This window comes from Lasioglossum baleicum, unplaced genomic scaffold (assembly GCF_051020765.1).
Source record: "Lasioglossum baleicum unplaced genomic scaffold, iyLasBale1 scaffold0031, whole genome shotgun sequence".
In the NCBI taxonomy this organism is placed as follows: Eukaryota; Metazoa; Arthropoda; class Insecta; order Hymenoptera; family Halictidae; genus Lasioglossum; species Lasioglossum baleicum.
The window spans coordinates 924,942-1,069,120 of NW_027469091.1; positions in this window are offsets into that span (position 1 = coordinate 924,942).

The following is a 144,179-nucleotide window of genomic DNA, read 5'->3' on the forward strand; positions in this document are numbered from 1 at the left end:
CAAAAGGAACGAACGTCCGATCTCACTGGTAGTTGACTTCCGAGATGCAGCACGACGCGACACTATTCGTGATTACGACAGTACTAGCCCACGAGAGTAGAAATGTAAGGGCTTACATAGCCCTGCAATGACGGGTGGTACTTGTCAGTACCCTTCAAGTGAACATTCGTATTTTGTCAACGACCAGTTGGTCGTGCGTACGTTTGGGCCGTAAACTAACCTAAACAATTATGTAGATTTATCTAGGACGGTTTCTGCCAGAGATGATATTGAACACCTGTTCGTCATCCGTAACAACTGTGATAGCAAATAAGTAATCAAAAATTAGACAGGTAAAAAGCTTGAATATAGGGTAGGAATTTGACTTTGCTCTATCTTGAAAATAAAATTTAAAATGGATTTTAGTAAAATCTAGTTAGACAATAGGATTTAAAATGCAACTACAAGTAGACTACCGAAAATTAGCTAGGTGAGAAGTTGTAAAAGAAAACAGTAAGTCAACGGATCTATTTTGAAGAGAAATTTTAAAATCGATTTTAGAAAAATCTGATTAGACAAAGTAATTTACACTGTGATCACAAGTAAGTAACCAAAAATTAGAAACGCAAAAGTTAAAAACAAATTGGGATTTCGACTGTAATTTATTTTGAAAATAAAATTGAGAATCAATTTTCAGTAAAATCTAGATACACAATAGTGCCTAAAATGCTAATACAAGTAGGCTACCAAAAATTAGCTAGGTGAGAAGTTGTAAAATACAACAGTAAGTCAACGGATCTATTTTGAAGAGAAAGTTTAAAATCAATTTTAGTAAAATCTGATTAGACAAAGTTATTTACATTGCGACTGCAAGTAGGTAACCAAAAATTGGACAGGTAAAAGCTTAAATATAGAGTAGGAATTCGGCTTTGATCTATTTTGGAAATAAAATTCAAAATTAATTATAATAAAATGTAGTTAGGCAACACTATTTAAAAGCAAATACAAGTAGGCTACCAAATAAAAAAAAAATTATTAGAATATTGTAAAATAAAGCAGAATTGCGACTGAATAAAATTCAAAATCAATTTTAGTAAAACCTAATTAGGCAAAGATATCTACGCTGTGATCACAAGAAAGTAACCAAAAAGTAGACAGGTAAAAGTCTAAAATAAAGTAGGTATTCGACTGGGATCTCTCTACTTTGAAAATAAAATCTAAAATAAATGCACTAAAATCCAGTTAGACAATATTATTTACAATGCTGTCACAAGCAAGTAACCAAAAAGTAGACAGGTAAAAGCTTAAATATAGAGTAGGAATCCGACTTTGGTCTATTTTGAAAATAAAATTTAAAATCAATGGTAGTAAAATCTAGTTAGGCAATATTATCTAAAAAAGCAAATACAAGTAGGCTACCAAAAATTAGATGTAAAGTAAAGCAGAAATGCGACTGATCTAGATCAATAGCTATTTTCGAAGAAAAAGATTAAAACCAATTTTAGTAAAATCCAATTAGGCAAAGTTGGTTACATTGTGATCACAAATAAGTAACCAAAAATTAGAAAGGCAAAAGTTTAAAAACAAATTAGGACCTCGAGTTTGATCTATTTTGAACATAAAATTTAAAATCAATTTTAGTAAAATCTAGATAGACAATAGTGTTTAAAATGCAAATACAAGTAGCCGACCAAAAATTAGCTAAGTGAAAAGTTGAAAAATAAAACAGAAATTCGACTGATCTATTTTGAAGAGAAAGTTCAAAATCAATTCTAGTAAAATCCGATTAGACAAAGTTATTTGCACTGTGTCACGAGCCAGGGCCGCGAGAAGCACGAGTGGCCGGCGAAGGGTTATTACCCTAGGAATATGATATAAATTTGTTAGTTAAGGAACGCGGACGAACCCAATGCGAAATTGAGGAGCCGCTAGGATTATTGACAGCGAGGACGAACCTGGCGCGAAGTCAGGGAGCCTCTAGGAATGGAGTCAAACGCAGACGAACCCGATGCAAAACCGGGGAGCTGCTAGGAGGTTGTATAATAGCACAGACGAACCTGATGCGAAATCAGGGAGCTGTTAGGATGAGGACGAACCCAATGCAAAACTGGGGAGCCGCTAGGTTGAATAAATCTCTGTTCGGACAATTGGAATGTCGCGAAAGAGCCTGATGGTTAATCAGGGAATTGCTAGGATAATTAGTAAGCCTCGTAACTAGTATAATTTAATTGATACAATCCGAGCGGTAAGATTGTATCATGTGGGGACGTTCAATCACTTGGTTAGGATATTGGACGATAATTATGGGTTTAATGAATTTGAGTTAATTATCAAAGAAGACAAATATATTCTTACTATAGAGTTTCGTTCTACAAGTGTACTTGTGTCGCGAATGAACTGAATTTAGAATAGGAAAGAAATTGAAAGGTGATATTACCTAAGCTAAGACGCACGGTGTTGACGCACTGGCAATGCGGGGGACTCGGAGCAACCTTGTCACTGCCTAACAGATTTTAGACCGAACTCGCGGAATCTGTACGGTTAAACTTTGATTCAAAAGGAACGAACGTCCGATCTCACTGGTAGTTGACTTCCGAGATGCAGCACGACGCGACACTATTCGTGATTACGACAGTACTAGCCCACGAGAGTAGAAATGTAAGGGCTTACATAGCCCTGCAATGACGGGTGGTACTTGTCAGTACCCTTCAAGTGAACATTCGTATTTTGTCAACGACCAGTTGGTCGTGCGTACGTTTGGGCCGTAAACTAACCTAAACAATTATGTAGATTTATCTAGGACGGTTTCTGCCAGAGATGATATTGAACACCTGTTCGTCATCCGTAACAACTGTGATAGCAAATAAGTAATCAAAAATTAGACAGGTAAAAAGCTTGAATATAGGGTAGGAATTTGACTTTGCTCTATCTTGAAAATAAAATTTAAAATGGATTTTAGTAAAATCTAGTTAGACAATAGGATTTAAAATGCAACTACAAGTAGACTACCGAAAATTAGCTAGGTGAGAAGTTGTAAAAGAAAACAGTAAGTCAACGGATCTATTTTGAAGAGAAATTTTAAAATCGATTTTAGAAAAATCTGATTAGACAAAGTAATTTACACTGTGATCACAAGTAAGTAACCAAAAATTAGAAACGCAAAAGTTAAAAACAAATTGGGATTTCGACTGTAATTTATTTTGAAAATAAAATTGAGAATCAATTTTCAGTAAAATCTAGATACACAATAGTGCCTAAAATGCTAATACAAGTAGGCTACCAAAAATTAGCTAGGTGAGAAGTTGTAAAATACAACAGTAAGTCAACGGATCTATTTTGAAGAGAAAGTTTAAAATCAATTTTAGTAAAATCTGATTAGACAAAGTTATTTACATTGCGACTGCAAGTAGGTAACCAAAAATTGGACAGGTAAAAGCTTAAATATAGAGTAGGAATTCGGCTTTGATCTATTTTGGAAATAAAATTCAAAATTAATTATAATAAAATGTAGTTAGGCAACACTATTTAAAAGCAAATACAAGTAGGCTACCAAATAAAAAAAAAATTATTAGAATATTGTAAAATAAAGCAGAATTGCGACTGAATAAAATTCAAAATCAATTTTAGTAAAACCTAATTAGGCAAAGATATCTACGCTGTGATCACAAGAAAGTAACCAAAAAGTAGACAGGTAAAAGTCTAAAATAAAGTAGGAATTCGACTGGGATCTCTCTACTTTGAAAATAAAATCTAAAATAAATTCACTAAAATCCAGTTAGACAATATTATTTACAATGCTGTCACAAGCAAGTAACCAAAAAGTAGACAGGTAAAAGCTTAAATATAGAGTAGGAATCCGACTTTGATCTATTTTGAAAATAAAATTTAAAATCAATGGTAGTAAAATCTAGTTAGCCAAAATTATCTAAAAAAGCAAATACAAGTTGGCTACCAAAAATTAGATGTAAAGTAAAGCAGAAATGCGACTGATCTAGATCAATAGCTATTTTCGAAGAAAAAAATTGAAACCAATTTTAGTAAAATCCAATTAGGCAAAGTTGGTTTCATTGTGATCACAAATAAGTAACCAAAAATTAGAAAGGCAAAAGTTTAAAAACAAATTAGGACCTCGAGTTTGATCTATTTTGAACATAAAATTTAAAATCAATTTTAGTAAAATCTAGATAGACAATAGTGTTTAAAATGCAAATACAAGTAGCCGACCAAACATTAGCTAAGTGAAAAGTTGAAAAATAAAACAGAAATTCGACTGATCTATTTTGAAGAGAAAGTTCAAAATCAATTCTAGTAAAATCCGAGTAGACAAAGTTATTTGCACTGTGTTACGAGCCAGGGCCGCGAGCAGCACGAGTGGCCGGCGAAGGGTTATTACCCTAGGAATATGATATAAATTTGTTAGTTAAGGAACGCGGACGAACCCAATGCGAAATTGAGGAGCCGCTAGGATTATTGACAGCGAGGACGAACCTGGCGCGAAGTCAGGGAGCCTCTAGGAATGGAGTCAAACGCAGACGAACCCGATGCAAAACCGGGGAGCTGCTAGGAGGTTGTATAATAGCACAGACGAACCTGATAAGAAATCAGGGAGCTGTTAGGATGAGGACGAACCCAATGCAAAACTGGGGAGCCGCTAGGTTGGATAAATCTCTGTTCGGACAATTGGAATGTCGCGAAAGAGCCTGATGGTTAATCAGGGAATTGCTAGGATAATTAGTAAGCCTCGTAACTAGTATAATTTAATTGATACAATCCGAGCGGTAAGATTGTATCATGTGGGGACGTTCAATCACTTGGTTAGGATATTGGACGATAATTATGGGTTTAATGAATTTGAGTTAATTATCAAAGAAGACAAATATATTCTTACTATAGAGTTTCGTTCTACAAGTGTACTTGTGTCGCGAATGAACTGAATTTAGAATAGGAAAGAAATTGAAAGGTGATATTACCTAAGCTAAGACGCACGGTGTTGACGCACCGGCAATGCGGGGGACTCGGAGAAACCTTGTCACTGCCTAACAGATTTTAGACCGAACTCGCGGAATCTGTACGGTTAAACTTTGATTCAAAAGGAACGAACGTCCGATCTCACTGGTAGTTGACTTCCGAGATGCAGCACGACGCGACACTATTCGTGATTACGACAGTACTAGCCCACGAGAGTAGAAATGTAAGGGCTTATATAGCCCTGCAATGACGGATGGTACTTGTCAGTACCCTTCAAGTGAACATTCGTATTTTGTCAACGACCAGTTGGTCGTGCGTACGTTTGGGCCCTAAACTAACCTAAACAATTATGTAGATTTATCTAGGACGGTTTCTGCCAGAGATGATATTGAACACCTGTTCGTCATCCGTAACAACTGTGATAGCAAATAAGTAATCAAAAATTAGACAGGTAAAAAGCTTGAATATAGGGTAGAAATTCGACTTTGCTCTATCTTGAAAATAAAATTTAAAATGAATTTTAGTAAAATCTAGTTAGACAATAGGATTTAAAATGCAACTACAAGTAGGCTACCGAAAATTAGCTAGGTGAGAAGTTGTAAAAGAAAACAGTAAGTCAACGGATCTATTTTGAAGAGAAATTTTAAAATCGATTTTAGAAAAATCTGATTAGACAAAGTAATTTACACTGTGATCACAAGTAAGTAACCAAAAATTAGAAACGCAAAAGTTAAAAACAAATTGGGATTTCGACTGTAATTTAGTTTGAAAATAAAATTGAGAATCAATTTTCAGTAAAATCTAGATACACAATAGTGCCTAAAATGCTAATACAAGTAGGCTACCAAAAATTAGCTAGGTGAGAAGTTGTAAAATACAACAGTAAGTCGACTGATCTATTTTGATGAGAAAGTTTAAAATCAATTTTAGTAAAATCTGATTAGACAAAGTTATTTACACTGTGATCACAAGTAAGTAACCAAAAATTAGAAATGCAAAAGTTAAAAACAAATTGGGATTTCGACTGTAATTTATTTTGAAAATAAAATTGAGAATCAATTTTTAGTAAAATCTAGATACACAATAGTGCCTAAAATGCAAATACAAGTAGGCTACCAAAAATTAGCTAGGTGAGATGTTGTAAAATACAACAGTAAGTCGACTGATCTATTTTGAAGAGAAAGTTTAAAATCAATTTTAGTAAAATCTTATTAGACAAAGTTATTTACATTGCGACTGCAAGTAGGTAACCAAAAATTGGACAGGTAAAAGCTTAAATATAGAGTAGGAATTCGGCTTTGATCTATTTTGGAAAGAAAATTCAAAATTAATTATAATAAAATGTAGTTAGGCAATACTATTTAAAAGCAAATACAAGTAGGCTACCAAATAAAAAAAAAAATTATTAGAAAATTGTAAAATAAAGCAGAATTGCGACTGAATAAAATTCAAAATCAATTTTAGTAAAACCTAATTAGGCAAAGATATCTACGCTGTGATCACAAGAAAGTAACCAAAAAGTAGACAGGTAAAAGTCTAAAATAAAGTAGGTATTCGACTGGGATCTCTCTACTTTGAAAATAAAATCTAAAATAAATGCACTAAAATCCAGTTAGACAATATTATTTACAATGCTGTCACAAGCAAGTAACCAAAAAGTAGACAGGTAAAAGCTTAAATATAGAGTAGGAATCCGACTTTGGTCTATTTTGAAAATAAAATTTAAAATCAATGGTAGTAAAATCTAGTTAGGCAATATTATCTAAAAAAGCAAATACAAGTAGGCTACCAAAAATTAGATGTAAAGTAAAGCAGAAATGCGACTGATCTAGATCAATAGCTATTTTCGAAGAAAAAGATTAAAACCAATTTTAGTAAAATCCAATTAGGCAAAGTTGGTTACATTGTGATCACAAATAAGTAACCAAAAATTAGAAAGGCAAAAGTTTAAAAACAAATTAGGACCTCGAGTTTGATCTATTTTGAACATAAAATTTAAAATCAATTTTAGTAAAATCTAGATAGACAATAGTGTTTAAAATGCAAATACAAGTAGCCGACCAAAAATTAGCTAAGTGAAAAGTTGAAAAATAAAACAGAAATTCGACTGATCTATTTTGAAGAGAAAGTTCAAAATCAATTCTAGTAAAATCCGATTAGACAAAGTTATTTGCACTGTGTCACGAGCCAGGGCCGCGAGAAGCACGAGTGGCCGGCGAAGGGTTATTACCCTAGGAATATGATATAAATTTGTTAGTTAAGGAACGCGGACGAACCCAATGCGAAATTGAGGAGCCGCTAGGATTATTGACAGCGAGGACGAACCTGGCGCGAAGTCAGGGAGCCTCTAGGAATGGAGTCAAACGCAGACGAACCCGATGCAAAACCGGGGAGCTGCTAGGAGGTTGTATAATAGCACAGACGAACCTGATGCGAAATCAGGGAGCTGTTAGGATGAGGACGAACCCAATGCAAAACTGGGGAGCCGCTAGGTTGAATAAATCTCTGTTCGGACAATTGGAATGTCGCGAAAGAGCCTGATGGTTAATCAGGGAATTGCTAGGATAATTAGTAAGCCTCGTAACTAGTATAATTTAATTGATACAATCCGAGCGGTAAGATTGTATCATGTGGGGACGTTCAATCACTTGGTTAGGATATTGGACGATAATTATGGGTTTAATGAATTTGAGTTAATTATCAAAGAAGACAAATATATTCTTACTATAGAGTTTCGTTCTACAAGTGTACTTGTGTCGCGAATGAACTGAATTTAGAATAGGAAAGAAATTGAAAGGTGATATTACCTAAGCTAAGACGCACGGTGTTGACGCACCGGCAATGCGGGGGACTCGGAGCAACCTTGTCACTGCCTAACAGATTTTAGACCGAACTCGCGGAATCTGTACGGTTAAACTTTGATTCAAAAGGAACGAACGTCCGATCTCACTGGTAGTTGACTTCCGAGATGCAGCACGACGCGACACTATTCGTGATTACGACAGTACTAGCCCACGAGAGTAGAAATGTAAGGGCTTACATAGCCCTGCAATGACGGGTGGTACTTGTCAGTACCCTTCAAGTGAACATTCGTATTTTGTCAACGACCAGTTGGTCGTGCGTACGTTTGGGCCGTAAACTAACCTAAACAATTATGTAGATTTATCTAGGACGGTTTCTGCCAGAGATGATATTGAACACCTGTTCGTCATCCGTAACAACTGTGATAGCAAATAAGTAATCAAAAATTAGACAGGTAAAAAGCTTGAATATAGGGTAGGAATTTGACTTTGCTCTATCTTGAAAATAAAATTTAAAATGAATTTTAGTAAAATCTAGTTAGACAATAGGATTTAAAATGCAACTACAAGTAGGCTACCGAAAATTAGCTAGGTGAGAAGTTGTAAAAGAAAACAGTAAGTCAACGGATCTATTTTGAAGAGAAATTTTAAAATCGATTTTAGAAAAATCTGATTAGACAAAGTAATTTACACTGTGATCACAAGTAAGTAACCAAAAATTAGAAACGCAAAAGTTAAAAACAAATTGGGATTTCGACTGTAATTTATTTTGAAAATAAAATTGAGAATCAATTTTCAGTAAAATCTAGATACACAATAGTGCCTAAAATGCTAATACAAGTAGGCTACCAAAAATTAGCTAGGTGAGAAGTTGTAAAATACAACAGTAAGTCAACGGATCTATTTTGAAGAGAAAGTTTAAAATCAATTTTAGTAAAATCTGATTAGACAAAGTTATTTACATTGCGACTGCAAGTAGGTAACCAAAAATTGGACAGGTAAAAGCTTATATATAGAGTAGGAATTCGGCTTTGATCTATTTTGGAAATAAAATTCAAAATTAATTATAATAAAATGTAGTTAGGCAACACTATTTAAAAGCAAATACAAGTAGGCTACCAAATAAAAAAAAAATTATTAGAATATTGTAAAATAAAGCAGAATTGCGACTGAATAAAATTCAAAATCAATTTTAGTAAAACCTAATTAGGCAAAGATATCTACGCTGTGATCACAAGAAAGTAACCAAAAAGTAGACAGGTAAAAGTCTAAAATAAAGTAGGAATTCGACTGGGATCTCTCTACTTTGAAAATAAAATCTAAAATAAATTCACTAAAATCCAGTTAGACAATATTATTTACAATGCTGTCACAAGCAAGTAACCAAAAAGTAGACAGGTAAAAGCTTAAATATAGAGTAGGAATCCGACTTTGGTCTATTTTGAAAATAAAATTTAAAATCAATGGTAGTAAAATCTAGTTAGGCAATATTATCTAAAAAAGCAAATACAAGTAGGCTACCAAAAATTAGATGTAAAGTAAAGCAGAAATGCGACTGATCTAGATCAATAGCTATTTTCGAAGAAAAAGATTAAAACCAATTTTAGTAAAATCCAATTAGGCAAAGTTGGTTACATTGTGATCACAAATAAGTAACCAAAAATTAGAAAGGCAAAAGTTTAAAAACAAATTAGGACCTCGAGTTTGATCTATTTTGAACATAAAATTTAAAATCAATTTTAGTAAAATCTAGATAGACAATAGTGTTTAAAATGCAAATACAAGTAGCCGACCAAAAATTAGCTAAGTGAAAAGTTGAAAAATAAAACAGAAATTCGACTGATCTATTTTGAAGAGAAAGTTCAAAATCAATTCTAGTAAAATCCGATTAGACAAAGTTATTTGCACTGTGTCACGAGCCAGGGCCGCGAGAAGCACGAGTGGCCGGCGAAGGGTTATTACCCTAGGAATATGATATAAATTTGTTAGTTAAGGAACGCGGACGAACCCAATGCGAAATTGAGGAGCCGCTAGGATTATTGACAGCGAGGACGAACCTGGCGCGAAGTCAGGGAGCCTCTAGGAATGGAGTCAAACGCAGACGAACCCGATGCAAAACCGGGGAGCTGCTAGGAGGTTGTATAATAGCACAGACGAACCTGATGCGAAATCAGGGAGCTGTTAGGATGAGGACGAACCCAATGCAAAACTGGGGAGCCGCTAGGTTGAATAAATCTCTGTTCGGACAATTGGAATGTCGCGAAAGAGCCTGATGGTTAATCAGGGAATTGCTAGGATAATTAGTAAGCCTCGTAACTAGTATAATTTAATTGATACAATCCGAGCGGTAAGATTGTATCATGTGGGGACGTTCAATCACTTGGTTAGGATATTGGACGATAATTATGGGTTTAATGAATTTGAGTTAATTATCAAAGAAGACAAATATATTCTTACTATAGAGTTTCGTTCTACAAGTGTACTTGTGTCGCGAATGAACTGAATTTAGAATAGGAAAGAAATTGAAAGGTGATATTACCTAAGCTAAGACGCACGGTGTTGACGCACCGGCAATGCGGGGGACTCGGAGCAACCTTGTCACTGCCTAACAGATTTTAGACCGAACTCGCGGAATCTGTACGGTTAAACTTTGATTCAAAAGGAACGAACGTCCGATCTCACTGGTAGTTGACTTCCGAGATGCAGCACGACGCGACACTATTCGTGATTACGACAGTACTAGCCCACGAGAGTAGAAATGTAAGGGCTTACATAGCCCTGCAATGACGGGTGGTACTTGTCAGTACCCTTCAAGTGAACATTCGTATTTTGTCAACGACCAGTTGGTCGTGCGTACGTTTGGGCCGTAAACTAACCTAAACAATTATGTAGATTTATCTAGGACGGTTTCTGCCAGAGATGATATTGAACACCTGTTCGTCATCCGTAACAACTGTGATAGCAAATAAGTAATCAAAAATTAGACAGGTAAAAAGCTTGAATATAGGGTAGGAATTTGACTTTGCTCTATCTTGAAAATAAAATTTAAAATGAATTTTAGTAAAATCTAGTTAGACAATAGGATTTAAAATGCAACTACAAGTAGGCTACCGAAAATTAGCTAGGTGAGAAGTTGTAAAAGAAAACAGTAAGTCAACGGATCTATTTTGAAGAGAAATTTTAAAATCGATTTTAGAAAAATCTGATTAGACAAAGTAATTTACACTGTGATCACAAGTAAGTAACCAAAAATTAGAAACGCAAAAGTTAAAAACAAATTGGGATTTCGACTGTAATTTATTTTGAAAATAAAATTGAGAATCAATTTTCAGTAAAATCTAGATACACAATAGTGCCTAAAATGCTAATACAAGTAGGCTACCAAAAATTAGCTAGGTGAGAAGTTGTAAAATACAACAGTAAGTCAACGGATCTATTTTGAAGAGAAAGTTTAAAATCAATTTTAGTAAAATCTGATTAGACAAAGTTATTTACATTGCGACTGCAAGTAGGTAACCAAAAATTGGACAGGTAAAAGCTTATATATAGAGTAGGAATTCGGCTTTGATCTATTTTGGAAATAAAATTCAAAATTAATTATAATAAAATGTAGTTAGGCAACACTATTTAAAAGCAAATACAAGTAGGCTACCAAATAAAAAAAAAATTATTAGAATATTGTAAAATAAAGCAGAATTGCGACTGAATAAAATTCAAAATCAATTTTAGTAAAACCTAATTAGGCAAAGATATCTACGCTGTGATCACAAGAAAGTAACCAAAAAGTAGACAGGTAAAAGTCTAAAATAAAGTAGGAATTCGACTGGGATCTCTCTACTTTGAAAATAAAATCTAAAATAAATTCACTAAAATCCAGTTAGACAATATTATTTACAATGCTGTCACAAGCAAGTAACCAAAAAGTAGACAGGTAAAAGCTTAAATATAGAGTAGGAATCCGACTTTGATCTATTTTGAAAATAAAATTTAAAATCAATGGTAGTAAAATCTAGTTAGGCAAAATTATCTAAAAAAGCAAATACAAGTTGGCTACCAAAAATTAGATGTAAAGTAAAGCAGAAATGCGACTGATCTAGATCAATAGCTATTTTCGAAGAAAAAAATTGAAACCAATTTTAGTAAAATCCAATTAGGCAAAGTTGGTTTCATTGTGATCACAAATAAGTAACCAAAAATTAGAAAGGCAAAAGTTTAAAAACAAATTAGGACCTCGAGTTTGATCTATTTTGAACATAAAATTTAAAATCAATTTTAGTAAAATCTAGATAGACAATAGTGTTTAAAATGCAAATACAAGTAGCCGACCAAACATTAGCTAAGTGAAAAGTTGAAAAATAAAACAGAAATTCGACTGATCTATTTTGAAGAGAAAGTTCAAAATCAATTCTAGTAAAATCCGAGTAGACAAAGTTATTTGCACTGTGTTACGAGCCAGGGCCGCGAGCAGCACGAGTGGCCGGCGAAGGGTTATTACCCTAGGAATATGATATAAATTTGTTAGTTAAGGAACGCGGACGAACCCAATGCGAAATTGAGGAGCCGCTAGGATTATTGACAGCGAGGACGAACCTGGCGCGAAGTCAGGGAGCCTCTAGGAATGGAGTCAAACGCAGACGAACCCGATGCAAAACCGGGGAGCTGCTAGGAGGTTGTATAATAGCACAGACGAACCTGATGCGAAATCAGGGAGCTGTTAGGATGAGGACGAACCCAATGCAAAACTGGGGAGCCGCTAGGTTGGATAAATCTCTGTTCGGACAATTGGAATGTCGCGAAAGAGCCTGATGGTTAATCAGGGAATTGCTAGGATAATTAGTAAGCCTCGTAACTAGTATAATTTAATTGATACAATCCGAGCGGTAAGATTGTATCATGTGGGGACGTTCAATCACTTGGTTAGGATATTGGACGATAATTATGGGTTTAATGAATTTGAGTTAATTATCAAAGAAGACAAATATATTCTTACTATAGAGTTTCGTTCTACAAGTGTACTTGTGTCGCGAATGAACTGAATTTAGAATAGGAAAGAAATTGAAAGGTGATATTACCTAAGCTAAGACGCACGGTGTTGACGCACCGGCAATGCGGGGGACTCGGAGAACCCTTGTCACTGCCTAACAGATTTTAGACCGAACTCGCGGAATCTGTACGGTTAAACTTTGATTCAAAAGGAACGAACGTCCGATCTCACTGGTAGTTGACTTCCGAGATGCAGCACGACGCGACACTATTCGTGATTACGACAGTACTAGCCCACGAGAGTAGAAATGTAAGGGCTTATATAGCCCTGCAATGACGGATGGTACTTGTCAGTACCCTTCAAGTGAACATTCGTATTTTGTCAACGACCAGTTGGTCGTGCGTACGTTTGGGCCCTAAACTAACCTAAACAATTATGTAGATTTATCTAGGACGGTTTCTGCCAGAGATGATATTGAACACCTGTTCGTCATCCGTAACAACTGTGATAGCAAATAAGTAATCAAAAATTAGACAGGTAAAAAGCTTGAATATAGGGTAGAAATTCGACTTTGCTCTATCTTGAAAATAAAATTTAAAATGAATTTTAGTAAAATCTAGTTAGACAATAGGATTTAAAATGCAACTACAAGTAGGCTACCGAAAATTAGCTAGGTGAGAAGTTGTAAAAGAAAACAGTAAGTCAACGGATCTATTTTGAAGAGAAATTTTAAAATCGATTTTAGAAAAATCTGATTAGACAAAGTAATTTACACTGTGATCACAAGTAAGTAACCAAAAATTAGAAACGCAAAAGTTAAAAACAAATTGGGATTTCGACTGTAATTTAGTTTGAAAATAAAATTGAGAATCAATTTTCAGTAAAATCTAGATACACAATAGTGCCTAAAATGCTAATACAAGTAGGCTACCAAAAATTAGCTAGGTGAGAAGTTGTAAAATACAACAGTAAGTCGACTGATCTATTTTGATGAGAAAGTTTAAAATCAATTTTAGTAAAATCTGATTAGACAAAGTTATTTACACTGTGATCACAAGTAAGTAACCAAAAATTAGAAATGCAAAAGTTAAAAACAAATTGGGATTTCGACTGTAATTTATTTTGAAAATAAAATTGAGAATCAATTTTTAGTAAAATCTAGATACACAATAGTGCCTAAAATGCAAATACAAGTAGGCTACCAAAAATTAGCTAGGTGAGATGTTGTAAAATACAACAGTAAGTCGACTGATCTATTTTGAAGAGAAAGTTTAAAATCAATTTTAGTAAAATCTTATTAGACAAAGTTATTTACATTGCGACTGCAAGTAGGTAACCAAAAATTGGACAGGTAAAAGCTTAAATATAGAGTAGGAATTCGGCTTTGATCTATTTTGGAAAGAAAATTCAAAATTAATTATAATAAAATGTAGTTAGGCAATACTATTTAAAAGCAAATACAAGTAGGCTACCAAATAAAAAAAAAAATTATTAGAAAATTGTAAAATAAAGCAGAATTGCGACTGAATAAAATTCAAAATCAATTTTAGTAAAACCTAATTAGGCAAAGATATCTACGCTGTGATCACAAGAAAGTAACCAAAAAGTAGACAGGTAAAAGTCTAAAATAAAGTAGGTATTCGACTGGGATCTCTCTACTTTGAAAATAAAATCTAAAATAAATGCACTAAAATCCAGTTAGACAATATTATTTACAATGCTGTCACAAGCAAGTAACCAAAAAGTAGACAGGTAAAAGCTTAAATATAGAGTAGGAATCCGACTTTGGTCTATTTTGAAAATAAAATTTAAAATCAATGGTAGTAAAATCTAGTTAGGCAATATTATCTAAAAAAGCAAATACAAGTAGGCTACCAAAAATTAGATGTAAAGTAAAGCAGAAATGCGACTGATCTAGATCAATAGCTATTTTCGAAGAAAAAGATTAAAACCAATTTTAGTAAAATCCAATTAGGCAAAGTTGGTTACATTGTGATCACAAATAAGTAACCAAAAATTAGAAAGGCAAAAGTTTAAAAACGAATTACGACCTCGAGTTTGATCTATTTTGAACATAAAATTTAAAATCAATTTTAGTAAAATCTAGATAGACAATAGTGTTTAAAATGCAAATACAAGTAGCCGACCAAAAATTAGCTAAGTGAAAAGTTGAAAAATAAAACAGAAATTCGACTGATCTATTTTGAAGAGAAAGTTCAAAATCAATTCTAGTAAAATCCGATTAGACAAAGTTATTTGCACTGTGTCACGAGCCAGGGCCGCGAGAAGCACGAGTGGCCGGCGAAGGGTTATTACCCTAGGAATATGATATAAATTTGTTAGTTAAGGAACGCGGACGAACCCAATGCGAAATTGAGGAGCCGCTAGGATTATTGACAGCGAGGACGAACCTGGCGCGAAGTCAGGGAGCCTCTAGGAATGGAGTCAAACGCAGACGAACCCGATGCAAAACCGGGGAGCTGCTAGGAGGTTGTATAATAGCACAGACGAACCTGATGCGAAATCAGGGAGCTGTTAGGATGAGGACGAACCCAATGCAAAACTGGGGAGCCGCTAGGTTGAATAAATCTCTGTTCGGACAATTGGAATGTCGCGAAAGAGCCTGATGGTTAATCAGGGAATTGCTAGGATAATTAGTAAGCCTCGTAACTAGTATAATTTAATTGATACAATCCGAGCGGTAAGATTGTATCATGTGGGGACGTTCAATCACTTGGTTAGGATATTGGACGATAATTATGGGTTTAATGAATTTGAGTTAATTATCAAAGAAGACAAATATATTCTTACTATAGAGTTTCGTTCTACAAGTGTACTTGTGTCGCGAATGAACTGAATTTAGAATAGGAAAGAAATTGAAAGGTGATATTACCTAAGCTAAGACGCACGGTGTTGACGCACTGGCAATGCGGGGGACTCGGAGCAACCTTGTCACTGCCTAACAGATTTTAGACCGAACTCGCGGAATCTGTACGGTTAAACTTTGATTCAAAAGGAACGAACGTCCGATCTCACTGGTAGTTGACTTCCGAGATGCAGCACGACGCGACACTATTCGTGATTACGACAGTACTAGCCCACGAGAGTAGAAATGTAAGGGCTTACATAGCCCTGCAATGACGGGTGGTACTTGTCAGTACCCTTCAAGTGAACATTCGTATTTTGTCAACGACCAGTTGGTCGTGCGTACGTTTGGGCCGTAAACTAACCTAAACAATTATGTAGATTTATCTAGGACGGTTTCTGCCAGAGATGATATTGAACACCTGTTCGTCATCCGTAACAACTGTGATAGCAAATAAGTAATCAAAAATTAGACAGGTAAAAAGCTTGAATATAGGGTAGGAATTTGACTTTGCTCTATCTTGAAAATAAAATTTAAAATGAATTTTAGTAAAATCTAGTTAGACAATAGGATTTAAAATGCAACTACAAGTAGGCTACCGAAAATTAGCTAGGTGAGAAGTTGTAAAAGAAAACAGTAAGTCAACGGATCTATTTTGAAGAGAAATTTTAAAATCGATTTTAGAAAAATCTGATTAGACAAAGTAATTTACACTGTGATCACAAGTAAGTAACCAAAAATTAGAAACGCAAAAGTTAAAAACAAATTGGGATTTCGACTGTAATTTAGTTTGAAAATAAAATTGAGAATCAATTTTCAGTAAAATCTAGATACACAATAGTGCCTAAAATGCTAATACAAGTAGGCTACCAAAAATTAGCTAGGTGAGAAGTTGTAAAATACAACAGTAAGTCGACTGATCTATTTTGAAGAGAAAGTTTAAAATCAATTTTAGTAAAATCTGATTAGACAAAGTTATTTACACTGTGATCACAAGTAAGTAACCAAAAATTAGAAATGCAAAAGTTAAAAACAAATTGGGATTTCGACTGTAATTTATTTTGAAAATAAAATTGAGAATCAATTTTTAGTAAAATCTAGATACACAATAGTGCCTAAAATGCAAATACAAGTAGGCTACCAAAAATTAGCTAGGTGAGATGTTGTAAAATACAACAGTAAGTCGACTGATCTATTTTGAAGAGAAAGTTTAAAATCAATTTTAGTAAAATCTTATTAGACAAAGTTATTTACATTGCGACTGCAAGTAGGTAACCAAAAATTGGACAGGTAAAAGCTTAAATATAGAGTAGGAATTCGGCTTTGATCTATTTTGGAAAGAAAATTCAAAATTAATTATAATAAAATGTAGTTAGGCAATACTATTTAAAAGCAAATACAAGTAGGCTACCAAATAAAAAAAAAAATTATTAGAAAATTGTAAAATAAAGCAGAATTGCGACTGAATAAAATTCAAAATCAATTTTAGTAAAACCTAATTAGGCAAAGATATCTACGCTGTGATCACAAGAAAGTAACCAAAAAGTAGACAGGTAAAAGTCTAAAATAAAGTAGGTATTCGACTGGGATCTCTCTACTTTGAAAATAAAATCTAAAATAAATTCACTAAAATCCAGTTAGACAATATTATTTACAATGCTGTCACAAGCAAGTAACCAAAAAGTAGACAGGTAAAAGCTTAAATATAGAGTAGGAATCCGACTTTGATCTATTTTGAAAATAAAATTTAAAATCAATGGTAGTAAAATCTAGTTAGGCAAAATTATCTAAAAAAGCAAATACAAGTTGGCTACCAAAAATTAGATGTAAAGTAAAGCAGAAATGCGACTGATCTAGATCAATAGCTATTTTCGAAGAAAAAAATTGAAACCAATTTTAGTAAAATCCAATTAGGCAAAGTTGGTTTCATTGTGATCACAAATAAGTAACCAAAAATTAGAAAGGCAAAAGTTTAAAAACAAATTAGGACCTCGAGTTTGATCTATTTTGAACATAAAATTTAAAATCAATTTTAGTAAAATCTAGATAGACAATAGTGTTTAAAATGCAAATACAAGTAGCCGACCAAAAATTAGCTAAGTGAAAAGTTGAAAAATAAAACAGAAATTCGACTGATCTATTTTGAAGAGAAAGTTCAAAATCAATTCTAGTAAAATCCGATTAGACAAAGTTATTTGCACTGTGTCACGAGCCAGGGCCGCGAGAAGCACGAGTGGCCGGCGAAGGGTTATTACCCTAGGAATATGATATAAATTTGTTAGTTAAGGAACGCGGACGAACCCAATGCGAAATTGAGGAGCCGCTAGGATTATTGACAGCGAGGACGAACCTGGCGCGAAGTCAGGGAGCCTCTAGGAATGGAGTCAAACGCAGACGAACCCGATGCAAAACCGGGGAGCTGCTAGGAGGTTGTATAATAGCACAGACGAACCTGATGCGAAATCAGGGAGCTGTTAGGATGAGGACGAACCCAATGCAAAACTGGGGAGCCGCTAGGTTGGATAAATCTCTGTTCGGACAATTGGAATGTCGCGAAAGAGCCTGATGGTTAATCAGGGAATTGCTAGGATAATTAGTAAGCCTCGTAACTAGTATAATTTAAGTGATACAATCCGAGCGGTAAGATTGTATCATGTGGGGACGTTCAATCACTTGGTTAGGATATTGGACGATAATTATGGGTTTAATGAATTTGAGTTAATTATCAAAGAAGACAAATATATTCTTACTATAGAGTTTCGTTCTACAAGTGTACTTGTGTCGCGAATGAACTGAATTTAGAATAGGAAAGAAATTGAAAAGTGATATTACCTAAGCTAAGACGCACGGTGTTGACGCACCGGCAATGCGGGGGACTCGGAGCAACCTTGTCACTGCCTAACAGATTTTAGACCGAACTCGCGGAATCTGTACGGTTAAACTTTGATTCAAAAGGAACGAACGTCCGATCTCACTGGTAGTTGACTTCCGAGATGCAGCACGAAGCGACACTATTCGTGATTACGACAGTACTAGCCCACGAGAGTAGAAATGTAGGGGCTCATATAGCCCTGCAATGACGGGTGGTACTTGTCAGTACCCTTCAAGTGAACATTCGTATTTTGTCAACGACCAGTTGGTCGTGCGTACGTTTGGGCCCTAAACTAACCTAAACAATTATGTAGATTTATCTAGGACGGTTTCTGCCAGAGATGATATTGAACACCTGTTCGTCATCCGTAACAACTGTGATAGCAAATAAGTAATCAAAAATTAGACAGGTAAAAAGCTTGAATATAGGGTAGGAATTTGACTTTGCTCTATCTTGAAAATAAAATTTAAAATGAATTTTAGTAAAATCTAGTTAGACAATAGGATTTAAAATGCAACTACAAGTAGGCTACCGAAAATTAGCTAGGTGAGAAGTTGTAAAAGAAAACAGTAAGTCAACGGATCTATTTTGAAGAGAAATTTTAAAATCGATTTTAGAAAAATCTGATTAGACAAAGTAATTTACACTGTGATCACAAGTAAGTAACCAAAAATTAGAAACGCAAAAGTTAAAAACAAATTGGGATTTCGACTGTAATTTAGTTTGAAAATAAAATTGAGAATCAATTTTCAGTAAAATCTAGATACACAATAGTGCCTAAAATGCTAATACAAGTAGGCTACCAAAAATTAGCTAGGTGAGAAGTTGTAAAATACAACAGTAAGTCGACTGATCTATTTTGAAGAGAAAGTTTAAAATCAATTTTAGTAAAATCTGATTAGACAAAGTTATTTACACTGTGATCACAAGTAAGTAACCAAAAATTAGAAATGCAAAAGTTAAAAACAAATTGGGATTTCGACTGTAATTTATTTTGAAAATAAAATTGAGAATCAATTTTTAGTAAAATCTAGATACACAATAGTGCCTAAAATGCAAATACAAGTAGGCTACCAAAAATTAGCTAGGTGAGATGTTGTAAAATACAACAGTAAGTCGACTGATCTATTTTGAAGAGAAAGTTTAAAATCAATTTTAGTAAAATCTTATTAGACAAAGTTATTTACATTGCGACTGCAAGTAGGTAACCAAAAATTGGACAGGTAAAAGCTTAAATATAGAGTAGGAATTCGGCTTTGATCTATTTTGGAAAGAAAATTCAAAATTAATTATAATAAAATGTAGTTAGGCAATACTATTTAAAAGCAAATACAAGTAGGCTACCAAATAAAAAAAAAAATTATTAGAAAATTGTAAAATAAAGCAGAATTGCGACTGAATAAAATTCAAAATCAATTTTAGTAAAACCTAATTAGGCAAAGATATCTACGCTGTGATCACAAGAAAGTAACCAAAAAGTAGACAGGTAAAAGTCTAAAATAAAGTAGGTATTCGACTGGGATCTCTCTACTTTGAAAATAAAATCTAAAATAAATGCACTAAAATCCAGTTAGACAATATTATTTACAATGCTGTCACAAGCAAGTAACCAAAAAGTAGACAGGTAAAAGCTTAAATATAGAGTAGGAATCCGACTTTGGTCTATTTTGAAAATAAAATTTAAAATCAATGGTAGTAAAATCTAGTTAGGCAATATTATCTAAAAAAGCAAATACAAGTAGGCTACCAAAAATTAGATGTAAAGTAAAGCAGAAATGCGACTGATCTAGATCAATAGCTATTTTCGAAGAAAAAGATTAAAACCAATTTTAGTAAAATCCAATTAGGCAAAGTTGGTTTCATTGTGATCACAAATAAGTAACCAAAAATTAGAAAGGCAAAAGTTTAAAAACAAATTAGGACCTCGAGTTTGATCTATTTTGAACATAAAATTTAAAATCAATTTTAGTAAAATCTAGATAGACAATAGTGTTTAAAATGCAAATACAAGTAGCCGACCAAAAATTAGCTAAGTGAAAAGTTGAAAAATAAAACAGAAATTCGACTGATCTATTTTGAAGAGAAAGTTCAAAATCAATTCTAGTAAAATCCGATTAGACAAAGTTATTTGCACTGTGTCACGAGCCAGGGCCGCGAGAAGCACGAGTGGCCGGCGAAGGGTTATTACCCTAGGAATATGATATAAATTTGTTAGTTAAGGAACGCGGACGAACCCAATGCGAAATTGAGGAGCCGCTAGGATTATTGACAGCGAGGACGAACCTGGCGCGAAGTCAGGGAGCCTCTAGGAATGGAGTCAAACGCAGACGAACCCGATGCAAAACCGGGGAGCTGCTAGGAGGTTGTATAATAGCACAGACGAACCTGATGCGAAATCAGGGAGCTGTTAGGATGAGGACGAACCCAATGCAAAACTGGGGAGCCGCTAGGTTGGATAAATCTCTGTTCGGACAATTGGAATGTCGCGAAAGAGCCTGATGGTTAATCAGGGAATTGCTAGGATAATTAGTAAGCCTCGTAACTAGTATAATTTAATTGATACAATCCGAGCGGTAAGATTGTATCATGTGGGGACGTTCAATCACTTGGTTAGGATATTGGACGATAATTATGGGTTTAATGAATTTGAGTTAATTATCAAAGAAGACAAATATATTCTTACTATAGAGTTTCGTTCTACAAGTGTACTTGTGTCGCGAATGAACTGAATTTAGAATAGGAAAGAAATTGAAAGGTGATATTACCTAAGCTAAGACGCACGGTGTTGACGCACCGGCAATGCGGGGGACTCGGAGCAACCTTGTCACTGCCTAACAGATTTTAGACCGAACTCGCGGAATCTGTACGGTTAAACTTTGATTCAAAAGGAACGAACGTCCGATCTCACTGGTAGTTGACTTCCGAGATGCAGCACGAAGCGACACTATTCGTGATTACGACAGTACTAGCCCACGAGAGTAGAAATGTAGGGGCTTATATAGCCCTGCAATGACGGGTGGTACTTGTCAGTACCCTTCAAGTGAACATTCGTATTTTGTCAACGACCAGTTGGTCGTGCGTACGTTTGGGCCCTAAACTAACCTAAACAATTATGTAGATTTATCTAGGACGGTTTCTGCCAGAGATGATATTGAACACCTGTTCGTCATCCGTAACAACTGTGATAGCAAGTAAGTAATCAAAAATTAGACAGGTAAAAAGCTTGAATATAGGGTAGGAATTCGACTTTGCTCTATCTTGAAAATAAAATTTAAAATGAATTTTAGTAAAATCTAGTTAGACAATAGGATTTAAAATGCAACTACAAGTAGGCTACCGAAAATTAGCTAGGTGAGAAGTTGTAAAAGAAAACAAGAAGTCAACGGATCTATTTTGAAGAGAAATTTTAAAATCGATTTTAGAAAAATCTGATTAGACAAAGTAATTTACACTGTGATCACAAGTAAGTAACCAAAAATTAGAAACGCAAAAGTTAAAAACAAATTGGGATTTCGACTGTAATTTATTTTGAAAATAAAATTGAGAATCAATTTTTAGTAAAATCTAGATACACAATAGTGCCTAAAATGCTAATACAAGTAGGCTACCAAAAATTAGCTAGGTGAGAAGTTGTAAAATACAACAGTAAGTCAACGGATCTATTTTGAAGAGAAAGTTTAAAATCAATTTTAGTAAAATCTGATTAGACAAAGTTATTTACATTGCGACTGCAAGTAGGTAACCAAAAATTGGACAGGTAAAAGCTTAAATATAGAGTAGGAATTCGGCTTTGATCTATTTTGGAAATAAAATTCAAAATTAATTATAATAAAATGTAGTTAGGCAACACTATTTAAAAGCAAATACAAGTAGGCTACCAAATAAAAAAAAAATTATTAGAATATTGTAAAATAAAGCAGAATTGCGACTGAATAAAATTCAAAATCAATTTTAGTAAAACCTAATTAGGCAAAGATATCTACGCTGTGATCACAAGAAAGTAACCAAAAAGTAGACAGGTAAAAGTCTAAAATAAAGTAGGAATTCGACTGGGATCTCTCTACTTTGAAAATAAAATCTAAAATAAATTCACTAAAATCCAGTTAGACAATATTATTTACAATGCTGTCACAAGCAAGTAACCAAAAAGTAGACAGGTAAAAGCTTAAATATAGAGTAGGAATCCGACTTTGATCTATTTTGAAAATAAAATTTAAAATCAATGGTAGTAAAATCTAGTTAGGCAAAATTATCTAAAAAAGCAAATACAAGTTGGCTACCAAAAATTAGATGTAAAGTAAAGCAGAAATGCGACTGATCTAGATCAATAGCTATTTTCGAAGAAAAAAATTGAAACCAATTTTAGTAAAATCCAATTAGGCAAAGTTGGTTTCATTGTGATCACAAATAAGTAACCAAAAATTAGAAAGGCAAAAGTTTAAAAACAAATTAGGACCTCGAGTTTGATCTATTTTGAACATAAAATTTAAAATCAATTTTAGTAAAATCTAGATAGACAATAGTGTTTAAAATGCAAATACAAGTAGCCGACCAAACATTAGCTAAGTGAAAAGTTGAAAAATAAAACAGAAATTCGACTGATCTATTTTGAAGAGAAAGTTCAAAATCAATTCTAGTAAAATCCGAGTAGACAAAGTTATTTGCACTGTGTTACGAGCCAGGGCCGCGAGCAGCACGAGTGGCCGGCGAAGGGTTATTACCCTAGGAATATGATATAAATTTGTTAGTTAAGGAACGCGGACGAACCCAATGCGAAATTGAGGAGCCGCTAGGATTATTGACAGCGAGGACGAACCTGGCGCGAAGTCAGGGAGCCTCTAGGAATGGAGTCAAACGCAGACGAACCCGATGCAAAACCGGGGAGCTGCTAGGAGGTTGTATAATAGCACAGACGAACCTGATAAGAAATCAGGGAGCTGTTAGGATGAGGACGAACCCAATGCAAAACTGGGGAGCCGCTAGGTTGGATAAATCTCTGTTCGGACAATTGGAATGTCGCGAAAGAGCCTGATGGTTAATCAGGGAATTGCTAGGATAATTAGTAAGCCTCGTAACTAGTATAATTTAATTGATACAATCCGAGCGGTAAGATTGTATCATGTGGGGACGTTCAATCACTTGGTTAGGATATTGGACGATAATTATGGGTTTAATGAATTTGAGTTAATTATCAAAGAAGACAAATATATTCTTACTATAGAGTTTCGTTCTACAAGTGTACTTGTGTCGCGAATGAACTGAATTTAGAATAGGAAAGAAATTGAAAGGTGATATTACCTAAGCTAAGACGCACGGTGTTGACGCACCGGCAATGCGGGGGACTCGGAGAAACCTTGTCACTGCCTAACAGATTTTAGACCGAACTCGCGGAATCTGTACGGTTAAACTTTGATTCAAAAGGAACGAACGTCCGATCTCACTGGTAGTTGACTTCCGAGATGCAGCACGACGCGACACTATTCGTGATTACGACAGTACTAGCCCACGAGAGTAGAAATGTAAGGGCTTATATAGCCCTGCAATGACGGATGGTACTTGTCAGTACCCTTCAAGTGAACATTCGTATTTTGTCAACGACCAGTTGGTCGTGCGTACGTTTGGGCCCTAAACTAACCTAAACAATTATGTAGATTTATCTAGGACGGTTTCTGCCAGAGATGATATTGAACACCTGTTCGTCATCCGTAACAACTGTGATAGCAAATAAGTAATCAAAAATTAGACAGGTAAAAAGCTTGAATATAGGGTAGAAATTCGACTTTGCTCTATCTTGAAAATAAAATTTAAAATGAATTTTAGTAAAATCTAGTTAGACAATAGGATTTAAAATGCAACTACAAGTAGGCTACCGAAAATTAGCTAGGTGAGAAGTTGTAAAAGAAAACAGTAAGTCAACGGATCTATTTTGAAGAGAAATTTTAAAATCGATTTTAGAAAAATCTGATTAGACAAAGTAATTTACACTGTGATCACAAGTAAGTAACCAAAAATTAGAAACGCAAAAGTTAAAAACAAATTGGGATTTCGACTGTAATTTAGTTTGAAAATAAAATTGAGAATCAATTTTCAGTAAAATCTAGATACACAATAGTGCCTAAAATGCTAATACAAGTAGGCTACCAAAAATTAGCTAGGTGAGAAGTTGTAAAATACAACAGTAAGTCGACTGATCTATTTTGATGAGAAAGTTTAAAATCAATTTTAGTAAAATCTGATTAGACAAAGTTATTTACACTGTGATCACAAGTAAGTAACCAAAAATTAGAAATGCAAAAGTTAAAAACAAATTGGGATTTCGACTGTAATTTATTTTGAAAATAAAATTGAGAATCAATTTTTAGTAAAATCTAGATACACAATAGTGCCTAAAATGCAAATACAAGTAGGCTACCAAAAATTAGCTAGGTGAGATGTTGTAAAATACAACAGTAAGTCGACTGATCTATTTTGAAGAGAAAGTTTAAAATCAATTTTAGTAAAATCTTATTAGACAAAGTTATTTACATTGCGACTGCAAGTAGGTAACCAAAAATTGGACAGGTAAAAGCTTAAATATAGAGTAGGAATTCGGCTTTGATCTATTTTGGAAAGAAAATTCAAAATTAATTATAATAAAATGTAGTTAGGCAATACTATTTAAAAGCAAATACAAGTAGGCTACCAAATAAAAAAAAAAATTATTAGAAAATTGTAAAATAAAGCAGAATTGCGACTGAATAAAATTCAAAATCAATTTTAGTAAAACCTAATTAGGCAAAGATATCTACGCTGTGATCACAAGAAAGTAACCAAAAAGTAGACAGGTAAAAGTCTAAAATAAAGTAGGTATTCGACTGGGATCTCTCTACTTTGAAAATAAAATCTAAAATAAATGCACTAAAATCCAGTTAGACAATATTATTTACAATGCTGTCACAAGCAAGTAACCAAAAAGTAGACAGGTAAAAGCTTAAATATAGAGTAGGAATCCGACTTTGGTCTATTTTGAAAATAAAATTTAAAATCAATGGTAGTAAAATCTAGTTAGGCAATATTATCTAAAAAAGCAAATACAAGTAGGCTACCAAAAATTAGATGTAAAGTAAAGCAGAAATGCGACTGATCTAGATCAATAGCTATTTTCGAAGAAAAAGATTAAAACCAATTTTAGTAAAATCCAATTAGGCAAAGTTGGTTACATTGTGATCACAAATAAGTAACCAAAAATTAGAAAGGCAAAAGTTTAAAAACAAATTAGGACCTCGAGTTTGATCTATTTTGAACATAAAATTTAAAATCAATTTTAGTAAAATCTAGATAGACAATAGTGTTTAAAATGCAAATACAAGTAGCCGACCAAAAATTAGCTAAGTGAAAAGTTGAAAAATAAAACAGAAATTCGACTGATCTATTTTGAAGAGAAAGTTCAAAATCAATTCTAGTAAAATCCGATTAGACAAAGTTATTTGCACTGTGTCACGAGCCAGGGCCGCGAGAAGCACGAGTGGCCGGCGAAGGGTTATTACCCTAGGAATATGATATAAATTTGTTAGTTAAGGAACGCGGACGAACCCAATGCGAAATTGAGGAGCCGCTAGGATTATTGACAGCGAGGACGAACCTGGCGCGAAGTCAGGGAGCCTCTAGGAATGGAGTCAAACGCAGACGAACCCGATGCAAAACCGGGGAGCTGCTAGGAGGTTGTATAATAGCACAGACGAACCTGATGCGAAATCAGGGAGCTGTTAGGATGAGGACGAACCCAATGCAAAACTGGGGAGCCGCTAGGTTGAATAAATCTCTGTTCGGACAATTGGAATGTCGCGAAAGAGCCTGATGGTTAATCAGGGAATTGCTAGGATAATTAGTAAGCCTCGTAACTAGTATAATTTAATTGATACAATCCGAGCGGTAAGATTGTATCATGTGGGGACGTTCAATCACTTGGTTAGGATATTGGACGATAATTATGGGTTTAATGAATTTGAGTTAATTATCAAAGAAGACAAATATATTCTTACTATAGAGTTTCGTTCTACAAGTGTACTTGTGTCGCGAATGAACTGAATTTAGAATAGGAAAGAAATTGAAAGGTGATATTACCTAAGCTAAGACGCACGGTGTTGACGCACCGGCAATGCGGGGGACTCGGAGCAACCTTGTCACTGCCTAACAGATTTTAGACCGAACTCGCGGAATCTGTACGGTTAAACTTTGATTCAAAAGGAACGAACGTCCGATCTCACTGGTAGTTGACTTCCGAGATGCAGCACGACGCGACACTATTCGTGATTACGACAGTACTAGCCCACGAGAGTAGAAATGTAAGGGCTTACATAGCCCTGCAATGACGGGTGGTACTTGTCAGTACCCTTCAAGTGAACATTCGTATTTTGTCAACGACCAGTTGGTCGTGCGTACGTTTGGGCCGTAAACTAACCTAAACAATTATGTAGATTTATCTAGGACGGTTTCTGCCAGAGATGATATTGAACACCTGTTCGTCATCCGTAACAACTGTGATAGCAAATAAGTAATCAAAAATTAGACAGGTAAAAAGCTTGAATATAGGGTAGGAATTTGACTTTGCTCTATCTTGAAAATAAAATTTAAAATGAATTTTAGTAAAATCTAGTTAGACAATAGGATTTAAAATGCAACTACAAGTAGGCTACCGAAAATTAGCTAGGTGAGAAGTTGTAAAAGAAAACAGTAAGTCAACGGATCTATTTTGAAGAGAAATTTTAAAATCGATTTTAGAAAAATCTGATTAGACAAAGTAATTTACACTGTGATCACAAGTAAGTAACCAAAAATTAGAAACGCAAAAGTTAAAAACAAATTGGGATTTCGACTGTAATTTATTTTGAAAATAAAATTGAGAATCAATTTTCAGTAAAATCTAGATACACAATAGTGCCTAAAATGCTAATACAAGTAGGCTACCAAAAATTAGCTAGGTGAGAAGTTGTAAAATACAACAGTAAGTCAACGGATCTATTTTGAAGAGAAAGTTTAAAATCAATTTTAGTAAAATCTGATTAGACAAAGTTATTTACATTGCGACTGCAAGTAGGTAACCAAAAATTGGACAGGTAAAAGCTTATATATAGAGTAGGAATTCGGCTTTGATCTATTTTGGAAATAAAATTCAAAATTAATTATAATAAAATGTAGTTAGGCAACACTATTTAAAAGCAAATACAAGTAGGCTACCAAATAAAAAAAAAATTATTAGAATATTGTAAAATAAAGCAGAATTGCGACTGAATAAAATTCAAAATCAATTTTAGTAAAACCTAATTAGGCAAAGATATCTACGCTGTGATCACAAGAAAGTAACCAAAAAGTAGACAGGTAAAAGTCTAAAATAAAGTAGGAATTCGACTGGGATCTCTCTACTTTGAAAATAAAATCTAAAATAAATTCACTAAAATCCAGTTAGACAATATTATTTACAATGCTGTCACAAGCAAGTAACCAAAAAGTAGACAGGTAAAAGCTTAAATATAGAGTAGGAATCCGACTTTGATCTATTTTGAAAATAAAATTTAAAATCAATGGTAGTAAAATCTAGTTAGGCAAAATTATCTAAAAAAGCAAATACAAGTTGGCTACCAAAAATTAGATGTAAAGTAAAGCAGAAATGCGACTGATCTAGATCAATAGCTATTTTCGAAGAAAAAAATTGAAACCAATTTTAGTAAAATCCAATTAGGCAAAGTTGGTTTCATTGTGATCACAAATAAGTAACCAAAAATTAGAAAGGCAAAAGTTTAAAAACAAATTAGGACCTCGAGTTTGATCTATTTTGAACATAAAATTTAAAATCAATTTTAGTAAAATCTAGATAGACAATAGTGTTTAAAATGCAAATACAAGTAGCCGACCAAACATTAGCTAAGTGAAAAGTTGAAAAATAAAACAGAAATTCGACTGATCTATTTTGAAGAGAAAGTTCAAAATCAATTCTAGTAAAATCCGAGTAGACAAAGTTATTTGCACTGTGTTACGAGCCAGGGCCGCGAGCAGCACGAGTGGCCGGCGAAGGGTTATTACCCTAGGAATATGATATAAATTTGTTAGTTAAGGAACGCGGACGAACCCAATGCGAAATTGAGGAGCCGCTAGGATTATTGACAGCGAGGACGAACCTGGCGCGAAGTCAGGGAGCCTCTAGGAATGGAGTCAAACGCAGACGAACCCGATGCAAAACCGGGGAGCTGCTAGGAGGTTGTATAATAGCACAGACGAACCTGATGCGAAATCAGGGAGCTGTTAGGATGAGGACGAACCCAATGCAAAACTGGGGAGCCGCTAGGTTGGATAAATCTCTGTTCGGACAATTGGAATGTCGCGAAAGAGCCTGATGGTTAATCAGGGAATTGCTAGGATAATTAGTAAGCCTCGTAACTAGTATAATTTAATTGATACAATCCGAGCGGTAAGATTGTATCATGTGGGGACGTTCAATCACTTGGTTAGGATATTGGACGATAATTATGGGTTTAATGAATTTGAGTTAATTATCAAAGAAGACAAATATATTCTTACTATAGAGTTTCGTTCTACAAGTGTACTTGTGTCGCGAATGAACTGAATTTAGAATAGGAAAGAAATTGAAAGGTGATATTACCTAAGCTAAGACGCACGGTGTTGACGCACCGGCAATGCGGGGGACTCGGAGAACCCTTGTCACTGCCTAACAGATTTTAGACCGAACTCGCGGAATCTGTACGGTTAAACTTTGATTCAAAAGGAACGAACGTCCGATCTCACTGGTAGTTGACTTCCGAGATGCAGCACGACGCGACACTATTCGTGATTACGACAGTACTAGCCCACGAGAGTAGAAATGTAAGGGCTTATATAGCCCTGCAATGACGGATGGTACTTGTCAGTACCCTTCAAGTGAACATTCGTATTTTGTCAACGACCAGTTGGTCGTGCGTACGTTTGGGCCCTAAACTAACCTAAACAATTATGTAGATTTATCTAGGACGGTTTCTGCCAGAGATGATATTGAACACCTGTTCGTCATCCGTAACAACTGTGATAGCAAATAAGTAATCAAAAATTAGACAGGTAAAAAGCTTGAATATAGGGTAGAAATTCGACTTTGCTCTATCTTGAAAATAAAATTTAAAATGAATTTTAGTAAAATCTAGTTAGACAATAGGATTTAAAATGCAACTACAAGTAGGCTACCGAAAATTAGCTAGGTGAGAAGTTGTAAAAGAAAACAGTAAGTCAACGGATCTATTTTGAAGAGAAATTTTAAAATCGATTTTAGAAAAATCTGATTAGACAAAGTAATTTACACTGTGATCACAAGTAAGTAACCAAAAATTAGAAACGCAAAAGTTAAAAACAAATTGGGATTTCGACTGTAATTTAGTTTGAAAATAAAATTGAGAATCAATTTTCAGTAAAATCTAGATACACAATAGTGCCTAAAATGCTAATACAAGTAGGCTACCAAAAATTAGCTAGGTGAGAAGTTGTAAAATACAACAGTAAGTCGACTGATCTATTTTGATGAGAAAGTTTAAAATCAATTTTAGTAAAATCTGATTAGACAAAGTTATTTACACTGTGATCACAAGTAAGTAACCAAAAATTAGAAATGCAAAAGTTAAAAACAAATTGGGATTTCGACTGTAATTTATTTTGAAAATAAAATTGAGAATCAATTTTTAGTAAAATCTAGATACACAATAGTGCCTAAAATGCAAATACAAGTAGGCTACCAAAAATTAGCTAGGTGAGATGTTGTAAAATACAACAGTAAGTCGACTGATCTATTTTGAAGAGAAAGTTTAAAATCAATTTTAGTAAAATCTTATTAGACAAAGTTATTTACATTGCGACTGCAAGTAGGTAACCAAAAATTGGACAGGTAAAAGCTTAAATATAGAGTAGGAATTCGGCTTTGATCTATTTTGGAAAGAAAATTCAAAATTAATTATAATAAAATGTAGTTAGGCAATACTATTTAAAAGCAAATACAAGTAGGCTACCAAATAAAAAAAAAAATTATTAGAAAATTGTAAAATAAAGCAGAATTGCGACTGAATAAAATTCAAAATCAATTTTAGTAAAACCTAATTAGGCAAAGATATCTACGCTGTGATCACAAGAAAGTAACCAAAAAGTAGACAGGTAAAAGTCTAAAATAAAGTAGGTATTCGACTGGGATCTCTCTACTTTGAAAATAAAATCTAAAATAAATGCACTAAAATCCAGTTAGACAATATTATTTACAATGCTGTCACAAGCAAGTAACCAAAAAGTAGACAGGTAAAAGCTTAAATATAGAGTAGGAATCCGACTTTGGTCTATTTTGAAAATAAAATTTAAAATCAATGGTAGTAAAATCTAGTTAGGCAATATTATCTAAAAAAGCAAATACAAGTAGGCTACCAAAAATTAGATGTAAAGTAAAGCAGAAATGCGACTGATCTAGATCAATAGCTATTTTCGAAGAAAAAGATTAAAACCAATTTTAGTAAAATCCAATTAGGCAAAGTTGGTTACATTGTGATCACAAATAAGTAACCAAAAATTAGAAAGGCAAAAGTTTAAAAACGAATTACGACCTCGAGTTTGATCTATTTTGAACATAAAATTTAAAATCAATTTTAGTAAAATCTAGATAGACAATAGTGTTTAAAATGCAAATACAAGTAGCCGACCAAAAATTAGCTAAGTGAAAAGTTGAAAAATAAAACAGAAATTCGACTGATCTATTTTGAAGAGAAAGTTCAAAATCAATTCTAGTAAAATCCGATTAGACAAAGTTATTTGCACTGTGTCACGAGCCAGGGCCGCGAGAAGCACGAGTGGCCGGCGAAGGGTTATTACCCTAGGAATATGATATAAATTTGTTAGTTAAGGAACGCGGACGAACCCAATGCGAAATTGAGGAGCCGCTAGGATTATTGACAGCGAGGACGAACCTGGCGCGAAGTCAGGGAGCCTCTAGGAATGGAGTCAAACGCAGACGAACCCGATGCAAAACCGGGGAGCTGCTAGGAGGTTGTATAATAGCACAGACGAACCTGATGCGAAATCAGGGAGCTGTTAGGATGAGGACGAACCCAATGCAAAACTGGGGAGCCGCTAGGTTGAATAAATCTCTGTTCGGACAATTGGAATGTCGCGAAAGAGCCTGATGGTTAATCAGGGAATTGCTAGGATAATTAGTAAGCCTCGTAACTAGTATAATTTAATTGATACAATCCGAGCGGTAAGATTGTATCATGTGGGGACGTTCAATCACTTGGTTAGGATATTGGACGATAATTATGGGTTTAATGAATTTGAGTTAATTATCAAAGAAGACAAATATATTCTTACTATAGAGTTTCGTTCTACAAGTGTACTTGTGTCGCGAATGAACTGAATTTAGAATAGGAAAGAAATTGAAAGGTGATATTACCTAAGCTAAGACGCACGGTGTTGACGCACCGGCAATGCGGGGGACTCGGAGCAACCTTGTCACTGCCTAACAGATTTTAGACCGAACTCGCGGAATCTGTACGGTTAAACTTTGATTCAAAAGGAACGAACGTCCGATCTCACTGGTAGTTGACTTCCGAGATGCAGCACGACGCGACACTATTCGTGATTACGACAGTACTAGCCCACGAGAGTAGAAATGTAAGGGCTTACATAGCCCTGCAATGACGGGTGGTACTTGTCAGTACCCTTCAAGTGAACATTCGTATTTTGTCAACGACCAGTTGGTCGTGCGTACGTTTGGGCCGTAAACTAACCTAAACAATTATGTAGATTTATCTAGGACGGTTTCTGCCAGAGATGATATTGAACACCTGTTCGTCATCCGTAACAACTGTGATAGCAAATAAGTAATCAAAAATTAGACAGGTAAAAAGCTTGAATATAGGGTAGGAATTTGACTTTGCTCTATCTTGAAAATAAAATTTAAAATGAATTTTAGTAAAATCTAGTTAGACAATAGGATTTAAAATGCAACTACAAGTAGGCTACCGAAAATTAGCTAGGTGAGAAGTTGTAAAAGAAAACAGTAAGTCAACGGATCTATTTTGAAGAGAAATTTTAAAATCGATTTTAGAAAAATCTGATTAGACAAAGTAATTTACACTGTGATCACAAGTAAGTAACCAAAAATTAGAAACGCAAAAGTTAAAAACAAATTGGGATTTCGACTGTAATTTATTTTGAAAATAAAATTGAGAATCAATTTTCAGTAAAATCTAGATACACAATAGTGCCTAAAATGCTAATACAAGTAGGCTACCAAAAATTAGCTAGGTGAGAAGTTGTAAAATACAACAGTAAGTCAACGGATCTATTTTGAAGAGAAAGTTTAAAATCAATTTTAGTAAAATCTGATTAGACAAAGTTATTTACATTGCGACTGCAAGTAGGTAACCAAAAATTGGACAGGTAAAAGCTTATATATAGAGTAGGAATTCGGCTTTGATCTATTTTGGAAATAAAATTCAAAATTAATTATAATAAAATGTAGTTAGGCAACACTATTTAAAAGCAAATACAAGTAGGCTACCAAATAAAAAAAAAATTATTAGAATATTGTAAAATAAAGCAGAATTGCGACTGAATAAAATTCAAAATCAATTTTAGTAAAACCTAATTAGGCAAAGATATCTACGCTGTGATCACAAGAAAGTAACCAAAAAGTAGACAGGTAAAAGTCTAAAATAAAGTAGGAATTCGACTGGGATCTCTCTACTTTGAAAATAAAATCTAAAATAAATTCACTAAAATCCAGTTAGACAATATTATTTACAATGCTGTCACAAGCAAGTAACCAAAAAGTAGACAGGTAAAAGCTTAAATATAGAGTAGGAATCCGACTTTGATCTATTTTGAAAATAAAATTTAAAATCAATGGTAGTAAAATCTAGTTAGGCAAAATTATCTAAAAAAGCAAATACAAGTTGGCTACCAAAAATTAGATGTAAAGTAAAGCAGAAATGCGACTGATCTAGATCAATAGCTATTTTCGAAGAAAAAAATTGAAACCAATTTTAGTAAAATCCAATTAGGCAAAGTTGGTTTCATTGTGATCACAAATAAGTAACCAAAAATTAGAAAGGCAAAAGTTTAAAAACAAATTAGGACCTCGAGTTTGATCTATTTTGAACATAAAATTTAAAATCAATTTTAGTAAAATCTAGATAGACAATAGTGTTTAAAATGCAAATACAAGTAGCCGACCAAACATTAGCTAAGTGAAAAGTTGAAAAATAAAACAGAAATTCGACTGATCTATTTTGAAGAGAAAGTTCAAAATCAATTCTAGTAAAATCCGAGTAGACAAAGTTATTTGCACTGTGTTACGAGCCAGGGCCGCGAGCAGCACGAGTGGCCGGCGAAGGGTTATTACCCTAGGAATATGATATAAATTTGTTAGTTAAGGAACGCGGACGAACCCAATGCGAAATTGAGGAGCCGCTAGGATTATTGACAGCGAGGACGAACCTGGCGCGAAGTCAGGGAGCCTCTAGGAATGGAGTCAAACGCAGACGAACCCGATGCAAAACCGGGGAGCTGCTAGGAGGTTGTATAATAGCACAGACGAACCTGATGCGAAATCAGGGAGCTGTTAGGATGAGGACGAACCCAATGCAAAACTGGGGAGCCGCTAGGTTGGATAAATCTCTGTTCGGACAATTGGAATGTCGCGAAAGAGCCTGATGGTTAATCAGGGAATTGCTAGGATAATTAGTAAGCCTCGTAACTAGTATAATTTAATTGATACAATCCGAGCGGTAAGATTGTATCATGTGGGGACGTTCAATCACTTGGTTAGGATATTGGACGATAATTATGGGTTTAATGAATTTGAGTTAATTATCAAAGAAGACAAATATATTCTTACTATAGAGTTTCGTTCTACAAGTGTACTTGTGTCGCGAATGAACTGAATTTAGAATAGGAAAGAAATTGAAAGGTGATATTACCTAAGCTAAGACGCACGGTGTTGACGCACCGGCAATGCGGGGGACTCGGAGAACCCTTGTCACTGCCTAACAGATTTTAGACCGAACTCGCGGAATCTGTACGGTTAAACTTTGATTCAAAAGGAACGAACGTCCGATCTCACTGGTAGTTGACTTCCGAGATGCAGCACGACGCGACACTATTCGTGATTACGACAGTACTAGCCCACGAGAGTAGAAATGTAAGGGCTTATATAGCCCTGCAATGACGGATGGTACTTGTCAGTACCCTTCAAGTGAACATTCGTATTTTGTCAACGACCAGTTGGTCGTGCGTACGTTTGGGCCCTAAACTAACCTAAACAATTATGTAGATTTATCTAGGACGGTTTCTGCCAGAGATGATATTGAACACCTGTTCGTCATCCGTAACAACTGTGATAGCAAATAAGTAATCAAAAATTAGACAGGTAAAAAGCTTGAATATAGGGTAGAAATTCGACTTTGCTCTATCTTGAAAATAAAATTTAAAATGAATTTTAGTAAAATCTAGTTAGACAATAGGATTTAAAATGCAACTACAAGTAGGCTACCGAAAATTAGCTAGGTGAGAAGTTGTAAAAGAAAACAGTAAGTCAACGGATCTATTTTGAAGAGAAATTTTAAAATCGATTTTAGAAAAATCTGATTAGACAAAGTAATTTACACTGTGATCACAAGTAAGTAACCAAAAATTAGAAACGCAAAAGTTAAAAACAAATTGGGATTTCGACTGTAATTTAGTTTGAAAATAAAATTGAGAATCAATTTTCAGTAAAATCTAGATACACAATAGTGCCTAAAATGCTAATACAAGTAGGCTACCAAAAATTAGCTAGGTGAGAAGTTGTAAAATACAACAGTAAGTCGACTGATCTATTTTGATGAGAAAGTTTAAAATCAATTTTAGTAAAATCTGATTAGACAAAGTTATTTACACTGTGATCACAAGTAAGTAACCAAAAATTAGAAATGCAAAAGTTAAAAACAAATTGGGATTTCGACTGTAATTTATTTTGAAAATAAAATTGAGAATCAATTTTTAGTAAAATCTAGATACACAATAGTGCCTAAAATGCAAATACAAGTAGGCTACCAAAAATTAGCTAGGTGAGATGTTGTAAAATACAACAGTAAGTCGACTGATCTATTTTGAAGAGAAAGTTTAAAATCAATTTTAGTAAAATCTTATTAGACAAAGTTATTTACATTGCGACTGCAAGTAGGTAACCAAAAATTGGACAGGTAAAAGCTTAAATATAGAGTAGGAATTCGGCTTTGATCTATTTTGGAAAGAAAATTCAAAATTAATTATAATAAAATGTAGTTAGGCAATACTATTTAAAAGCAAATACAAGTAGGCTACCAAATAAAAAAAAAAATTATTAGAAAATTGTAAAATAAAGCAGAATTGCGACTGAATAAAATTCAAAATCAATTTTAGTAAAACCTAATTAGGCAAAGATATCTACGCTGTGATCACAAGAAAGTAACCAAAAAGTAGACAGGTAAAAGTCTAAAATAAAGTAGGTATTCGACTGGGATCTCTCTACTTTGAAAATAAAATCTAAAATAAATGCACTAAAATCCAGTTAGACAATATTATTTACAATGCTGTCACAAGCAAGTAACCAAAAAGTAGACAGGTAAAAGCTTAAATATAGAGTAGGAATCCGACTTTGGTCTATTTTGAAAATAAAATTTAAAATCAATGGTAGTAAAATCTAGTTAGGCAATATTATCTAAAAAAGCAAATACAAGTAGGCTACCAAAAATTAGATGTAAAGTAAAGCAGAAATGCGACTGATCTAGATCAATAGCTATTTTCGAAGAAAAAGATTAAAACCAATTTTAGTAAAATCCAATTAGGCAAAGTTGGTTACATTGTGATCACAAATAAGTAACCAAAAATTAGAAAGGCAAAAGTTTAAAAACGAATTACGACCTCGAGTTTGATCTATTTTGAACATAAAATTTAAAATCAATTTTAGTAAAATCTAGATAGACAATAGTGTTTAAAATGCAAATACAAGTAGCCGACCAAAAATTAGCTAAGTGAAAAGTTGAAAAATAAAACAGAAATTCGACTGATCTATTTTGAAGAGAAAGTTCAAAATCAATTCTAGTAAAATCCGATTAGACAAAGTTATTTGCACTGTGTCACGAGCCAGGGCCGCGAGAAGCACGAGTGGCCGGCGAAGGGTTATTACCCTAGGAATATGATATAAATTTGTTAGTTAAGGAACGCGGACGAACCCAATGCGAAATTGAGGAGCCGCTAGGATTATTGACAGCGAGGACGAACCTGGCGCGAAGTCAGGGAGCCTCTAGGAATGGAGTCAAACGCAGACGAACCCGATGCAAAACCGGGGAGCTGCTAGGAGGTTGTATAATAGCACAGACGAACCTGATGCGAAATCAGGGAGCTGTTAGGATGAGGACGAACCCAATGCAAAACTGGGGAGCCGCTAGGTTGAATAAATCTCTGTTCGGACAATTGGAATGTCGCGAAAGAGCCTGATGGTTAATCAGGGAATTGCTAGGATAATTAGTAAGCCTCGTAACTAGTATAATTTAATTGATACAATCCGAGCGGTAAGATTGTATCATGTGGGGACGTTCAATCACTTGGTTAGGATATTGGACGATAATTATGGGTTTAATGAATTTGAGTTAATTATCAAAGAAGACAAATATATTCTTACTATAGAGTTTCGTTCTACAAGTGTACTTGTGTCGCGAATGAACTGAATTTAGAATAGGAAAGAAATTGAAAGGTGATATTACCTAAGCTAAGACGCACGGTGTTGACGCACTGGCAATGCGGGGGACTCGGAGCAACCTTGTCACTGCCTAACAGATTTTAGACCGAACTCGCGGAATCTGTACGGTTAAACTTTGATTCAAAAGGAACGAACGTCCGATCTCACTGGTAGTTGACTTCCGAGATGCAGCACGACGCGACACTATTCGTGATTACGACAGTACTAGCCCACGAGAGTAGAAATGTAAGGGCTTACATAGCCCTGCAATGACGGGTGGTACTTGTCAGTACCCTTCAAGTGAACATTCGTATTTTGTCAACGACCAGTTGGTCGTGCGTACGTTTGGGCCGTAAACTAACCTAAACAATTATGTAGATTTATCTAGGACGGTTTCTGCCAGAGATGATATTGAACACCTGTTCGTCATCCGTAACAACTGTGATAGCAAATAAGTAATCAAAAATTAGACAGGTAAAAAGCTTGAATATAGGGTAGGAATTTGACTTTGCTCTATCTTGAAAATAAAATTTAAAATGAATTTTAGTAAAATCTAGTTAGACAATAGGATTTAAAATGCAACTACAAGTAGGCTACCGAAAATTAGCTAGGTGAGAAGTTGTAAAAGAAAACAGTAAGTCAACGGATCTATTTTGAAGAGAAATTTTAAAATCGATTTTAGAAAAATCTGATTAGACAAAGTAATTTACACTGTGATCACAAGTAAGTAACCAAAAATTAGAAACGCAAAAGTTAAAAACAAATTGGGATTTCGACTGTAATTTAGTTTGAAAATAAAATTGAGAATCAATTTTCAGTAAAATCTAGATACACAATAGTGCCTAAAATGCTAATACAAGTAGGCTACCAAAAATTAGCTAGGTGAGAAGTTGTAAAATACAACAGTAAGTCGACTGATCTATTTTGAAGAGAAAGTTTAAAATCAATTTTAGTAAAATCTGATTAGACAAAGTTATTTACACTGTGATCACAAGTAAGTAACCAAAAATTAGAAATGCAAAAGTTAAAAACAAATTGGGATTTCGACTGTAATTTATTTTGAAAATAAAATTGAGAATCAATTTTTAGTAAAATCTAGATACACAATAGTGCCTAAAATGCAAATACAAGTAGGCTACCAAAAATTAGCTAGGTGAGATGTTGTAAAATACAACAGTAAGTCGACTGATCTATTTTGAAGCGAAAGTTTAAAATCAATTTTAGTAAAATCTTATTAGACAAAGTTATTTACATTGCGACTGCAAGTAGGTAACCAAAAATTGGACAGGTAAAAGCTTAAATATAGAGTAGGAATTCGGCTTTGATCTATTTTGGAAAGAAAATTCAAAATTAATTATAATAAAATGTAGTTAGGCAATACTATTTAAAAGCAAATACAAGTAGGCTACCAAATAAAAAAAAAAATTATTAGAAAATTGTAAAATAAAGCAGAATTGCGACTGAATAAAATTCAAAATCAATTTTAGTAAAACCTAATTAGGCAAAGATATCTACGCTGTGATCACAAGAAAGTAACCAAAAAGTAGACAGGTAAAAGTCTAAAATAAAGTAGGTATTCGACTGGGATCTCTCTACTTTGAAAATAAAATCTAAAATAAATTCACTAAAATCCAGTTAGACAATATTATTTACAATGCTGTCACAAGCAAGTAACCAAAAAGTAGACAGGTAAAAGCTTAAATATAGAGTAGGAATCCGACTTTGATCTATTTTGAAAATAAAATTTAAAATCAATGGTAGTAAAATCTAGTTAGGCAAAATTATCTAAAAAAGCAAATACAAGTTGGCTACCAAAAATTAGATGTAAAGTAAAGCAGAAATGCGACTGATCTAGATCAATAGCTATTTTCGAAGAAAAAAATTGAAACCAATTTTAGTAAAATCCAATTAGGCAAAGTTGGTTTCATTGTGATCACAAATAAGTAACCAAAAATTAGAAAGGCAAAAGTTTAAAAACAAATTAGGACCTCGAGTTTGATCTATTTTGAACATAAAATTTAAAATCAATTTTAGTAAAATCTAGATAGACAATAGTGTTTAAAATGCAAATACAAGTAGCCGACCAAAAATTAGCTAAGTGAAAAGTTGAAAAATAAAACAGAAATTCGACTGATCTATTTTGAAGAGAAAGTTCAAAATCAATTCTAGTAAAATCCGATTAGACAAAGTTATTTGCACTGTGTCACGAGCCAGGGCCGCGAGAAGCACGAGTGGCCGGCGAAGGGTTATTACCCTAGGAATATGATATAAATTTGTTAGTTAAGGAACGCGGACGAACCCAATGCGAAATTGAGGAGCCGCTAGGATTATTGACAGCGAGGACGAACCTGGCGCGAAGTCAGGGAGCCTCTAGGAATGGAGTCAAACGCAGACGAACCCGATGCAAAACCGGGGAGCTGCTAGGAGGTTGTATAATAGCACAGACGAACCTGATGCGAAATCAGGGAGCTGTTAGGATGAGGACGAACCCAATGCAAAACTGGGGAGCCGCTAGGTTGGATAAATCTCTGTTCGGACAATTGGAATGTCGCGAAAGAGCCTGATGGTTAATCAGGGAATTGCTAGGATAATTAGTAAGCCTCGTAACTAGTATAATTTAAGTGATACAATCCGAGCGGTAAGATTGTATCATGTGGGGACGTTCAATCACTTGGTTAGGATATTGGACGATAATTATGGGTTTAATGAATTTGAGTTAATTATCAAAGAAGACAAATATATTCTTACTATAGAGTTTCGTTCTACAAGTGTACTTGTGTCGCGAATGAACTGAATTTAGAATAGGAAAGAAATTGAAAAGTGATATTACCTAAGCTAAGACGCACGGTGTTGACGCACCGGCAATGCGGGGGACTCGGAGCAACCTTGTCACTGCCTAACAGATTTTAGACCGAACTCGCGGAATCTGTACGGTTAAACTTTGATTCAAAAGGAACGAACGTCCGATCTCACTGGTAGTTGACTTCCGAGATGCAGCACGAAGCGACACTATTCGTGATTACGACAGTACTAGCCCACGAGAGTAGAAATGTAGGGGCTCATATAGCCCTGCAATGACGGGTGGTACTTGTCAGTACCCTTCAAGTGAACATTCGTATTTTGTCAACGACCAGTTGGTCGTGCGTACGTTTGGGCCCTAAACTAACCTAAACAATTATGTAGATTTATCTAGGACGGTTTCTGCCAGAGATGATATTGAACACCTGTTCGTCATCCGTAACAACTGTGATAGCAAATAAGTAATCAAAAATTAGACAGGTAAAAAGCTTGAATATAGGGTAGGAATTTGACTTTGCTCTATCTTGAAAATAAAATTTAAAATGAATTTTAGTAAAATCTAGTTAGACAATAGGATTTAAAATGCAACTACAAGTAGGCTACCGAAAATTAGCTAGGTGAGAAGTTGTAAAAGAAAACAGTAAGTCAACGGATCTATTTTGAAGAGAAATTTTAAAATCGATTTTAGAAAAATCTGATTAGACAAAGTAATTTACACTGTGATCACAAGTAAGTAACCAAAAATTAGAAACGCAAAAGTTAAAAACAAATTGGGATTTCGACTGTAATTTAGTTTGAAAATAAAATTGAGAATCAATTTTCAGTAAAATCTAGATACACAATAGTGCCTAAAATGCTAATACAAGTAGGCTACCAAAAATTAGCTAGGTGAGAAGTTGTAAAATACAACAGTAAGTCGACTGATCTATTTTGAAGAGAAAGTTTAAAATCAATTTTAGTAAAATCTGATTAGACAAAGTTATTTACACTGTGATCACAAGTAAGTAACCAAAAATTAGAAATGCAAAAGTTAAAAACAAATTGGGATTTCGACTGTAATTTATTTTGAAAATAAAATTGAGAATCAATTTTTAGTAAAATCTAGATACACAATAGTGCCTAAAATGCAAATACAAGTAGGCTACCAAAAATTAGCTAGGTGAGATGTTGTAAAATACAACAGTAAGTCGACTGATCTATTTTGAAGAGAAAGTTTAAAATCAATTTTAGTAAAATCTTATTAGACAAAGTTATTTACATTGCGACTGCAAGTAGGTAACCAAAAATTGGACAGGTAAAAGCTTAAATATAGAGTAGGAATTCGGCTTTGATCTATTTTGGAAAGAAAATTCAAAATTAATTATAATAAAATGTAGTTAGGCAATACTATTTAAAAGCAAATACAAGTAGGCTACCAAATAAAAAAAAAAATTATTAGAAAATTGTAAAATAAAGCAGAATTGCGACTGAATAAAATTCAAAATCAATTTTAGTAAAACCTAATTAGGCAAAGATATCTACGCTGTGATCACAAGAAAGTAACCAAAAAGTAGACAGGTAAAAGTCTAAAATAAAGTAGGTATTCGACTGGGATCTCTCTACTTTGAAAATAAAATCTAAAATAAATGCACTAAAATCCAGTTAGACAATATTATTTACAATGCTGTCACAAGCAAGTAACCAAAAAGTAGACAGGTAAAAGCTTAAATATAGAGTAGGAATCCGACTTTGGTCTATTTTGAAAATAAAATTTAAAATCAATGGTAGTAAAATCTAGTTAGGCAATATTATCTAAAAAAGCAAATACAAGTAGGCTACCAAAAATTAGATGTAAAGTAAAGCAGAAATGCGACTGATCTAGATCAATAGCTATTTTCGAAGAAAAAGATTAAAACCAATTTTAGTAAAATCCAATTAGGCAAAGTTGGTTTCATTGTGATCACAAATAAGTAACCAAAAATTAGAAAGGCAAAAGTTTAAAAACAAATTAGGACCTCGAGTTTGATCTATTTTGAACATAAAATTTAAAATCAATTTTAGTAAAATCTAGATAGACAATAGTGTTTAAAATGCAAATACAAGTAGCCGACCAAAAATTAGCTAAGTGAAAAGTTGAAAAATAAAACAGAAATTCGACTGATCTATTTTGAAGAGAAAGTTCAAAATCAATTCTAGTAAAATCCGATTAGACAAAGTTATTTGCACTGTGTCACGAGCCAGGGCCGCGAGAAGCACGAGTGGCCGGCGAAGGGTTATTACCCTAGGAATATGATATAAATTTGTTAGTTAAGGAACGCGGACGAACCCAATGCGAAATTGAGGAGCCGCTAGGATTATTGACAGCGAGGACGAACCTGGCGCGAAGTCAGGGAGCCTCTAGGAATGGAGTCAAACGCAGACGAACCCGATGCAAAACCGGGGAGCTGCTAGGAGGTTGTATAATAGCACAGACGAACCTGATGCGAAATCAGGGAGCTGTTAGGATGAGGACGAACCCAATGCAAAACTGGGGAGCCGCTAGGTTGGATAAATCTCTGTTCGGACAATTGGAATGTCGCGAAAGAGCCTGATGGTTAATCAGGGAATTGCTAGGATAATTAGTAAGCCTCGTAACTAGTATAATTTAATTGATACAATCCGAGCGGTAAGATTGTATCATGTGGGGACGTTCAATCACTTGGTTAGGATATTGGACGATAATTATGGGTTTAATGAATTTGAGTTAATTATCAAAGAAGACAAATATATTCTTACTATAGAGTTTCGTTCTACAAGTGTACTTGTGTCGCGAATGAACTGAATTTAGAATAGGAAAGAAATTGAAAGGTGATATTACCTAAGCTAAGACGCACGGTGTTGACGCACCGGCAATGCGGGGGACTCGGAGCAACCTTGTCACTGCCTAACAGATTTTAGACCGAACTCGCGGAATCTGTACGGTTAAACTTTGATTCAAAAGGAACGAACGTCCGATCTCACTGGTAGTTGACTTCCGAGATGCAGCACGAAGCGACACTATTCGTGATTACGACAGTACTAGCCCACGAGAGTAGAAATGTAGGGGCTTATATAGCCCTGCAATGACGGGTGGTACTTGTCAGTACCCTTCAAGTGAACATTCGTATTTTGTCAACGACCAGTTGGTCGTGCGTACGTTTGGGCCCTAAACTAACCTAAACAATTATGTAGATTTATCTAGGACGGTTTCTGCCAGAGATGATATTGAACACCTGTTCGTCATCCGTAACAACTGTGATAGCAAGTAAGTAATCAAAAATTAGACAGGTAAAAAGCTTGAATATAGGGTAGGAATTCGACTTTGCTCTATCTTGAAAATAAAATTTAAAATGAATTTTAGTAAAATCTAGTTAGACAATAGGATTTAAAATGCAACTACAAGTAGGCTACCGAAAATTAGCTAGGTGAGAAGTTGTAAAAGAAAACAAGAAGTCAACGGATCTATTTTGAAGAGAAATTTTAAAATCGATTTTAGAAAAATCTGATTAGACAAAGTAATTTACACTGTGATCACAAGTAAGTAACCAAAAATTAGAAACGCAAAAGTTAAAAACAAATTGGGATTTCGACTGTAATTTATTTTGAAAATAAAATTGAGAATCAATTTTTAGTAAAATCTAGATACACAATAGTGCCTAAAATGCAAATACAAGTAGGCTACCAAAAATTAGCTAGGTGAGATGTTGTAAAATACAACAGTAAGTCGACTGATCTATTTTGAAGAGAAAGTTTAAAATCAATTTTAGTAAAATCTTATTAGACAAAGTTATTTACATTGCGACTGCAAGTAGGTAACCAAAAATTGGACAGGTAAAAGCTTAAATATAGAGTAGGAATTCGGCTTTGATCTATTTTGGAAAGAAAATTCAAAATTAATTATAATAAAATGTAGTTAGGCAATACTATTTAAAAGCAAATACAAGTAGGCTACCAAATAAAAAAAAAAATTATTAGAAAATTGTAAAATAAAGCAGAATTGCGACTGAATAAAATTCAAAATCAATTTTAGTAAAACCTAATTAGGCAAAGATATCTACGCTGTGATCACAAGAAAGTAACCAAAAAGTAGACAGGTAAAAGTCTAAAATAAAGTAGGTATTCGACTGGGATCTCTCTACTTTGAAAATAAAATCTAAAATAAATTCACTAAAATCCAGTTAGACAATATTATTTACAATGCTGTCACAAGCAAGTAACCAAAAAGTAGACAGGTAAAAGCTTAAATATAGAGTAGGAATCCGACTTTGATCTATTTTGAAAATAAAATTTAAAATCAATGGTAGTAAAATCTAGTTAGGCAAAATTATCTAAAAAAGCAAATACAAGTTGGCTACCAAAAATTAGATGTAAAGTAAAGCAGAAATGCGACTGATCTAGATCAATAGCTATTTTCGAAGAAAAAAATTGAAACCAATTTTAGTAAAATCCAATTAGGCAAAGTTGGTTTCATTGTGATCACAAATAAGTAACCAAAAATTAGAAAGGCAAAAGTTTAAAAACAAATTAGGACCTCGAGTTTGATCTATTTTGAACATAAAATTTAAAATCAATTTTAGTAAAATCTAGATAGACAATAGTGTTTAAAATGCAAATACAAGTAGCCGACCAAAAATTAGCTAAGTGAAAAGTTGAAAAATAAAACAGAAATTCGACTGATCTATTTTGAAGAGAAAGTTCAAAATCAATTCTAGTAAAATCCGATTAGACAAAGTTATTTGCACTGTGTCACGAGCCAGGGCCGCGAGAAGCACGAGTGGCCGGCGAAGGGTTATTACCCTAGGAATATGATATAAATTTGTTAGTTAAGGAACGCGGACGAACCCAATGCGAAATTGAGGAGCCGCTAGGATTATTGACAGCGAGGACGAACCTGGCGCGAAGTCAGGGAGCCTCTAGGAATGGAGTCAAACGCAGACGAACCCGATGCAAAACCGGGGAGCTGCTAGGAGGTTGTATAATAGCACAGACGAACCTGATGCGAAATCAGGGAGCTGTTAGGATGAGGACGAACCCAATGCAAAACTGGGGAGCCGCTAGGTTGGATAAATCTCTGTTCGGACAATTGGAATGTCGCGAAAGAGCCTGATGGTTAATCAGGGAATTGCTAGGATAATTAGTAAGCCTCGTAACTAGTATAATTTAAGTGATACAATCCGAGCGGTAAGATTGTATCATGTGGGGACGTTCAATCACTTGGTTAGGATATTGGACGATAATTATGGGTTTAATGAATTTGAGTTAATTATCAAAGAAGACAAATATATTCTTACTATAGAGTTTCGTTCTACAAGTGTACTTGTGTCGCGAATGAACTGAATTTAGAATAGGAAAGAAATTGAAAAGTGATATTACCTAAGCTAAGACGCACGGTGTTGACGCACCGGCAATGCGGGGGACTCGGAGCAACCTTGTCACTGCCTAACAGATTTTAGACCGAACTCGCGGAATCTGTACGGTTAAACTTTGATTCAAAAGGAACGAACGTCCGATCTCACTGGTAGTTGACTTCCGAGATGCAGCACGAAGCGACACTATTCGTGATTACGACAGTACTAGCCCACGAGAGTAGAAATGTAGGGGCTCATATAGCCCTGCAATGACGGGTGGTACTTGTCAGTACCCTTCAAGTGAACATTCGTATTTTGTCAACGACCAGTTGGTCGTGCGTACGTTTGGGCCCTAAACTAACCTAAACAATTATGTAGATTTATCTAGGACGGTTTCTGCCAGAGATGATATTGAACACCTGTTCGTCATCCGTAACAACTGTGATAGCAAATAAGTAATCAAAAATTAGACAGGTAAAAAGCTTGAATATAGGGTAGGAATTTGACTTTGCTCTATCTTGAAAATAAAATTTAAAATGAATTTTAGTAAAATCTAGTTAGACAATAGGATTTAAAATGCAACTACAAGTAGGCTACCGAAAATTAGCTAGGTGAGAAGTTGTAAAAGAAAACAGTAAGTCAACGGATCTATTTTGAAGAGAAATTTTAAAATCGATTTTAGAAAAATCTGATTAGACAAAGTAATTTACACTGTGATCACAAGTAAGTAACCAAAAATTAGAAACGCAAAAGTTAAAAACAAATTGGGATTTCGACTGTAATTTAGTTTGAAAATAAAATTGAGAATCAATTTTCAGTAAAATCTAGATACACAATAGTGCCTAAAATGCTAATACAAGTAGGCTACCAAAAATTAGCTAGGTGAGAAGTTGTAAAATACAACAGTAAGTCGACTGATCTATTTTGAAGAGAAAGTTTAAAATCAATTTTAGTAAAATCTGATTAGACAAAGTTATTTACACTGTGATCACAAGTAAGTAACCAAAAATTAGAAATGCAAAAGTTAAAAACAAATTGGGATTTCGACTGTAATTTATTTTGAAAATAAAATTGAGAATCAATTTTTAGTAAAATCTAGATACACAATAGTGCCTAAAATGCAAATACAAGTAGGCTACCAAAAATTAGCTAGGTGAGATGTTGTAAAATACAACAGTAAGTCGACTGATCTATTTTGAAGAGAAAGTTTAAAATCAATTTTAGTAAAATCTTATTAGACAAAGTTATTTACATTGCGACTGCAAGTAGGTAACCAAAAATTGGACAGGTAAAAGCTTAAATATAGAGTAGGAATTCGGCTTTGATCTATTTTGGAAAGAAAATTCAAAATTAATTATAATAAAATGTAGTTAGGCAATACTATTTAAAAGCAAATACAAGTAGGCTACCAAATAAAAAAAAAAATTATTAGAAAATTGTAAAATAAAGCAGAATTGCGACTGAATAAAATTCAAAATCAATTTTAGTAAAACCTAATTAGGCAAAGATATCTACGCTGTGATCACAAGAAAGTAACCAAAAAGTAGACAGGTAAAAGTCTAAAATAAAGTAGGTATTCGACTGGGATCTCTCTACTTTGAAAATAAAATCTAAAATAAATGCACTAAAATCCAGTTAGACAATATTATTTACAATGCTGTCACAAGCAAGTAACCAAAAAGTAGACAGGTAAAAGCTTAAATATAGAGTAGGAATCCGACTTTGGTCTATTTTGAAAATAAAATTTAAAATCAATGGTAGTAAAATCTAGTTAGGCAATATTATCTAAAAAAGCAAATACAAGTAGGCTACCAAAAATTAGATGTAAAGTAAAGCAGAAATGCGACTGATCTAGATCAACAGCTATTTTCGAAGAAAAAGATTAAAACCAATTTTAGTAAAATCCAATTAGGCAAAGTTGGTTACATTGTGATCACAAATAAGTAACCAAAAATTAGAAAGGCAAAAGTTTAAAAACAAATTAGGACCTCGAGTTTGATCTATTTTGAACATAAAATTTAAAATCAATTTTAGTAAAATCTAGATAGACAATAGTGTTTAAAATGCAAATACAAGTAGCCGACCAAAAATTAGCTAAGTGAAAAGTTGAAAAATAAAACAGAAATTCGACTGATCTATTTTGAAGAGAAAGTTCAAAATCAATTCTAGTAAAATCCGATTAGACAAAGTTATTTGCACTGTGTCACGAGCCAGGGCCGCGAGAAGCACGAGTGGCCGGCGAAGGGTTATTACCCTAGGAATATGATATAAATTTGTTAGTTAAGGAACGCGGACGAACCCAATGCGAAATTGAGGAGCCGCTAGGATTATTGACAGCGAGGACGAACCTGGCGCGAAGTCAGGGAGCCTCTAGGAATGGAGTCAAACGCAGACGAACCCGATGCAAAACCGGGGAGCTGCTAGGAGGTTGTATAATAGCACAGACGAACCTGATGCGAAATCAGGGAGCTGTTAGGATGAGGACGAACCCAATGCAAAACTGGGGAGCCGCTAGGTTGAATAAATCCCTGTTCGGACAATTGGAATGTCGCGAAAGAGCCTGATGGTTAATCAGGGAATTGCTAGGATAATTAGTAAGCCTCGTAACCAGTATAATTTAATTGATACAATCCGAGCGGTAAGATTGTATCATGTGGGGACGTTCAATCACTTGGTTAGGATATTGGACGATAATTATGGGTTTAATGAATTTGAGTTAATTATCAAAGAAGACAAATATATTCTTACTATAGAGTTTCGTTCTACAAGTGTACTTGTGTCGCGAATGAACTGAATTTAGAATAGGAAAGAAATTGAAAGGTGATATTACCTAAGCTAAGACGCACGGTGTTGACGCACCGGCAATGCGGGGGACTCGGAGCAACCTTGTCACTGCCTAACAGATTTTAGACCGAACTCGCGGAATCTGTACGGTTAAACTTTGATTCAAAAGGAACGAACGTCCGATCTCACTGGTAGTTGACTTCCGAGATGCAGCACGACGCGACACTATTCGTGATTACGACAGTACTAGCCCACGAGAGTAGAAATGTAAGGGCTTACATAGCCCTGCAATGACGGGTGGTACTTGTCAGTACCCTTCAAGTGAACATTCGTATTTTGTCAACGACCAGTTGGTCGTGCGTACGTTTGGGCCGTAAACTAACCTAAACAATTATGTAGATTTATCTAGGACGGTTTCTGCCAGAGATGATATTGAACACCTGTTCGTCATCCGTAACAACTGTGATAGCAAATAAGTAATCAAAAATTAGACAGGTAAAAAGCTTGAATATAGGGTAGGAATTTGACTTTGCTCTATCTTGAAAATAAAATTTAAAATGAATTTTAGTAAAATCTAGTTAGACAATAGGATTTAAAATGCAACTACAAGTAGGCTACCGAAAATTAGCTAGGTGAGAAGTTGTAAAAGAAAACAGTAAGTCAACGGATCTATTTTGAAGAGAAATTTTAAAATCGATTTTAGAAAAATCTGATTAGACAAAGTAATTTACACTGTGATCACAAGTAAGTAACCAAAAATTAGAAACGCAAAAGTTAAAAACAAATTGGGATTTCGACTGTAATTTATTTTGAAAATAAAATTGAGAATCAATTTTCAGTAAAATCTAGATACACAATAGTGCCTAAAATGCTAATACAAGTAGGCTACCAAAAATTAGCTAGGTGAGAAGTTGTAAAATACAACAGTAAGTCAACGGATCTATTTTGAAGAGAAAGTTTAAAATCAATTTTAGTAAAATCTGATTAGACAAAGTTATTTACATTGCGACTGCAAGTAGGTAACCAAAAATTGGACAGGTAAAAGCTTAAATACAGGGTGTCCCAAGACCCCTTCGACTCCGGGAAATGGGAGGTTCCTTAGGTCATTTGAAGCAACATTTTCCTTTGCACCAATGTCAGCCGGGGCTTTGTTTAGGAGTTATTAACGAAAAACACGGACCAATCAGAGCGCGACCTAGACGCGCGATGGCACGTTCAGCCCGGCGCGCCGGGAGACGAGCGCGGTGTAACGCCGCGATGCCGCAACGAACAAGAGTTTCTCGAGATTATGTGAATCTTCCCCGATTTGGATGAGCTTTGGATACGTTGTCAAGACCATGATTCTGAACAACATTTCCCTTTACAGTTTTTGTCGGCCGGCTTTAGTTTACGCGATAAATGTAAAAACTTTTAATTGTAAATCGATCGATTGTACTATCTTTTACCCGATTTGGATGAGCTTTGGATATGTTGTCAAGACCATGATTCTGAACAACATTTCCTTTAGACTTTTTGTCGGTCGCGGAAGAACTTTACTTGTCAATTCATATGGGTGGATCTTTTTACCCGACTTACGGCAACGTTACCCGAACGAGGGAAAAAGCAGAAACTGATTGTATTAAAACCTCACTTATTCAGCCGTAAATCCATTTGCTGCTTCGAAATGTGTGTCACTGGGTCACTCGGTGACGAACTGCACAGATGTCTTCAGGTATACGACAGTACCGAAAGCTAAGGGACGTACGGCCAGGTCGACGAACTGCACAGCCGGTGGTAGAAGGCCTAAGGGATGCGCGGTCAAGTCGACGATCCAGAATTTCACTTTCACTTTCGAATCGATAAATAATTCGTATGTTTATTTCACACAGATGCCTTGAAATTTTTCCACACTCACAATCACTGTTCACATTTCTCAACACATAGTTATGCACTAATAATAATTGCTTAAACTAATTAAACGATTATTTAATCTAATCACTAGACTGCGGATCATTATGTAAAATGAAAGTTGGCTGCCGCTATTACAAGGGACAGGAGCCAGACAGATATTTGATTGTGATCATTTTAAGAAGTTGAAAATAATACATTGGTGTTCTGAAATTACTTTAATCTCTCTAGTGTCTTAAAATGCACCTACTCATGTTTGCTACAAATGCATGAAATCCGCAGTCTAGTGATTGCATTACCTGATTGTTGTGATTTGTGCAGCAGGACAAGGGATATGGCAATTATTATTAGTGCATAACTATGTGTTGACAAATGTGAACAGTGATTGTGAGTGTGGAAAAATTTGAAGGCATCTGTGTGAACTAAACATACGAATTATTTATCGATTCGAAAGTGAAAGTGAAATTCTGGATCGTCGACTTGACCGCGCATCCCTTAGGCCTTTTACCACCGGCTGTGCAGTTCGTCGACCTGGCCGTATGTCCCTTAGCTTTCGGTACTGTCGTATACCTGAAGACATCTGTGCAGTTCGTCACCGAGTGACCCAGTGACACACATTTCGAAGCAGCAAATGGATTTACGGCTGAATAAGTGAGGTTTTAATACAATCAGTTTCTGCTTTTTCCCTCGTTCGGGTAAAGTTGCCGTAAGTCGGGTAATGAGATCCACCCATATGAATTGACAAGTAAAGTTCTTCCGACCGACAAAAACTGTTAAGGGTAATGTTGTTCAGAATCATGGCCTTGACAACATATCCAAAGCTCATCGAAATCGGAGAGGAGATAGTTCAGATAGTACATCGATCGATTTACAATTACAAGTTACTTATCGCGTAAACTAAAGCCGGCCGACAAAAACTGTAAAGGGAAATGTTGTTCAGAATCATGGTCTTGACAACATATCCAAAGCTCATCCAAATCGGGTAAAAGATAGTACAATCGATCGATTTACAATTAAAAGTTTTTACATTTATCGCGTAAACTAAAGCCGGCCGACAAAAACTGTAAAGGGAAATGTTGTTCAGAATCATGGTCTTGACAACGTATCCAAAGCTCATCCAAATCGGGGAAGATTCACATAATCTCGAGAAACTCTTGTTCGTTGCGGCATCGCGGTGTTACACCGTGCTCGTCTCCCGGCGCGCCGGGCTGAACGTGCCATCGCGCGTCTAGGTCGCGCTCTGATTGGTCCGTGTTTTTCGTTAATAACTCCTAAACAAAGCCCCGGCTGACATTGGTGCAAAGGAAAATGTTGCTTCAAATGACCTAAGGAACCTCCCATTTCCCGGAGTCGAAGGGGTCTTGGGACACCCTGTATAGAGTAGGAATTCGGCTTTGATCTATTTTGGAAATAAAATTCAAAATTAATTATAATAAAATGTAGTTAGGCAATACTATTTAAAAGCAAATACAAGTAGGCTACCAAATAAAAAAAAAATTATTAGAATATTGTAAAATAAAGCAGAATTGCGACTGAATAAAATTCAAAATCAATTTTAGTAAAACCTAATTAGGCAAAGATATCTACGCTGTGATCACAAGAAAGTAACCAAAAAGTAGACAGGTAAAAGTCTAAAATAAAGTAGGAATTCGACTGGGATCTCTCTACTTTGAAAATAAAATCTAAAATAAATTCACTAAAATCCAGTTAGACAATATTATTTACAATGCTGTCACAAGCAAGTAACCAAAAAGTAGACAGGTAAAAGCTTGAATATAGGGTAGGAATCCGACTTTGATCTATTTTGAAAATAAAATTTAAAATGAATTTTAGTAAAATCTAGTTAGACAATAGGATTTAAAATGCAACTACAAGTAGGCTACCGAAAATTAGCTAGGTGAGAAGTTGTAAAAGAAAACAGTAAGTCAACGGATCTATTTTGAAGAGAAATTTTAAAATCGATTTTAGAAAAATCTGATTAGACAAAGTAATTTACACTGTGATCACAAGTAAGTAACCAAAAATTAGAAACGCAAAAGTTAAAAACAAATTGGGATTTCAACTGTAATTTATTTTGAAAATAAAATTGAGAATCAATTTTTAGTAAAATCTAGATACACAATAGTGCCTAAAATGCAAATACAAGTAGGCTACCAAAAATTAGCTAGGTGAGATGTTGTAAAATACAACAGTAAGTCGACTGATCTATTTTGAAGAGAAAGTTTAAAATCAATTTTAGTAAAATCTTATTAGACAAAGTTATTTACATTGCGACTGCAAGTAGGTAACCAAAAATTGGACAGGTAAAAGCTTAAATATAGAGTAGGAATTCGGCTTTGATCTATTTTGGAAATAAAATTCAAAATTAATTATAATAAAATGTAGTTAGGCAATACTATTTAAAAGCAAATACAAGTAGGCTACCAAATAAAAAAAAAAATTATTAGAAAATTGTAAAATAAAGCAGAATTGCGACTGAATAAAATTCAAAATCAATTTTAGTAAAACCTAATTAGGCAAAGATATCTACGCTGTGATCACAAGAAAGTAACCAAAAAGTAGACAGGTAAAAGTCTAAAATAAAGTAGGAATTCGACTGGGATCTCTCTACTTTGAAAATAAAATCTAAAATAAATTCACTAAAATCCAGTTAGACAATATTATTTACAATGCTGTCACAAGCAAGTAACCAAAAAGTAGACAGGTAAAAGCTTAAATATAGAGTAGGAATCCGACTTTGATCTATTTTGAAAATAAAATTTAAAATCAATGGTAGTAAAATCTAGTTAGGCAAAATTATCTAAAAAAGCAAATACAAGTTGGCTACCAAAAATTAGATGTAAAGTAAAGCAGAAATGCGACTGATCTAGATCAATAGCTATTTTCGAAGAAAAAAATTGAAACCAATTTTAGTAAAATCCAATTAGGCAAAGTTGGTTTCATTGTGATCACAAATAAGTAACCAAAAATTAGAAAGGCAAAAGTTTAAAAACAAATTAGGACCTCGAGTTTGATCTATTTTGAACATAAAATTTAAAATCAATTTTAGTAAAATCTAGATAGACAATAGTGTTTAAAATGCAAATACAAGTAGCCGACCAAACATTAGCTAAGTGAAAAGTTGAAAAATAAAACAGAAATTCGACTGATCTATTTTGAAGAGAAAGTTCAAAATCAATTCTAGTAAAATCCGAGTAGACAAAGTTATTTGCACTGTGTTACGAGCCAGGGCCGCGAGCAGCACGAGTGGCCGGCGAAGGGTTATTACCCTAGGAATATGATATAAATTTGTTAGTTAAGGAACGCGGACGAACCCAATGCGAAATTGAGGAGCCGCTAGGATTATTGACAGCGAGGACGAACCTGGCGCGAAGTCAGGGAGCCTCTAGGAATGGAGTCAAACGCAGACGAACCCGATGCAAAACCGGGGAGCTGCTAGGAGGTTGTATAATAGCACAGACGAACCTGATGCGAAATCAGGGAGCTGTTAGGATGAGGACGAACCCAATGCAAAACTGGGGAGCCGCTAGGTTGGATAAATCTCTGTTCGGACAATTGGAATGTCGCGAAAGAGCCTGATGGTTAATCAGGGAATTGCTAGGATAATTAGTAAGCCTCGTAACTAGTATAATTTAATTGATACAATCCGAGCGGTAAGATTGTATCATGTGGGGACGTTCAATCACTTGGTTAGGATATTGGACGATAATTATGGGTTTAATGAATTTGAGTTAATTATCAAAGAAGACAAATATATTCTTACTATAGAGTTTCGTTCTACAAGTGTACTTGTGTCGCGAATGAACTGAATTTAGAATAGGAAAGAAATTGAAAGGTGATATTACCTAAGCTAAGACGCACGGTGTTGACGCACTGGCAATGCGGGGGACTCGGAGCAACCTTGTCACTGCCTAACAGATTTTAGACCGAACTCGCGGAATCTGTACGGTTAAACTTTGATTCAAAAAGAACGAACGTCCGATCTCACTGGTAGTTGACTTCCGAGATGCAGCACGACGCGACACTATTCGTGATTACGACAGTACTAGCCCACGAGAGTAGAAATGTAAGGGCTTATATAGCCCTGCAATGACGGATGGTACTTGTCAGTACCCTTCAAGTGAACATTCGTATTTTGTCAACGACCAGTTGGTCGTGCGTACGTTTGGGCCCTAAACTAACCTAAACAATTATGTAGATTTATCTAGGACGGTTTCTGCCAGAGATGATATTGAACACCTGTTCGTCATCCGTAACAACTATGATAGCAAATAAGTAATCAAAAATTAGACAGGTAAAAAGCTTGAATATAGGGTAGGAATTCGACTTTGCTCTATCTTGAAAATAAAATTTAAAATGAATTTTAGTAAAATCTAGTTAGACAATAGGATTTAAAATGCAACTACAAGTAGGCTACCGAAAATTAGCTAGGTGAGAAGTTGTAAAAGAAAACAGTAAGTCAACGGATCTATTTTGAAGAGAAATTTTAAAATCGATTTTAGAAAAATCTGATTAGACAAAGTAATTTACACTGTGATCACAAGTAAGTAACCAAAAATTAGAAACGCAAAAGTTAAAAACAAATTGGGATTTCGACTGTAATTTAGTTTGAAAATAAAATTGAGAATCAATTTTCAGTAAAATCTAGATACACAATAGTGCCTAAAATGCTAATACAAGTAGGCTACCAAAAATTAGCTAGGTGAGAAGTTGTAAAATACAACAGTAAGTCGACTGATCTATTTTGATGAGAAAGTTTAAAATCAATTTTAGTAAAATCTGATTAGACAAAGTTATTTACACTGTGATCACAAGTAAGTAACCAAAAATTAGAAATGCAAAAGTTAAAAACAAATTGGGATTTCGACTGTAATTTATTTTGAAAATAAAATTGAGAATCAATTTTTAGTAAAATCTAGATACACAATAGTGCCTAAAATGCAAATACAAGTAGGCTACCAAAAATTAGCTAGGTGAGATGTTGTAAAATACAACAGTAAGTCGACTGATCTATTTTGAAGAGAAAGTTTAAAATCAATTTTAGTAAAATCTTATTAGACAAAGTTATTTACATTGCGACTGCAAGTAGGTAACCAAAAATTGGACAGGTAAAAGCTTAAATATAGAGTAGGAATTCGGCTTTGATCTATTTTGGAAAGAAAATTCAAAATTAATTATAATAAAATGTAGTTAGGCAATACTATTTAAAAGCAAATACAAGTAGGCTACCAAATAAAAAAAAAAATTATTAGAAAATTGTAAAATAAAGCAGAATTGCGACTGAATAAAATTCAAAATCAATTTTAGTAAAACCTAATTAGGCAAAGATATCTACGCTGTGATCACAAGAAAGTAACCAAAAAGTAGACAGGTAAAAGTCTAAAATAAAGTAGGTATTCGACTGGGATCTCTCTACTTTGAAAATAAAATCTAAAATAAATGCACTAAAATCCAGTTAGACAATATTATTTACAATGCTGTCACAAGCAAGTAACCAAAAAGTAGACAGGTAAAAGCTTAAATATAGAGTAGGAATCCGACTTTGGTCTATTTTGAAAATAAAATTTAAAATCAATGGTAGTAAAATCTAGTTAGACAATAGGATTTAAAATGCAACTACAAGTAGGCTACCGAAAATTAGCTAGGTGAGAAGTTGTAAAAGAAAACAGTAAGTCAACGGATCTATTTTGAAGAGAAATTTTAAAATCGATTTTAGAAAAATCTGATTAGACAAAGTAATTTACACTGTGATCACAAGTAAGTAACCAAAAATTAGAAACGCAAAAGTTAAAAACAAATTGGGATTTCGACTGTAATTTAGTTTGAAAATAAAATTGAGAATCAATTTTCAGTAAAATCTAGATACACAATAGTGCCTAAAATGCTAATACAAGTAGGCTACCAAAAATTAGCTAGGTGAGAAGTTGTAAAATACAACAGTAAGTCGACTGATCTATTTTGAAGAGAAAGTTTAAAATCAATTTTAGTAAAATCTGATTAGACAAAGTTATTTACACTGTGATCACAAGTAAGTAACCAAAAATTAGAAATGCAAAAGTTAAAAACAAATTGGGATTTCGACTGTAATTTATTTTGAAAATAAAATTGAGAATCAATTTTTAGTAAAATCTAGATACACAATAGTGCCTAAAATGCAAATACAAGTAGGCTACCAAAAATTAGCTAGGTGAGATGTTGTAAAATACAACAGTAAGTCGACTGATCTATTTTGAAGAGAAAGTTTAAAATCAATTTTAGTAAAATCTTATTAGACAAAGTTATTTACATTGCGACTGCAAGTAGGTAACCAAAAATTGGACAGGTAAAAGCTTAAATATAGAGTAGGAATTCGGCTTTGATCTATTTTGGAAAGAAAATTCAAAATTAATTATAATAAAATGTAGTTAGGCAATACTATTTAAAAGCAAATACAAGTAGGCTACCAAATAAAAAAAAAAATTATTAGAAAATTGTAAAATAAAGCAGAATTGCGACTGAATAAAATTCAAAATCAATTTTAGTAAAACCTAATTAGGCAAAGATATCTACGCTGTGATCACAAGAAAGTAACCAAAAAGTAGACAGGTAAAAGTCTAAAATAAAGTAGGTATTCGACTGGGATCTCTCTACTTTGAAAATAAAATCTAAAATAAATGCACTAAAATCCAGTTAGACAATATTATTTACAATGCTGTCACAAGCAAGTAACCAAAAAGTAGACAGGTAAAAGCTTAAATATAGAGTAGGAATCCGACTTTGGTCTATTTTGAAAATAAAATTTAAAATCAATGGTAGTAAAATCTAGTTAGGCAATATTATCTAAAAAAGCAAATACAAGTAGGCTACCAAAAATTAGATGTAAAGTAAAGCAGAAATGCGACTGATCTAGATCAATAGCTATTTTCGAAGAAAAAGATTAAAACCAATTTTAGTAAAATCCAATTAGGCAAAGTTGGTTTCATTGTGATCACAAATAAGTAACCAAAAATTAGAAAGGCAAAAGTTTAAAAACAAATTAGGACCTCGAGTTTGATCTATTTTGAACATAAAATTTAAAATCAATTTTAGTAAAATCTAGATAGACAATAGTGTTTAAAATGCAAATACAAGTAGCCGACCAAAAATTAGCTAAGTGAAAAGTTGAAAAATAAAACAGAAATTCGACTGATCTATTTTGAAGAGAAAGTTCAAAATCAATTCTAGTAAAATCCGATTAGACAAAGTTATTTGCACTGTGTCACGAGCCAGGGCCGCGAGAAGCACGAGTGGCCGGCGAAGGGTTATTACCCTAGGAATATGATATAAATTTGTTAGTTAAGGAACGCGGACGAACCCAATGCGAAATTGAGGAGCCGCTAGGATTATTGACAGCGAGGACGAACCTGGCGCGAAGTCAGGGAGCCTCTAGGAATGGAGTCAAACGCAGACGAACCCGATGCAAAACCGGGGAGCTGCTAGGAGGTTGTATAATAGCACAGACGAACCTGATGCGAAATCAGGGAGCTGTTAGGATGAGGACGAACCCAATGCAAAACTGGGGAGCCGCTAGGTTGGATAAATCTCTGTTCGGACAATTGGAATGTCGCGAAAGAGCCTGATGGTTAATCAGGGAATTGCTAGGATAATTAGTAAGCCTCGTAACTAGTATAATTTAATTGATACAATCCGAGCGGTAAGATTGTATCATGTGGGGACGTTCAATCACTTGGTTAGGATATTGGACGATAATTATGGGTTTAATGAATTTGAGTTAATTATCAAAGAAGACAAATATATTCTTACTATAGAGTTTCGTTCTACAAGTGTACTTGTGTCGCGAATGAACTGAATTTAGAATAGGAAAGAAATTGAAAGGTGATATTACCTAAGCTAAGACGCACGGTGTTGACGCACCGGCAATGCGGGGGACTCGGAGCAACCTTGTCACTGCCTAACAGATTTTAGACCGAACTCGCGGAATCTGTACGGTTAAACTTTGATTCAAAAGGAACGAACGTCCGATCTCACTGGTAGTTGACTTCCGAGATGCAGCACGAAGCGACACTATTCGTGATTACGACAGTACTAGCCCACGAGAGTAGAAATGTAGGGGCTTATATAGCCCTGCAATGACGGGTGGTACTTGTCAGTACCCTTCAAGTGAACATTCGTATTTTGTCAACGACCAGTTGGTCGTGCGTACGTTTGGGCCCTAAACTAACCTAAACAATTATGTAGATTTATCTAGGACGGTTTCTGCCAGAGATGATATTGAACACCTGTTCGTCATCCGTAACAACTGTGATAGCAAGTAAGTAATCAAAAATTAGACAGGTAAAAAGCTTGAATATAGGGTAGGAATTCGACTTTGCTCTATCTTGAAAATAAAATTTAAAATGAATTTTAGTAAAATCTAGTTAGACAATAGGATTTAAAATGCAACTACAAGTAGGCTACCGAAAATTAGCTAGGTGAGAAGTTGTAAAAGAAAACAAGAAGTCAACGGATCTATTTTGAAGAGAAATTTTAAAATCGATTTTAGAAAAATCTGATTAGACAAAGTAATTTACACTGTGATCACAAGTAAGTAACCAAAAATTAGAAACGCAAAAGTTAAAAACAAATTGGGATTTCAACTGTAATTTATTTTGAAAATAAAATTGAGAATCAATTTTTAGTAAAATCTAGATACACAATAGTGCCTAAAATGCAAATACAAGTAGGCTACCAAAAATTAGCTAGGTGAGATGTTGTAAAATACAACAGTAAGTCGACTGATCTATTTTGAAGAGAAAGTTTAAAATCAATTTTAGTAAAATCTTATTAGACAAAGTTATTTACATTGCGACTGCAAGTAGGTAACCAAAAATTGGACAGGTAAAAGCTTAAATATAGAGTAGGAATTCGGCTTTGATCTATTTTGGAAATAAAATTCAAAATTAATTATAATAAAATGTAGTTAGGCAATACTATTTAAAAGCAAATACAAGTAGGCTACCAAATAAAAAAAAAATTATTAGAAAATTGTAAAATAAAGCAGAATTGCGACTGAATAAAATTCAAAATCAATTTTAGTAAAACCTAATTAGGCAAAGATATCTACGCTGTGATCACAAGAAAGTAACCAAAAAGTAGACAGGTAAAAGTCTAAAATAAAGTAGGAATTCGACTGGGATCTCTCTACTTTGAAAATAAAATCTAAAATAAATTCACTAAAATCCAGTTAGACAATATTATTTACAATGCTGTCACAAGCAAGTAACCAAAAAGTAGACAGGTAAAAGCTTAAATATAGAGTAGGAATCCGACTTTGATCTATTTTGAAAATAAAATTTAAAATCAATGGTAGTAAAATCTAGTTAGGCAAAATTATCTAAAAAAGCAAATACAAGTTGGCTACCAAAAATTAGATGTAAAGTAAAGCAGAAATGCGACTGATCTAGATCAATAGCTATTTTCGAAGAAAAAAATTGAAACCAATTTTAGTAAAATCCAATTAGGCAAAGTTGGTTTCATTGTGATCACAAATAAGTAACCAAAAATTAGAAAGGCAAAAGTTTAAAAACAAATTAGGACCTCGAGTTTGATCTATTTTGAACATAAAATTTAAAATCAATTTTAGTAAAATCTAGATAGACAATAGTGTTTAAAATGCAAATACAAGTAGCCGACCAAACATTAGCTAAGTGAAAAGTTGAAAAATAAAACAGAAATTCGACTGATCTATTTTGAAGAGAAAGTTCAAAATCAATTCTAGTAAAATCCGATTAGACAAAGTTATTTGCACTGTGTCACGAGCCAGGGCCGCGAGAAGCACGAGTGGCCGGCGAAGGGTTATTACCCTAGGAATATGATATAAATTTGTTAGTTAAGGAACGCGGACGAACCCAATGCGAAATTGAGGAGCCGCTAGGATTATTGACAGCGAGGACGAACCTGGCGCGAAGTCAGGGAGCCTCTAGGAATGGAGTCAAACGCAGACGAACCCGATGCAAAACCGGGGAGCTGCTAGGAGGTTGTATAATAGCACAGACGAACCTGATGCGAAATCAGGGAGCTGTTAGGATGAGGACGAACCCAATGCAAAACTGGGGAGCCGCTAGGTTGGATAAATCTCTGTTCGGACAATTGGAATGTCGCGAAAGAGCCTGATGGTTAATCAGGGAATTGCTAGGATAATTAGTAAGCCTCGTAACTAGTATAATTTAATTGATACAATCCGAGCGGTAAGATTGTATCATGTGGGGACGTTCAATCACTTGGTTAGGATATTGGACGATAATTATGGGTTTAATGAATTTGAGTTAATTATCAAAGAAGACAAATATATTCTTACTATAGAGTTTCGTTCTACAAGTGTACTTGTGTCGCGAATGAACTGAATTTAGAATAGGAAAGAAATTGAAAGGTGATATTACCTAAGCTAAGACGCACGGTGTTGACGCACCGGCAATGCGGGGGACTCGGAGCAACCTTGTCACTGCCTAACAGATTTTAGACCGAACTCGCGGAATCTGTACGGTTAAACTTTGATTCAAAAGGAACGAACGTCCGATCTCACTGGTAGTTGACTTCCGAGATGCAGCACGAAGCGACACTATTCGTGATTACGACAGTACTAGCCCACGAGAGTAGAAATGTAGGGGCTTATATAGCCCTGCAATGACGGGTGGTACTTGTCAGTACCCTTCAAGTGAACATTCGTATTTTGTCAACGACCAGTTGGTCGTGCGTACGTTTGGGCCCTAAACTAACCTAAACAATTATGTAGATTTATCTAGGACGGTTTCTGCCAGAGATGATATTGAACACCTGTTCGTCATCCGTAACAACTGTGATAGCAAATAAGTAATCAAAAATTAGACAGGTAAAAAGCTTGAATATAGGGTAGGAATTCGACTTTGCTCTATCTTGAAAATAAAATTTAAAATGAATTTTAGTAAAATCTAGTTAGACAATAGGATTTAAAATGCTAATACAAGTAGGCTACCGAAAATTAGCTAGGTGAGAAGTTGTAAAAGAAAACAGTAAGTCAACGGATCTATTTTGAAGAGAAATTTTAAAATCGATTTTAGAAAAATCTGATTAGACAAAGTAATTTACACTGTGATCACAAGTAAGTAACCAAAAATTAGAAACGCAAAAGTTAAAAACAAATTGGGATTTCGACTGTAATTTAGTTTGAAAATAAAATTGAGAATCAATTTTCAGTAAAATCTAGATACACAATAGTGCCTAAAATGCTAATACAAGTAGGCTACCAAAAATTAGCTAGGTGAGAAGTTGTAAAATACAACAGTAAGTCAACGGATCTATTTTGAAGAGAAAGTTTAAAATCAATTTTAGTAAAATCTGATTAGACAAAGTTATTTACATTGCGACTGCAAGTAGGTAACCAAAAATTGGACAGGTAAAAGCTTAAATATAGAGTAGGAATTCGGCTTTGATCTATTTTGGAAATAAAATTCAAAATTAATTATAATAAAATGTAGTTAGGCAACACTATTTAAAAGCAAATACAAGTAGGCTACCAAATAAAAAAAAAATTATTAGAATATTGTAAAATAAAGCAGAATTGCGACTGAATAAAATTCAAAATCAATTTTAGTAAAACCTAATTAGGCAAAGATATCTACGCTGTGATCACAAGAAAGTAACCAAAAAGTAGACAGGTAAAAGTCTAAAATAAAGTAGGAATTCGACTGGGATCTCTCTACTTTGAAAATAAAATCTAAAATAAATTCACTAAAATCCAGTTAGACAATATTATTTACAATGCTGTCACAAGCAAGTAACCAAAAAGTAGACAGGTAAAAGCTTAAATATAGAGTAGGAATCCGACTTTGATCTATTTTGAAAATAAAATTTAAAATCAATGGTAGTAAAATCTAGTTAGGCAATATTATCTAAAAAAGCAAATACAAGTAGGCTACCAAAAATTAGATGTAAAGTAAAGCAGAAATGCGACTGATCTAGATCAATAGCTATTTTCGAAGAAAAAGATTAAAACCAATTTTAGTAAAATCCAATTAGGCAAAGTTGGTTTCATTGTGATCACAAATAAGTAACCAAAAATTAGAAAGGCAAAAGTTTAAAAACAAATTAGGACCTCGAGTTTGATCTATTTTGAACATAAAATTTAAAATCAATTTTAGTAAAATCTAGATAGACAATAGTGTTTAAAATGCAAATACAAGTAGCCGACCAAAAATTAGCTAAGTGAAAAGTTGAAAAATAAAACAGAAATTCGACTGATCTATTTTGAAGAGAAAGTTCAAAATCAATTCTAGTAAAATCCGAGTAGACAAAGTTATTTGCACTGTGTTACGAGCCAGGGCCGCGAGCAGCACGAGTGGCCGGCGAAGGGTTATTACCCTAGGAATATGATATAAATTTGTTAGTTAAGGAACGCGGACGAACCCAATGCGAAATTGAGGAGCCGCTAGGATTATTGACAGCGAGGACGAACCTGGCGCGAAGTCAGGGAGCCTCTAGGAATGGAGTCAAACGCAGACGAACCCGATGCAAAACCGGGGAGCTGCTAGGAGGTTGTATAATAGCACAGACGAACCTGATGCGAAATCAGGGAGCTGTTAGGATGAGGACGAACCCAATGCAAAACTGGGGAGCCGCTAGGTTGGATAAATCTCTGTTCGGACAATTGGAATGTCGCGAAAGAGCCTGATGGTTAATCAGGGAATTGCTAGGATAATTAGTAAGCCTCGTAACTAGTATAATTTAATTGATACAATCCGAGCGGTAAGATTGTATCATGTGGGGACGTTCAATCACTTGGTTAGGATATTGGACGATAATTATGGGTTTAATGAATTTGAGTTAATTATCAAAGAAGACAAATATATTCTTACTATAGAGTTTCGTTCTACAAGTGTACTTGTGTCGCGAATGAACTGAATTTAGAATAGGAAAGAAATTGAAAGGTGATATTACCTAAGCTAAGACGCACGGTGTTGACGCACCGGCAATGCGGGGGACTCGGAGCAACCTTGTCACTGCCTAACAGATTTTAGACCGAACTCGCGGAATCTGTACGGTTAAACTTTGATTCAAAAGGAACGAACGTCCGATCTCACTGGTAGTTGACTTCCGAGATGCAGCACGAAGCGACACTATTCGTGATTACGACAGTACTAGCCCACGAGAGTAGAAATGTAGGGGCTTATATAGCCCTGCAATGACGGACGGTACATGTCAGTACCCTTCAAGTGAACATTCGTATTTTGTCAACGACCAGTTGGTCGTGCGTACGTTTGGGCCCTAAACTAACCTAAACAATTATGTAGATTTATCTAGGACGGTTTCTGCCAGAGATGATATTGAACACCTGTTCGTCATCCGTAACAACTGTGATAGCAAGTAAGTAATCAAAAATTAGACAGGTAAAAAGCTTGAATATAGGGTAGGAATTCGACTTTGCTCTATCTTGAAAATAAAATTTAAAATGAATTTTAGTAAAATCTAGTTAGACAATAGGATTTAAAATGCAACTACAAGTAGGCTACCGAAAATTAGCTAGGTGAGAAGTTGTAAAAGAAAACAGTAAGTCAACGGATCTATTTTGAAGAGAAATTTTAAAATCGATTTTAGAAAAATCTGATTAGACAAAGTAATTTACACTGTGATCACAAGTAAGTAACCAAAAATTAGAAACGCAAAAGTTAAAAACAAATTGGGATTTCGACTGTAATTTAGTTTGAAAATAAAATTGAGAATCAATTTTCAGTAAAATCTAGATACACAATAGTGCCTAAAATGCTAATACAAGTAGGCTACCAAAAATTAGCTAGGTGAGAAGTTGTAAAATACAACAGTAAGTCAACGGATCTATTTTGAAGAGAAAGTTTAAAATCAATTTTAGTAAAATCTGATTAGACAAAGTTATTTACATTGCGACTGCAAGTAGGTAACCAAAAATTGGACAGGTAAAAGCTTAAATATAGAGTAGGAATTCGGCTTTGATCTATTTTGGAAATAAAATTCAAAATTAATTATAATAAAATGTAGTTAGGCAACACTATTTAAAAGCAAATACAAGTAGGCTACCAAATAAAAAAAAAATTATTAGAATATTGTAAAATAAAGCAGAATTGCGACTGAATAAAATTCAAAATCAATTTTAGTAAAACCTAATTAGGCAAAGATATCTACGCTGTGATCACAAGAAAGTAACCAAAAAGTAGACAGGTAAAAGTCTAAAATAAAGTAGGAATTCGACTGGGATCTCTCTACTTTGAAAATAAAATCTAAAATAAATTCACTAAAATCCAGTTAGACAATATTATTTACAATGCTGTCACAAGCAAGTAACCAAAAAGTAGACAGGTAAAAGCTTAAATATAGAGTAGGAATCCGACTTTGATCTATTTTGAAAATAAAATTTAAAATCAATGGTAGTAAAATCTAGTTAGGCAAAATTATCTAAAAAAGCAAATACAAGTTGGCTACCAAAAATTAGATGTAAAGTAAAGCAGAAATGCGACTGATCTAGATCAATAGCTATTTTCGAAGAAAAAAATTGAAACCAATTTTAGTAAAATCCAATTAGGCAAAGTTGGTTTCATTGTGATCACAAATAAGTAACCAAAAATTAGAAAGGCAAAAGTTTAAAAACAAATTAGGACCTCGAGTTTGATCTATTTTGAACATAAAATTTAAAATCCATTTTAGTAAAATCTAGATAGACAATAGTGTTTAAAATGCAAATACAAGTAGCCGACCAAACATTAGCTAAGTGAAAAGTTGAAAAATAAAACAGAAATTCGACTGATCTATTTTGAAGAGAAAGTTCAAAATCAATTCTAGTAAAATCCGAGTAGACAAAGTTATTTGCACTGTGTTACGAGCCAGGGCCGCGAGCAGCACGAGTGGCCGGCGAAGGGTTATTACCCTAGGAATATGATATAAATTTGTTAGTTAAGGAACGCGGACGAACCCAATGCGAAATTGAGGAGCCGCTAGGATTATTGACAGCGAGGACGAACCTGGCGCGAAGTCAGGGAGCCTCTAGGAATGGAGTCAAACGCAGACGAACCCGATGCAAAACCGGGGAGCTGCTAGGAGGTTGTATAATAGCACAGACGAACCTGATGCGAAATCAGGGAGCTGTTAGGATGAGGACGAACCCAATGCAAAACTGGGGAGCCGCTAGGTTGGATAAATCTCTGTTCGGACAATTGGAATGTCGCGAAAGAGCCTGATGGTTAATCAGGGAATTGCTAGGATAATTAGTAAGCCTCGTAACTAGTATAATTTAATTGATACAATCCGAGCGGTAAGATTGTATCATGTGGGGACGTTCAATCACTTGGTTAGGATATTGGACGATAATTATGGGTTTAATGAATTTGAGTTAATTATCAAAGAAGACAAATATATTCTTACTATAGAGTTTCGTTCTACAAGTGTACTTGTGTCGCGAATGAACTGAATTTAGAATAGGAAAGAAATTGAAAGGTGATATTACCTAAGCTAAGACGCACGGTGTTGACGCACCGGCAATGCGGGGGACTCGGAGCAACCTTGTCACTGCCTAACAGATTTTAGACCGAACTCGCGGAATCTGTACGGTTAAACTTTGATTCAAAAGGAACGAACGTCCGATCTCACTGGTAGTTGACTTCCGAGATGCAGCACGAAGCGACACTATTCGTGATTACGACAGTACTAGCCCACGAGAGTAGAAATGTAGGGGCTTATATAGCCCTGCAATGACGGACGGTACTTGTCAGTACCCTTCAAGTGAACATTCGTATTTTGTCAACGACCAGTTGGTCGTGCGTACGTTTGGGCCCTAAACTAACCTAAACAATTATGTAGATTTATCTAGGACGGTTTCTGCCAGAGATGATATTGAACACCTGTTCGTCATCCGTAACAACTGTGATAGCAAGTAAGTAATCAAAAATTAGACAGGTAAAAAGCTTGAATATAGGGTAGGAATTCGACTTTGCTCTATCTTGAAAATAAAATTTAAAATGAATTTTAGTAAAATCTAGTTAGACAATAGGATTTAAAATGCAACTACAAGTAGGCTACCGAAAATTAGCTAGGTGAGAAGTTGTAAAAGAAAACAAGAAGTCAACGGATCTATTTTGAAGAGAAATTTTAAAATCGATTTTAGAAAAATCTGATTAGACAAAGTAATTTACACTGTGATCACAAGTAAGTAACCAAAAATTAGAAACGCAAAAGTTAAAAACAAATTGGGATTTCAACTGTAATTTATTTTGAAAATAAAATTGAGAATCAATTTTTAGTAAAATCTAGATACACAATAGTGCCTAAAATGCAAATACAAGTAGGCTACCAAAAATTAGCTAGGTGAGAAGTTGTAAAATACAACAGTAAGTCGACTGATCTATTTTGAAGAGAAAGTTTAAAATCAATTTTAGTAAAATCTGATTAGACAAAGTTATTTACACTGTGATCACAAGTAAGTAACCAAAAATTAGAAATGCAGAAGTTAAAAACAAATTGGGATTTCGACTGTAATTTATTTTGAAAATAAAATTGAGAATCAATTTTTAGTAAAATCTAGATACACAATAGTGCCTAAAATGCAAATACAAGTAGGCTACCAAAAATTAGCTAGGTGAGATGTTGTAAAATACAACAGTAAGTCGACTGATCTATTTTGAAGAGAAAGTTTAAAATCAATTTTAGTAAAATCTTATTAGACAAAGTTATTTACATTGCGACTGCAAGTAGGTAACCAAAAATTGGACAGGTAAAAGCTTAAATATAGAGTAGGAATTCGGCTTTGATCTATTTTGGAAATAAAATTCAAAATTAATTATAATAAAATGTAGTTAGGCAACACTATTTAAAAGCAAATACAAGTAGGCTACCAAATAAAAAAAAAATTATTAGAATATTGTAAAATAAAGCAGAATTGCGACTGAATAAAATTCAAAATCAATTTTAGTAAAACCTAATTAGGCAAAGATATCTACGCTGTGATCACAAGAAAGTAACCAAAATGTAGACAGGTAAAAGTCTAAAATAAAGTAGGAATTCGACTGGGATCTCTCTACTTTGAAAATAAAATCTAAAATAAATTCACTAAAATCCAGTTAGACAATATTATTTACAATGCTGTCACAAGCAAGTAACCAAAAAGTAGACAGGTAAAAGCTTAAATATAGAGTAGGAATCCGACTTTGATCTATTTTGAAAATAAAATTTAAAATCAATGGTAGTAAAATCTAGTTAGGCAAAATTATCTAAAAAAGCAAATACAAGTTGGCTACCAAAAATTAGATGTAAAGTAAAGCAGAAATGCGACTGATCTAGATCAATAGCTATTTTCGAAGAAAAAAATTGAAACCAATTTTAGTAAAATCCAATTAGGCAAAGTTGGTTTCATTGTGATCACAAATAAGTAACCAAAAATTAGAAAGGCAAAAGTTTAAAAACAAATTAGGACCTCGAGTTTGATCTATTTTGAACATAAAATTTAAAATCCATTTTAGTAAAATCTAGATAGACAATAGTGTTTAAAATGCAAATACAAGTAGCCGACCAAACATTAGCTAAGTGAAAAGTTGAAAAATAAAACAGAAATTCGACTGATCTATTTTGAAGAGAAAGTTCAAAATCAATTCTAGTAAAATCCGAGTAGACAAAGTTATTTGCACTGTGTTACGAGCCAGGGCCGCGAGCAGCACGAGTGGCCGGCGAAGGGTTATTACCCTAGGAATATGATATAAATTTGTTAGTTAAGGAACGCGGACGAACCCAATGCGAAATTGAGGAGCCGCTAGGATTATTGACAGCGAGGACGAACCTGGCGCGAAGTCAGGGAGCCTCTAGGAATGGAGTCAAACGCAGACGAACCCGATGCAAAACCGGGGAGCTGCTAGGAGGTTGTATAATAGCACAGACGAACCTGATGCGAAATCAGGGAGCTGTTAGGATGAGGACGAACCCAATGCAAAACTGGGGAGCCGCTAGGTTGGATAAATCTCTGTTCGGACAATTGGAATGTCGCGAAAGAGCCTGATGGTTAATCAGGGAATTGCTAGGATAATTAGTAAGCCTCGTAACTAGTATAATTTAATTGATACAATCCGAGCGGTAAGATTGTATCATGTGGGGACGTTCAATCACTTGGTTAGGATATTGGACGATAATTATGGGTTTAATGAATTTGAGTTAATTATCAAAGAAGACAAATATATTCTTACTATAGAGTTTCGTTCTACAAGTGTACTTGTGTCGCGAATGAACTGAATTTAGAATAGGAAAGAAATTGAAAGGTGATATTACCTAAGCTAAGACGCACGGTGTTGACGCACCGGCAATGCGGGGGACTCGGAGCAACCTTGTCACTGCCTAACAGATTTTAGACCGAACTCGCGGAATCTGTACGGTTAAACTTTGATTCAAAAGGAACGAACGTCCGATCTCACTGGTAGTTGACTTCCGAGATGCAGCACGAAGCGACACTATTCGTGATTACGACAGTACTAGCCCACGAGAGTAGAAATGTAGGGGCTTATATAGCCCTGCAATGACGGACGGTACTTGTCAGTACCCTTCAAGTGAACATTCGTATTTTGTCAACGACCAGTTGGTCGTGCGTACGTTTGGGCCCTAAACTAACCTAAACAATTATGTAGATTTATCTAGGACGGTTTCTGCCAGAGATGATATTGAACACCTGTTCGTCATCCGTAACAACTGTGATAGCAAGTAAGTAATCAAAAATTAGACAGGTAAAAAGCTTGAATATAGGGTAGGAATTCGACTTTGCTCTATCTTGAAAATAAAATTTAAAATGAATTTTAGTAAAATCTAGTTAGACAATAGGATTTAAAATGCAACTACAAGTAGGCTACCGAAAATTAGCTAGGTGAGAAGTTGTAAAAGAAAACAGTAAGTCAACGGATCTATTTTGAAGAGAAATTTTAAAATCGATTTTAGAAAAATCTGATTAGACAAAGTAATTTACACTGTGATCACAAGTAAGTAACCAAAAATTAGAAACGCAAAAGTTAAAAACAAATTGGGATTTCGACTGTAATTTAGTTTGAAAATAAAATTGAGAATCAATTTTCAGTAAAATCTAGATACACAATAGTGCCTAAAATGCTAATACAAGTAGGCTACCAAAAATTAGCTAGGTGAGAAGTTGTAAAATACAACAGTAAGTCAACGGATCTATTTTGAAGAGAAAGTTTAAAATCAATTTTAGTAAAATCTGATTAGACAAAGTTATTTACATTGCGACTGCAAGTAAGTAACCAAAAATTGGACAGGTAAAAGCTTAAATATAGAGTAGGAATTCGGCTTTGATCTATTTTGGAAATAAAATTCAAAATTAATTATAATAAAATGTAGTTAGGCAACACTATTTAAAAGCAAATACAAGTAGGCTACCAAATAAAAAAAAAATTATTAGAATATTGTAAAATAAAGCAGAATTGCGACTGAATAAAATTCAAAATCAATTTTAGTAAAACCTAATTAGGTAAAGATATCTACGCTGTGATCACAAGAAAGTAACCAAAAAGTAGACAGGTAAAAGTCTAAAATAAAGTAGGAATTCGACTGGGATCTCTCTACTTTGAAAATAAAATCTAAAATAAATTCACTAAAATCCAGTTAGACAATATTATTTACAATGCTGTCACAAGCAAGTAACCAAAAAGTAGACAGGTAAAAGCTTAAATATAGAGTAGGAATCCGACTTTGATCTATTTTGAAAATAAAATTTAAAATCAATGGTAGTAAAATCTAGTTAGGCAAAATTATCTAAAAAAGCAAATACAAGTTGGCTACCAAAAATTAGATGTAAAGTAAAGCAGAAATGCGACTGATCTAGATCAATAGCTATTTTCGAAGAAAAAAATTGAAACCAATTTTAGTAAAATCCAATTAGGCAAAGTTGGTTTCATTGTGATCACAAATAAGTAACCAAAAATTAGAAAGGCAAAAGTTTAAAAACAAATTAGGACCTCGAGTTTGATCTATTTTGAACATAAAATTTAAAATCCATTTTAGTAAAATCTAGATAGACAATAGTGTTTAAAATGCAAATACAAGTAGCCGACCAAACATTAGCTAAGTGAAAAGTTGAAAAATAAAACAGAAATTCGACTGATCTATTTTGAAGAGAAAGTTCAAAATCAATTCTAGTAAAATCCGAGTAGACAAAGTTATTTGCACTGTGTTACGAGCCAGGGCCGCGAGCAGCACGAGTGGCCGGCGAAGGGTTATTACCCTAGGAATATGATATAAATTTGTTAGTTAAGGAACGCGGACGAACCCAATGCGAAATTGAGGAGCCGCTAGGATTATTGATAGCGAGGACGAACCTGGCGCGAAGTCAGGGAGCCTCTAGGAATGGAGTCAAACGCAGACGAACCCGATGCAAAACCGGGGAGCTGCTAGGAGGTTGTATAATAGCACAGACGAACCTGATGCGAAATCAGGGAGCTGTTAGGATGAGGACGAACCCAATGCAAAACTGGGGAGCCGCTAGGTTGGATAAATCTCTGTTCGGACAATTGGAATGTCGCGAAAGAGCCTGATGGTTAATCAGGGAATTGCTAGGATAATTAGTAAGCCTCGTAACTAGTATAATTTAATTGATACAATCCGAGCGGTAAGATTGTATCATGTGGGGACGTTCAATCACTTGGTTAGGATATTGGACGATAATTATGGGTTTAATGAATTTGAGTTAATTATCAAAGAAGACAAATATATTCTTACTATAGAGTTTCGTTCTACAAGTGTACTTGTGTCGCGAATGAACTGAATTTAGAATAGGAAAGAAATTGAAAGGTGATATTACCTAAGCTAAGACGCACGGTGTTGACGCACCGGCAATGCGGGGGACTCGGAGCAACCTTGTCACTGCCTAACAGATTTTAGACCGAACTCGCGGAATCTGTACGGTTAAACTTTGATTCAAAAGGAACGAACGTCCGATCTCACTGGTAGTTGACTTCCGAGATGCAGCACGAAGCGACACTATTCGTGATTACGACAGTACTAGCCCACGAGAGTAGAAATGTAGGGGCTTATATAGCCCTGCAATGACGGACGGTACTTGTCAGTACCCTTCAAGTGAACATTCGTATTTTGTCAACGACCAGTTGGTCGTGCGTACGTTTGGGCCCTAAACTAACCTAAACAATTATGTAGATTTATCTAGGACGGTTTCTGCCAGAGATGATATTGAACACCTGTTCGTCATCCGTAACAACTGTGATAGCAAATAAGTAATCAAAAATTAGACAGGTAAAAAGCTTGAATATAGGGTAGGAATTCGACTTTGCTCTATCTTGAAAATAAAATTTAAAATGAATTTTAGTAAAATCTAGTTAGACAATAGGATTTAAAATGCAACTACAAGTAGGCTACCGAAAATTAGCTAGGTGAGAAGTTGTAAAAGAAAACAGTAAGTCAACGGATCTATTTTGAAGAGAAATTTTAAAATCGATTTTAGAAAAATCTGATTAGACAAAGTAATTTACACTGTGATCACAAGTAAGTAACCAAAAATTAGAAACGCAAAAGTTAAAAACAAATTGGGATTTCAACTGTAATTTATTTTGAAAATAAAATTGAGAATCAATTTTCAGTAAAATCTAGATACACAATAGTGCCTAAAATGCTAATACTAGTAGGCTACCAAAAATTAGCTAGGTGAGAAGTTGTAAAATACAACAGTAAGTCGACTGATCTATTTTGAAGAGAAAGTTTAAAATCAATTTTAGTAAAATCTGATTAGACAAAGTTATTTACACTGTGATCACAAGTAAGTAACCAAAAATTAGAAATGCAAAAGTTAAAAACAAATTGGGATTTCGACTGTAATTTATTTTGAAAATAAAATTGAGAATCAATTTTTAGTAAAATCTAGATACACAATAGTGCCTAAAATGCAAATACAAGTAGGCTACCAAAAATTAGCTAGGTGAGATGTTGTAAAATACAACAGTAAGTCGACTGATCTATTTTGAAGAGAAAGTTTAAAATCAATTTTAGTAAAATCTTATTAGACAAAGTTATTTACATTGCGACTGCAAGTAGGTAACCAAAAATTGGACAGGTAAAAGCTTAAATATAGAGTAGGAATTCGGCTTTGATCTATTTTGGAAAGAAAATTCAAAATTAATTATAATAAAATGTAGTTAGGCAATACTATTTAAAAGCAAATACAAGTAGGCTACCAAATAAAAAAAAAAATTATTAGAAAATTGTAAAATAAAGCAGAATTGCGACTGAATAAAATTCAAAATCAATTTTAGTAAAACCTAATTAGGCAAAGATATCTACGCTGTGATCACAAGAAAGTAACCAAAAAGTAGACAGGTAAAAGTCTAAAATAAAGTAGGTATTCGACTGGGATCTCTCTACTTTGAAAATAAAATCTAAAATAAATGCACTAAAATCCAGTTAGACAATATTATTTACAATGCTGTCACAAGCAAGTAACCAAAAAGTAGACAGGTAAAAGCTTAAATATAGAGTAGGAATCCGACTTTGGTCTATTTTGAAAATAAAATTTAAAATCAATGGTAGTAAAATCTAGTTAGGCAATATTATCTAAAAAAGCAAATACAAGTAGGCTACCAAAAATTAGATGTAAAGTAAAGCAGAAATGCGACTGATCTAGATCAATAGCTATTTTCGAAGAAAAAGATTAAAACCAATTTTAGTAAAATCCAATTAGGCAAAGTTGGTTTCATTGTGATCACAAATAAGTAACCAAAAATTAGAAAGGCAAAAGTTTAAAAACAAATTAGGACCTCGAGTTTGATCTATTTTGAACATAAAATTTAAAATCCATTTTAGTAAAATCTAGATAGACAATAGTGTTTAAAATGCAAATACAAGTAGCCGACCAAAAATTAGCTAAGTGAAAAGTTGAAAAATAAAACAGAAATTCGACTGATCTATTTTGAAGAGAAAGTTCAAAATCAATTCTAGTAAAATCCGATTAGACAAAGTTATTTGCACTGTGTCACGAGCCAGGGCCGCGAGAAGCACGAGTGGCCGGCGAAGGGTTATTACCCTAGGAATATGATATAAATTTGTTAGTTAAGGAACGCGGACGAACCCAATGCGAAATTGAGGAGCCGCTAGGATTATTGACAGCGAGGACGAACCTGGCGCGAAGTCAGGGAGCCTCTAGGAATGGAGTCAAACGCAGACGAACCCGATGCAAAACCGGGGAGCTGCTAGGAGGTTGTATAATAGCACAGACGAACCTGATGCGAAATCAGGGAGCTGTTAGGATGAGGACGAACCCAATGCAAAACTGGGGAGCCGCTAGGTTGGATAAATCTCTGTTCGGACAATTGGAATGTCGCGAAAGAGCCTGATGGTTAATCAGGGAATTGCTAGGATAATTAGTAAGCCTCGTAACTAGTATAATTTAATTGATACAATCCGAGCGGTAAGATTGTATCATGTGGGGACGTTCAATCACTTGGTTAGGATATTGGACGATAATTATGGGTTTAATGAATTTGAGTTAATTATCAAAGAAGACAAATATATTCTTACTATAGAGTTTCGTTCTACAAGTGTACTTGTGTCGCGAATGAACTGAATTTAGAATAGGAAAGAAATTGAAAGGTGATATTACCTAAGCTAAGACGCACGGTGTTGACGCACCGGCAATGCGGGGGACTCGGAGCAACCTTGTCACTGCCTAACAGATTTTAGACCGAACTCGCGGAATCTGTACGGTTAAACTTTGATTCAAAAGGAACGAACGTCCGATCTCACTGGTAGTTGACTTCCGAGATGCAGCACGAAGCGACACTATTCGTGATTACGACAGTACTAGCCCACGAGAGTAGAAATGTAGGGGCTTATATAGCCCTGCAATGACGGACGGTACTTGTCAGTACCCTTCAAGTGAACATTCGTATTTTGTCAACGACCAGTTGGTCGTGCGTACGTTTGGGCCCTAAACTAACCTAAACAATTATGTAGATTTATCTAGGACGGTTTCTGCCAGAGATGATATTGAACACCTGTTCGTCATCCGTAACAACTGTGATAGCAAGTAAGTAATCAAAAATTAGACAGGTAAAAAGCTTGAATATAGGGTAGGAATTCGACTTTGCTCTATCTTGAAAATAAAATTTAAAATGAATTTTAGTAAAATCTAGTTAGACAATAGGATTTAAAATGCAACTACAAGTAGGCTACCGAAAATTAGCTAGGTGAGAAGTTGTAAAAGAAAACAGTAAGTCAACGGATCTATTTTGAAGAGAAATTTTAAAATCGATTTTAGAAAAATCTGATTAGACAAAGTAATTTACACTGTGATCACAAGTAAGTAACCAAAAATTAGAAACGCAAAAGTTAAAAACAAATTGGGATTTCGACTGTAATTTAGTTTGAAAATAAAATTGAGAATCAATTTTCAGTAAAATCTAGATACACAATAGTGCCTAAAATGCTAATACAAGTAGGCTACCAAAAATTAGCTAGGTGAGAAGTTGTAAAATACAACAGTAAGTCGACTGATCTATTTTGAAGAGAAAGTTTAAAATCAATTTTAGTAAAATCTTATTAGACAAAGTTATTTACATTGCGACTGCAAGTAGGTAACCAAAAATTGGACAGGTAAAAGCTTAAATATAGAGTAGGAATTCGGCTTTGATCTATTTTGGAAATAAAATTCAAAATTAATTATAATAAAATGTAGTTAGGCAACACTATTTAAAAGCAAATACAAGTAGGCTACCAAATAAAAAAAAAATTATTAGAATATTGTAAAATAAAGCAGAATTGCGACTGAATAAAATTCAAAATCAATTTTAGTAAAACCTAATTAGGCAAAGATATCTACGCTGTGATCACAAGAAAGTAACCAAAAAGTAGACAGGTAAAAGTCTAAAATAAAGTAGGAATTCGACTGGGATCTCTCTACTTTGAAAATAAAATCTAAAATAAATTCACTAAAATCCAGTTAGACAATATTATTTACAATGCTGTCACAAGCAAGTAACCAAAAAGTAGACAGGTAAAAGCTTAAATATAGAGTAGGAATCCGACTTTGATCTATTTTGAAAATAAAATTTAAAATCAATGGTAGTAAAATCTAGTTAGGCAAAATTATCTAAAAAAGCAAATACAAGTTGGCTACCAAAAATTAGATGTAAAGTAAAGCAGAAATGCGACTGATCTAGATCAATAGCTATTTTCGAAGAAAAAAATTGAAACCAATTTTAGTAAAATCCAATTAGGCAAAGTTGGTTTCATTGTGATCACAAATAAGTAACCAAAAATTAGAAAGGCAAAAGTTTAAAAACAAATTAGGACCTCGAGTTTGATCTATTTTGAACATAAAATTTAAAATCCATTTTAGTAAAATCTAGATAGACAATAGTGTTTAAAATGCAAATACAAGTAGCCGACCAAACATTAGCTAAGTGAAAAGTTGAAAAATAAAACAGAAATTCGACTGATCTATTTTGAAGAGAAAGTTCAAAATCAATTCTAGTAAAATCCGAGTAGACAAAGTTATTTGCACTGTGTTACGAGCCAGGGCCGCGAGCAGCACGAGTGGCCGGCGAAGGGTTATTACCCTAGGAATATGATATAAATTTGTTAGTTAAGGAACGCGGACGAACCCAATGCGAAATTGAGGAGCCGCTAGGATTATTGACAGCGAGGACGAACCTGGCGCGAAGTCAGGGAGCCTCTAGGAATGGAGTCAAACGCAGACGAACCCGATGCAAAACCGGGGAGCTGCTAGGAGGTTGTATAATAGCACAGACGAACCTGATGCGAAATCAGGGAGCTGTTAGGATGAGGACGAACCCAATGCAAAACTGGGGAGCCGCTAGGTTGGATAAATCTCTGTTCGGACAATTGGAATGTCGCGAAAGAGCCTGATGGTTAATCAGGGAATTGCTAGGATAATTAGTAAGCCTCGTAACTAGTATAATTTAATTGATACAATCCGAGCGGTAAGATTGTATCATGTGGGGACGTTCAATCACTTGGTTAGGATATTGGACGATAATTATGGGTTTAATGAATTTGAGTTAATTATCAAAGAAGACAAATATATTCTTACTATAGAGTTTCGTTCTACAAGTGTACTTGTGTCGCGAATGAACTGAATTTAGAATAGGAAAGAAATTGAAAGGTGATATTACCTAAGCTAAGACGCACGGTGTTGACGCACCGGCAATGCGGGGGACTCGGAGCAACCTTGTCACTGCCTAACAGATTTTAGACCGAACTCGCGGAATCTGTACGGTTAAACTTTGATTCAAAAGGAACGAACGTCCGATCTCACTGGTAGTTGACTTCCGAGATGCAGCACGAAGCGACACTATTCGTGATTACGACAGTACTAGCCCACGAGAGTAGAAATGTAGGGGCTTATATAGCCCTGCAATGACGGACGGTACTTGTCAGTACCCTTCAAGTGAACATTCGTATTTTGTCAACGACCAGTTGGTCGTGCGTACGTTTGGGCCCTAAACTAACCTAAACAATTATGTAGATTTATCTAGGACGGTTTCTGCCAGAGATGATATTGAACACCTGTTCGTCATCCGTAACAACTGTGATAGCAAGTAAGTAATCAAAAATTAGACAGGTAAAAAGCTTGAATATAGGGTAGGAATTCGACTTTGCTCTATCTTGAAAATAAAATTTAAAATGAATTTTAGTAAAATCTAGTTAGACAATAGGATTTAAAATGCAACTACAAGTAGGCTACCGAAAATTAGCTAGGTGAGAAGTTGTAAAAGAAAACAGTAAGTCAACGGATCTATTTTGAAGAGAAATTTTAAAATCGATTTTAGAAAAATCTGATTAGACAAAGTAATTTACACTGTGATCACAAGTAAGTAACCAAAAATTAGAAACGCAAAAGTTAAAAACAAATTGGGATTTCGACTGTAATTTAGTTTGAAAATAAAATTGAGAATCAATTTTCAGTAAAATCTAGATACACAATAGTGCCTAAAATGCTAATACAAGTAGGCTACCAAAAATTAGCTAGGTGAGAAGTTGTAAAATACAACAGTAAGTCAACGGATCTATTTTGAAGAGAAAGTTTAAAATCAATTTTAGTAAAATCTGATTAGACAAAGTTATTTACATTGCGACTGCAAGTAGGTAACCAAAAATTGGACAGGTAAAAGCTTAAATATAGAGTAGGAATTCGGCTTTGATCTATTTTGGAAATAAAATTCAAAATTAATTATAATAAAATGTAGTTAGGCAACACTATTTAAAAGCAAATACAAGTAGGCTACCAAATAAAAAAAAAATTATTAGAATATTGTAAAATAAAGCAGAATTGCGACTGAATAAAATTCAAAATCAATTTTAGTAAAACCTAATTAGGCAAAGATATCTACGCTGTGATCACAAGAAAGTAACCAAAAAGTAGACAGGTAAAAGTCTAAAATAAAGTAGGAATTCGACTGGGATCTCTCTACTTTGAAAATAAAATCTAAAATAAATGCACTAAAATCCAGTTAGACAATATTATTTACAATGCTGTCACAAGCAAGTAACCAAAAAGTAGACAGGTAAAAGCTTAAATATAGAGTAGGAATCCGACTTTGGTCTATTTTGAAAATAAAATTTAAAATCAATGGTAGTAAAATCTAGTTAGGCAATATTATCTAAAAAAGCAAATACAAGTAGGCTACCAAAAATTAGATGTAAAGTAAAGCAGAAATGCGACTGATCTAGATCAATAGCTATTTTCGAAGAAAAAAATTGAAACCAATTTTAGTAAAATCCAATTAGGCAAAGTTGGTTTCATTGTGATCACAAATAAGTAACCAAAAATTAGAAAGGCAAAAGTTTAAAAACAAATTAGGACCTCGAGTTTGATCTATTTTGAACATAAAATTTAAAATCAATTTTAGTAAAATCTAGATAGACAATAGTGTTTAAAATGCAAATACAAGTAGCCGACCAAAAATTAGCTAAGTGAAAAGTTGAAAAATAAAACAGAAATTCGACTGATCTATTTTGAAGAGAAAGTTCAAAATCAATTCTAGTAAAATCCGATTAGACAAAGTTATTTGCACTGTGTCACGAGCCAGGGCCGCGAGAAGCACGAGTGGCCGGCGAAGGGTTATTACCCTAGGAATATGATATAAATTTGTTAGTTAAGGAACGCGGACGAACCCAATGCGAAATTGAGGAGCCGCTAGGATTATTGACAGCGAGGACGAACCTGGCGCGAAGTCAGGGAGCCTCTAGGAATGGAGTCAAACGCAGACGAACCCGATGCAAAACCGGGGAGCTGCTAGGAGGTTGTATAATAGCACAGACGAACCTGATGCGAAATCAGGGAGCTGTTAGGATGAGGACGAACCCAATGCAAAACTGGGGAGCCGCTAGGTTGGATAAATCTCTGTTCGGACAATTGGAATGTCGCGAAAGAGCCTGATGGTTAATCAGGGAATTGCTAGGATAATTAGTAAGCCTCGTAACTAGTATAATTTAATTGATACAATCCGAGCGGTAAGATTGTATCATGTGGGGACGTTCAATCACTTGGTTAGGATATTGGACGATAATTATGGGTTTAATGAATTTGAGTTAATTATCAAAGAAGACAAATATATTCTTACTATAGAGTTTCGTTCTACAAGTGTACTTGTGTCGCGAATGAACTGAATTTAGAATAGGAAAGAAATTGAAAGGTGATATTACCTAAGCTAAGACGCACGGTGTTGACGCACCGGCAATGCGGGGGACTCGGAGAAACCTTGTCACTGCCTAACAGATTTTAGACCGAACTCGCGGAATCTGTACGGTTAAACTTTGATTCAAAAGGAACGAACGTCCGATCTCACTGGTAGTTGACTTCCGAGATGCAGCACGACGCGACACTATTCGTGATTACGACAGTACTAGCCCACGAGAGTAGAAATGTAAGGGCTTATATAGCCCTGCAATGACGGATGGTACTTGTCAGTACCCTTCAAGTGAACATTCGTATTTTGTCAACGACCAGTTGGTCGTGCGTACGTTTGGGCCCTAAACTAACCTAAACAATTATGTAGATTTATCTAGGACGGTTTCTGCCAGAGATGATATTGAACACCTGTTCGTCATCCGTAACAACTGTGATAGCAAATAAGTAATCAAAAATTAGACAGGTAAAAAGCTTGAATATAGGGTAGGAATTCGACTTTGCTCTATCTTGAAAATAAAATTTAAAATGAATTTTAGTAAAATCTAGTTAGACAATAGGATTTAAAATGCAACTACAAGTAGGCTACCGAAAATTAGCTAGGTGAGAAGTTGTAAAAGAAAACAGTAAGTCAACGGATCTATTTTGAAGAGAAATTTTAAAATCGATTTTAGAAAAATCTGATTGGACAAAGTAATTTACACTGTGATCACAAGTAAGTAACCAAAAATTAGAAACGCAAAAGTTAAAAACAAATTGGGATTTCGACTGTAATTTAGTTTGAAAATAAAATTGAGAATCAATTTTCAGTAAAATCTAGATACACAATAGTGCCTAAAATGCTAATACAAGTAGGCTACCAAAAATTAGCTAGGTGAGAAGTTGTAAAATACAACAGTAAGTCGACTGATCTATTTTGAAGAGAAAGTTTAAAATCAATTTTAGTAAAATCTTATTAGACAAAGTTATTTACATTGCGACTGCAAGTAGGTAACCAAAAATTGGACAGGTAAAAGCTTAAATATAGAGTAGGAATTCGGCTTTGATCTATTTTGGAAAGAAAATTCAAAATTAATTATAATAAAATGTAGTTAGGCAACACTATTTAAAAGCAAATACAAGTAGGCTACCAAATAAAAAAAAAATTATTAGAATATTGTAAAATAAAGCAGAATTGCGACTGAATAAAATTCAAAATCAATTTTAGTAAAACCTAATTAGGCAAAGATATCTACGCTGTGATCACAAGAAAGTAACCAAAAAGTAGACAGGTAAAAGTCTAAAATAAAGTAGGAATTCGACTGGGATCTCTCTACTTTGAAAATAAAATCTAAAATAAATTCACTAAAATCCAGTTAGACAATATTATTTACAATGCTGTCACAAGCAAGTAACCAAAAAGTAGACAGGTAAAAGCTTAAATATAGAGTAGGAATCCGACTTTGATCTATTTTGAAAATAAAATTTAAAATCAATGGTAGTAAAATCTAGTTAGGCAAAATTATCTAAAAAAGCAAATACAAGTTGGCTACCAAAAATTAGATGTAAAGTAAAGCAGAAATGCGACTGATCTAGATCAATAGCTATTTTCGAAGAAAAAAATTGAAACCAATTTTAGTAAAATCCAATTAGGCAAAGTTGGTTTCATTGTGATCACAAATAAGTAACCAAAAATTAGAAAGGCAAAAGTTTAAAAACAAATTAGGACCTCGAGTTTGATCTATTTTGAACATAAAATTTAAAATCCATTTTAGTAAAATCTAGATAGACAATAGTGTTTAAAATGCAAATACAAGTAGCCGACCAAACATTAGCTAAGTGAAAAGTTGAAAAATAAAACAGAAATTCGACTGATCTATTTTGAAGAGAAAGTTCAAAATCAATTCTAGTAAAATCCGAGTAGACAAAGTTATTTGCACTGTGTTACGAGCCAGGGCCGCGAGCAGCACGAGTGGCCGGCGAAGGGTTATTACCCTAGGAATATGATATAAATTTGTTAGTTAAGGAACGCGGACGAACCCAATGCGAAATTGAGGAGCCGCTAGGATTATTGACAGCGAGGACGAACCTGGCGCGAAGTCAGGGAGCCTCTAGGAATGGAGTCAAACGCAGACGAACCCGATGCAAAACCGGGGAGCTGCTAGGAGGTTGTATAATAGCACAGACGAACCTGATGCGAAATCAGGGAGCTGTTAGGATGAGGACGAACCCAATGCAAAACTGGGGAGCCGCTAGGTTGGATAAATCTCTGTTCGGACAATTGGAATGTCGCGAAAGAGCCTGATGGTTAATCAGGGAATTGCTAGGATAATTAGTAAGCCTCGTAACTAGTATAATTTAATTGATACAATCCGAGCGGTAAGATTGTATCATGTGGGGACGTTCAATCACTTGGTTAGGATATTGGACGATAATTATGGGTTTAATGAATTTGAGTTAATTATCAAAGAAGACAAATATATTCTTACTATAGAGTTTCGTTCTACAAGTGTACTTGTGTCGCGAATGAACTGAATTTAGAATAGGAAAGAAATTGAAAGGTGATATTACCTAAGCTAAGACGCACGGTGTTGACGCACCGGCAATGCGGGGGACTCGGAGCAACCTTGTCACTGCCTAACAGATTTTAGACCGAACTCGCGGAATCTGTACGGTTAAACTTTGATTCAAAAGGAACGAACGTCCGATCTCACTGGTAGTTGACTTCCGAGATGCAGCACGAAGCGACACTATTCGTGATTACGACAGTACTAGCCCACGAGAGTAGAAATGTAGGGGCTTATATAGCCCTGCAATGACGGACGGTACTTGTCAGTACCCTTCAAGTGAACATTCGTATTTTGTCAACGACCAGTTGGTCGTGCGTACGTTTGGGCCCTAAACTAACCTAAACAATTATGTAGATTTATCTAGGACGGTTTCTGCCAGAGATGATATTGAACACCTGTTCGTCATCCGTAACAACTGTGATAGCAAATAAGTAATCAAAAATTAGACAGGTAAAAAGCTTGAATATAGGGTAGGAATTCGACTTTGCTCTATCTTGAAAATAAAATTTAAAATGAATTTTAGTAAAATCTAGTTAGACAATAGGATTTAAAATGCAACTACAAGTAGGCTACCGAAAATTAGCTAGGTGAGAAGTTGTAAAAGAAAACAGTAAGTCAACGGATCTATTTTGAAGAGAAATTTTAAAATCGATTTTAGAAAAATCTGATTAGACAAAGTAATTTACACTGTGATCACAAGTAAGTAACCAAAAATTAGAAACGCAAAAGTTAAAAACAAATTGGGATTTCAACTGTAATTTATTTTGAAAATAAAATTGAGAATCAATTTTCAGTAAAATCTAGATACACAATAGTGCCTAAAATGCTAATACAAGTAGGCTACCAAAAATTAGCTAGGTGAGAAGTTGTAAAATACAACAGTAAGTCGACTGATCTATTTTGAAGAGAAAGTTTAAAATCAATTTTAGTAAAATCTGATTAGACAAAGTTATTTACACTGTGATCACAAGTAAGTAACCAAAAATTAGAAATGCAAAAGTTAAAAACAAATTGGGATTTCGACTGTAATTTATTTTGAAAATAAAATTGAGAATCAATTTTTAGTAAAATCTAGATACACAATAGTGCCTAAAATGCAAATACAAGTAGGCTACCAAAAATGAGCTAGGTGAGATGTTGTAAAATACAACAGTAAGTCGACTGATCTATTTTGAAGAGAAAGTTTAAAATCAATTTTAGTAAAATCTTATTAGACAAAGTTATTTACATTGCGACTGCAAGTAGGTAACCAAAAATTGGACAGGTAAAAGCTTAAATATAGAGTAGGAATTCGGCTTTGATCTATTTTGGAAAGAAAATTCAAAATTAATTATAATAAAATGTAGTTAGGCAATACTATTTAAAAGCAAATACAAGTAGGCTACCAAATAAAAAAAAAAATTATTAGAAAATTGTAAAATAAAGCAGAATTGCGACTGAATAAAATTCAAAATCAATTTTAGTAAAACCTAATTAGGCAAAGATATCTACGCTGTGATCACAAGAAAGTAACCAAAAAGTAGACAGGTAAAAGTCTAAAATAAAGTAGGTATTCGACTGGGATCTCTCTACTTTGAAAATAAAATCTAAAATAAATGCACTAAAATCCAGTTAGACAATATTATTTACAATGCTGTCACAAGCAAGTAACCAAAAAGTAGACAGGTAAAAGCTTAAATATAGAGTAGGAATCCGACTTTGGTCTATTTTGAAAATAAAATTTAAAATCAATGGTAGTAAAATCTAGTTAGGCAATATTATCTAAAAAAGCAAATACAAGTAGGCTACCAAAAATTAGATGTAAAGTAAAGCAGAAATGCGACTGATCTAGATCAATAGCTATTTTCGAAGAAAAAGATTAAAACCAATTTTAGTAAAATCCAATTAGGCAAAGTTGGTTTCATTGTGATCACAAATAAGTAACCAAAAATTAGAAAGGCAAAAGTTTAAAAACAAATTAGGACCTCGAGTTTGATCTATTTTGAACATAAAATTTAAAATCAATTTTAGTAAAATCTAGATAGACAATAGTGTTTAAAATGCAAATACAAGTAGCCGACCAAAAATTAGCTAAGTGAAAAGTTGAAAAATAAAACAGAAATTCGACTGATCTATTTTGAAGAGAAAGTTCAAAATCAATTCTAGTAAAATCCGATTAGACAAAGTTATTTGCACTGTGTCACGAGCCAGGGCCGCGAGAAGCACGAGTGGCCGGCGAAGGGTTATTACCCTAGGAATATGATATAAATTTGTTAGTTAAGGAACGCGGACGAACCCAATGCGAAATTGAGGAGCCGCTAGGATTATTGACAGCGAGGACGAACCTGGCGCGAAGTCAGGGAGCCTCTAGGAATGGAGTCAAACGCAGACGAACCCGATGCAAAACCGGGGAGCTGCTAGGAGGTTGTATAATAGCACAGACGAACCTGATGCGAAATCAGGGAGCTGTTAGGATGAGGACGAACCCAATGCAAAACTGGGGAGCCGCTAGGTTGGATAAATCTCTGTTCGGACAATTGGAATGTCGCGAAAGAGCCTGATGGTTAATCAGGGAATTGCTAGGATAATTAGTAAGCCTCGTAACTAGTATAATTTAATTGATACAATCCGAGCGGTAAGATTGTATCATGTGGGGACGTTCAATCACTTGGTTAGGATATTGGACGATAATTATGGGTTTAATGAATTTGAGTTAATTATCAAAGAAGACAAATATATTCTTACTATAGAGTTTCGTTCTACAAGTGTACTTGTGTCGCGAATGAACTGAATTTAGAATAGGAAAGAAATTGAAAGGTGATATTACCTAAGCTAAGACGCACGGTGTTGACGCACCGGCAATGCGGGGGACTCGGAGAAACCTTGTCACTGCCTAACAGATTTTAGACCGAACTCGCGGAATCTGTACGGTTAAACTTTGATTCAAAAGGAACGAACGTCCGATCTCACTGGTAGTTGACTTCCGAGATGCAGCACGACGCGACACTATTCGTGATTACGACAGTACTAGCCCACGAGAGTAGAAATGTAAGGGCTTATATAGCCCTGCAATGACGGATGGTACTTGTCAGTACCCTTCAAGTGAACATTCGTATTTTGTCAACGACCAGTTGGTCGTGCGTACGTTTGGGCCCTAAACTAACCTAAACAATTATGTAGATTTATCTAGGACGGTTTCTGCCAGAGATGATATTGAACACCTGTTCGTCATCCGTAACAACTGTGATAGCAAATAAGTAATCAAAAATTAGACAGGTAAAAAGCTTGAATATAGGGTAGGAATTCGACTTTGCTCTATCTTGAAAATAAAATTTAAAATGAATTTTAGTAAAATCTAGTTAGACAATAGGATTTAAAATGCAACTACAAGTAGGCTACCGAAAATTAGCTAGGTGAGAAGTTGTAAAAGAAAACAGTAAGTCAACGGATCTATTTTGAAGAGAAATTTTAAAATCGATTTTAGAAAAATCTGATTAGACAAAGTAATTTACACTGTGATCACAAGTAAGTAACCAAAAATTAGAAACGCAAAAGTTAAAAACAAATTGGGATTTCGACTGTAATTTAGTTTGAAAATAAAATTGAGAATCAATTTTCAGTAAAATCTAGATACACAATAGTGCCTAAAATGCTAATACAAGTAGGCTACCAAAAATTAGCTAGGTGAGAAGTTGTAAAATACAACAGTAAGTCGACTGATCTATTTTGAAGAGAAAGTTTAAAATCAATTTTAGTAAAATCTGATTAGACAAAGTTATTTACACTGTGATCACAAGTAAGTAACCAAAAATTAGAAATGCAAAAGTTAAAAACAAATTGGGATTTCGACTGTAATTTATTTTGAAAATAAAATTGAGAATCAATTTTTAGTAAAATCTAGATACACAATAGTGCCTAAAATGCAAATACAAGTAGGCTACCAAAAATTAGCTAGGTGAGATGTTGTAAAATACAACAGTAAGTCGACTGATCTATTTTGAAGAGAAAGTTTAAAATCAATTTTAGTAAAATCTTATTAGACAAAGTTATTTACATTGCGACTGCAAGTAGGTAACCAAAAATTGGACAGGTAAAAGCTTAAATATAGAGTAGGAATTCGGCTTTGATCTATTTTGGAAAGAAAATTCAAAATTAATTATAATAAAATGTAGTTAGGCAATACTATTTAAAAGCAAATACAAGTAGGCTACCAAATAAAAAAAAAATTATTAGAAAATTGTAAAATAAAGCAGAATTGCGACTGAATAAAATTCAAAATCAATTTTAGTAAAACCTAATTAGGCAAAGATATCTACGCTGTGATCACAAGAAAGTAACCAAAAAGTAGACAGGTAAAAGTCTAAAATAAAGTAGGTATTCGACTGGGATCTCTCTACTTTGAAAATAAAATCTAAAATAAATGCACTAAAATCCAGTTAGACAATATTATTTACAATGCTGTCACAAGCAAGTAACCAAAAAGTAGACAGGTAAAAGCTTAAATATAGAGTAGGAATCCGACTTTGGTCTATTTTGAAAATAAAATTTAAAATCAATGGTAGTAAAATCTAGTTAGGCAATATTATCTAAAAAAGCAAATACAAGTAGGCTACCAAAAATTAGATGTAAAGTAAAGCAGAAATGCGCCTGATCTAGATCAATAGCTATTTTCGAAGAAAAAGATTAAAACCAATTTTAGTAAAATCCAATTAGGCAAAGTTGGTTTCATTGTGATCACAAATAAGTAACCAAAAATTAGAAAGGCAAAAGTTTAAAAACAAATTAGGACCTCGAGTTTGATCTATTTTGAACATAAAATTTAAAATCAATTTTAGTAAAATCTAGATAGACAATAGTGTTTAAAATGCAAATACAAGTAGCCGACCAAAAATTAGCTAAGTGAAAAGTTGAAAAATAAAACAGAAATTCGACTGATCTATTTTGAAGAGAAAGTTCAAAATCAATTCTAGTAAAATCCGATTAGACAAAGTTATTTGCACTGTGTCACGAGCCAGGGCCGCGAGAAGCACGAGTGGCCGGCGAAGGGTTATTACCCTAGGAATATGATATAAATTTGTTAGTTAAGGAACGCGGACGAACCCAATGCGAAATTGAGGAGCCGCTAGGATTATTGACAGCGAGGACGAACCTGGCGCGAAGTCAGGGAGCCTCTAGGAATGGAGTCAAACGCAGACGAACCCGATGCAAAACCGGGGAGCTGCTAGGAGGTTGTATAATAGCACAGACGAACCTGATGCGAAATCAGGGAGCTGTTAGGATGAGGACGAACCCAATGCAAAACTGGGGAGCCGCTAGGTTGGATAAATCTCTGTTCGGACAATTGGAATGTCGCGAAAGAGCCTGATGGTTAATCAGGGAATTGCTAGGATAATTAGTAAGCCTCGTAACTAGTATAATTTAATTGATACAATCCGAGCGGTAAGATTGTATCATGTGGGGACGTTCAATCACTTGGTTAGGATATTGGACGATAATTATGGGTTTAATGAATTTGAGTTAATTATCAAAGAAGACAAATATATTCTTACTATAGAGTTTCGTTCTACAAGTGTACTTGTGTCGCGAATGAACTGAATTTAGAATAGGAAAGAAATTGAAAGGTGATATTACCTAAGCTAAGACGCACGGTGTTGACGCACCGGCAATGCGGGGGACTCGGAGCAACCTTGTCACTGCCTAACAGATTTTAGACCGAACTCGCGGAATCTGTACGGTTAAACTTTGATTCAAAAGGAACGAACGTCCGATCTCACTGGTAGTTGACTTCCGAGATGCAGCACGAAGCGACACTATTCGTGATTACGACAGTACTAGCCCACGAGAGTAGAAATGTAGGGGCTTATATAGCCCTGCAATGACGGGTGGTACTTGTCAGTACCCTTCAAGTGAACATTCGTATTTTGTCAACGACTAGTTGGTCGTGCGTACGTTTGGGCCCTAAACTAACCTAAACAATTATGTAGATTTATCTAGGACGGTTTCTGCCAGAGATGCTATTGAACACCTGTTCGTCATCCGTAACAACTGTGATAGCAAGTAAGTAATCAAAAATTAGACAGGTAAAAAGCTTGAATATAGGGTAGGAATTTGACTTTGCTCTATCTTGAAAATAAAATTTAAAATGAATTTTAGTAAAATCTAGTTAGACAATAGGATTTAAAATGCAACTACAAGTAGGCTACCGAAAATTAGCTAGGTGAGAAGTTGTAAAAGAAAACAGTAAGTCAACGGATCTATTTTGAAGAGAAATTTTAAAATCGATTTTAGAAAAATCTGATTAGACAAAGTAATTTACACTGTGATCACAAGTAAGTAACCAAAAATTAGAAACGCAAAAGTTAAAAACAAATTGGGATTTCGACTGTAATTTAGTTTGAAAATAAAATTGAGAATCAATTTTCAGTAAAATCTAGATACACAATAGTGCCTAAAATGCTAATACAAGTAGGCTACCAAAAATTAGCTAGGTGAGAAGTTGTAAAATACAACAGTAAGTCAACGGATCTATTTTGAAGAGAAAGTTTAAAATCAATTTTAGTAAAATCTGATTAGACAAAGTTATTTACATTGCGACTGCAAGTAGGTAACCAAAAATTGGACAGGTAAAAGCTTAAATATAGAGTAGGAATTCGGCTTTGATCTATTTTGGAAATAAAATTCAAAATTAATTATAATAAAATGTAGTTAGGCAACACTATTTAAAAGCAAATACAAGTAGGCTACCAAATAAAAAAAAAATTATTAGAATATTGTAAAATAAAGCAGAATTGCGACTGAATAAAATTCAAAATCAATTTTAGTAAAACCTAATTAGGCAAAGATATCTACGCTGTGATCACAAGAAAGTAACCAAAAAGTAGACAGGTAAAAGTCTAAAATAAAGTAGGAATTCGACTGGGATCTCTCTACTTTGAAAATAAAATCTAAAATAAATTCACTAAAATCCAGTTAGACAATATTATTTACAATGCTGTCACAAGCAAGTAACCAAAAAGTAGACAGGTAAAAGCTTAAATATAGAGTAGGAATCCGACTTTGATCTATTTTGAAAATAAAATTTAAAATCAATGGTAGTAAAATCTAGTTAGGCAAAATTATCTAAAAAAGCAAATACAAGTTGGCCACCAAAAATTAGATGTAAAGTAAAGCAGAAATGCGACTGATCTAGATCAATAGCTATTTTCGAAGAAAAAAATTGAAACCAATTTTAGTAAAATCCAATTAGGCAAAGTTGGTTTCATTGTGATCACAAATAAGTAACCAAAAATTAGAAAGGCAAAAGTTTAAAAACAAATTAGGACCTCGAGTTTGATCTATTTTGAACATAAAATTTAAAATCCATTTTAGTAAAATCTAGATAGACAATAGTGTTTAAAATGCAAATACAAGTAGCCGACCAAACATTAGCTAAGTGAAAAGTTGAAAAATAAAACAGAAATTCGACTGATCTATTTTGAAGAGAAAGTTCAAAATCAATTCTAGTAAAATCCGAGTAGACAAAGTTATTTGCACTGTGTTACGAGCCAGGGCCGCGAGCAGCACGAGTGGCCGGCGAAGGGTTATTACCCTAGGAATATGATATAAATTTGTTAGTTAAGGAACGCGGACGAACCCAATGCGAAATTGAGGAGCCGCTAGGATTATTGACAGCGAGGACGAACCTGGCGCGAAGTCAGGGAGCCTCTAGGAATGGAGTCAAACGCAGACGAACCCGATGCAAAACCGGGGAGCTGCTAGGAGGTTGTATAATAGCACAGACGAACCTGATGCGAAATCAGGGAGCTGTTAGGATGAGGACGAACCCAATGCAAAACTGGGGAGCCGCTAGGTTGGATAAATCTCTGTTCGGACAATTGGAATGTCGCGGAAGAGCCTGATGGTTAATCAGGGAATTGCTAGGATAATTAGTAAGCCTCGTAACTAGTATAATTTAATTGATACAATCCGAGCGGTAAGATTGTATCATGTGGGGACGTTCAATCACTTGGTTAGGATATTGGACGATAATTATGGGTTTAATGAATTTGAGTTAATTATCAAAGAAGACAAATTTATTCTTACTATAGAGTTTCGTTCTACAAGTGTACTTGTGTCGCGAATGAACTGAATTTAGAATAGGAAAGAAATTGAAAGGTGATATTACCTAAGCTAAGACGCACGGTGTTGACGCACTGGCAATGCGGGGGACTCGGAGCAACCTTGTCACTGCCTAACAGATTTTAGACCGAACTCGCGGAATCTGTACGGTTAAACTTTGATTCAAAAGGAACGAACGTCCGATCTCACTGGTAGTTGACTTCCGAGATGCAGCACGACGCGACACTATTCGTGATTACGACAGTACTAGCCCACGAGAGTAGAAATGTAAGGGCTTACATAGCCCTGCAATGACGGGTGGTACTTGTCAGTACCCTTCAAGTGAACATTCGTATTTTGTCAACGACCAGTTGGTCGTGCGTACGTTTGGGCCGTAAACTAACCTAAACAATTATGTAGATTTATCTAGGACGGTTTCTGCCAGAGATGATATTGAACACCTGTTCGTCATCCGTAACAACTGTGATAGCAAATAAGTAATCAAAAATTAGACAGGTAAAAAGCTTGAATATAGGGTAGGAATTTGACTTTGCTCTATCTTGAAAATAAAATTTAAAATGAATTTTAGTAAAATCTAGTTAGACAATAGGATTTAAAATGCAACTACAAGTAGGCTACCGAAAATTAGCTAGGTGAGAAGTTGTAAAAGAAAACAGTAAGTCAACGGATCTATTTTGAAGAGAAATTTTAAAATCGATGTTAGAAAAATCTGATTAGACAAAGTAATTTACACTGTGATCACAAGTAAGTAACCAAAAATTAGAAACGCAAAAGTTAAAAACAAATTGGGATTTCGACTGTAATTTATTTTGAAAATAAAATTGAGAATCAATTTTCAGTAAAATCTAGATACACAATAGTGCCTAAAATGCTAATACAAGTAGGCTACCAAAAATTAGCTAGGTGAGAAGTTGTAAAATACAACAGTAAGTCAACGGATCTATTTTGAAGAGAAAGTTTAAAATCAATTTTAGTAAAATCTGATTAGACAAAGTTATTTACATTGCGACTGCAAGTAGGTAACCAAAAATTGGACAGGTAAAAGCTTAAATATAGAGTAGGAATTCGGCTTTGATCTATTTTGGAAATAAAATTCAAAATTAATTATAATAAAATGTAGTTAGGCAACACTATTTAAAAGCAAATACAAGTAGGCTACCAAATAAAAAAAAAATTATTAGAATATTGTAAAATAAAGCAGAATTGCGACTGAATAAAATTCAAAATCAATTTTAGTAAAACCTAATTAGGCAAAGATATCTACGCTGTGATCACAAGAAAGTAACCAAAAAGTAGACAGGTAAAAGTCTAAAATAAAGTAGGAATTCGACTGGGATCTCTCTACTTTGAAAATAAAATCTAAAATAAATTCACTAAAATCCAGTTAGACAATATTATTTACAATGCTGTCACAAGCAAGTAACCAAAAAGTAGACAGGTAAAAGCTTAAATATAGAGTAGGAATCCGACTTTGATCTATTTTGAAAATAAAATTTAAAATCAATGGTAGTAAAATCTAGTTAGGCAAAATTATCTAAAAAAGCAAATACAAGTTGGCTACCAAAAATTAGATGTAAAGTAAAGCAGAAATGCGACTGATCTAGATCAATAGCTATTTTCGAAGAAAAAAATTGAAACCAATTTTAGTAAAATCCAATTAGGCAAAGTTGGTTTCATTGTGATCACAAATAAGTAACCAAAAATTAGAAAGGCAAAAGTTTAAAAACAAATTAGGACCTCGAGTTTGATCTATTTTAAACATAAAATTTAAAATCAATTTTAGTAAAATCTAGATAGACAATAGTGTTTAAAATGCAAATACAAGTAGCCGACCAAACATTAGCTAAGTGAAAAGTTGAAAAATAAAACAGAAATTCGACTGATCTATTTTGAAGAGAAAGTTCAAAATCAATTCTAGTAAAATCCGAGTAGACAAAGTTATTTGCACTGTGTTACGAGCCAGGGCCGCGAGCAGCACGAGTGGCCGGCGAAGGGTTATTACCCTAGGAATATGATATAAATTTGTTAGTTAAGGAACGCGGACGAACCCAATGCGAAATTGAGGAGCCGCTAGGATTATTGACAGCGAGGACGAACCTGGCGCGAAGTCAGGGAGCCTCTAGGAATGGAGTCAAACGCAGACGAACCCGATGCAAAACCGGGGAGCTGCTAGGAGGTTGTATAATAGCACAGATGAACCTGATGCGAAATCAGGGAGCTGTTAGGATGAGGACGAACCCAATGCAAAACTGGGGAGCCGCTAGGTTGGATAAATCTCTGTTCGGACAATTGGAATGTCGCGAAAGAGCCTGATGGTTAATCAGGGAATTGCTAGGATAATTAGTAAGCCTCGTAACTAGTATAATTTAATTGATACAATCCGAGCGGTAAGATTGTATCATGTGGGGACGTTCAATCACTTGGTTAGGATATTGGACGATAATTATGGGTTTAATGAATTTGAGTTAATTATCAAAGAAGACAAATATATTCTTACTATAGAGTTTCGTTCTACAAGTGTACTTGTGTCGCGAATGAACTGAATTTAGAATAGGAAAGAAATTGAAAGGTGATATTACCTAAGCTAAGACGCACGGTGTTGACGCACCGGCAATGCGGGGGACTCGGAGCAACCTTGTCACTGCCTAACAGATTTTAGACCGAACTCGCGGAATCTGTACGGTTAAACTTTGATTCAAAAGGAACGAACGTCCGATCTCACTGGTAGTTGACTTCCGAGATGCAGCACGAAGCGACACTATTCGTGATTACGACAGTACTAGCCCACGAGAGTAGAAATGTAGGGGCTTATATAGCCCTGCAATGACGGGTGGTACTTGTCAGTACCCTTCAAGTGAACATTCGTATTTTGTCAACGACCAGTTGGTCGTGCGTACGTTTGGGCCGTAAACTAACCTAAACAATTATGTAGATTTATCTAGGACGGTTTCTGCCAGAGATGATATTGAACACCTGTTCGTCATCCGTAACAACTGTGATAGCAAGTAAGTAATCAAAAATTAGACAGGTAAAAAGCTTGAATATAGGGTAGGAATTTGACTTTGCTCTATCTTGAAAATAAAATTTAAAATGAATTTTAGTAAAATCTAGTTAGACAATAGGATTTAAAATGCAACTACAAGTAGGCTACCGAAAATTAGCTAGGTGAGAAGTTGTAAAAGAAAACAGTAAGTCAACGGATCTATTTTGAAGAGAAATTTTAAAATCGATTTTAGAAAAATCTGATTAGACAAAGTAATTTACACTGTGATCACAAGTAAGTAACCAAAAATTAGAAACGCAAAAGTTAAAAACAAATTGGGATTTCGACTGTAATTTAGTTTGAAAATAAAATTGAGAATCAATTTTCAGTAAAATCTAGATACACAATAGTGCCTAAAATGCTAATACAAGTAGGCTACCAAAAATTAGCTAGGTGAGAAGTTGTAAAATACAACAGTAAGTCAACGGATCTATTTTGAAGAGAAAGTTTAAAATCAATTTTAGTAAAATCTGATTAGACAAAGTTATTTACATTGCGACTGCAAGTAGGTAACCAAAAATTGGACAGGTAAAAGCTTAAATATAGAGTAGGAATTCGGCTTTGATCTATTTTGGAAATAAAATTCAAAATTAATTATAATAAAATGTAGTTAGGCAACACTATTTAAAAGCAAATACAAGTAGGCTACCAAATAAAAAAAAAATTATTAGAATATTGTAAAATAAAGCAGAATTGCGACTGAATAAAATTCAAAATCAATTTTAGTAAAACCTAATTAGGCAAAGATATCTACGCTGTGATCACAAGAAAGTAACCAAAAAGTAGACAGGTAAAAGTCTAAAATAAAGTAGGAATTCGACTGGGATCTCTCTACTTTGAAAATAAAATCTAAAATAAATTCACTAAAATCCAGTTAGACAATATTATTTACAATGCTGTCACAAGCAAGTAACCAAAAAGTAGACAGGTAAAAGCTTAAATATAGAGTAGGAATCCGACTTTGATCTATTTTGAAAATAAAATTTAAAATCAATGGTAGTAAAATCTAGTTAGGCAAAATTATCTAAAAAAGCAAATACAAGTTGGCTACCAAAAATTAGATGTAAAGTAAAGCAGAAATGCGACTGATCTAGATCAATAGCTATTTTCGAAGAAAAAAATTGAAACCAATTTTAGTAAAATCCAATTAGGCAAAGTTGGTTTCATTGTGATCACAAATAAGTAACCAAAAATTAGAAAGGCAAAAGTTTAAAAACAAATTAGGACCTCGAGTTTGATCTATTTTGAACATAAAATTTAAAATCCATTTTAGTAAAATCTAGATAGACAATAGTGTTTAAAATGCAAATACAAGTAGCCGACCAAACATTAGCTAAGTGAAAAGTTGAAAAATAAAACAGAAATTCGACTGATCTATTTTGAAGAGAAAGTTCAAAATCAATTCTAGTAAAATCCGAGTAGACAAAGTTATTTGCACTGTGTTACGAGCCAGGGCCGCGAGCAGCACGAGTGGCCGGCGAAGGGTTATTACCCTAGGAATATGATATAAATTTGTTAGTTAAGGAACGCGGACGAACCCAATGCGAAATTGAGGAGCCGCTAGGATTATTGACAGCGAGGACGAACCTGGCGCGAAGTCAGGGAGCCTCTAGGAATGGAGTCAAACGCAGACGAACCCGATGCAAAACCGGGGAGCTGCTAGGAGGTTGTATAATAGCACAGACGAACCTGATGCGAAATCAGGGAGCTGTTAGGATGAGGACGAACCCAATGCAAAACTGGGGAGCCGCTAGGTTGGATAAATCTCTGTTCGGACAATTGGAATGTCGCGAAAGAGCCTGATGGTTAATCAGGGAATTGCTAGGATAATTAGTAAGCCTCGTAACTAGTATAATTTAATTGATACAATCCGAGCGGTAAGATTGTATCATGTGGGGACGTTCAATCACTTGGTTAGGATATTGGACGATAATTATGGGTTTAATGAATTTGAGTTAATTATCAAAGAAGACAAATATATTCTTACTATAGAGTTTCGTTCTACAAGTGTACTTGTGTCGCGAATGAACTGAATTTAGAATAGGAAAGAAATTGAAAGGTGATATTACCTAAGCTAAGACGCACGGTGTTGACGCACCGGCAATGCGGGGGACTCGGAGCAACCTTGTCACTGCCTAACAGATTTTAGACCGAACTCGCGGAATCTGTACGGTTAAACTTTGATTCAAAAGGAACGAACGTCCGATCTCACTGGTAGTTGACTTCCGAGATGCAGCACGAAGCGACACTATTCGTGATTACGACAGTACTAGCCCACGAGAGTAGAAATGTAGGGGCTTATATAGCCCTGCAATGACGGGTGGTACTTGTCAGTACCCTTCAAGTGAACATTCGTATTTTGTCAACGACTAGTTGGTCGTGCGTACGTTTGGGCCCTAAACTAACCTAAACAATTATGTAGATTTATCTAGGACGGTTTCTGCCAGAGATGCTATTGAACACCTGTTCGTCATCCGTAACAACTGTGATAGCAAGTAAGTAATCAAAAATTAGACAGGTAAAAAGCTTGAATATAGGGTAGGAATTTGACTTTGCTCTATCTTGAAAATAAAATTTAAAATGAATTTTAGTAAAATCTAGTTAGACAATAGGATTTAAAATGCAACTACAAGTAGGCTACCGAAAATTAGCTAGGTGAGAAGTTGTAAAAGAAAACAGTAAGTCAACGGATCTATTTTGAAGAGAAATTTTAAAATCGATTTTAGAAAAATCTGATTAGACAAAGTAATTTACACTGTGATCACAAGTAAGTAACCAAAAATTAGAAACGCAAAAGTTAAAAACAAATTGGGATTTCGACTGTAATTTAGTTTGAAAATAAAATTGAGAATCAATTTTCAGTAAAATCTAGATACACAATAGTGCCTAAAATGCTAATACAAGTAGGCTACCAAAAATTAGCTAGGTGAGAAGTTGTAAAATACAACAGTAAGTCAACGGATCTATTTTGAAGAGAAAGTTTAAAATCAATTTTAGTAAAATCTGATTAGACAAAGTTATTTACATTGCGACTGCAAGTAGGTAACCAAAAATTGGACAGGTAAAAGCTTAAATATAGAGTAGGAATTCGGCTTTGATCTATTTTGGAAATAAAATTCAAAATTAATTATAATAAAATGTAGTTAGGCAACACTATTTAAAAGCAAATACAAGTAGGCTACCAAATAAAAAAAAAATTATTAGAATATTGTAAAATAAAGCAGAATTGCGACTGAATAAAATTCAAAATCAATTTTAGTAAAACCTAATTAGGCAAAGATATCTACGCTGTGATCACAAGAAAGTAACCAAAAAGTAGACAGGTAAAAGTCTAAAATAAAGTAGGAATTCGACTGGGATCTCTCTACTTTGAAAATAAAATCTAAAATAAATTCACTAAAATCCAGTTAGACAATATTATTTACAATGCTGTCACAAGCAAGTAACCAAAAAGTAGACAGGTAAAAGCTTAAATATAGAGTAGGAATCCGACTTTGATCTATTTTGAAAATAAAATTTAAAATCAATGGTAGTAAAATCTAGTTAGGCAAAATTATCTAAAAAAGCAAATACAAGTTGGCTACCAAAAATTAGATGTAAAGTAAAGCAGAAATGCGACTGATCTAGATCAATAGCTATTTTCGAAGAAAAAAATTGAAACCAATTTTAGTAAAATCCAATTAGGCAAAGTTGGTTTCATTGTGATCACAAATAAGTAACCAAAAATTAGAAAGGCAAAAGTTTAAAAACAAATTAGGACCTCGAGTTTGATCTATTTTGAACATAAAATTTAAAATCAATTTTAGTAAAATCTAGATAGACAATAGTGTTTAAAATGCAAATACAAGTAGCCGACCAAACATTAGCTAAGTGAAAAGTTGAAAAATAAAACAGAAATTCGACTGATCTATTTTGAAGAGAAAGTTCAAAATCAATTCTAGTAAAATCCGAGTAGACAAAGTTATTTGCACTGTGTTACGAGCCAGGGCCGCGAGCAGCACGAGTGGCCGGCGAAGGGTTATTACCCTAGGAATATGATATAAATTTGTTAGTTAAGGAACGCGGACGAACCCAATGCGAAATTGAGGAGCCGCTGGGATTATTGACAGCGAGGACGAACCTGGCGCGAAGTCAGGGAGCCTCTAGGAATGGAGTCAAACGCAGACGAACCCGATGCAAAACCGGGGAGCTGCTAGGAGGTTGTATAATAGCACAGACGAACCTGATGCGAAATCAGGGAGCTGTTAGGATGAGGACGAACCCAATGCAAAACTGGGGAGCCGCTAGGTTGGATAAATCTCTGTTCGGACAATTGGAATGTCGCGGAAGAGCCTGATGGTTAATCAGGGAATTGCTAGGATAATTAGTAAGCCTCGTAACTAGTATAATTTAATTGATACAATCCGAGCGGTAAGATTGTATCATGTGGGGACGTTCAATCACTTGGTTAGGATATTGGACGATAATTATGGGTTTAATGAATTTGAGTTAATTATCAAAGAAGACAAATTTATTCTTACTATAGAGTTTCGTTCTACAAGTGTACTTGTGTCGCGAATGAACTGAATTTAGAATAGGAAAGAAATTGAAAGGTGATATTACCTAAGCTAAGACGCACGGTGTTGACGCACTGGCAATGCGGGGGACTCGGAGCAACCTTGTCACTGCCTAACAGATTTTAGACCGAACTCGCGGAATCTGTACGGTTAAACTTTGATTCAAAAGGAACGAACGTCCGATCTCACTGGTAGTTGACTTCCGAGATGCAGCACGACGCGACACTATTCGTGATTACGACAGTACTAGCCCACGAGAGTAGAAATGTAAGGGCTTACATAGCCCTGCAATGACGGGTGGTACTTGTCAGTACCCTTCAAGTGAACATTCGTATTTTGTCAACGACCAGTTGGTCGTGCGTACGTTTGGGCCCTAAACTAACCTAAACAATTATGTAGATTTATCTAGGACGGTTTCTGCCAGAGATGATATTGAACACCTGTTCGTCATCCGTAACAACTGTGATAGCAAATAAGTAATCAAAAATTAGACAGGTAAAAAGCTTGAATATAGGGTAGGAATTTGACTTTGCTCTATCTTGAAAATAAAATTTAAAATGAATTTTAGTAAAATCTAGTTAGACAATAGGATTTAAAATGCAACTACAAGTAGGCTACCGAAAATTAGCTAGGTGAGAAGTTGTAAAAGAAAACAGTAAGTCAACGGATCTATTTTGAAGAGAAATTTTAAAATCGATTTTAGAAAAATCTGATTAGACAAAGTAATTTACACTGTGATCACAAGTAAGTAACCAAAAATTAGAAACGCAAAAGTTAAAAACAAATTGGGATTTCGACTGTAATTTAGTTTGAAAATAGAATTGAGAATCAATTTTCAGTAAAATCTAGATACACAATAGTGCCTAAAATGCTAATACAAGTAGGCTACCAAAAATTAGCTAGGTGAGAAGTTGTAAAATACAACAGTAAGTCAACGGATCTATTTTGAAGAGAAAGTTTAAAATCAATTTTAGTAAAATCTGATTAGACAAAGTTATTTACATTGCGACTGCAAGTAGGTAACCAAAAATTGGACAGGTAAAAGCTTAAATATAGAGTAGGAATTCGGCTTTGATCTATTTTGGAAATAAAATTCAAAATTAATTATAATAAAATGTAGTTAGGCAACACTATTTAAAAGCAAATACAAGTAGGCTACCAAATAAAAAAAAAATTATTAGAATATTGTAAAATAAAGCAGAATTGCGACTGAATAAAATTCAAAATCAATTTTAGTAAAACCTAATTAGGCAAAGATATCTACGCTGTGATCACAAGAAAGTAACCAAAAAGTAGACAGGTAAAAGTCTAAAATAAAGTAGGAATTCGACTGGGATCTCTCTACTTTGAAAATAAAATCTAAAATAAATTCACTAAAATCCAGTTAGACAATATTATTTACAATGCTGTCACAAGCAAGTAACCAAAAAGTAGACAGGTAAAAGCTTAAATATAGAGTAGGAATCCGACTTTGATCTATTTTGAAAATAAAATTTAAAATCAATGGTAGTAAAATCTAGTTAGGCAAAATTATCTAAAAAAGCAAATACAAGTTGGCTACCAAAAATTAGATGTAAAGTAAAGCAGAAATGCGACTGATCTAGATCAATAGCTATTTTCGAAGAAAAAAATTGAAACCAATTTTAGTAAAATCCAATTAGGCAAAGTTGGTTTCATTGTGATCACAAATAAGTAACCAAAAATTAGAAAGGCAAAAGTTTAAAAACAAATTAGGACCTCGAGTTTGATCTATTTTGAACATAAAATTTAAAATCAATTTTAGTAAAATCTAGATAGACAATAGTGTTTAAAATGCAAATACAAGTAGCCGACCAAACATTAGCTAAGTGAAAAGTTGAAAAATAAAACAGAAATTCGACTGATCTATTTTGAAGAGAAAGTTCAAAATCAATTCTAGTAAAATCCGAGTAGACAAAGTTATTTGCACTGTGTTACGAGCCAGGGCCGCGAGCAGCACGAGTGGCCGGCGAAGGGTTATTACCCTAGGAATATGATATAAATTTGTTAGTTAAGGAACGCGGACGAACCCAATGCGAAATTGAGGAGCCGCTGGGATTATTGACAGCGAGGACGAACCTGGCGCGAAGTCAGGGAGCCTCTAGGAATGGAGTCAAACGCAGACGAACCCGATGCAAAACCGGGGAGCTGCTAGGAGGTTGTATAATAGCAACGACGAACCTGATGCGAAATCAGGGAGCTGTTAGGATGAGGACGAACCCAATGCAAAACTGGGGAGCCGCTAGGTTGGATAAATCTCTGTTCGGACAATTGGAATGTCGCGGAAGAGCCTGATGGTTAATCAGGGAATTGCTAGGATAATTAGTAAGCCTCGTAACTAGTATAATTTAATTGATACAATCCGAGCGGTAAGATTGTATCATGTGGGGACGTTCAATCACTTGGTTAGGATATTGGACGATAATTATGGGTTTAATGAATTTGAGTTAATTATCAAAGAAGACAAATATATTCTTACTATAGAGTTTCGTTCTACAAGTGTACTTGTGTCGCGAATGAACTGAATTTAGAATAGGAAAGAAATTGAAAGGTGATATTACCTAAGCTAAGACGCACGGTGTTGACGCACTGGCAATGCGGGGGACTCGGAGCAACCTTGTCACTGCCTAACAGATTTTAGACCGAACTCGCGGAATCTGTACGGTTAAACTTTGATTCAAAAGGAACGAACGTCCGATCTCACTGGTAGTTGACTTCCGAGATGCAGCACGAAGCGACACTATTCGTGATTACGACAGTACTAGCCCACGAGAGTAGAAATGTAGGGGCTTATATAGCCCTGCAATGACGGGTGGTACTTGTCAGTACCCTTCAAGTGAACATTCGTATTTTGTCAACGACTAGTTGGTCGTGCGTACGTTTGGGCCCTAAACTAACCTAAACAATTATGTAGATTTATCTAGGACGGTTTCTGCCAGAGATGCTATTGAACACCTGTTCGTCATCCGTAACAACTGTGATAGCAAGTAAGTAATCAAAAATTAGACAGGTAAAAAGCTTGAATATAGGGTAGGAATTTGACTTTGCTCTATCTTGAAAATAAAATTCAAAATGAATTTTAGTAAAATCTAGTTAGACAATAGGATTTAAAATGCAACTACAAGTAGGCTACCGAAAATTAGCTAGGTGAGAAGTTGTAAAAGAAAACAGTAAGTCAACGGATCTATTTTGAAGAGAAATTTTAAAATCGATTTTAGAAAAATCTGATTAGACAAAGTAATTTACACTGTGATCACAAGTAAGTAACCAAAAATTAGAAACGCAAAAGTTAAAAACAAATTGGGATTTCGACTGTAATTTAGTTTGAAAATAAAATTGAGAATCAATTTTCAGTAAAATCTAGATACACAATAGTGCCTAAAATGCTAATACAAGTAGGCTACCAAAAATTAGCTAGGTGAGAAGTTGTAAAATACAACAGTAAGTCAACGGATCTATTTTGAAGAGAAAGTTTAAAATCAATTTTAGTAAAATCTGATTAGACAAAGTTATTTACATTGCGACTGCAAGTAGGTAACCAAAAATTGGACAGGTAAAAGCTTAAATATAGAGTAGGAATTCGGCTTTGATCTATTTTGGAAATAAAATTCAAAATTAATTATAATAAAATGTAGTTAGGCAACACTATTTAAAAGCAAATACAAGTAGGCTACCAAATAAAAAAAAAATTATTAGAATATTGTAAAATAAAGCAGAATTGCGACTGAATAAAATTCAAAATCAATTTTAGTAAAACCTAATTAGGCAAAGATATCTACGCTGTGATCACAAGAAAGTAACCAAAAAGTAGACAGGTAAAAGTCTAAAATAAAGTAGGAATTCGACTGGGATCTCTCTACTTTGAAAATAAAATCTAAAATAAATTCACTAAAATCCAGTTAGACAATATTATTTACAATGCTGTCACAAGCAAGTAACCAAAAAGTAGACAGGTAAAAGCTTAAATATAGAGTAGGAATCCGACTTTGATCTATTTTGAAAATAAAATTTAAAATCAATGGTAGTAAAATCTAGTTAGGCAAAATTATCTAAAAAAGCAAATACAAGTTGGCTACCAAAAATTAGATGTAAAGTAAAGCAGAAATGCGACTGATCTAGATCAATAGCTATTTTCGAAAAAAAAAATTGAAACCAATTTTAGTAAAATCCAATTAGGCAAAGTTGGTTTCATTGTGATCACAAATAAGTAACCAAAAATTAGAAAGGCAAAAGTTTAAAAACAAATTAGGACCTCGAGTTTGATCTATTTTGAACATAAAATTTAAAATCAATTTTAGTAAAATCTAGATAGACAATAGTGTTTAAAATGCAAATACAAGTAGCCGACCAAACATTAGCTAAGTGAAAAGTTGAAAAATAAAACAGAAATTCGACTGATCTATTTTGAAGAGAAAGTTCAAAATCAATTCTAGTAAAATCCGAGTAGACAAAGTTATTTGCACTGTGTTACGAGCCAGGGCCGCGAGCAGCACGAGTGGCCGGCGAAGGGTTATTACCCTAGGAATATGATATAAATTTGTTAGTTAAGGAACGCGGACGAACCCAATGCGAAATTGAGGAGCCGCTGGGATTATTGACAGCGAGGACGAACCTGGCGCGAAGTCAGGGAGCCTCTAGGAATGGAGTCAAACGCAGACGAACCCGATGCAAAACCGGGGAGCTGCTAGGAGGTTGTATAATAGCACAGACGAACCTGATGCGAAATCAGGGAGCTGTTAGGATGAGGACGAACCCAATGCAAAACTGGGGAGCCGCTAGGTTGGATAAATCTCTGTTCGGACAATTGGAATGTCGCGGAAGAGCCTGATGGTTAATCAGGGAATTGCTAGGATAATTAGTAAGCCTCGTAACTAGTATAATTTAATTGATACAATCCGAGCGGTAAGATTGTATCATGTGGGGACGTTCAATCACTTGGTTAGGATATTGGACGATAATTATGGGTTTAATGAATTTGAGTTAATTATCAAAGAAGACAAATTTATTCTTACTATAGAGTTTCGTTCTACAAGTGTACTTGTGTCGCGAATGAACTGAATTTAGAATAGGAAAGAAATTGAAAGGTGATATTACCTAAGCTAAGACGCACGGTGTTGACGCACTGGCAATGCGGGGGACTCGGAGCAACCTTGTCACTGCCTAACAGATTTTAGACCGAACTCGCGGAATCTGTACGGTTAAACTTTGATTCAAAAGGAACGAACGTCCGATCTCACTGGTAGTTGACTTCCGAGATGCAGCACGACGCGACACTATTCGTGATTACGACAGTACTAGCCCACGAGAGTAGAAATGTAAGGGCTTACATAGCCCTGCAATGACGGGTGGTACTTGTCAGTACCCTTCAAGTGAACATTCGTATTTTGTCAACGACCAGTTGGTCGTGCGTACGTTTGGGCCGTAAACTAACCTAAACAATTATGTAGATTTATCTAGGACGGTTTCTGCCAGAGATGATATTGAACACCTGTTCGTCATCCGTAACAACTGTGATAGCAAATAAGTAATCAAAAATTAGACAGGTAAAAAGCTTGAATATAGGGTAGGAATTTGACTTTGCTCTATCTTGAAAATAAAATTTAAAATGAATTTTAGTAAAATCTAGTTAGACAATAGGATTTAAAATGCAACTACAAGTAGGCTACCGAAAATTAGCTAGGTGAGAAGTTGTAAAAGAAAACAGTAAGTCAACGGATCTATTTTGAAGAGAAATTTTAAAATCGATTTTAGAAAAATCTGATTAGACAAAGTAATTTACACTGTGATCACAAGTAAGTAACCAAAAATTAGAAACGCAAAAGTTAAAAACAAATTGGGATTTCGACTGTAATTTAGTTTGAAAATAAAATTGAGAATCAATTTTCAGTAAAATCTAGATACACAATAGTGCCTAAAATGCTAATACAAGTAGGCTACCAAAAATTAGCTAGGTGAGAAGTTGTAAAATACAACAGTAAGTCAACGGATCTATTTTGAAGAGAAAGTTTAAAATCAATTTTAGTAAAATCTGATTAGACAAAGTTATTTACATTGCGACTGCAAGTAGGTAACCAAAAATTGGACAGGTAAAAGCTTAAATATAGAGTAGGAATTCGGCTTTGATCTATTTTGGAAATAAAATTCAAAATTAATTATAATAAAATGTAGTTAGGCAACACTATTTAAAAGCAAATACAAGTAGGCTACCAAATAAAAAAAAAATTATTAGAATATTGTAAAATAAAGCAGAATTGCGACTGAATAAAATTCAAAATCAATTTTAGTAAAACCTAATTAGGCAAAGATATCTACGCTGTGATCACAAGAAAGTAACCAAAAAGTAGACAGGTAAAAGTCTAAAATAAAGTAGGAATTCGACTGGGATCTCTCTACTTTGAAAATAAAATCTAAAATAAATTCACTAAAATCCAGTTAGACAATATTATTTACAATGCTGTCACAAGCAAGTAACCAAAAAGTAGACAGGTAAAAGCTTAAATATAGAGTAGGAATCCGACTTTGATCTATTTTGAAAATAAAATTTAAAATCAATGGTAGTAAAATCTAGTTAGGCAAAATTATCTAAAAAAGCAAATACAAGTTGGCTACCAAAAATTAGATGTAAAGTAAAGCAGAAATGCGACTGATCTAGATCAATAGCTATTTTCGAAGAAAAAAATTGAAACCAATTTTAGTAAAATCCAATTAGGCAAAGTTGGTTTCATTGTGATCACAAATAAGTAACCAAAAATTAGAAAGGCAAAAGTTTAAAAACAAATTAGGACCTCGAGTTTGATCTATTTTGAACATAAAATTTAAAATCCATTTTAGTAAAATCTAGATAGACAATAGTGTTTAAAATGCAAATACAAGTAGCCGACCAAACATTAGCTAAGTGAAAAGTTGAAAAATAAAACAGAAATTCGACTGATCTATTTTGAAGAGAAAGTTCAAAATCAATTCTAGTAAAATCCGAGTAGACAAAGTTATTTGCACTGTGTTACGAGCCAGGGCCGCGAGCAGCACGAGTGGCCGGCGAAGGGTTATTACCCTAGGAATATGATATAAATTTGTTAGTTAAGGAACGCGGACGAACCCAATGCGAAATTGAGGAGCCGCTAGGATTATTGACAGCGAGGACGAACCTGGCGCGAAGTCAGGGAGCCTCTAGGAATGGAGTCAAACGCAGACGAACCCGATGCAAAACCGGGGAGCTGCTAGGAGGTTGTATAATAGCACAGACGAACCTGATGCGAAATCAGGGAGCTGTTAGGATGAGGACGAACCCAATGCAAAACTGGGGAGCCGCTAGGTTGGATAAATCTCTGTTCGGACAATTGGAATGTCGCGAAAGAGCCTGATGGTTAATCAGGGAATTGCTAGGATAATTAGTAAGCCTCGTAACTAGTATAATTTAATTGATACAATCCGAGCGGTAAGATTGTATCATGTGGGGACGTTCAATCACTTGGTTAGGATATTGGACGATAATTATGGGTTTAATGAATTTGAGTTAATTATCAAAGAAGACAAATATATTCTTACTATAGAGTTTCGTTCTACAAGTGTACTTGTGTCGCGAATGAACTGAATTTAGAATAGGAAAGAAATTGAAAGGTGATATTACCTAAGCTAAGACGCACGGTGTTGACGCACCGGCAATGCGGGGGACTCGGAGCAACCTTGTCACTGCCTAACAGATTTTAGACCGAACTCGCGGAATCTGTACGGTTAAACTTTGATTCAAAAGGAACGAACGTCCGATCTCACTGGTAGTTGACTTCCGAGATGCAGCACGAAGCGACACTATTCGTGATTACGACAGTACTAGCCCACGAGAGTAGAAATGTAGGGGCTTATATAGCCCTGCAATGACGGACGGTACTTGTCAGTACCCTTCAAGTGAATATTCGTATTTTGTCAACGACCAGTTGGTCGTGCGTACGCTTGGGCCCTAAACTAACCTAAACAATTATGTAGATTTATCTAGGACGGTTTCTGCCAGAGATGATATTGAACACCTGTTCGTCATCCGTAACAACTGTGATAGCAAGTAAGTAATCAAAAATTAGACAGGTAAAAAGCTTGAATATAGGGTAGGAATTCGACTTTGCTCTATCTTGAAAATAAAATTTAAAATGAATTTTAGTAAAATCTAGTTAGACAATAGGATTTAAAATGCAACTACAAGTAGGCTACCGAAAATTAGCTAGGTGAGAAGTTGTAAAAGAAAACAAGAAGTCAACGGATCTATTTTGAAGAGAAATTTTAAAATCGATTTTAGAAAAATCTGATTAGACAAAGTAATTTACACTGTGATCACAAGTAAGTAACCAAAAATTAGAAACGCAAAAGTTAAAAACAAATTGGGATTTCAACTGTAATTTATTTTGAAAATAAAATTGAGAATCAATTTTTAGTAAAATCTAGATACACAATAGTGCCTAAAATGCAAATACAAGTAGGCTACCAAAAATTAGCTAGGTGAGAAGTTGTAAAATACAACAGTAAGTCGACTGATCTATTTTGAAGAGAAAGTTTAAAATCAATTTTAGTAAAATCTGATTAGACAAAGTTATTTACACTGTGATCACAAGTAAGTAACCAAAAATTAGAAATGCAAAAGTTAAAAACAAATTGGGATTTCGACTGTAATTTATTTTGAAAATAAAATTGAGAATCAATTTTTAGTAAAATCTAGATACACAATAGTGCCTAAAATGCAAATACAAGTAGGCTACCAAAAATTAGCTAGGTGAGATGTTGTAAAATACAACAGTAAGTCGACTGATCTATTTTGAAGAGAAAGTTTAAAATCAATTTTAGTAAAATCTTATTAGACAAAGTTATTTACATTGCGACTGCAAGTAGGTAACCAAAAATTGGACAGGTAAAAGCTTAAATATAGAGTAGGAATTCGGCTTTGATCTATTTTGGAAATAAAATTCAAAATTAATTATAATAAAATGTAGTTAGGCAACACTATTTAAAAGCAAATACAAGTAGGCTACCAAATAAAAAAAAAATTATTAGAATATTGTAAAATAAAGCAGAATTGCGACTGAATAAAATTCAAAATCAATTTTAGTAAAACCTAATTAGGCAAAGATATCTACGCTGTGATCACAAGAAAGTAACCAAAAAGTAGACAGGTAAAAGTCTAAAATAAAGTAGGAATTCGACTGGGATCTCTCTACTTTGAAAATAAAATCTAAAATAAATTCACTAAAATCCAGTTAGGCAATATTATTTACAATGCTGTCACAAGCAAGTAACCAAAAAGTAGACAGGTAAAAGCTTAAATATACAGGGTGTCTCAAAATTAGGTCTGGAGCCGAAAATGGGAGGTTCCTGAGATCATTTCAAGCGACATTTTCCTTTGAAAAAATGTCGTCCGTGGCTTCGTTAACGAGTTATTAACGAAAAACACGGACCAATCAGAGCGCGAGCTAGACGCGTGCAGCCCGGCGCGCCGGCAGCCGAGTGTCGGTGGCACGCCGCGATGTCGTAACGAACAAAAGTTTCTCGATGATGTGAATCCTCGCCAATTTCGATAAGCTTTGGATATGTTGTCAATACCATGATTCTGAACAACATTTCCCTTTACAGTTTCTGTCGATCGGTTTTAGTTTACGATATTATTGTAAAAATTTGTAATTGTAAATCGATCGATGTACTATTTCCTATCCGATTTCGATAATCTTTGGATATGTTGTCAATACCATGATTCTGAACAACATTACCCTTTACAGTTTCTGTCAAACGGCTTTAGTTTACGATATTATTGTAAAAATTTGTGATTGTAAACCGATCGATGTACTATCTCTTCGTCAATCGCGATAAGCTTTGGATATGTTGTCAATACCATGATTCTGAACATTTCCCTTTACGGTTTTTGTCGGTCGGCTTTAGTTTATGGTGTTATTGTAAAAATTTGTAATTGTAAATCGATCGATGTATTGTACATACTACCTCCTCGCCGATTTCGATGAGCTTTATTTCAAAGGAAAAAGATATTTAAAACATCGAATTTATAACATATTTCAAAGTCATCGAAATCGGTGGGGACCCACATCATCGGCAACTTTACCCGAACGATAGAAGAAGCACAAACTTAATGAGTTAAAAACTCACTTATTCAGCCGTAAATCCATTTGACTACCACGTACAACCACCACACTTTTACATAATCTTCGAATCGGTGTTTTCGAGAATCATATGATTCTCGAAAAATCAATGCCATATGATTCTCGAAAAATCAATATCTCCTTGGGAACGATTTCATTTGTTTTAAACGACGCCTTCACCGAATACATTGTACGCTGGGAGAGCACAGTTTCGCGCGGCATCGAGAAGAGCATCGAACTCTTTCCGCGTCGGAGTAAGTAATTTCGTTCGATATCGATACGAGTTATAAAAGTGTGCTACGAGTTCAACAATTATGTAAAAGAGTGGTGGTTGTATGTGGTAGTCAAATGGATTTACGGCTGAATAAGTGAGTTTTTAATTCAATAAGTTTGTGCTTCTTCTAACGTTCGGGTAAAGTTGCCGATGATGTGGGTCCTCACCGATTTCGATGACTTTGAAATATGTTATAAATTCGATGTTTTAAATATCTTTTTCCTTTGAAATAAAGCTCATCGAAATCGGCGAGGAGATAGTATGTAGTATGTACATCGATCGAGATTTACAATTACAAATTTTTACAATAATATCGTAAACTAAAGCCGACCGACAAAATCCATCAAGGGAAATGTTGTTCAGAATCATGGTCTTGACAACATATCCAAAGCTTATCGAAATCGGATAGGAAATAGTACATCGATCGATTTACAATTACAAATTTTTACAATAATATCGTAAACCAAAGCCGATCGACAGAAACTGTAAAGGGAAATGTTGTTCAGAATCATGGTATTGACAACATATCCAAAGCTTATCGAAATTGGCGAGCATTCACATCATCGAGAAACTTTTGTTCGTTACGACATCGCGGCGTGCCACCGACACTCGGCTGCCGGCGCGCCGGGCTGCACGCGTCTAGCTCGCGCTCTGATTGGTCCGTGTTTTTCGTTAATAACTCGTTAACGAAGCCGCGGACGACATTTTTTCAAAGGAAAATGTCGCTTGAAATGATCTCAGGAACCTCCCATTTTTGGCTCCGGACCTAATTTTGAGACACCCTGTAGAGTAGGAATCCGACTTTGATCTATTTTGAAAATAAAATTTAAAATCAATGGTAGTAAAATCTAGTTAGGCAAAATTATCTAAAAAAGCAAATACAAGTTGGCTACCAAAAATTAGATGTAAAGTAAAGCAGAAATGCGACTGATCTAGATCAATAGCTATTTTCGAAGAAAAAAATTGAAACCAATTTTAGTAAAATCCAATTAGGCAAAGTTGGTTTCATTGTGATCACAAATAAGTAACCAAAAATTAGAAAGGCAAAAGTTTAAAAACAAATTAGGACCTCGAGTTTGATCTATTTTGAACATAAAATTTAAAATCAATTTTAGTAAAATCTAGATAGACAATAGTGTTTAAAATGCAAATACAAGTAGCCGACCAAACATTAGCTAAGTGAAAAGTTGAAAAATAAAACAGAAATTCGACTGATCTATTTTGAAGAGAAAGTTCAAAATCAATTCTAGTAAAATCCGAGTAGACAAAGTTATTTGCACTGTGTTACGAGCCAGGGCCGCGAGCAGCACGAGTGGCCGGCGAAGGGTTATTACCCTAGGAATATGATATAAATTTGTTAGTTAAGGAACGCGGACGAACCCAATGCGAAATTGAGGAGCCGCTAGGATTATTGACAGCGAGGACGAACCTGGCGCGAAGTCAGGGAGCCTCTAGGAATGGAGTCAAACGCAGACGAACCCGATGCAAAACCGGGGAGCTGCTAGGAGGTTGTATAATAGCACAGACGAACCTGATGCGAAATCAGGGAGCTGTTAGGATGAGGACGAACCCAATGCAAAACTGGGGAGCCGCTAGGTTGGATAAATCTCTGTTCGGACAATTGGAATGTCGCGAAAGAGCCTGATGGTTAATCAGGGAACTGCTAGGATAATTAGTAAGCCTCGTAACTAGTATAATTTAATTGATACAATCCGAGCGGTAAGATTGTATCATGTGGGGACGTTCAATCACTTGGTTAGGATATTGGACGATAATTATGGGTTTAATGAATTTGAGTTAATTATCAAAGAAGACAAATATATTCTTACTATAGAGTTTCGTTCTACAAGTGTACTTGTGTCGCGAATGAACTGAATTTAGAATAGGAAAGAAATTGAAAGGTGATATTACCTAAGCTAAGACGCACGGTGTTGACGCACCGGCAATGCGGGGGACTCGGAGCAACCTTGTCACTGCCTAACAGATTTTAGACCGAACTCGCGGAATCTGTACGGTTAAACTTTGATTCAAAAGGAACGAACGTCCGATCTCACTGGTAGTTGACTTCCGAGATGCAGCACGAAGCGACACTATTCGTGATTACGACAGTACTAGCCCACGAGAGTAGAAATGTAGGGGCTTATATAGCCCTGCAATGACGGGTGGTACTTGTCAGTACCCTTCAAGTGAACATTCGTATTTTGTCAACGACCAGTTGGTCGTGCGTACGTTTGGGCCCTAAACTAACCTAAACAATTATGTAGATTTATCTAGGACGGTTTCTGCCAGAGATGATATTGAACACCTGTTCGTCATCCGTAACAACTGTGATAGCAAGTAAGTAATCAAAAATTAGACAGGTAAAAAGCTTGAATATAGGGTAGGAATTTGACTTTGCTCTATCTTGAAAATAAAATTTAAAATGAATTTTAGTAAAATCTAGTTAGACAATAGGATTTAAAATGCAACTACAAGTAGGCTACCGAAAATTAGCTAGGTGAGAAGTTGTAAAAGAAAACAGTAAGTCAACGGATCTATTTTGAAGAGAAATTTTAAAATCGATTTTAGAAAAATCTGATTAGACAAAGTAATTTACACTGTGATCACAAGTAAGTAACCAAAAATTAGAAACGCAAAAGTTAAAAACAAATTGGGATTTCGACTGTAATTTAGTTTGAAAATAAAATTGAGAATCAATTTTCAGTAAAATCTAGATACACAATAGTGCCTAAAATGCTAATACAAGTAGGCTACCAAAAATTAGCTAGGTGAGAAGTTGTAAAATACAACAGTAAGTCAACGGATCTATTTTGAAGAGAAAGTTTAAAATCAATTTTAGTAAAATCTGATTAGACAAAGTTATTTACATTGCGACTGCAAGTAGGTAACCAAAAATTGGACAGGTAAAAGCTTAAATATAGAGTAGGAATTCGGCTTTGATCTATTTTGGAAATAAAATTCAAAATTAATTATAATAAAATGTAGTTAGGCAACACTATTTAAAAGCAAATACAAGTAGGCTACCAAATAAAAAAAAAATTATTAGAATATTGTAAAATAAAGCAGAATTGCGACTGAATAAAATTCAAAATCAATTTTAGTAAAACCTAATTAGGCAAAGATATCTACGCTGTGATCACAAGAAAGTAACCAAAAAGTAGACAGGTAAAAGTCTAAAATAAAGTAGGAATTCGACTGGGATCTCTCTACTTTGAAAATAAAATCTAAAATAAATTCACTAAAATCCAGTTAGACAATATTATTTACAATGCTGTCACAAGCAAGTAACCAAAAAGTAGACAGGTAAAAGCTTAAATATAGAGTAGGAATCCGACTTTGATCTATTTTGAAAATAAAATTTAAAATCAATGGTAGTAAAATCTAGTTAGGCAAAATTATCTAAAAAAGCAAATACAAGTTGGCTACCAAAAATTAGATGTAAAGTAAAGCAGAAATGCGACTGATCTAGATCAATAGCTATTTTCGAAGAAAAAAATTGAAACCAATTTTAGTAAAATCCAATTAGGCAAAGTTGGTTTCATTGTGATCACAAATAAGTAACCAAAAATTAGAAAGGCAAAAGTTTAAAAACAAATTAGGACCTCGAGTTTGATCTATTTTGAACATAAAATTTAAAATCCATTTTAGTAAAATCTAGATAGACAATAGTGTTTAAAATGCAAATACAAGTAGCCGACCAAACATTAGCTAAGTGAAAAGTTGAAAAATAAAACAGAAATTCGACTGATCTATTTTGAAGAGAAAGTTCAAAATCAATTCTAGTAAAATCCGAGTAGACAAAGTTATTTGCACTGTGTTACGAGCCAGGGCCGCGAGCAGCACGAGTGGCCGGCGAAGGGTTATTACCCTAGGAATATGATATAAATTTGTTAGTTAAGGAACGCGGACGAACCCAATGCGAAATTGAGGAGCCGCTAGGATTATTGACAGCGAGGACGAACCTGGCGCGAAGTCAGGGAGCCTCTAGGAATGGAGTCAAACGCAGACGAACCCGATGCAAAACCGGGGAGCTGCTAGGAGGTTGTATAATAGCACAGACGAACCTGATGCGAAATCAGGGAGCTGTTAGGATGAGGACGAACCCAATGCAAAACTGGGGAGCCGCTAGGTTGGATAAATCTCTGTTCGGACAATTGGAATGTCGCGAAAGAGCCTGATGGTTAATCAGGGAACTGCTAGGATAATTAGTAAGCCTCGTAACTAGTATAATTTAATTGATACAATCCGAGCGGTAAGATTGTATCATGTGGGGACGTTCAATCACTTGGTTAGGATATTGGACGATAATTATGGGTTTAATGAATTTGAGTTAATTATCAAAGAAGACAAATATATTCTTACTATAGAGTTTCGTTCTACAAGTGTACTTGTGTCGCGAATGAACTGAATTTAGAATAGGAAAGAAATTGAAAGGTGATATTACCTAAGCTAAGACGCACGGTGTTGACGCACCGGCAATGCGGGGGACTCGGAGCAACCTTGTCACTGCCTAACAGATTTTAGACCGAACTCGCGGAATCTGTACGGTTAAACTTTGATTCAAAAGGAACGAACGTCCGATCTCACTGGTAGTTGACTTCCGAGATGCAGCACGAAGCGACACTATTCGTGATTACGACAGTACTAGCCCACGAGAGTAGAAATGTAGGGGCTTATATAGCCCTGCAATGACGGGTGGTACTTGTCAGTACCCTTCAAGTGAACATTCGTATTTTGTCAACGACCAGTTGGTCGTGCGTACGTTTGGGCCCTAAACTAACCTAAACAATTATGTAGATTTATCTAGGACGGTTTCTGCCAGAGATGATATTGAACACCTGTTCGTCATCCGTAACAACTGTGATAGCAAGTAAGTAATCAAAAATTAGACAGGTAAAAAGCTTGAATATAGGGTAGGAATTTGACTTTGCTCTATCTTGAAAATAAAATTTAAAATGAATTTTAGTAAAATCTAGTTAGACAATAGGATTTAAAATGCAACTACAAGTAGGCTACCGAAAATTAGCTAGGTGAGAAGTTGTAAAAGAAAACAGTAAGTCAACGGATCTATTTTGAAGAGAAATTTTAAAATCGATTTTAGAAAAATCTGATTAGACAAAGTAATTTACACTGTGATCACAAGTAAGTAACCAAAAATTAGAAACGCAAAAGTTAAAAACAAATTGGGATTTCGACTGTAATTTAGTTTGAAAATAAAATTGAGAATCAATTTTCAGTAAAATCTAGATACACAATAGTGCCTAAAATGCTAATACAAGTAGGCTACCAAAAATTAGCTAGGTGAGAAGTTGTAAAATACAACAGTAAGTCAACGGATCTATTTTGAAGAGAAAGTTTAAAATCAATTTTAGTAAAATCTGATTAGACAAAGTTATTTACATTGCGACTGCAAGTAGGTAACCAAAAATTGGACAGGTAAAAGCTTAAATATAGAGTAGGAATTCGGCTTTGATCTATTTTGGAAATAAAATTCAAAATTAATTATAATAAAATGTAGTTAGGCAACACTATTTAAAAGCAAATACAAGTAGGCTACCAAATAAAAAAAAAATTATTAGAATATTGTAAAATAAAGCAGAATTGCGACTGAATAAAATTCAAAATCAATTTTAGTAAAACCTAATTAGGCAAAGATATCTACGCTGTGATCACAAGAAAGTAACCAAAAAGTAGACAGGTAAAAGTCTAAAATAAAGTAGGAATTCGACTGGGATCTCTCTACTTTGAAAATAAAATCTAAAATAAATTCACTAAAATCCAGTTAGACAATATTATTTACAATGCTGTCACAAGCAAGTAACCAAAAAGTAGACAGGTAAAAGCTTAAATATAGAGTAGGAATCCGACTTTGATCTATTTTGAAAATAAAATTTAAAATCAATGGTAGTAAAATCTAGTTAGGCAAAATTATCTAAAAAAGCAAATACAAGTTGGCTACCAAAAATTAGATGTAAAGTAAAGCAGAAATGCGACTGATCTAGATCAATAGCTATTTTCGAAGAAAAAAATTGAAACCAATTTTAGTAAAATCCAATTAGGCAAAGTTGGTTTCATTGTGATCACAAATAAGTAACCAAAAATTAGAAAGGCAAAAGTTTAAAAACAAATTAGGACCTCGAGTTTGATCTATTTTGAACATAAAATTTAAAATCCATTTTAGTAAAATCTAGATAGACAATAGTGTTTAAAATGCAAATACAAGTAGCCGACCAAACATTAGCTAAGTGAAAAGTTGAAAAATAAAACAGAAATTCGACTGATCTATTTTGAAGAGAAAGTTCAAAATCAATTCTAGTAAAATCCGAGTAGACAAAGTTATTTGCACTGTGTTACGAGCCAGGGCCGCGAGCAGCACGAGTGGCCGGCGAAGGGTTATTACCCTAGGAATATGATATAAATTTGTTAGTTAAGGAACGCGGACGAACCCAATGCGAAATTGAGGAGCCGCTAGGATTATTGACAGCGAGGACGAACCTGGCGCGAAGTCAGGGAGCCTCTAGGAATGGAGTCAAACGCAGACGAACCCGATGCAAAACCGGGGAGCTGCTAGGAGGTTGTATAATAGCACAGACGAACCTGATGCGAAATCAGGGAGCTGTTAGGATGAGGACGAACCCAATGCAAAACTGGGGAGCCGCTAGGTTGGATAAATCTCTGTTCGGACAATTGGAATGTCGCGAAAGAGCCTGATGGTTAATCAGGGAATTGCTAGGATAATTAGTAAGCCTCGTAACTAGTATAATTTAATTGATACAATCCGAGCGGTAAGATTGTATCATGTGGGGACGTTCAATCACTTGGTTAGGATATTGGACGATAATTATGGGTTTAATGAATTTGAGTTAATTATCAAAGAAGACAAATATATTCTTACTATAGAGTTTCGTTCTACAAGTGTACTTGTGTCGCGAATGAACTGAATTTAGAATAGGAAAGAAATTGAAAGGTGATATTACCTAAGCTAAGACGCACGGTGTTGACGCACCGGCAATGCGGGGGACTCGGAGCAACCTTGTCACTGCCTAACAGATTTTAGACCGAACTCGCGGAATCTGTACGGTTAAACTTTGATTCAAAAGGAACGAACGTCCGATCTCACTGGTAGTTGACTTCCGAGATGCAGCACGAAGCGACACTATTCGTGATTACGACAGTACTAGCCCACGAGAGTAGAAATGTAGGGGCTTATATAGCCCTGCAATGACGGGTGGTACTTGTCAGTACCCTTCAAGTGAACATTCGTATTTTGTCAACGACCAGTTGGTCGTGCGTACGTTTGGGCCCTAAACTAACCTAAACAATTATGTAGATTTATCTAGGACGGTTTCTGCCAGAGATGATATTGAACACCTGTTCGTCATCCGTAACAACTGTGATAGCAAGTAAGTAATCAAAAATTAGACAGGTAAAAAGCTTGAATATAGGGTAGGAATTTGACTTTGCTCTATCTTGAAAATAAAATTTAAAATGAATTTTAGTAAAATCTAGTTAGACAATAGGATTTAAAATGCAACTACAAGTAGGCTACCGAAAATTAGCTAGGTGAGAAGTTGTAAAAGAAAACAGTAAGTCAACGGATCTATTTTGAAGAGAAATTTTAAAATCGATTTTAGAAAAATCTGATTAGACAAAGTAATTTACACTGTGATCACAAGTAAGTAACCAAAAATTAGAAACGCAAAAGTTAAAAACAAATTGGGATTTCGACTGTAATTTAGTTTGAAAATAAAATTGAGAATCAATTTTCAGTAAAATCTAGATACACAATAGTGCCTAAAATGCTAATACAAGTAGGCTACCAAAAATTAGCTAGGTGAGAAGTTGTAAAATACAACAGTAAGTCAACGGATCTATTTTGAAGAGAAAGTTTAAAATCAATTTTAGTAAAATCTGATTAGACAAAGTTATTTACATTGCGACTGCAAGTAGGTAACCAAAAATTGGACAGGTAAAAGCTTAAATATAGAGTAGGAATTCGGCTTTGATCTATTTTGGAAATAAAATTCAAAATTAATTATAATAAAATGTAGTTAGGCAACACTATTTAAAAGCAAATACAAGTAGGCTACCAAATAAAAAAAAAATTATTAGAATATTGTAAAATAAAGCAGAATTGCGACTGAATAAAATTCAAAATCAATTTTAGTAAAACCTAATTAGGCAAAGATATCTACGCTGTGATCACAAGAAAGTAACCAAAAAGTAGACAGGTAAAAGTCTAAAATAAAGTAGGAATTCGACTGGGATCTCTCTACTTTGAAAATAAAATCTAAAATAAATTCACTAAAATCCAGTTAGACAATATTATTTACAATGCTGTCACAAGCAAGTAACCAAAAAGTAGACAGGTAAAAGCTTAAATATAGAGTAGGAATCCGACTTTGATCTATTTTGAAAATAAAATTTAAAATCAATGGTAGTAAAATCTAGTTAGGCAAAATTATCTAAAAAAGCAAATACAAGTTGGCTACCAAAAATTAGATGTAAAGTAAAGCAGAAATGCGACTGATCTAGATCAATAGCTATTTTCGAAGAAAAAAATTGAAACCAATTTTAGTAAAATCCAATTAGGCAAAGTTGGTTTCATTGTGATCACAAATAAGTAACCAAAAATTAGAAAGGCAAAAGTTTAAAAACAAATTAGGACCTCGAGTTTGATCTATTTTGAACATAAAATTTAACATCAATTTTAGTAAAATCTAGATAGACAATAGTGTTTAAAATGCAAATACAAGTAGCCGACCAAACATTAGCTAAGTGAAAAGTTGAAAAATAAAACAGAAATTCGACTGATCTATTTTGAAGAGAAAGTTCAAAATCAATTCTAGTAAAATCCGAGTAGACAAAGTTATTTGCACTGTGTTACGAGCCAGGGCCGCGAGCAGCACGAGTGGCCGGCGAAGGGTTATTACCCTAGGAATATGATATAAATTTGTTAGTTAAGGAACGCGGACGAACCCAATGCGAAATTGAGGAGCCGCTGGGATTATTGACAGCGAGGACGAACCTGGCGCGAAGTCAGGGAGCCTCTAGGAATGGAGTCAAACGCAGACGAACCCGATGCAAAACCGGGGAGCTGCTAGGAGGTTGTATAATAGCACAGACGAACCTGATGCGAAATCAGGGAGCTGTTAGGATGAGGACGAACCCAATGCAAAACTGGGGAGCCGCTAGGTTGGATAAATCTCTGTTCGGACAATTGGAATGTCGCGGAAGAGCCTGATGGTTAATCAGGGAATTGCTAGGATAATTAGTAAGCCTCGTAACTAGTATAATTTAATTGATACAATCCGAGCGGTAAGATTGTATCATGTGGGGACGTTCAATCACTTGGTTAGGATATTGGACGATAATTATGGGTTTAATGAATTTGAGTTAATTATCAAAGAAGACAAATTTATTCTTACTATAGAGTTTCGTTCTACAAGTGTACTTGTGTCGCGAATGAACTGAATTTAGAATAGGAAAGAAATTGAAAGGTGATATTACCTAAGCTAAGACGCACGGTGTTGACGCACTGGCAATGCGGGGGACTCGGAGCAACCTTGTGACTGCCTAACAGATTTTAGACCGAAGTCGCGGAATCTGTACGGTTAAACTTTGATTCAAAAGGAACGAACGTCCGATCTCACTGGTAGTTGACTTCCGAGATGCAGCACGACGCGACACTATTCGTGATTACGACAGTACTAGCCCACGAGAGTAGAAATGTAAGGGCTTACATAGCCCTGCAATGACGGGTGGTACTTGTCAGTACCCTTCAAGTGAACATTCGTATTTTGTCAACGACCAGTTGGTCGTGCGTACGTTTGGGCCCTAAACTAACCTAAACAATTATGTAGATTTATCTAGGACGGTTTCTGCCAGAGATGATATTGAACACCTGTTCGTCATCCGTAACAACTGTGATAGCAAGTAAGTAATCAAAAATTAGACAGGTAAAAAGCTTGAATATAGGGTAGGAATTTGACTTTGCTCTATCTTGAAAATAAAATTTAAAATGAATTTTAGTAAAATCTAGTTAGACAATAGGATTTAAAATGCAACTACAAGTAGGCTACCGAAAATTAGCTAGGTGAGAAGTTGTAAAAGAAAACAGTAAGTCAACGGATCTATTTTGAAGAGAAATTTTAAAATCGATTTTAGAAAAATCTGATTAGACAAAGTAATGTACACTGTGATCACAAGTAAGTAACCAAAAATTAGAAACGCAAAAGTTAAAAACAAATTGGGATTTCGACTGTAATTTAGTTTGAAAATAAAATTGAGAATCAATTTTCAGTAAAATCTAGATACACAATAGTGCCTAAAATGCTAATACAAGTAGGCTACCAAAAATTAGCTAGGTGAGAAGTTGTAAAATACAACAGTAAGTCAACGGATCTATTTTGAAGAGAAAGTTTAAAATCAATTTTAGTAAAATCTGATTAGACAAAGTTATTTACATTGCGACTGCAAGTAGGTAACCAAAAATTGGACAGGTAAAAGCTTAAATATAGAGTAGGAATTCGGCTTTGATCTATTTTGGAAATAAAATTCAAAATTAATTATAATAAAATGTAGTTAGGCAACACTATTTAAAAGCAAATACAAGTAGGCTACCAAATAAAAAAAAAATTATTAGAATATTGTAAAATAAAGCAGAATTGCGACTGAATAAAATTCAAAATCAATTTTAGTAAAACCTAATTAGGCAAAGATATCTACGCTGTGATCACAAGAAAGTAACCAAAAAGTAGACAGGTAAAAGTCTAAAATAAAGTAGGAATTCGACTGGGATCTCTCTACTTTGAAAATAAAATCTAAAATAAATTCACTAAAATCCAGTTAGACAATATTATTTACAATGCTGTCACAAGCAAGTAACCAAAAAGTAGACAGGTAAAAGCTTAAATATAGAGTAGGAATCCGACTTTGATCTATTTTGAAAATAAAATTTAAAATCAATGGTAGTAAAATCTAGTTAGGCAAAATTATCTAAAAAAGCAAATACAAGTTGGCTACCAAAAATTAGATGTAAAGTAAAGCAGAAATGCGACTGATCTAGATCAATAGCTATTTTCGAAGAAAAAAATTGAAACCAATTTTAGTAAAATCCAATTAGGCAAAGTTGGTTTCATTGTGATCACAAATAAGTAACCAAAAATTAGAAAGGCAAAAGTTTAAAAACAAATTAGGACCTCGAGTTTGATCTATTTTGAACATAAAATTTAAAATCAATTTTAGTAAAATCTAGATAGACAATAGTGTTTAAAATGCAAATACAAGTAGCCGACCAAACATTAGCTAAGTGAAAAGTTGAAAAATAAAACAGAAATTCGACTGATCTATTTTGAAGAGAAAGTTCAAAATCAATTCTAGTAAAATCCGAGTAGACAAAGTTATTTGCACTGTGTTACGAGCCAGGGCCGCGAGCAGCACGAGTGGCCGGCGAAGGGTTATTACCCTAGGAATATGATATAAATTTGTTAGTTAAGGAACGCGGACGAACCCAATGCGAAATTGAGGAGCCGCTGGGATTATTGACAGCGAGGACGAACCTGGCGCGAAGTCAGGGAGCCTCTAGGAATGGAGTCAAACGCAGACGAACCCGATGCAAAACCGGGGAGCTGCTAGGAGGTTGTATAATAGCACAGACGAACCTGATGCGAAATCAGGGAGCTGTTAGGATGAGGACGAACCCAATGCAAAACTGGGGAGCCGCTAGGTTGGATAAATCTCTGTTCGGACAATTGGAATGTCGCGGAAGAGCCTGATGGTTAATCAGGGAATTGCTAGGATAATTAGTAAGCCTCGTAACTAGTATAATTTAATTGATACAATCCGAGCGGTAAGATTGTATCATGTGGGGACGTTCAATCACTTGGTTAGGATATTGGACGATAATTATGGGTTTAATGAATTTGAGTTAATTATCAAAGAAGACAAATTTATTCTTACTATAGAGTTTCGTTCTACAAGTGTACTTGTGTCGCGAATGAACTGAATTTAGAATAGGAAAGAAATTGAAAGGTGATATTACCTAAGCTAAGACGCACGGTGTTGACGCACTGGCAATGCGGGGGACTCGGAGCAACCTTGTCACTGCCTAACAGATTTTAGACCGAACTCGCGGAATCTGTACGGTTAAACTTTGATTCAAAAGGAACGAACGTCCGATCTCACTGGTAGTTGACTTCCGAGATGCAGCACGACGCGACACTATTCGTGATTACGACAGTACTAGCCCACGAGAGTAGAAATGTAAGGGCTTACATAGCCCTGCAATGACGGGTGGTACTTGTCAGTACCCTTCAAGTGAACATTCGTATTTTGTCAACGACCAGTTGGTCGTGCGTACGTTTGGGCCGTAAACTAACCTAAACAATTATGTAGATTTATCTAGGACGGTTTCTGCCAGAGATGATATTGAACACCTGTTCGTCATCCGTAACAACTGTGATAGCAAATAAGTAATCAAAAATTAGACAGGTAAAAAGCTTGAATATAGGGTAGGAATTTGACTTTGCTCTATCTTGAAAATAAAATTTAAAATGAATTTTAGTAAAATCTAGTTAGACAATAGGATTTAAAATGCAACTACAAGTAGGCTACCGAAAATTAGCTAGGTGAGAAGTTGTAAAAGAAAACAGTAAGTCAACGGATCTATTTTGAAGAGAAATTTTAAAATCGATTTTAGAAAAATCTGATTAGACAAAGTAATTTACACTGTGATCACAAGTAAGTAACCAAAAATTAGAAACGCAAAAGTTAAAAACAAATTGGGATTTCGACTGTAATTTATTTTGAAAATAAAATTGAGAATCAATTTTCAGTAAAATCTAGATACACAATAGTGCCTAAAATGCTAATACAAGTAGGCTACCAAAAATTAGCTAGGTGAGAAGTTGTAAAATACAACAGTAAGTCAACGGATCTATTTTGAAGAGAAAGTTTAAAATCAATTTTAGTAAAATCTGATTAGACAAAGTTATTTACACTGTGATCACAAGTAAGTAACCAAAAATTAGAAATGCAAAAGTTAAAAACAAATTGGGATTTCGACTGTAATTTATTTTGAAAATAAAATTGAGAATCAATTTTTAGTAAAATCTAGATACACAATAGTGCCTAAAATGCAAATACAAGTAGGCTACCAAAAATTAGCTAGGTGAGATGTTGTAAAATACAACAGTAAGTCGACTGATCTATTTTGAAGAGAAAGTTTAAAATCAATTTTAGTAAAATCTGATTAGACAAAGTTATTTACATTGCGACTGCAAGTAGGTAACCAAAAATTGGACAGGTAAAAGCTTAAATATAGAGTAGGAATTCGGCTTTGATCTATTTTGGAAATAAAATTCAAAATTAATTATAATAAAATGTAGTTAGGCAATACTATTTAAAAGCAAATACAAGTAGGCTACCAAATAAAAAAAAAAATTATTTGAAAATTGTAAAATAAAGCAGAATTGCGACTGAATAAAATTCAAAATCAATTTTAGTAAAACCTAATTAGGCAAAGATATCTACGCTGTGATCACAAGAAAGTAACCAAAAAGTAGACAGGTGAAAGTCTAAAATAAAGTAGGTATTCGACTGGGATCTCTCTACTTTGAAAATAAAATCTAAAATAAATTCACTAAAATCCAGTTAGACAATATTATTTACAATGCTGTCACAAGCAAGTAACCAAAAAGTAGACAGGTAAAAGCTTAAATATAGAGTAGGAATCCGACTTTGGTCTATTTTGAAAATAAAATTTAAAATCAATGGTAGTAAAATCTAGTTAGGCAATATTATCTAAAAAAGCAAATACAAGTAGGCTACCAAAAATTAGATGTAAAGTAAAGCAGAAATGCGACTGATCTAGATCAATAGCTATTTTCGAAGAAAAAAATTAAAACCAATTTTAGTAAAATCCAATTAGGCAAAGTTGGTTACATTGTGATCACAAATAAGTAACCAAAAATTAGAAAGGCAAAAGTTTAAAAACAAATTAGGACCTCGAGTTTGATCTATTTTGAACATAAAATTTAAAATCAATTTTAGTAAAATCTAGATAGACAATAGTGTTTAAAATGCAAATACAAGTAGCCGACCAAAAATTAGCTAAGTGAAAAGTTGAAAAATAAAACAGAAATTCGACTGATCTATTTTGAAGAGAAAGTTCAAAATCAATTCTAGTAAAATCCGATTAGACAAAGTTATTTGCACTGTGTCACGAGCCAGGGCCGCGAGCAGCACGAGTGGCCGGCGAAGGGGTATTACCCTAGGAACATGATATAAATTTGTTAGTTAAGGAACGCGGACGAACCCAATGCGAAATTGAGGAGCCGCTAGGATTATTGACAGCGAGGACGAACCTGGCGCGAAGTCAGGGAGCCTCTAGGAATGGAGTCAAACGCAGACGAACCCGATGCAAAACCGGGGAGCTGCTAGGAGGTTGTATAATAGCACAGATGAACCTGATGCGAAATCAGGGAGCTGTTAGGATGAGGACGAACCCAATGCAAAACTGGGGAGCCGCTAGGTTGGATAAATCTCTGTTCGGACAATTGGAATGTCGCGAAAGAGCCTGATGGTTAATCAGGGAATTGCTAGGATAATTAGTAAGCCTCGTAACTAGTATAATTTAATTGATACAATCCGAGCGGTAAGATTGTATCATGTGGGGACGTTCAATCACTTGGTTAGGATATTGGACGATAATTATGGGTTTAATGAATTTGAGTTAATTATCAAAGAAGACAAATATATTCTTACTATAGAGTTTCGTTCTACAAGTGTACTTGTGTCGCGAATGAACTGAATTTAGAATAGGAAAGAAATTGAAAGGTGATATTACCTAAGCTAAGACGCACGGTGTTGACGCACCGGCAATGCGGGGGACTCGGAGCAACCTTGTCACTGCCTAACAGATTTTAGACCGAACTCGCGGAATCTGTACGGTTAAACTTTGATTCAAAAGGAACGAACGTCCGATCTCACTGGTAGTTGACTTCCGAGATGCAGCACGAAGCGACACTATTCGTGATTACGACAGTACTAGCCCACGAGAGTAGAAATGTAGGGGCTTATATAGCCCTGCAATGACGGGTGGTACTTGTCAGTACCCTTCAAGTGAACATTCGTATTTTGTCAACGACCAGTTGGTCGTGCGTACGTTTGGGCCCTAAACTAACCTAAACAATTATGTAGATTTATCTAGGACGGTTTCTGCCAGAGATGATATTGAACACCTGTTCGTCATCCGTAACAACTGTGATAGCAAGTAAGTAATCAAAAATTAGACAGGTAAAAAGCTTGAATATAGGGTAGGAATTTGACTTTGCTCTATCTTGAAAATAAAATTTAAAATGAATTTTAGTAAAATCTAGTTAGACAATAGGATTTAAAATGCAACTACAAGTAGGCTACCGAAAATTAGCTAGGTGAGAAGTTGTAAAAGAAAACAGTAAGTCAACGGATCTATTTTGAAGAGAAATTTTAAAATCGATTTTAGAAAAATCTGATTAGACAAAGTAATTTACACTGTGATCACAAGTAAGTAACCAAAAATTAGAAACGCAAAAGTTAAAAACAAATTGGGATTTCGACTGTAATTTAGTTTGAAAATAAAATTGAGAATCAATTTTCAGTAAAATCTAGATACACAATAGTGCCTAAAATGCTAATACAAGTAGGCTACCAAAAATTAGCTAGGTGAGAAGTTGTAAAATACAACAGTAAGTCAACGGATCTATTTTGAAGAGAAAGTTTAAAATCAATTTTAGTAAAATCTGATTAGACAAAGTTATTTACATTGCGACTGCAAGTAGGTAACCAAAAATTGGACAGGTAAAAGCTTAAATATAGAGTAGGAATTCGGCTTTGATCTATTTTGGAAATAAAATTCAAAATTAATTATAATAAAATGTAGTTAGGCAACACTATTTAAAAGCAAATACAAGTAGGCTACCAAATAAAAAAAAAATTATTAGAATATTGTAAAATAAAGCAGAATTGCGACTGAATAAAATTCAAAATCAATTTTAGTAAAACCTAATTAGGCAAAGATATCTACGCTGTGATCACAAGAAAGTAACCAAAAAGTAGACAGGTAAAAGTCTAAAATAAAGTAGGAATTCGACTGGGATCTCTCTACTTTGAAAATAAAATCTAAAATAAATTCACTAAAATCCAGTTAGACAATATTATTTACAATGCTGTCACAAGCAAGTAACCAAAAAGTAGACAGGTAAAAGCTTAAATATAGAGTAGGAATCCGACTTTGATCTATTTTGAAAATAAAATTTAAAATCAATGGTAGTAAAATCTAGTTAGGCAAAATTATCTAAAAAAGCAAATACAAGTTGGCTACCAAAAATTAGATGTAAAGTAAAGCAGAAATGCGACTGATCTAGATCAATAGCTATTTTCGAAGAAAAAAATTGAAACCAATTTTAGTAAAATCCAATTAGGCAAAGTTGGTTTCATTGTGATCACAAATAAGTAACCAAAAATTAGAAAGGCAAAAGTTTAAAAACAAATTAGGACCTCGAGTTTGATCTATTTTGAACATAAAATTTAAAATCCATTTTAGTAAAATCTAGATAGACAATAGTGTTTAAAATGCAAATACAAGTAGCCGACCAAACATTAGCTAAGTGAAAAGTTGAAAAATAAAACAGAAATTCGACTGATCTATTTTGAAGAGAAAGTTCAAAATCAATTCTAGTAAAATCCGAGTAGACAAAGTTATTTGCACTGTGTTACGAGCCAGGGCCGCGAGCAGCACGAGTGGCCGGCGAAGGGTTATTACCCTAGGAATATGATATAAATTTGTTAGTTAAGGAACGCGGACGAACCCAATGCGAAATTGAGGAGCCGCTAGGATTATTGACAGCGAGGACGAACCTGGCGCGAAGTCAGGGAGCCTCTAGGAATGGAGTCAAACGCAGACGAACCCGATGCAAAACCGGGGAGCTGCTAGGAGGTTGTATAATAGCACAGACGAACCTGATGCGAAATCAGGGAGCTGTTAGGATGAGGACGAACCCAATGCAAAACTGGGGAGCCGCTAGGTTGGATAAATCTCTGTTCGGACAATTGGAATGTCGCGAAAGAGCCTGATGGTTAATCAGGGAATTGCTAGGATAATTAGTAAGCCTCGTAACTAGTATAATTTAATTGATACAATCCGAGCGGTAAGATTGTATCATGTGGGGACGTTCAATCACTTGGTTAGGATATTGGACGATAATTATGGGTTTAATGAATTTGAGTTAATTATCAAAGAAGACAAATATATTCTTACTATAGAGTTTCGTTCTACAAGTGTACTTGTGTCGCGAATGAACTGAATTTAGAATAGGAAAGAAATTGAAAGGTGATATTACCTAAGCTAAGACGCACGGTGTTGACGCACCGGCAATGCGGGGGACTCGGAGCAACCTTGTCACTGCCTAACAGATTTTAGACCGAACTCGCGGAATCTGTACGGTTAAACTTTGATTCAAAAGGAACGAACGTCCGATCTCACTGGTAGTTGACTTCCGAGATGCAGCACGAAGCGACACTATTCGTGATTACGACAGTACTAGCCCACGAGAGTAGAAATGTAGGGGCTTATATAGCCCTGCAATGACGGGTGGTACTTGTCAGTACCCTTCAAGTGAACATTCGTATTTTGTCAACGACTAGTTGGTCGTGCGTACGTTTGGGCCCTAAACTAACCTAAACAATTATGTAGATTTATCTAGGACGGTTTCTGCCAGAGATGCTATTGAACACCTGTTCGTCATCCGTAACAACTGTGATAGCAAGTAAGTAATCAAAAATTAGACAGGTAAAAAGCTTGAATATAGGGTAGGAATTTGACTTTGCTCTATCTTGAAAATAAAATTTAAAATGAATTTTAGTAAAATCTAGTTAGACAATAGGATTTAAAATGCAACTACAAGTAGGCTACCGAAAATTAGCTAGGTGAGAAGTTGTAAAAGAAAACAGTAAGTCAACGGATCTATTTTGAAGAGAAATTTTAAAATCGATTTTAGAAAAATCTGATTAGACAAAGTAATTTACACTGTGATCACAAGTAAGTAACCAAAAATTAGAAACGCAAAAGTTAAAAACAAATTGGGATTTCGACTGTAATTTAGTTTGAAAATAAAATTGAGAATCAATTTTCAGTAAAATCTAGATACACAATAGTGCCTAAAATGCTAATACAAGTAGGCTACCAAAAATTAGCTAGGTGAGAAGTTGTAAAATACAACAGTAAGTCAACGGATCTATTTTGAAGAGAAAGTTTAAAATCAATTTTAGTAAAATCTGATTAGACAAAGTTATTTACATTGCGACTGCAAGTAGGTAACCAAAAATTGGACAGGTAAAAGCTTAAATATAGAGTAGGAATTCGGCTTTGATCTATTTTGGAAATAAAATTCAAAATTAATTATAATAAAATGTAGTTAGGCAACACTATTTAAAAGCAAATACAAGTAGGCTACCAAATAAAAAAAAAATTATTAGAATATTGTAAAATAAAGCAGAATTGCGACTGAATAAAATTCAAAATCAATTTTAGTAAAACCTAATTAGGCAAAGATATCTACGCTGTGATCACAAGAAAGTAACCAAAAAGTAGACAGGTAAAAGTCTAAAATAAAGTAGGAATTCGACTGGGATCTCTCTACTTTGAAAATAAAATCTAAAATAAATTCACTAAAATCCAGTTAGACAATATTATTTACAATGCTGTCACAAGCAAGTAACCAAAAAGTAGACAGGTAAAAGCTTAAATATAGAGTAGGAATCCGACTTTGATCTATTTTGAAAATAAAATTTAAAATCAATGGTAGTAAAATCTAGTTAGGCAAAATTATCTAAAAAAGCAAATACAAGTTGGCTACCAAAAATTAGATGTAAAGTAAAGCAGAAATGCGACTGATCTAGATCAATAGCTATTTTCGAAGAAAAAAATTGAAACCAATTTTAGTAAAATCCAATTAGGCAAAGTTGGTTTCATTGTGATCACAAATAAGTAACCAAAAATTAGAAAGGCAAAAGTTTAAAAACAAATTAGGACCTCGAGTTTGATCTATTTTGAACATAAAATTTAAAATCCATTTTAGTAAAATCTAGATAGACAATAGTGTTTAAAATGCAAATACAAGTAGCCGACCAAACATTAGCTAAGTGAAAAGTTGAAAAATAAAACAGAAATTCGACTGATCTATTTTGAAGAGAAAGTTCAAAATCAATTCTAGTAAAATCCGAGTAGACAAAGTTATTTGCACTGTGTTACGAGCCAGGGCCGCGAGCAGCACGAGTGGCCGGCGAAGGGTTATTACCCTAGGAATATGATATAAATTTGTTAGTTAAGGAACGCGGACGAACCCAATGCGAAATTGAGGAGCCGCTAGGGTTATTGACAGCGAGGACGAACCTGGCGCGAAGTCAGGGAGCCTCTAGGAATGGAGTCAAACGCAGACGAACCCGATGCAAAACCGGGGAGCTGCTAGGAGGTTGTATAATAGCACAGACGAACCTGATGCGAAATCAGGGAGCTGTTAGGATGAGGACGAACCCAATGCAAAACTGGGGAGCCGCTAGGTTGGATAAATCTCTGTTCGGACAATTGGAATGTCGCGGAAGAGCCTGATGGTTAATCAGGGAATTGCTAGGATAATTAGTAAGCCTCGTAACTAGTATAATTTAATTGATACAATCCGAGCGGTAAGATTGTATCATGTGGGGACGTTCAATCACTTGGTTAGGATATTGGACGATAATTATGGGTTTAATGAATTTGAGTTAATTATCAAAGAAGACAAATTTATTCTTACTATAGAGTTTCGTTCTACAAGTGTACTTGTGTCGCGAATGAACTGAATTTAGAATAGGAAAGAAATTGAAAGGTGATATTACCTAAGCTAAGACGCACGGTGTTGACGCACTGGCAATGCGGGGGACTCGGAGCAACCTTGTCACTGCCTAACAGATTTTAGACCGAACTCGCGGAATCTGTACGGTTAAACTTTGATTCAAAAGGAACGAACGTCCGATCTCACTGGTAGTTGACTTCCGAGATGCAGCACGACGCGACACTATTCGTGATTACGACAGTACTAGCCCACGAGAGTAGAAATGTAAGGGCTTACATAGCCCTGCAATGACGGGTGGTACTTGTCAGTACCCTTCAAGTGAACATTCGTATTTTGTCAACGACCAGTTGGTCGTGCGTACGTTTGGGCCGTAAACTAACCTAAACAATTATGTAGATTTATCTAGGACGGTTTCTGCCAGAGATGATATTGAACACCTGTTCGTCATCCGTAACAACTGTGATAGCAAATAAGTAATCAAAAATTAGACAGGTAAAAAGCTTGAATATAGGGTAGGAATTTGACTTTGCTCTATCTTGAAAATAAAATTTAAAATGAATTTTAGTAAAATCTAGTTAGACAATAGGATTTAAAATGCAACTACAAGTAGGCTACCGAAAATTAGCTAGGTGAGAAGTTGTAAAAGAAAACAGTAAGTCAACGGATCTATTTTGAAGAGAAATTTTAAAATCGATTTTAGAAAAATCTGATTAGACAAAGTAATTTACACTGTGATCACAAGTAAGTAACCAAAAATTAGAAACGCAAAAGTTAAAAACAAATTGGGATTTCGACTGTAATTTATTTTGAAAATAAAATTGAGAATCAATTTTCAGTAAAATCTAGATACACAATAGTGCCTAAAATGCTAATACAAGTAGGCTACCAAAAATTAGCTAGGTGAGAAGTTGTAAAATACAACAGTAAGTCAACGGATCTATTTTGAAGAGAAAGTTTAAAATCAATTTTAGTAAAATCTGATTAGACAAAGTTATTTACATTGCGACTGCAAGTAGGTAACCAAAAATTGGACAGGTAAAAGCTTAAATATAGAGTAGGAATTCGGCTTTGATCTATTTTGGAAATAAAATTCAAAATTAATTATAATAAAATGTAGTTAGGCAACACTATTTAAAAGCAAATACAAGTAGGCTACCAAATAAAAAAAAAATTATTAGAATATTGTAAAATAAAGCAGAATTGCGACTGAATAAAATTCAAAATCAATTTTAGTAAAACCTAATTAGGCAAAGATATCTACGCTGTGATCACAAGAAAGTAACCAAAAAGTAGACAGGTAAAAGTCTAAAATAAAGTAGGAATTCGACTGGGATCTCTCTACTTTGAAAATAAAATCTAAAATAAATTCACTAAAATCCAGTTAGACAATATTATTTACAATGCTGTCACAAGCAAGTAACCAAAAAGTAGACAGGTAAAAGCTTAAATATAGAGTAGGAATCCGACTTTGATCTATTTTGAAAATAAAATTTAAAATCAATGGTAGTAAAATCTAGTTAGGCAAAATTATCTAAAAAAGCAAATACAAGTTGGCTACCAAAAATTAGATGTAAAGTAAAGCAGAAATGCGACTGATCTAGATCAATAGCTATTTTCGAAGAAAAAAATTGAAACCAATTTTAGTAAAATCCAATTAGGCAAAGTTGGTTTCATTGTGATCACAAATAAGTAACCAAAAATTAGAAAGGCAAAAGTTTAAAAACAAATTAGGACCTCGAGTTTGATCTATTTTAAACATAAAATTTAAAATCAATTTTAGTAAAATCTAGATAGACAATAGTGTTTAAAATGCAAATACAAGTAGCCGACCAAACATTAGCTAAGTGAAAAGTTGAAAAATAAAACAGAAATTCGACTGATCTATTTTGAAGAGAAAGTTCAAAATCAATTCTAGTAAAATCCGAGTAGACAAAGTTATTTGCACTGTGTTACGAGCCAGGGCCGCGAGCAGCACGAGTGGCCGGCGAAGGGTTATTACCCTAGGAATATGATATAAATTTGTTAGTTAAGGAACGCGGACGAACCCAATGCGAAATTGAGGAGCCGCTAGGATTATTGACAGCGAGGACGAACCTGGCGCGAAGTCAGGGAGCCTCTAGGAATGGAGTCAAACGCAGACGAACCCGATGCAAAACCGGGGAGCTGCTAGGAGGTTGTATAATAGCACAGATGAACCTGATGCGAAATCAGGGAGCTGTTAGGATGAGGACGAACCCAATGCAAAACTGGGGAGCCGCTAGGTTGGATAAATCTCTGTTCGGACAATTGGAATGTCGCGAAAGAGCCTGATGGTTAATCAGGGAATTGCTAGGATAATTAGTAAGCCTCGTAACTAGTATAATTTAATTGATACAATCCGAGCGGTAAGATTGTATCATGTGGGGACGTTCAATCACTTGGTTAGGATATTGGACGATAATTATGGGTTTAATGAATTTGAGTTAATTATCAAAGAAGACAAATATATTCTTACTATAGAGTTTCGTTCTACAAGTGTACTTGTGTCGCGAATGAACTGAATTTAGAATAGGAAAGAAATTGAAAGGTGATATTACCTAAGCTAAGACGCACGGTGTTGACGCACCGGCAATGCGGGGGACTCGGAGCAACCTTGTCACTGCCTAACAGATTTTAGACCGAACTCGCGGAATCTGTACGGTTAAACTTTGATTCAAAAGGAACGAACGTCCGATCTCACTGGTAGTTGACTTCCGAGATGCAGCACGAAGCGACACTATTCGTGATTACGACAGTACTAGCCCACGAGAGTAGAAATGTAGGGGCTTATATAGCCCTGCAATGACGGGTGGTACTTGTCAGTACCCTTCAAGTGAACATTCGTATTTTGTCAACGACCAGTTGGTCGTGCGTACGTTTGGGCCCTAAACTAACCTAAACAATTATGTAGATTTATCTAGGACGGTTTCTGCCAGAGATGATATTGAACACCTGTTCGTCATCCGTAACAACTGTGATAGCAAGTAAGTAATCAAAAATTAGACAGGTAAAAAGCTTGAATATAGGGTAGGAATTTGACTTTGCTCTATCTTGAAAATAAAATTTAAAATGAATTTTAGTAAAATCTAGTTAGACAATAGGATTTAAAATGCAACTACAAGTAGGCTACCGAAAATTAGCTAGGTGAGAAGTTGTAAAAGAAAACAGTAAGTCAACGGATCTATTTTGAAGAGAAATTTTAAAATCGATTTTAGAAAAATCTGATTAGACAAAGTAATTTACACTGTGATCACAAGTAAGTAACCAAAAATTAGAAACGCAAAAGTTAAAAACAAATTGGGATTTCGACTGTAATTTAGTTTGAAAATAAAATTGAGAATCAATTTTCAGTAAAATCTAGATACACAATAGTGCCTAAAATGCTAATACAAGTAGGCTACCAAAAATTAGCTAGGTGAGAAGTTGTAAAATACAACAGTAAGTCAACGGATCTATTTTGAAGAGAAAGTTTAAAATCAATTTTAGTAAAATCTGATTAGACAAAGTTATTTACATTGCGACTGCAAGTAGGTAACCAAAAATTGGACAGGTAAAAGCTTAAATATAGAGTAGGAATTCGGCTTTGATCTATTTTGGAAATAAAATTCAAAATTAATTATAATAAAATGTAGTTAGGCAACACTATTTAAAAGCAAATACAAGTAGGCTACCAAATAAAAAAAAAATTATTAGAATATTGTAAAATAAAGCAGAATTGCGACTGAATAAAATTCAAAATCAATTTTAGTAAAACCTAATTAGGCAAAGATATCTACGCTGTGATCACAAGAAAGTAACCAAAAAGTAGACAGGTAAAAGTCTAAAATAAAGTAGGAATTCGACTGGGATCTCTCTACTTTGAAAATAAAATCTAAAATAAATTCACTAAAATCCAGTTAGACAATATTATTTACAATGCTGTCACAAGCAAGTAACCAAAAAGTAGACAGGTAAAAGCTTAAATATAGAGTAGGAATCCGACTTTGATCTATTTTGAAAATAAAATTTAAAATCAATGGTAGTAAAATCTAGTTAGGCAAAATTATCTAAAAAAGCAAATACAAGTTGGCTACCAAAAATTAGATGTAAAGTAAAGCAGAAATGCGACTGATCTAGATCAATAGCTATTTTCGAAGAAAAAAATTGAAACCAATTTTAGTAAAATCCAATTAGGCAAAGTTGGTTTCATTGTGATCACAAATAAGTAACCAAAAATTAGAAAGGCAAAAGTTTAAAAACAAATTAGGACCTCGAGTTTGATCTATTTTGAACATAAAATTTAAAATCCATTTTAGTAAAATCTAGATAGACAATAGTGTTTAAAATGCAAATACAAGTAGCCGACCAAACATTAGCTAAGTGAAAAGTTGAAAAATAAAACAGAAATTCGACTGATCTATTTTGAAGAGAAAGTTCAAAATCAATTCTAGTAAAATCCGAGTAGACAAAGTTATTTGCACTGTGTTACGAGCCAGGGCCGCGAGCAGCACGAGTGGCCGGCGAAGGGTTATTACCCTAGGAATATGATATAAATTTGTTAGTTAAGGAACGCGGACGAACCCAATGCGAAATTGAGGAGCCGCTAGGATTATTGACAGCGAGGACGAACCTGGCGCGAAGTCAGGGAGCCTCTAGGAATGGAGTCAAACGCAGACGAACCCGATGCAAAACCGGGGAGCTGCTAGGAGGTTGTATAATAGCACAGACGAACCTGATGCGAAATCAGGGAGCTGTTAGGATGAGGACGAACCCAATGCAAAACTGGGGAGCCGCTAGGTTGGATAAATCTCTGTTCGGACAATTGGAATGTCGCGAAAGAGCCTGATGGTTAATCAGGGAATTGCTAGGATAATTAGTAAGCCTCGTAACTAGTATAATTTAATTGATACAATCCGAGCGGTAAGATTGTATCATGTGGGGACGTTCAATCACTTGGTTAGGATATTGGACGATAATTATGGGTTTAATGAATTTGAGTTAATTATCAAAGAAGACAAATATATTCTTACTATAGAGTTTCGTTCTACAAGTGTACTTGTGTCGCGAATGAACTGAATTTAGAATAGGAAAGAAATTGAAAGGTGATATTACCTAAGCTAAGACGCACGGTGTTGACGCACCGGCAATGCGGGGGACTCGGAGCAACCTTGTCACTGCCTAACAGATTTTAGACCGAACTCGCGGAATCTGTACGGTTAAACTTTGATTCAAAAGGAACGAACGTCCGATCTCACTGGTAGTTGACTTCCGAGATGCAGCACGAAGCGACACTATTCGTGATTACGACAGTACTAGCCCACGAGAGTAGAAATGTAGGGGCTTATATAGCCCTGCAATGACGGGTGGTACTTGTCAGTACCCTTCAAGTGAACATTCGTATTTTGTCAACGACTAGTTGGTCGTGCGTACGTTTGGGCCCTAAACTAACCTAAACAATTATGTAGATTTATCTAGGACGGTTTCTGCCAGAGATGCTATTGAACACCTGTTCGTCATCCGTAACAACTGTGATAGCAAGTAAGTAATCAAAAATTAGACAGGTAAAAAGCTTGAATATAGGGTAGGAATTTGACTTTGCTCTATCTTGAAAATAAAATTTAAAATGAATTTTAGTAAAATCTAGTTAGACAATAGGATTTAAAATGCAACTACAAGTAGGCTACCGAAAATTAGCTAGGTGAGAAGTTGTAAAAGAAAACAGTAAGTCAACGGATCTATTTTGAAGAGAAATTTTAAAATCGATTTTAGAAAAATCTGATTAGACAAAGTAATTTACACTGTGATCACAAGTAAGTAACCAAAAATTAGAAACGCAAAAGTTAAAAACAAATTGGGATTTCGACTGTAATTTAGTTTGAAAATAAAATTGAGAATCAATTTTCAGTAAAATCTAGATACACAATAGTGCCTAAAATGCTAATACAAGTAGGCTACCAAAAATTAGCTAGGTGAGAAGTTGTAAAATACAACAGTAAGTCAACGGATCTATTTTGAAGAGAAAGTTTAAAATCAATTTTAGTAAAATCTGATTAGACAAAGTTATTTACATTGCGACTGCAAGTAGGTAACCAAAAATTGGACAGGTAAAAGCTTAAATATAGAGTAGGAATTCGGCTTTGATCTATTTTGGAAATAAAATTCAAAATTAATTATAATAAAATGTAGTTAGGCAACACTATTTAAAAGCAAATACAAGTAGGCTACCAAATAAAAAAAAAATTATTAGAATATTGTAAAATAAAGCAGAATTGCGACTGAATAAAATTCAAAATCAATTTTAGTAAAACCTAATTAGGCAAAGATATCTACGCTGTGATCACAAGAAAGTAACCAAAAAGTAGACAGGTAAAAGTCTAAAATAAAGTAGGAATTCGACTGGGATCTCTCTACTTTGAAAATAAAATCTAAAATAAATTCACTAAAATCCAGTTAGACAATATTATTTACAATGCTGTCACAAGCAAGTAACCAAAAAGTAGACAGGTAAAAGCTTAAATATAGAGTAGGAATCCGACTTTGATCTATTTTGAAAATAAAATTTAAAATCAATGGTAGTAAAATCTAGTTAGGCAAAATTATCTAAAAAAGCAAATACAAGTTGGCTACCAAAAATTAGATGTAAAGTAAAGCAGAAATGCGACTGATCTAGATCAATAGCTATTTTCGAAGAAAAAAATTGAAACCAATTTTAGTAAAATCCAATTAGGCAAAGTTGGTTTCATTGTGATCACAAATAAGTAACCAAAAATTAGAAAGGCAAAAGTTTAAAAACAAATTAGGACCTCGAGTTTGATCTATTTTGAACATAAAATTTAAAATCCATTTTAGTAAAATCTAGATAGACAATAGTGTTTAAAATGCAAATACAAGTAGCCGACCAAACATTAGCTAAGTGAAAAGTTGAAAAATAAAACAGAAATTCGACTGATCTATTTTGAAGAGAAAGTTCAAAATCAATTCTAGTAAAATCCGAGTAGACAAAGTTATTTGCACTGTGTTACGAGCCAGGGCCGCGAGCAGCACGAGTGGCCGGCGAAGGGTTATTACCCTAGGAATATGATATAAATTTGTTAGTTAAGGAACGCGGACGAACCCAATGCGAAATTGAGGAGCCGCTAGGATTATTGACAGCGAGGACGAACCTGGCGCGAAGTCAGGGAGCCTCTAGGAATGGAGTCAAACGCAGACGAACCCGATGCAAAACCGGGGAGCTGCTAGGAGGTTGTATAATAGCACAGACGAACCTGATGCGAAATCAGGGAGCTGTTAGGATGAGGACGAACCCAATGCAAAACTGGGGAGCCGCTAGGTTGGATAAATCTCTGTTCGGACAATTGGAATGTCGCGAAAGAGCCTGATGGTTAATCAGGGAATTGCTAGGATAATTAGTAAGCCTCGTAACTAGTATAATTTAATTGATACAATCCGAGCGGTAAGATTGTATCATGTGGGGACGTTCAATCACTTGGTTAGGATATTGGACGATAATTATGGGTTTAATGAATTTGAGTTAATTATCAAAGAAGACAAATATATTCTTACTATAGAGTTTCGTTCTACAAGTGTACTTGTGTCGCGAATGAACTGAATTTAGAATAGGAAAGAAATTGAAAGGTGATATTACCTAAGCTAAGACGCACGGTGTTGACGCACCGGCAATGCGGGGGACTCGGAGCAACCTTGTCACTGCCTAACAGATTTTAGACCGAACTCGCGGAATCTGTACGGTTAAACTTTGATTCAAAAGGAACGAACGTCCGATCTCACTGGTAGTTGACTTCCGAGATGCAGCACGAAGCGACACTATTCGTGATTACGACAGTACTAGCCCACGAGAGTAGAAATGTAGGGGCTTATATAGCCCTGCAATGACGGACGGTACTTGTCAGTACCCTTCAAGTGAATATTCGTATTTTGTCAACGACCAGTTGGTCGTGCGTACGCTTGGGCCCTAAACTAACCTAAACAATTATGTAGATTTATCTAGGACGGTTTCTGCCAGAGATGATATTGAACACCTGTTCGTCATCCGTAACAACTGTGATAGCAAGTAAGTAATCAAAAATTAGACAGGTAAAAAGCTTGAATATAGGGTAGGAATTCGACTTTGCTCTATCTTGAAAATAAAATTTAAAATGAATTTTAGTAAAATCTAGTTAGACAATAGGATTTAAAATGCAACTACAAGTAGGCTACCGAAAATTAGCTAGGTGAGAAGTTGTAAAAGAAAACAAGAAGTCAACGGATCTATTTTGAAGAGAAATTTTAAAATCGATTTTAGAAAAATCTGATTAGACAAAGTAATTTACACTGTGATCACAAGTAAGTAACCAAAAATTAGAAACGCAAAAGTTAAAAACAAATTGGGATTTCAACTGTAATTTATTTTGAAAATAAAATTGAGAATCAATTTTTAGTAAAATCTAGATACACAATAGTGCCTAAAATGCAAATACAAGTAGGCTACCAAAAATTAGCTAGGTGAGAAGTTGTAAAATACAACAGTAAGTCGACTGATCTATTTTGAAGAGAAAGTTTAAAATCAATTTTAGTAAAATCTGATTAGACAAAGTTATTTACACTGTGATCACAAGTAAGTAACCAAAAATTAGAAATGCAAAAGTTAAAAACAAATTGGGATTTCGACTGTAATTTATTTTGAAAATAAAATTGAGAATCAATTTTTAGTAAAATCTAGATACACAATAGTGCCTAAAATGCAAATACAAGTAGGCTACCAAAAATTAGCTAGGTGAGATGTTGTAAAATACAACAGTAAGTCGACTGATCTATTTTGAAGAGAAAGTTTAAAATCAATTTTAGTAAAATCTTATTAGACAAAGTTATTTACATTGCGACTGCAAGTAGGTAACCAAAAATTGGACAGGTAAAAGCTTAAATATAGAGTAGGAATTCGGCTTTGATCTATTTTGGAAATAAAATTCAAAATTAATTATAATAAAATGTAGTTAGGCAACACTATTTAAAAGCAAATACAAGTAGGCTACCAAATAAAAAAAAAATTATTAGAATATTGTAAAATAAAGCAGAATTGCGACTGAATAAAATTCAAAATCAATTTTAGTAAAACCTAATTAGGCAAAGATATCTACGCTGTGATCACAAGAAAGTAACCAAAAAGTAGACAGGTAAAAGTCTAAAATAAAGTAGGAATTCGACTGGGATCTCTCTACTTTGAAAATAAAATCTAAAATAAATTCACTAAAATCCAGTTAGGCAATATTATTTACAATGCTGTCACAAGCAAGTAACCAAAAAGTAGACAGGTAAAAGCTTAAATATACAGGGTGTCTCAAAATTAGGTCTGGAGCCGAAAATGGGAGGTTCCTGAGATCATTTCAAGCGACATTTTCCTTTGAAAAAATGTCGTCCGTGGCTTCGTTAACGAGTTATTAACGAAAAACACGGACCAATCAGAGCGCGAGCTAGACGCGTGCAGCCCGGCGCGCCGGCAGCCGAGTGTCGGTGGCACGCCGCGATGTCGTAACGAACAAAAGTTTCTCGATGATGTGAATCCTCGCCAATTTCGATAAGCTTTGGATATGTTGTCAATACCATGATTCTGAACAACATTTCCCTTTACAGTTTCTGTCGATCGGTTTTAGTTTACGATATTATTGTAAAAATTTGTAATTGTAAATCGATCGATGTACTATTTCCTATCCGATTTCGATAATCTTTGGATATGTTGTCAATACCATGATTCTGAACAACATTACCCTTTACAGTTTCTGTCAATCGGCTTTAGTTTACGATATTATTGTAAAAATTTGTGATTGTAAACCGATCGATGTACTATCTCTTCGTCAATCGCGATAAGCTTTGGATATGTTGTCAATACCATGATTCTGAACATTTCCCTTTACGGTTTTTGTCAGTCGGCTTTAGTTTATGGTGTTATTGTAAAAATTTGTAATTGTAAATCGATCGATGTATTGTACATACTACCTCCTCGCCGATTTCGATGAGCTTTATTTCAAAGGAAAAAGATATTTAAAACATCGAATTTATAACATATTTCAAAGTCATCGAAATCGGTGGGGACCCACATCATCGGCAACTTTACCCGAACGATAGAAGAAGCACAAACTTAATGAGTTAAAAACTCACTTATTCAGCCGTAAATCCATTTGACTACCACGTACAACCACCACACTTTTACATAATCTTCGAATCGGTGTTTTCGAGAATCATATGATTCTCGAAAAATCAATGCCATATGATTCTCGAAAAATCAATATCTCCTTGGGAACGATTTCATTTGTTTTAAACGACGCCTTCACCGAATACATTGTACGCTGGGAGAGCACAGTTTCGCGCGGCATCGAGAAGAGCATCGAACTCTTTCCGCGTCGGAGTAAGTAATTTCGTTCGATATCGATACGAGTTATAAAAGTGTGCTACGAGTTCAACAATTATGTAAAAGAGTGGTGGTTGTATGTGGTAGTCAAATGGATTTACGGCTGAATAAGTGAGTTTTTAATTCAATAAGTTTGTGCTTCTTCTAACGTTCGGGTAAAGTTGCCGATGATGTGGGTCCTCACCGATTTCGATGACTTTGAAATATGTTATAAATTCGATGTTTTAAATATCTTTTTCCTTTGAAATAAAGCTCATCGAAATCGGCGAGGAGATAGTATGTAGTATGTACATCGATCGAGATTTACAATTACAAATTTTTACAATAATATCGTAAACTAAAGCCGACCGACAAAATCCATCAAGGGAAATGTTGTTCAGAATCATGGTCTTGACAACATATCCAAAGCTTATCGAAATCGGATAGGAAATAGTACATCGATCGATTTACAATTACAAATTTTTACAATAATATCGTAAACCAAAGCCGATCGACAGAAACTGTAAAGGGAAATGTTGTTCAGAATCATGGTATTGACAACATATCCAAAGCTTATCGAAATTGGCGAGCATTCACATCATCGAGAAACTTTTGTTCGTTACGACATCGCGGCGTGCCACCGACACTCGGCTGCCGGCGCGCCGGGCTGCACGCGTCTAGCTCGCGCTCTGATTGGTCCGTGTTTTTCGTTAATAACTCGTTAACGAAGCCGCGGACGACATTTTTTCAAAGGAAAATGTCGCTTGAAATGATCTCAGGAACCTCCCATTTTTGGCTCCGGACCTAATTTTGAGACACCCTGTAGAGTAGGAATCCGACTTTGATCTATTTTGAAAATAAAATTTAAAATCAATGGTAGTAAAATCTAGTTAGGCAAAATTATCTAAAAAAGCAAATACAAGTTGGCTACCAAAAATTAGATGTAAAGTAAAGCAGAAATGCGACTGATCTAGATCAATAGCTATTTTCGAAGAAAAAAATTGAAACCAATTTTAGTAAAATCCAATTAGGCAAAGTTGGTTTCATTGTGATCACAAATAAGTAACCAAAAATTAGAAAGGCAAAAGTTTAAAAACAAATTAGGACCTCGAGTTTGATCTATTTTGAACATAAAATTTAAAATCAATTTTAGTAAAATCTAGATAGACAATAGTGTTTAAAATGCAAATACAAGTAGCCGACCAAACATTAGCTAAGTGAAAAGTTGAAAAATAAAACAGAAATTCGACTGATCTATTTTGAAGAGAAAGTTCAAAATCAATTCTAGTAAAATCCGAGTAGACAAAGTTATTTGCACTGTGTTACGAGCCAGGGCCGCGAGCAGCACGAGTGGCCGGCGAAGGGTTATTACCCTAGGAATATGATATAAATTTGTTAGTTAAGGAACGCGGACGAACCCAATGCGAAATTGAGGAGCCGCTAGGATTATTGACAGCGAGGACGAACCTGGCGCGAAGTCAGGGAGCCTCTAGGAATGGAGTCAAACGCAGACGAACCCGATGCAAAACCGGGGAGCTGCTAGGAGGTTGTATAATAGCACAGACGAACCTGATGCGAAATCAGGGAGCTGTTAGGATGAGGACGAACCCAATGCAAAACTGGGGAGCCGCTAGGTTGGATAAATCTCTGTTCGGACAATTGGAATGTCGCGAAAGAGCCTGATGGTTAATCAGGGAATTGCTAGGATAATTAGTAAGCCTCGTAACTAGTATAATTTAATTGATACAATCCGAGCGGTAAGATTGTATCATGTGGGGACGTTCAATCACTTGGTTAGGATATTGGACGATAATTATGGGTTTAATGAATTTGAGTTAATTATCAAAGAAGACAAATATATTCTTACTATAGAGTTTCGTTCTACAAGTGTACTTGTGTCGCGAATGAACTGAATTTAGAATAGGAAAGAAATTGAAAGGTGATATTACCTAAGCTAAGACGCACGGTGTTGACGCACCGGCAATGCGGGGGACTCGGAGCAACCTTGTCACTGCCTAACAGATTTTAGACCGAACTCGCGGAATCTGTACGGTTAAACTTTGATTCAAAAGGAACGAACGTCCGATCTCACTGGTAGTTGACTTCCGAGATGCAGCACGAAGCGACACTATTCGTGATTACGACAGTACTAGCCCACGAGAGTAGAAATGTAAGGGCTTACATAGCCCTGCAATGACGGGTGGTACTTGTCAGTACCCTTCAAGTGAACATTCGTATTTTGTCAACGACCAGTTGGTCGTGCGTACGTTTGGGCCCTAAACTAACCTAAACAATTATGTAGATTTATCTAGGACGGTTTCTGCCAGAGATGATATTGAACACCTGTTCGTCATCCGTAACAACTGTGATAGCAAGTAAGTAATCAAAAATTAGACAGGTAAAAAGCTTGAATATAGGGTAGGAATTTGACTTTGCTCTATCTTGAAAATAAAATTTAAAATGAATTTTAGTAAAATCTAGTTAGACAATAGGATTTAAAATGCAACTACAAGTAGGCTACCGAAAATTAGCTAGGTGAGAAGTTGTAAAAGAAAACAGTAAGTCAACGGATCTATTTTGAAGAGAAATTTTAAAATCGATTTTAGAAAAATCTGATTAGACAAAGTAATTTACACTGTGATCACAAGTAAGTAACCAAAAATTAGAAACGCAAAAGTTAAAAACAAATTGGGATTTCGACTGTAATTTAGTTTGAAAATAAAATTGAGAATCAATTTTCAGTAAAATCTAGATACACAATAGTGCCTAAAATGCTAATACAAGTAGGCTACCAAAAATTAGCTAGGTGAGAAGTTGTAAAATACAACAGTAAGTCAACGGATCTATTTTGAAGAGAAAGTTTAAAATCAATTTTAGTAAAATCTGATTAGACAAAGTTATTTACATTGCGACTGCAAGTAGGTAACCAAAAATTGGACAGGTAAAAGCTTAAATATAGAGTAGGAATTCGGCTTTGATCTATTTTGGAAATAAAATTCAAAATTAATTATAATAAAATGTAGTTAGGCAACACTATTTAAAAGCAAATACAAGTAGGCTACCAAATAAAAAAAAAATTATTAGAATATTGTAAAATAAAGCAGAATTGCGACTGAATAAAATTCAAAATCAATTTTAGTAAAACCTAATTAGGCAAAGATATCTACGCTGTGATCACAAGAAAGTAACCAAAAAGTAGACAGGTAAAAGTCTAAAATAAAGTAGGAATTCGACTGGGATCTCTCTACTTTGAAAATAAAATCTAAAATAAATTCACTAAAATCCAGTTAGACAATATTATTTACAATGCTGTCACAAGCAAGTAACCAAAAAGTAGACAGGTAAAAGCTTAAATATAGAGTAGGAATCCGACTTTGATCTATTTTGAAAATAAAATTTAAAATCAATGGTAGTAAAATCTAGTTAGGCAAAATTATCTAAAAAAGCAAATACAAGTTGGCTACCAAAAATTAGATGTAAAGTAAAGCAGAAATGCGACTGATCTAGATCAATAGCTATTTTCGAAGAAAAAAATTGAAACCAATTTTAGTAAAATCCAATTAGGCAAAGTTGGTTTCATTGTGATCACAAATAAGTAACCAAAAATTAGAAAGGCAAAAGTTTAAAAACAAATTAGGACCTCGAGTTTGATCTATTTTGAACATAAAATTTAAAATCAATTTTAGTAAAATCTAGATAGACAATAGTGTTTAAAATGCAAATACAAGTAGCCGACCAAACATTAGCTAAGTGAAAAGTTGAAAAATAAAACAGAAATTCGACTGATCTATTTTGAAGAGAAAGTTCAAAATCAATTCTAGTAAAATCCGAGTAGACAAAGTTATTTGCACTGTGTTACGAGCCAGGGCCGCGAGCAGCACGAGTGGCCGGCGAAGGGTTATTACCCTAGGAATATGATATAAATTTGTTAGTTAAGGAACGCGGACGAACCCAATGCGAAATTGAGGAGCCGCTGGGATTATTGACAGCGAGGACGAACCTGGCGCGAAGTCAGGGAGCCTCTAGGAATGGAGTCAAACGCAGACGAACCCGATGCAAAACCGGGGAGCTGCTAGGAGGTTGTATAATAGCACAGACGAACCTGATGCGAAATCAGGGAGCTGTTAGGATGAGGACGAACCCAATGCAAAACTGGGGAGCCGCTAGGTTGGATAAATCTCTGTTCGGACAATTGGAATGTCGCGGAAGAGCCTGATGGTTAATCAGGGAATTGCTAGGATAATTAGTAAGCCTCGTAACTAGTATAATTTAATTGATACAATCCGAGCGGTAAGATTGTATCATGTGGGGACGTTCAATCACTTGGTTAGGATATTGGACGATAATTATGGGTTTAATGAATTTGAGTTAATTATCAAAGAAGACAAATTTATTCTTACTATAGAGTTTCGTTCTACAAGTGTACTTGTGTCGCGAATGAACTGAATTTAGAATAGGAAAGAAATTGAAAGGTGATATTACCTAAGCTAAGACGCACGGTGTTGACGCACTGGCAATGCGGGGGACTCGGAGCAACCTTGTCACTGCCTAACAGATTTTAGACCGAACTCGCGGAATCTGTACGGTTAAACTTTGATTCAAAAGGAACGAACGTCCGATCTCACTGGTAGTTGACTTCCGAGATGCAGCACGACGCGACACTATTCGTGATTACGACAGTACTAGCCCACGAGAGTAGAAATGTAAGGGCTTACATAGCCCTGCAATGACGGGTGGTACTTGTCAGTACCCTTCAAGTGAACATTCGTATTTTGTCAACGACCAGTTGGTCGTGCGTACGTTTGGGCCGTAAACTAACCTAAACAATTATGTAGATTTATCTAGGACGGTTTCTGCCAGAGATGATATTGAACACCTGTTCGTCATCCGTAACAACTGTGATAGCAAATAAGTAATCAAAAATTAGACAGGTAAAAAGCTTGAATATAGGGTAGGAATTTGACTTTGCTCTATCTTGAAAATAAAATTTAAAATGAATTTTAGTAAAATCTAGTTAGACAATAGGATTTAAAATGCAACTACAAGTAGGCTACCGAAAATTAGCTAGGTGAGAAGTTGTAAAAGAAAACAGTAAGTCAACGGATCTATTTTGAAGAGAAATTTTAAAATCGATTTTAGAAAAATCTGATTAGACAAAGTAATTTACACTGTGATCACAAGTAAGTAACCAAAAATTAGAAACGCAAAAGTTAAAAACAAATTGGGATTTCGACTGTAATTTAGTTTGAAAATAAAATTGAGAATCAATTTTCAGTAAAATCTAGATACACAATAGTGCCTAAAATGCTAATACAAGTAGGCTACCAAAAATTAGCTAGGTGAGAAGTTGTAAAATACAACAGTAAGTCAACGGATCTATTTTGAAGAGAAAGTTTAAAATCAATTTTAGTAAAATCTGATTAGACAAAGTTATTTACATTGCGACTGCAAGTAGGTAACCAAAAATTGGACAGGTAAAAGCTTAAATATAGAGTAGGAATTCGGCTTTGATCTATTTTGGAAATAAAATTCAAAATTAATTATAATAAAATGTAGTTAGGCAACACTATTTAAAAGCAAATACAAGTAGGCTACCAAATAAAAAAAAAATTATTAGAATATTGTAAAATAAAGCAGAATTGCGACTGAATAAAATTCAAAATCAATTTTAGTAAAACCTAATTAGGCAAAGATATCTACGCTGTGATCACAAGAAAGTAACCAAAAAGTAGACAGGTAAAAGTCTAAAATAAAGTAGGAATTCGACTGGGATCTCTCTACTTTGAAAATAAAATCTAAAATAAATTCACTAAAATCCAGTTAGACAATATTATTTACAATGCTGTCACAAGCAAGTAACCAAAAAGTAGACAGGTAAAAGCTTAAATATAGAGTAGGAATCCGACTTTGATCTATTTTGAAAATAAAATTTAAAATCAATGGTAGTAAAATCTAGTTAGGCAAAATTATCTAAAAAAGCAAATACAAGTTGGCTACCAAAAATTAGATGTAAAGTAAAGCAGAAATGCGACTGATCTAGATCAATAGCTATTTTCGAAGAAAAAAATTGAAACCAATTTTAGTAAAATCCAATTAGGCAAAGTTGGTTTCATTGTGATCACAAATAAGTAACCAAAAATTAGAAAGGCAAAAGTTTAAAAACAAATTAGGACCTCGAGTTTGATCTATTTTGAACATAAAATTTAAAATCAATTTTAGTAAAATCTAGATAGACAATAGTGTTTAAAATGCAAATACAAGTAGCCGACCAAACATTAGCTAAGTGAAAAGTTGAAAAATAAAACAGAAATTCGACTGATCTATTTTGAAGAGAAAGTTCAAAATCAATTCTAGTAAAATCCGAGTAGACAAAGTTATTTGCACTGTGTTACGAGCCAGGGCCGCGAGCAGCACGAGTGGCCGGCGAAGGGTTATTACCCTAGGAATATGATATAAATTTGTTAGTTAAGGAACGCGGACGAACCCAATGCGAAATTGAGGAGCCGCTGGGATTATTGACAGCGAGGACGAACCTGGCGCGAAGTCAGGGAGCCTCTAGGAATGGAGTCAAAC